Here is a 144,179-nt window from a genome sequence, read left to right as displayed (position 1 = left end):
CTAGCCCCTCCTCCCCAGCCCGCTTACTAGCCAATGATTGTAGGGTCAGATACCGGAAGGGGCTGTCTGAGTTTAGCACACCAAGGGAGAGGGAGTGACATAGGAGGCTAGGACCGGATACAGGAAGGAGGCATCTGGGATTAGTGCATAGACAGAGTACGTGACCTAGGAAGTCAGGAAGGACACAGGAAGGAGGCGTCTGGGGTCAGTGTTACACAAAGGGACCCAGGAAGTCAGGAAGGTCACAGGAAGGAGGTGTCTGGTGTTGACGTTGCATATAGGGAGGGGACTAAGCAAAGGGAACTCGTCCTCTGCCGTCCCAATCCCACGTGGCACCGCCCCTTGCCTCAGGACCACAAGCTCTGGCTACTTCCTTGCACCCAGCTTATCTCACATAGCACTGCCCACTGCCTCAGGGCTTCTCCGTACCCAGCCCATCCCAGTCCACCACAACTCCGCCTACCACAGCCCCTGCCTCGACTTCCAAATACCCAGATTCTACCCTACTCTTGCCACAGCGCCCAACTGGCAACTGCCAACATCAGACAGTCCCTCACAATATAGGGTCACAACCTACAGTTTAAGAAGCACTGGAGAGCACTCAGAGGGTGAGAGACTTGCCCAGTCACAGACAGTATGTATCAGAGACAGAATTTGGTTTCAGATCCAGGAAGACCTAGAATCAGTTCTCTTTCCACTATGCCATACTGTATCTCTGTAATTTCTCTGAGCTTCACTTTCCTCACTTGTTAAGGAGTTAAATAAATGTGGCCAAATGAACTAAATAATAAAGGAGTAATGCAACCAAACTGACCTCCTGGAGAGAATATAAAGATTTGGTGAATGTTAGGAGAGGAACTCACTTCTGTCACCATCTAATAGCTTCCTATTTTAATTAATTATTTTTCCTCAAGAGGCATTTTGTTGTTTCTATGCTGCTGAAGGACTCCCAGTGCTGTTGGCAACCTCTACATTCAGCAACCTGAGACAATGATCTGGTTGTCTAACCTTAGTTACAGCTGGTAAATAAAGTAAGGAATATGAACAGAGATAACTGAGGCAATATATATAAGAATATGTACAAGAACAGGGGACAAGAATCTCCTACCTAGAACTCAAAAATAAGGAAGATTTGATCACTTCAAATAAAGAAACAAGAATTAATTTTAAAAGCAAAGAAAACAAAGGAAAAGCTATCACTTAACTAGAAGGTAGAAAGAATCTCTATATTTCTGTCACTGATGTATAAGGATTTTGAGTAGTTCAAATGTAAAGCATATTTTAACTCATTTTAATGGAGTTGTTTTTATTCCTACATATATCCATATAGAGCTGCCTAGAGAAAATTATAATTAAAGTATGAGGATTTTCGCACATATATTTTGACAAGTATGCAGTATGGAAATCACGATAAAATTAAGAAGATAGAAAAACAAAGTCTAAGTCCATTCAGATTTAAAGGGAGGTGATGGACTTCTAATTAATGTGAAATATTAGGAAGAGGACTGAATATGGAGTCAGAGGACCTAAATTCAAATCTTGGTTTTGCTACCTACTTCCATATAAAATTGGGCAAATAACTGCTGTTCTTGACCTCAGTTTCCTCAATTATTGAATGAAGGAGTTGGACTAGATGACCTCTAAGGTCCCTTTAAGCTCAGGGGTTCTTAACCTGGGATTAATGAACTTTAAAAAAAAATGTATAATTGTGTATAATTGTATTTCAATATAATTGATTTGCATTATAATTCTATGTATTTTATGCTTTTAAAAACATCATTCTGAGAAGAAATTCATAGACTTCATCAAACTGACAAAAAGATCCATGACACAAAAAAAGATTTGAACTACATACTGAAACTGAGAAATCTAAACTCTTAGACATAGCTTTTTTTAATATTGTACCTAAGTTTGGGACTTATAGTCTACTAATAGATGAGTATAGCTTTCCTAGTATTATATAGGTTTCAAATATAGACACAGCATGTGGACCCCAATATTCACACAGACCAGATCCAGTCCTGTGGACATGACCCAAAAGAGTCAATTTCTCTCTTTGACTCATTTTTTGGTACTTATCATGTCCAAATTTCCCCAAATGTGGGTAGATTTCCCAATTCCCACAGAGATATTTAAGGTTCTAAATGCATTAGGTATTGAACAGCCTTTAGTGAAATAAAGGAAGTACATAAGCAAAGGACTCACAAAAGCTGATGAACAGAAAAAGAAACATATAAAGTACTCAAATAATCAATTAGCTTCCCACTAGAAAATAAAACTTTGGAGAGCTGCTGGACAAACTGTTTTTCCCATGCATCCATACCATACAAGTAACTCATGGTAAGAGAAAGATTGGCAGGGCAATCTTCTGTCAGTAATCCTTTTCCTTCTCCAAGAAGCATACTGTTGAGAAAATCTCCCTTGAATTCAGAAACTCTTGAGCTTGGGGTTACACATGAAATGACTCCCAAAGCTCGTACTACCCAGGAAATCTGATTAGAAGACTAGATTATGAGATCATGCTGCCTAGGAAATACAAAATACCCTCTTCTCCACAAAATAGTTTAACTTTTATGAGCATTCCACGAACTACGATCTCCAGCTTAGCAGGCACACATATTGTTTCTGCTATATGCTTCTATTTTAAGTCACCATTAGGTGCCCCTAGGGTAGGGAGAAGAAATAAATTCTCTGCTTTTGCTGCACTTTGACAGAAGACACAAGAAGTAAATTGAAGGAATCCTAAAAAAAGTGAGAGCCCAAGGAGGAGCTCTCACAGCTTATTTTAAATAGGCTATGAAAAGAAATGCAGTTCCTACAAGAAGAGTCTAGTCCCCTTCAGCTGAAGCCATCAATCATTTTGAAAAATTGAAAAATTTGAAAAAAAATGTCATTAGAAACCAATCAGAAATGTTCCTTGTGCCTCCTCAGCAAGACACATGTCTATTCTCCATGATGAGTTGCCTTGTTTTCTCATTAACTTGATTCCCCAACTCATCAAACCATCTGCCTTCCCCACTTATTTACATAAGACTCTTCTCATTGGTGGACAGCATGATGACTTAACATTGAGTGCCTATGTGAGAGGTGGAGTTGGCACAAAAGCTTGGGCGGATAGCTGTTTCTTGCTTCCTACCTGGAGAGAGGACACATGTGGTTCCAGACTTTTTTCAAGGAGAAATTCAAGGAGAAAGAGAACAGACTTTGGAAGGTAGACATGTAAGAGAAACCCATTCCCCCTCCAACATGTCCCAGATTTCCAGTTTGTCTCTTAAGAGATTTTGAGAAATTTCCCTTTGGGTAAGATCAGAGATTCTCTCAGTTGAGCTCTCAGTAAGAGAACTTATTCACTCTGTGTATTGTCTGGTATATTCTAATCTGTATGATTTCAATGATTTCTGTTCAGTATCTGCTTGGACAAAAGAGCTTATTCACTTATTTGTGACAGTCTTCAGTGTAATTAGCATTTAGCAGAAAGGGAATCAAGCCTTCAGCTATACTTTGTACCCCTTCCTGCAACTAGGAAAGCAGCTTGAACCAAAAAATGAATTATTTCCTCTAGTCTATCAATATTTAAGGGGCCCAAAAGAAACCATTCAAGGACAGTATTCCTTCTCTGAGGAGAGCAGAGCAGCCATGCTAGTGGTCCCAATCCTGCTCTCCTCCAGACAGATATTAAAGTTTTCCTTGGAAAAGGGTGGGGAGATTCCAGAGATATATATTCATGCCTCTCTGCAAAAGCAACATTTCAACAAAACCACATGCAAACCTACATGGGCAAAACATACACCCTACAGTGGTAGAATGCTAACTTCCTGAAGTCAGGGACTGGTTGACTTTTTGTATTTGTATCCCCAGTGTGTGACAGACCACCTGGTAGATGCTTAATAAATACCTTTTCATTAATTTTTTTCACCATCATGCCACTAAAATTGAAAGCAGAACCCAAGCACAAGTCATGAACAACAAAAAAAAAAGTTTATGGAAAGATGCAGCACTACCATCTGGGTCTCAACATGAAGAATAGTGCTAGAAGTCACTTACCTCCCACATTTCTTCCAGGAACAAGTCTTTTTATCTTTACAAGTGGTGTGCTCCTATATATGGAAGAGCAGAGGTTCTGTTTGAAGCTCAGCTCTTATGCTATTTATAAATAAAGAGTCTTCCTTCCTGTGTGCACTCTAGGTCTCAGAGGTTTCAAGAGCATTCATTGGTCAGGATGCTGATGTTTAGTGTTTCTGAGCTCTTGTTTGTCAGCCCTTGTTACAAATTCAGCAACTTTAGCAGGTAGTGGCTTTCTCAGGATGGCTACCTCAGCCTATGTAGCTCCTCAGAACATTAATAATAAATATGCATATGCCTCTTTAGACATACAAAGCACTTTTTACATATATTGTTTCATTTAATCTTCACAATAATCCTTTGAAGTAGGAGCTATTATTCTCCCCATTTTACAGATAAGAAAGTTAAGATTAAAAAATTAAAAAAAACAAGAGCTCAGCAACACTAAACATCAGCATCCTGACCAATGAATGCTCTTGAAACCTCTGAGACACAGGAAGAATCTTTATAAATAGCATAAGAGCTAAGCTTCAAATAGAACTTGTCTGCTCTTCCTATATATAGGAACACACCACTTGTGAAGAGGTTAAATGACTTGCATAGCATCACAAATGAAGGAAATAAGCATTTATCAAATACCTACTATGGTTAGGCACTGTGCTAAGTGCTTTACAAATATTATCTCATTTTATCTTCATAATAACTCTGAAAGGTAGGTACTATTAGCATCTCCATTTTACAGATGAGGAATGTGAGGCAGAGAGAGGGTAAGTGACTTGCCCAGGTCACACAGCCAATATCTGAGGCTGGATTTGAACTCAGGTCTTCCTGACTCCAGGCCCAGTGCTCTATCCTCTACACTACCTAGGTGCTTTACATAGCTAGTAAGTCTCTGAGGAAGAATTGAAATGTAGATCTTCCTAAGTCCAAGGATTTTGTATTCACAATGCTTAGCACAGTACCTGGCACATAGTAAGAACTTAATAAATACTTGCTGACTGACTGGCTTGTTGATGGACTTTGTCATGGCTAAGGAGTTCCATTATTATAGCAGAGAGTGAAGCCTATGAAGAGAAGTTTTCACAGAACCCAAAAATGACATACAGAAAAAAAATCTATCAAACCTTTGATAAGCAGAGAACTTACCAGAGGTTGCAATAGATTTTAGCCAAAAAATAACAATAATAGCAATTCTTAAACCTGTCATAATTTAGCAAGCAAACCTGGAAGTTATCATAAACAACCTTTGTTTTTACCTGAAATCTCCTTTATAGGGTATGCTTCCTGAAGTCACAGACATCCCCCCACATATATGATCAGAATATATTAGATGAAAGAGTTGATTTGGCCATTTATCTGAGATACAGTTCCCTATCGTATAGATCCAGTGCAAATAAATCACGAATATAAAGTCCAAAACTGCCTTATTTATCCAATGTGACTAAGGAACTCCATATAGATCAATTTCCCATAAATTTATAGCTAATATGGCACCAGAATAAAAGCAGATGGCATAGGTCCCACATACTTCCTCCAGCAAAAACCTGAAAATTGCATCAAACAGAATAATGATGAAGAAATCCAATGACAAAATACAATGATTTCTTCTGCCTGGAGTAGAAAAATAAGCCAAAAATACACAGGTACACAGACTCTCCTAGATGATATAGTTGAGAGAGTGGTAGATTTGGAGCTAGAAAGACCTATATTTGAATCCTGTCTTAGATATTTACTAGCTGTGTGACTCTGGGCATGGGAATAATAATAGCTATTATTAGAAGATACCATTAGCAAAGATGGCAGACTCCCAGTAAGACCAGAGACAATCCAGAGACACATAGAGTCTGCAACTCTCCACATACAGAGAGTGAAAGCAGAGGGTTTCATGGGGTCCAAACTTAAGTGACCTGAGACCTAACTGAAAAAGTACAGCAGGAGGCAGAACCTGGCCATGTAACAAAGCCCCAGTTAAGGAACTAAGATAAGTAAACTGAAGAAAACAATCACTATAAAAAATTATTATAGATCCAGAGGGTTAAAAAAAAAATCAGCCTAGAAAGAAAAGCATAACTCTGATAGCAACTACAGAGACTAAAGGAAAATACGGATTTTCTATAAGGTTTTTATGAACACCCAGAAGTGAAACAAGATATAAAATGAAATAAAAGTTCTAAAGGAAAGAATTGGAAGGAGAAAGCTTAGAACAGAAAGTGGTAAACCTAACTCAAGTAAAAGATTCCTTGAAAATTACAACAGATCAGATGCTGAGTGAAGTGAGCAGAACCAAGAGAATGATGAGTGCAATAACAGCCACATTGCTGGATTACTAATATTGACAAACTTAACCCTTCCCAGCAATACAAGGATCTAAGACATCTCCGAAGGCCTCATGATGGAAAATGCTATCCACATCCAAAGAAAGAACTATGGAAGTTGAATTGCTATTTTTTTTTCTCTTCTGTTGAGTTTTGTTTCCTCTTTCGGGTGGTTCCTCCTATTGGTTCTATTTTTTACTTACAACATCACTAATATGAAAATATGTTTAATAGGAATGTATATGTATAGCCTATACCAGACTGTGCACCATCTTGGGGAGGGTGGTGAGGAGGATGGGAGAGAAAAATTTTAAACTCAAAAGCATATGGAAGTGATTGTTGATAAATCAAAATAAATTAATATAAAAAAGGAAAAAAAGAAAAGAAAATTAAAACAGACCAAACAGAAGTCAATTACTCCATGAGACCACAAGAAATATTAGAACATAATCAAAAGAAAGAAAAAAAATAGAAAAAATATAAGACAGTTGATATATTAAAAAAAAAAATCAACTGATTTAGAAATCAGATCAAAGAGAGATAATTTAAGAATCACTGGATTCCTGTACCAGATTTCAAATTATATTATAAAAATAGTAGTCATCAAAACAATCTGGTACTGGCTAAGAAATAGAGTGGTGGATCAGTGAAATAGATTAGGTACGTGTTGTTGTTGTTGTTATTGTTGTTGTTGTTGGTCCTGCATTCCTGAAGAATCCCATGACATTGGGAAGGTGATGCCATGACATGCAAGTGAATTGTATTTAGGTTCAAAGTCACCAGCCTCACTCTCTTCTCCTGAGCCATCTGGGTTCAGTGGCAAAATATAGATCAGGATGACTGGAGATGGCCCTGGATACAGTGGGAGACTTTGGCCTTTTTAAGCTAAGGTCTTTAACAGGTCTCAGTTTGACTATGGGAGCACCCATTCAGTAATTAAGAAATGAGACAGAGAATAGCCTCTTTACCTAATTTAAAAAAAAAATCAATCTGGGAGGGGAAGACCCTCAGGGTTTCTGGCCCAGAATTTGGAACTCAAAAAAGAAACAATTGCTATTTACATTTACTCTGAGCCCAAACATTCAATCAAGGCCCAAACAATGACCAAGTGGGGCTTGGGCTAGCACCTATTGTTGGCCAATCAATGAAAGCCTAAGGAGTGGTCCTTAAGGAAAAACAATGTTTGGGGAGGGGCAGCTAGTTGGCTGCAGTGGATAGAGCACCAGCCTTGGAGTTTTGGAAAACCTGAATTCAAATCCCGCCTCAGACACTCATTAGCTGTGTGCCTCTGGGCAAGTCACTTAACCCCATTACCTAACCAATAAATAAATAAATAAATAAATAAATAAGGTTTCAGCATCAAGATTTACATTCCTTTGGGCACAGCACCAGAAGGTAAGGGTATGATACCCTATGTGGACAGAGGGAAAAGAAGAGAAAAGAGGAGAAAAGAGAAAAGAAAAAAACTTCTGCCTAAGGCAAGGTAGAAGGAGAGGGGCAGGGGAAAGGCCAGGGGCAAGGCAAAAGGAAAGGTAAGGAAAGGAAAGGAAAAAGGAAAGGCAAGGAAAAAGGAAAAGAGAGAGCTGTATTGCCCAACTGGTCAGTTCCAGTTGGGTCCCCAATGGGGCTGCTCCTCTTTCTACTCACAGAGGTTGTTGTTTATAGTAAATGACCATAACAATATAGTATTCGATAAACCCAAAGATCCAAGTTTTGGAGGTAAGAACTCACCATTTGACAAAAATTGCTGGGAAAACTGGAAAGCAGTTTGGCAGAAGCTAGGTACAGACCAACATCTCACAATGTATACCAAGACTGGGTACATGATTTAGAAATAAAGGATGATACCATAAGCAAATTAGGGGAACATAGAAATTTACCGGTCAGATCTATGGAAAAGGAATATGGATAAGGGAGGAATTTGTGACCAGACAAGAGACAGAGAGTATTACAGGATGTAAAATGGATAATTTTGATTACATTACATTTTTAAAAGTTTTGCACAAACAAAACCAATGCAGCTAAAATTAGAAGGAAAGTAGAAAACTGGTAGGGGGGAGGATTTAAGTAAGTTTCTATGATAAAGCCTTATTTCTCAAACATATGGAAATGATGGGGTATCATTCAGTTTCAGAAGCCAGACCTTCACCCCTTTTTGCCGAAAGGAATTTGGCTCCCATTTGTTTACAGACCCCTGAAGACCCTTAAACTTTTAGATTCCTTATAGACTTCCCTTATCTCCCTTTGAAAGCCCTAGCCCTACCTTTTGATCTTATTCAGATGCACCTTTGCCCTAAAAAGAATCTGGCTCCCCTTTGACTATGGGCCCCAGAAAACCCTTAAACTTTTTTACTCTGATCTAACTCCCCTTATCTCCCTTTGAAAGCCCTAGCCCCACCTTCTGATCCTCTCAAACTTCTACCTTCCAGTTCCCTTCATTATCTATTCCCATTGTTTATTCAATCTCTCAGCCCTTCCAATCAGAATTCTCATCTAGACCCTTTCCCAGCCCCCTCCTCTGGCCACCCAAAGTTACTTTAGTGTATATAATATCCACCCCAGCCTCCATTCAAATGCGGAGACTTTCTCATGCCCAAAAGGCTGATATAATCCTAGAGGGAGGAAATGAATCTTTAATGGAATAAAGGACTTTCAGGCATTTCTGATGAAAGGATCAGAACTGAGTAGGAATTTTGAAATGTAAACATAAGAGGCAAGAGAAACCTAGAAAGGTAAAGTTATAAATATGGAAGGGATTGTATGATGATACAGTACTAAGTTATAATAGAAAGAAGAGACAAGTGGTCCCTTCAGAACCTGAATGCCTTCAAAGGTTAGCAGAAGAGTTAAAAAGAAAAAACAGAGCAGTGGATTGATTCTATTCTGAGGGTTTGAAAAAAAAAAAGGAAAAGAAAAATGAGGGTAAAATGGATACACTAGTGAAGAAAAGAGGTAGAAGGAGATTGAACTTGGTATTTCTCATAATTGGGGTATGTGAGGAAAGGAGTATACAGACATGGAGGAAGGGATAGGGGGAGCAGGTATCAGATAAACCTCTTATCTGAACTGGACAAAAAACAGTTGTAGATCCACAGTACCCCTGTTTCCCCACAGTGGAAATTAGTTTTCCCTAAAATACAACAAAGTTGCCCCTGGATATGATTGGCCCTTGCTCCCATCTATAGAACTTTCTGGTTACCTAAGGGCATAAAAAATTCCTCTCACATAGGTTCAAGACCCTTTGACTTAGCAGATTTCTGAAAACCATACAGTTAACTCTGTCCTCCCTTACTGACCAGTTAGTTGTATTTTCATATGCAGTTAAGGAGGCCCTATCAAGGTACAGCTGTACCCTTGATGTGTATCCTTGCTATGTTAGGTGAAAGTAAATCCCCTTTTGTTAATTGTTCAATGACTTGTGAGTGCCTCATTTCATCCCAATATTTATTCCGAACTAAGCAAATACTGGCAGTAGGCCCACCTATAACAACAGTTTTAAGCACACAGGCATATGCTCAGATACATCCACGCATACACACACACAGAGTTTGATGTAGAAATACTCAACTAGGAAACAAATGGGAACAAGGAGGGGTGGGGTTAAGGACGAGGATAATACTAGGGAGAGAATAATCACAAGCAAAACAAACTTCTACATCCTGAAGCGGGGATTTAAAGGAAAAAGAAAAGAACCAGAATCTGAGAGAGTACCTAATTTGGGGAATGACTGAGCAAATTGAATATAACAGAATATTTTTATGCTATAAGAAATGATAAAATACAATTTCAGAGATACCTGGGAAGTATGAACTGATTCAGAATAAAGTGAGAAGAAGCAAGAGAATCATTTATACTAATAACTAGGATAATAACTTTGTAAAGAAACACAACCATGAACACCTTAAGAACACTAATCAAAACAGTGACCAATCATGTTTCAATCTAGAGGACCTATGATGAGGCATGTTACCAAACTCCTGACAAAGAGGTGATGGACTTCAGGTGCAGAAAGGGACAAATATTAGTCATGGCCACTGTGAGCATTTATTTTGCTTGAGTATGCTTATCTGTTTCATGTGTTTTTTTCTGTTTTTAATTGGATGGAATAGGGTTTTAATCCAGGGAGGGGCATACAATAGTGATGCCAAAGAGAAACATTGAAATTTTTTTTAAAAAATACATCAAAAAGAAGACATAGAAGTTCATAAGGAAGCACAGTCCTTAAAGTTAACATGTAGAAATTATTATATATATTTTAAAGTGAGCCATATGAAATGAAGATTCATGTTTTCATTTGCAATCCTCTTTTGTATTCTGCTGTGTATATGTAAATGATCTCTTTTTTTGGTGTTTGCTGTTAGAATAAAAAAATTAGTTTTTCTCATAACAATTTAATGTTTAAGTGCTTGAACATTTATTAAACCATTTTGATGAAAATCTTTCCAAAAGATACAATTTTAAAACTTCTTGATGATTTACTATTATGAAAATAAAGTATATGTACTACACTATAATGCAGGCAGTTCCTGCTTTTCTTCACAATATAGTCCTAGAAAATACTTCATAAAGTAGATAATCTTTTATCAAAGCAACATAACTGGTGGTTAAAGATTACATCAAATAAGTCGCAGAAATAATTATAATGACCATCATCTTTAAAAAAAAAAACTGGAAAGTTCTACAGTAATTTAAATAGTAATATTTCTCTTCACAATCTACAAAACTGTCTTTAAAATACAATATACATTGATTAAACCAGTAACCCCAATGTGCTATCAAATGTGCCATAAGAAAAACATTAGAGTACATACATTTTACCTAAATTTGCTAGTTACAATAAATTTCATTTTAAAGTACAATTTTTCTTGCCTTCTGAGAACTCCAAAGGATTTTTGGGATTAGATTTAGCTCACTGAGAGCAGGGACTGTTTGGCCTTTCTTTGTATCCCCAGCACTTAGCAAAATACTCTACACATATTAGACACCTGATAAATGCTTGTTGACTTGATTGAACTCTTTGAGAAAGCAAGAAGAGCCATTAGATGAGTAAGGCAAGGATCTAGATAAGGTGTTACAATTAGATGGAGTAAACCTTGAAGTGAGAAAGATTGCTGAGTAACGGTGACAAAGTGACTATTACACTGAAGGTAAAAAGAAAGACATATTTATTCATCCTCCTGGCCCTATATGTTGAGGCATGAGAAAGAATACCCAACATTCAAGATCATGGCCAGGATGCAGTGTCTTCCAGATGGAATCAGATGTCCATGAGTGTAAGAAGATGGAAAGAATATGAAATGTAAAGACATTGGATAAAGGGAAGTTTTTGTTTTGTTTTTAATAATAGAAAAGAGTACCAGAGGGCAAAAAGGAATTAGAAAGAAGAAGCGGATGTGTACTGTGGATAAGTAGAGGGAAGAGTGAGGGAAAAAGTGTCTCTGAATCATAAGAATAAGAGAGCAAGAGGTAGGAGTATGCCAGCTATAGGATGGGAGGAAGAATCTGTTGATCATGTCCCAAGGTCCCATGATAACTGAACACTGCAAGAAGATCTGAACTAATCTCAGAATTGTAAAAGAGGAAGGAAGATCGGGCTAAATTGCATTTGGGAAACCACACAACACTTTCAATTGTCTTACACTTCTCTGTGACAAAACCTCATCTACTTTTTAACACCAATATTCATCTTAAATCTTTTCCTCTTCAACTCTTTTTATCTTCTGGCTCTCATTGAAGCCTGGCTTCTTCCTGATGACATAATCTCCCTGGCTGCCATTTTTAGAACTGGTTGCAATTTCACTCATTCCCCCAGTTTACCAGGTAGAAGAGTTAGAATACCCCTTGCTCCTCTAAGCTCACCTTCTACCACCATCACTTAGCAACTTCTCCTTTGAGGTTCATTCAAGTCATATCTACTAGCCAATCAATATTCTGGTAGTTGTCTAAAGACCTCCAGGAAACTCCCTTCTTTTCCTTAATGGCTCACAGTTTTTCTCTCACCCCCAACTCCTACCCTCATACTAGAGGACTTCAACATGCATATTGATATTCCCTTAAACATTCAAACTACCCGGTTTCTCAATTTACTCATTTCTCATGATCTACTCCTCCACTCTCCCTCAGTTACACTGAGTGATGGCCATCTCTCACAAATGCACTACTTCTATATTCATTAACTCTGAAATTCCCTTATCTGATCATAATCTGTTGTCATTCCACCTCTCCTTCTGCCTTTCAGCCTCAAATCTTGTTCTTTGTCTACACTGTGATCTCTAATCCCTCAACCCCTTAATTCTTTGCTAGGCCACCACTTCTATACTGGCTACAGGAAACCAGTTCAACTCTATACTATCCCCATCTCTTGAATGCCTCAGCCCCTTAACCTATTGATGATCTTGCCCTGCCAAATTCAGTCTTAGATTATTCTTACCATGCTGCCTTTGCTCCTACTCATATGCTATCAAATGAAGCTATAGAAAATCTCAAAACCAGTGTTGAATGTATCCACTATATATTTAAGTTGTGTGATTTTGACTAGGTCCTCACTACAGCAAGGCAATCCTTTTACACCTCTCTAACTGATTCATTATTCCAGTACACCACAGCAGCTTTTCCAAATCTTTTCATTCTTCCTTAAACCTACCATAGTTCCCCCTCCTGATACCCTCTCAGCTGAGAATGTTGCTTCGTATTTCACTGAAAAAAAAGAAGCCATTCACCCAGAGCTGCTTCTTCTCTCCTGTCTCACAACTCCCAGATGCCTTCCACCACTATTTCTACCTTCATTTCTTTCTCACATGAAGAGGTATCCCTTCTCCTTGCCAAGGCAAACCCTCCTACATGTATGAGTGATCCCATTTTATCCTGTCTTCTCCAGCAGATTACCTTTCTATCATCCCTAATTTCTTACTTATTTTCAGTCTCTCTTTGTAACCTGGCTGTTTTCCTACTGCTACAAAAATGCCCATGTCTCCCCATCCTCAAAAAATTCTCGCTTTATCCATCCATCCCTGTTAACTGTTGTCACATCTTTCCTCTCTTTTGTGGCTAAACTCCTTGAGAATTCTGTCTATAATAGATGCCTCTTCTTTTCATCTCATTATCTTCTTAACTCTCTACAGTCTGACTTGCAATCTCATCCTTCCACCAAAACTACTCTCTCTAAAGTTAACAATTATCTCTTAATTACGTCTCTGTAAGTCTAACACTATCACTCACCCTTTTCTCTTTGATATTCTCATCACTCTAGGTTTTCCTGACACTGCTTTCTTTTGGTTCTCCTACCTGTCCACTCCTTCTTGATCTCCTTTGCTGGATCTTCATCCAGGTCATTACTAACCAGGAGTGTCCCACAGGGTTCTATCCTGGGCCGTCTTTCCCTTCTTCCTCTATACTACTTCATGATTTTATCTGCTTCTCTGGATTCAACGATCATTTCTATGCTGATAATCCTCAAATTCACTTAAACAGCCATAACCTCTCTTGCTGACCTATTTTGCACCTCCAAATACCTACTGGAAATCTCAAACTAGATGTCAAGTAAAAATCAACATTTTAAACTCAAAATGTCCAAAACTGAATTCAATATCTCCCCCTGCAACTCTCTCCTCTTTTATCTTCCCTACTACTATCAAAGGTACCACTCCTAGTTATCTTCCTAGTTATCTAGACTCACAACTTTGGCATCATCCTCAACACCCCACTCTCTCTCATCCCTTATATATCTCTTATATATGCTCCCTTCTCTTCTTCAACACTGCAACCATCTTGGTGCAGGTTTTCATCACTCATAGCCTACAGGTTGGTCTCCCTGCCACAAGTCTCTCCTCACTCCAGTTCATCTTGTATTCAGCTGCCAAACTGATTTTGCTAAAGCACAGATCTGACTATGTTACCTCCCTAATAAATCTCTTCATTTCCCACCCAGTTGAACTCTTTTAGACTTCTCCATCATGCTCTAGGAACCTCTTCATCCTACAAGCACTTCAGTTCTAGAACTCATACCTCATCAGTACCCTCTGGAGGGGTCCCTCCATCTGATTGAAGGGTGGAGAATTCCTTTCAGAATTTCTATTTAAAGAGGGCACCCAGGCCAGCTATCACTTCCTTTTTCACCAAGCTGTACACCTTAGGCCTTCTCCATCATGTCTCATCCCAGGTACCTTTCCTCTGCTCTGCCCCTACACTCCCTCTTTTTCATCTTCCTTTCCTGCATTGTCATCCCCCATTAAAATATAAGCTTCTTGAGGGCAGGTACCATTTTTTGCCTTCCTTTGTATATCCCTAGCACAGTGCCTGTTACATAGTAAGCACTTAATAAATGTTTATTGATTGTTATTATTATTGACTAAATTAACTCCAGTGGCTCCCTGTAACCTCCAGGATCAAATATAAACTCCTCTGTTTGATGTTCAAAGTCTTTAATAACCTGACTCTCTCCTACCTTTCCAGTCTTCCAACCCCATACTCTGTAATCCAGTGACACAGACCTCCTTGCAGTTCTTCACACAAGCACTCCACCTCCCAATTCTAGGAGTTTTCACTAACTATTCTCTCATGCTTGGAATTCTTTCCCTCATCTCTTTCTCTTGCCTTCCCTAGCTTTCTTCTAAAGCTAAAATTCCACTGATGAGGTCTAGAGGTGAGGGGTGCTGGAACCCCAAGATCACAACATGCAGGTCCTGCCCAAAAGAATTCAACCCAAGCCTTCTTTCAGCCAAAGACAAGGTTTATTAAAGATCTGCCATATTAGTCAGACTTAAGGAATCTGAGCACTTGTGAGATAGTGGCCAGATTGTAAAAATCTCTGCAGTGGCTAGATTATAAGAATCAGAGCTCCTTAATGGAAACAAAATGGACTTTATATACAGAAAGACTGTGGGAGGGATCTAGGAGTGGATCTGAATAGGAGTGGCCAGTAAACTGGGGTGAACAGGACTCCTGGGACCTGGACAAAGGAGATTAACGAGGATGAAGTGTGGGAAATGGCCAGGAGGCCATAAGGAGGGATAGGCTAGGTTAAGGGTAACAAAATTGGGAGATTGGGTGTAACCACAATGAAAGCCTAGTTGATGGGATTATAGCCTCAGGTGAATGCCAGAGATTTGGCCTTGTGGGAAAGTCCAGGGTTTTTCCTTTTTGGGGTCTAGATCCCATCCTTATCACCACCTTCTATAAAAAGCCTTTCGCTTTCCCTCTTAATCCTAGTGACTCCCCTCTGTTGATCATCTCCAATTTGTATATAGCTTGTTTGTATGTACATAGTTGTTTGCATGTTTTCTCTGAACTCCTTGAGAGCAGAGATTTTTTTTTCCTTTCTTTGTATCGCTAGCACTTAGCATGTTACCTAGTACATAGTAGATACTTAATAAATGTTTATAGACTTGATTGAATGCTGGGGACAGGCAATGTGTATAGTCCAGATAGTGTTAGTTGAGTGCATTCAAAGCCTAAGTCAGATACTTATCAACTATATATCACCCTAGTCAAGTCACCTAACCTCCAAGCACCTCAGACAACTCCCTAGGCCTACGACTTATCTATTAAGTCACAGACAAATTTCAATAAAAAATGGTAAAGGGAAATTCTCACACTAGGAGTTTCCTATGTTTCCAATGCCACAGATCTTTTAAGAATTCACATATTCTTCTGCTGAACCAACTTACCTTAATAATTTTATTATGCATTAATATACTTATACCCTTCACATATTTGATGGTCTTAACCATTACATTTGAAAATCAAGGTAAACTGAGAGACAAGATTTCAAGCATGATCAATTTATTAATTAGGCTAGCAGTAACTAATAAATTGGGTCATTGGTATCTCTCAATGACCAAAGACTTTGAGACAGGGTGACAGGTGTCTTCCTTCTGATTCCTTCTGATTGACCTGACAGTATTATTTGGATCTCCTCTTGCAAAGGTAAGACAATCCTGATTGGTAGACATTTTAATGGGGGCAGCTAAATGGCTCAGTGAACAGAATGCTGGGCCTAGAGTCAGAAAGACCTGAGTTGAAACCTAGCCTTAGACCATTACTAGCTGTGTGACCTTGGGCAAGTCATTTAACCTCTGCTTGCCTTAATCCACTGGAGAAGGAAATAGGAAACCATTCCAGTATCTTTGCCAATAAAACCCCATGCACAGTATTGGTGTGCTATGGTCCAAAGAGTCACAAAAGTCAGATATGACTGAACAACAGATATTTTAATGAGGAAGTAGGTTAACTGTCACCTCAGCTCACCTCCCTCTCCCTCCTCCCCCAATTACTTCCTCACTGGGAGAAGGGAGTAACACTCAGGTGTGTGGTGTGCTACCTGAGTAAATGGTGAAGGTGATTACAAGACAAAAGCTTGACCTTTAGGCAAGATTTTCCAGAATGTAAGTGAAGAGTGAAGTTATAAGGGTTAGGAGTTTAGATTCACACAGTGTGGGAGAATATTAAACCTATGTCAGCTTGATTAAGTCTTAAAAACAGAATTAAAATCAGTTTTCAATTTTGCATGGCCTTCTTACTGTTCCTTATAAATAACACTCATCTCCAATCACTTGGTATAGAAGTAATGAACTACAGCTTTCTTGCTCTAATCCATACCCAGACTCCTTTCTGAATCTTCTCATAACAGCTCTAGGTTGACTGCCTATGTACCCTGTCTCTTCTATGTGGCATCCACAGCCTCTTGACTCCCACCAGGGTTCTTGTTCAGTGCCTGCTCTACATGAACCCTATACCTTGCTATCCAAGGTGGAGGAAGGATTGGGAGAGAGCTATTCACACATAACTACTGCATTATTCTCCTAGTTAAAAATTTTGTTATATATACTCAAATTAAGCCAGGTACATATGTACAGTCTTATGCAAGTACTATTAAACAACATCCATAGGTCACATAAAGTAACTATCTGCAAAGTACATAGATATGTAGATCATGTGCAGGGACATAGATAATATCCATGAATTATGAAAAGCATAGCCATGTACAAAGTACCTCAAATAAACGGATCACATGTAGTTACATATTGTAGAATATCATATAGAATTATATACAATAGATTTTATATATATTCTATTGTATATGAACAATAATAATAATAATAGCTAACATTTATACAGTGCTTAACATGTGCCAAGCATTGTGCTAAATGCTTTACAATTATTATCTCATTTGATTCTTACAACAATCCTGTGAGGTAGGTGCTATTTTACAGATGAGGAAACTGAGGCAAACAGCAGTTGAGTGACTTGCCCAGAGTCACACAGCTAGTAAGTGTCTGAGGCCAAATTTGAACTCAGGTCTTCTTAACTCTAGGACCAGCATTCTATCTACTGCTCCACCATCAGTCACCAGGTCAATTTGAGGCTTTGTGCCAGCAAGTGCCACAAAATCGTAAATGGGTTTTCTGTTCATCACCTCCTGGGTATGTCAGACTATTCACTAGCTAAATTGCTACGTGAATTTCAGCATTTCTGCTATAAAATACTGCCAATTCTGAATAGTTGGTCTCCCCATCCTCTGTGGAGAACTAGGTCTCCTTGGGCTCAATGGTTCACAGCTCAAATTCTGGATCCACGGATGGCACAGCCTAAATGTATGTTTCCAGTTTCTAAAAAGTCAGCAGTATCTGTAGATGGTTTCTGTTTCCATGGGGCTTCCAAAGCAGGAATAGGAAGCAAGAAATGGATAGCTTCTGGATTTAGCCTTTCCACCTATTCAGACAGGGATATCTCTCTGGTTGGAACAGTCTTGGAATGCCTTCCCATCCCTAAAGGATTTGTTTACCCAAATTCGGCTTTATCTTCATCAAATTTTGACCATCTGGCTGGATAGTTGTATCCAGCTGCAACTGGTGAACAGGGGAGTGCTAATCCTAAAACTGGGGCAGGTATGTGGCGCCCTGGAGAGAGCACCAGTTCTCAAATCAGGAAAACCAGAGTTCAAATCCAGCCACAGATACTAGCTATGTGACCTTGGGTAAGTCATATAATCTGTTTTCCTCAGTTTCCTCATCTGTAAAATGAGCATAGTAGCATCTACCTCACAAGGCTGTTGCAAGAATCAAATAAAATAATATTTGTAAAGTACTTAGCACAATCAATGCCTGGCATAAAGTAGGCGCAATAATGCTTACATATATATGTTTTATATATGTATGTGTATTTTTATGTGTGTATATTGTTGTTGTTCTGTCATTTCAGTTGTGTCTAACTCTTCATGACACCATTTGGGGTTTTCTTGGCAAAGATATTGGAGCAGTTTGCCATTTACTTCTCCAGCTCATTTTACTGATGAGGAACTGAGACAAACAGGGCTAAGTGACTTGCTCAGGGTCACACCACTAGTAAGTGTCTGAGGCCAAATTTGAACTCAGGAAGATAAGTCTTCTTGACTCCAGGCCTGGCACTCTATTCACTGTGCCACCTAGCTGCTCAATTAACTACTCATTATGGAAAGGCCATCCCTCCATCTGTACTCTAAAGTTTTCCTAAACCATGACAATTATGTAGCAGGACTATCTCCCCAGGCTGAAGTTCCTGCGATTGAATTTAAACATTATAGTATTATTTTGTCTCCATGCTCTTCTGAGCCAAGGCCCATGGCTAAGCAGTAGACCTCCATCAAAGAGTCCCTCATTCAGCTGACATTGGTCATTAAACTCCATATCTTCTACTTTCTCAGTTATTCCAAAGCACAGGTCAATAGACAGCTATGGCTCTTACTAACATATCAGTATATACGAAGTAAATTGTGACACTTTTTTTTTTTGGTGGCATTATAAGCATGTACCAGAAAGATCAGGTCTTCTGTTCAGGCCTCAGTGGCCCCAACCTATTCAGCAGAATATGATTAAAATACTCTAGCCAAGGATCTCCTTAAGGAAGGTTTAGTTTCTAGCTTTCTTGATTCCTACCCAGTCAAGCATCTAATATACTAAATTAGGAACAGGACTTGGATTCAGGAATACCAGGGTTCAAATTCTTTCTGTGTGCCTCAGTTTCCTCATCTGTAAAATGAGATGTGGATTTTCATTAATTGAAAAAAAAAATTTTTAAATGAGAGGGATAGACTCAATGTCCTCTAAGGTCCCTTTTAGCTCTAAATCTATGATCCAAAAAAATCTCTACCATGATTAGAATGAATCCTGCCAGGAGAACCATACACCAAGAAATACTCTTCATGAAATATTTTGCCGACTGTTGGAACTCCTTTGTTTGCTGAGTAGCCTATGAGTGTGTTGAGTGAATCACTAGGATGTCATCACTAGGATGTTGCTCATGTTCTTCCAATTCCTACCAAAGACGAGAAGTGTACTCACGCTAGCACCAAAGATTTGTTGCCATGCTTTCTAGGCTATCAACTTTCCTTTGAACACAGTCTTGCCCTTTTAGTATAAATCTTTTGGAATCCTGAGCCAGTAGATTCCCATTATGCACCAAGAATTTTCTCTTGGTCCATGTGCCTAAAATCATTATGGAGGGTTTTTATAGTAAAGGAGGGCTCTGGAAAGTATTAGCCACCTTCTATAGCCTCTGTCTTCCTATAAGCTTCCGTACATTTTGTGAGCCAGTACTCAGAATAGGCTAGAAATAGTCCCAAATAAGTGTCAAAATACTGAAAAGGTTGCCTGGTACTTACCTTCTTGATAATACTCATAACTTCCCCAGAAAATTCCCAATGTACTGACTTGACTATTATTGATAGCACTTCTTAGTCACTTCACAGAGGGAAGACCTACCTCTTTACAAGCTATCAGTACATTCCTCAGGTTTTCTTCATAAAACTAAAATATAATTGTCATTTGGGTTCCATGGCATAGTACTTTATCACATTAATCTTCACTATCACTGCCGCACAGGGTCTTATGACTCTAGGTTGAAAGGACTCTGAAAAGGAAGGGGCTAATTTCTTAGTGACATGGAGTAGCCAGTCTTTAACTATGCCCCTATTTCCTAAATGCCTGCCGCAGGACTTTAGTTTCTGGAAAATTATTTCTAGATTCCTCTTTGAAGTATACAATCTTATCCAGAGTTGTAGCAAAATACTTTCTAGTCCTTTCAGGCATACTTTTTTCTGTATAATTCTCAAAGTAAGTAGCCTTGACCTCTGAACCCAGGCCTCTTTGAGCTGCTAGGAAGAATTATTCTGCTCACATTCTTTTTTTTTTGTTTTGTTTTGTTTTTTTCTGGTTAGGCAATGGGGTTAAATGACTTGCCCAGAGTCACACAGATAGAAAGTGTTATGTGTCTGAGGCCAGATTTGAACTCAGGTCCTCCTGAATCCAGGGCCAGTGCTCTATCCACTGCACCACCTAGCTGTCCCAGAAGAATTATTCTGAACAACTGTCTAACAGAGTACAGAGCTCACTTGAATTTCTTTGATAAGAATCATTTAGCATGGGTTGGCCTCTGTTTTGGACTTGGTGACCAATTCCTGAGTGAATCACTTGGGAACACATAGGGCCAAATTTCAAAATCTATGTTTACTCTTATTATCTGTATTCCCTGACTCCATCTCCAAGACTGACTGGGTTATCAATAGCTGGGGAGCTGCTCCTAATTCTCAAGCAGTCTTAGTTACAACAACTTTTTCATCTAGAGTTCCCCTCATCCTTGGGCTAGGCCAGATTAGTGTTCACCAACAAGTAAACCCCACATCTACCTTTGATCCCTGCCCTCTGATATAGTTTCTCCAACCTATGCCTAAAGCTAGAGACCTTTTCTTTCTCTTCTTGCTACATAACTTGTAACCAAACAATTAACACTTAATACGGGCCAGGCACTATGTAGATATTGGGGATACAAAGACAAAGATGAAGCAATCCTCGCCCTTACATTCTAACAGGTAAACCATATGTGTGTATTGTTGTTGTTGTTAGTTCTTCGTTCTTGAAGAGGACCGTGACATCAGGAAGGTGATGTCATGACTTGCAAGTGATTTGGAGAGTGTGTATACTAAATAACTACAAAATAAATACAAGATAGTGGAGGGGGAACCCAGCAGTTATTTGGCATCATGAAAAGCTTTGAACAGAAAGTGATACTTGAGCTGAGTCTTGAAGAAAAAAGGGACATGAAATGGAGCTTTCTGTATAAGTAAATACAAGGAAGACAGCTTGGCTAGACCACAGAATTCAGGAAGGGACATAATGTACAAAGAGGTTGGGTACAAGTTGTGAAAGGCTCCAAAAGGTAAACAGAAGAGTTTATATTTTATCCTGTTTATATTTTATCCTTTGAGAATTGTACAGAGGCAATAAGGAGTCATTAGGGGTTACCAAATAGGAGAGTTTCGTGGCCAGATCTGCACTTTAGGAAAATCACTTTGGTAGCCCCATGGAAGATAAAGTGAACTGGGGAGACATTTGAGTCAGGGAGTCTAATTAGGAGGCCTTTCCCTGTTCCACTTTTAGCACCTTCCCTCTGAGACTACCTTCCACTTACCTTGTATATTTCTTGTACATACAATTTTGGGCATGTGTACCTCCACCTGTGTTCCTCTCCCCATTAAAATGTGAACTCCTTGAGGGCAGAGATTGTGTTTTTTCTTTCTTTGTATTCTCCAGTACTTAGCACAAGGTCTGGTACCTAGTAAGCCCTTAATAAATGCTTGTTGAAGAAATTATCAAGGAAAACTGCTCTGATATTTTAGAACCAGAGGGCAAAATAGAAATTGAAAGAATACACCAATCACCTCCTGAAAGAAATCCCCAAAGGAAAACTCCTAGGAATATTGTAGCCAAATTCCAGAGTTCCCAGGTCAAGGAGAAATTATTGCAAGCAGCCAGAAAGAAACAATTCAAGTATTGTGGAAACACAATCAGGATAACACAAGATTTAGCAGCTTCTACATTAAGGGACTGGAGGGCTTGGAGTATAATATTCTGGTGATAGGATTACAACCAAGAATCACCTACCCAGCAAAACTGAGTATAATCCTTCAGGGGGAAAAATTGATATTCAGTGAAATAGAGGACTTTCAAGCATTCTTGATGAAAAGACCAAAGCTGAATAGAAAATGTGACTTTCAAATACAAGACTCAAGAGAAATATGAAAGATAAATCATAAGGGACTTATTAAGGTTGAACTGCTTATATTCCTACATGGAAAGATATTTGCAACTCATGAGACCTTTGTCAGTATTAGGGTAGTTGGAGGGAAAAAATCATATGTATGTATGTAGATAGACAGTCAGACAGAGGGCACAGGGTGAGTTGAAGATGAATGAGTGATATCTGGAGAATAACATTAAGGGGTGAGAGAGGATTATACTGGGAGAAGGAGAAAGGGAGAGGTAGAATGGGGTAAATTATCTCACGTTAAACAGACAAGAAAAGGCTTTTACAGTGGAGGGGAAAAGGGGGAAGGTGAGAGGGAATGAGTGAATCTTGTTTTCACTCAATTTGGCTTAAGGAGGGAATGACATACACACTCAACTGGGTATGGAAATCTATCTTACCCTACAGGAAAATAGGGGGGTAAGAGGACGGGGGGGGGGGAAGGGATGATAGAGGGAAGGGCAGATTAGGGGAAGGGGTATTCAGAATGCATGCCTTCTTGGGTGGGGGGGAGGGACAAGATGGGGAGAAAATTTGGAACTCAAAATCTTGTGGAAGTGAATGTTAAAAACTAAAATAAATTAATGAATTACCCAGGAAAAAAAAAAGAAAAGAAATAAATGCTTGTTGACTGGATGACTGACCAGTGTTCATGAATCTGGCTGAGTTCATGAATCTGATCTAGGTCTCAGAGATAACAGGGGTAGATAATCAAATGTTCTACCTGTTATGGTCAGGACCAATGGAGGAATTATGCTTATGCCTCCCATCATATATAGCTATTTATCGGGCATTAGTGCCCATAAAAGATACCATATATCATCTACTAAGATGAATCACATTGACATCATTATGAGAATAGCAAAGACTGGGAATTAGATCCATCGATTGTGATGTCCTGATGCAATAAGCATATGCCCATATGATCTCCTTAATTAAAGATGAGGCAGTTACTTCTGTTCACTAATGCTCATCATGCCAATCAGGGCATCCACATGTTTCTCAGACTTCCACCAACTGGCAGAATGATCATATCGGCTGTCTTCACCAATGTAAATAAGAGATTTACCCTTATTCAGAATATGGCAAATCCACCACTATGGTAGTCAATATTAAAGCTTTCACAAAACATGTCCTTATTCCTCATGCTACACCCTCCCCCTTACATCTGTGCTCCTGATCATAGCACCCATTTTACTTCAAAGCAGATTCAAGACTGAGCAGGTAACAATCACATTGATTGTATTTTCCATCTCCTATATTGTCTTTATGCCTTTGTTACTGTTGAATGTTGAAATGAATTCTTAAAACATCATACCTCTGATTATTCATCATACTTCCTATTATTAAGGTTGGATCCCCCCTCATAGAAGCTGTATGTGTGATAAACTGATATTATCCTAGAAAGCTGAGAGCTCTTGACTTCAGTAGTTTCTTGGATCTGGTCTCTAGGAAGATTTACCTAAAAAGGATAGACTACTTTTAAACATAATCCTAGTCAATCCTTTCTAGCCCGTCCTTATTCTTTTTTTTTTTTTTTTTTTGCTTTATGGTGAGGCGATAGGGGTTAAGTGACTTGCCCAGGGTCACACAGCTAGTAAGTGTTAAGTGTCTGAGGGTTGATTTGAACTCAGGTCCTCCTGACTCCAAGGCCAGAGCTCTATTCACTGAGCCACCTAGCTGCCCCTCCCTTCCTTATTCTATACCCTGTACAGAGACACCCAGACCCTGTGGTTTTTGCCTCTTCAGAAGGTTCATTATATTCAAGGGAAACTTTTCAGGGCCTCTTTACTTGGTAAATCTTCTTACCCCTGAGATGTTTTGGATAACTTTTTCCTGGAAAGGGTTTGGTTTGCCAAGGGATGGAATTGGTGGGAAGTGCTTTGCTTTCTAATGATATAAGGGAGGTGAAGTTGTCTTTTCATAATAATGGTAACTGTGTAGTTACCTAGCAGACAAAAGATCCTTTAGTAGACTTGGTGGAAATCTTGTGTCCCTGAATGAAGGTGAAGAGTCTTCAATGGGTCTCTGCAAAACAATGGGACAACCCTTTGGTTGAGCTTCTAAAAGGGCATCATTGATACCATCTCCTGGATGGGCCTCCCAAGGTAAGAAAGATTTTTTTTTTCTGGAGGGCCAGGGAACACTGAGTAATTGGCATTATAGGTCAAGTTTCTGTGCCAACTCTATGTCAACTGATATCTTAGGACAGTTTGTATGCAAGAGGTTTATGATACTATCTTATTACAGGTCATAGGTAACAGGTTACATTACCTTTTGTTACAGATGCCCCTAAACCACAATGCAAATTCATGCTATGGATTTTGAAATGACAGGCCCTTTTTACCTGATGCTGTTCCTGATCATCATAGCTGTTTTACATTGGGAAATTTATTTGGAAATATCTCTGATATTACCCCATTGCATGAACTATACTTTTCAGAGACTTTTATACTATTTGAAGTTTTTAACTTTCTATTAAGTTCTGCTTCCAATGTTGTTTATTCTAGGCTTCTTTCTGAGGTTTGGGTTATTTAAAGGTAGAAGTGGAAGGTTGTCTAGAGGATTTTTTTGGACCTTGACACCAAAGGATGGAATATGGTAGGAAAAGTATTTATTTTACATAGGCTGGGATGGTTTTGCATTAAAAAGGAAAAGGGCTATCCTCCAGATTTGGTTGGTCCAGAGGACTAGAGGTATACAAAGCCTAGTCTGTGGACGGTATTGTTGTTTCTGAGGTTTGACAGAGTTCCCACTGTCCTTGCTACCCTGGTGAATGTGGAGGCAGAGGAAAGCAGTGTCTATTTTTAGTAATTATATCTTTCGTAATAAGTAAAGTGATTTTTATTGCATGTTATGGTCAAAGCATTTTATTACTTTCCATTCCCTACCCTGAATCCTAAGGCTGGATGAGTTAGGCCTGGCCTAGAATATAAAAGATAGTTCACTGGGGAGGGGAATGGAAAGGAATATATTCAGAAATTAAAGTGATGTAAAAAATAAAATATATAAATAAAAGTTAACAATTTTGTAAAGTACCTAGCTCAATCAGTTACTACTTATTTCAACTGTTTATAGTTGGGTATTTAGTCTTGTTTTCCTTAGTCCCAGTGGGAAGAATCAGTAGCAATGAGTACAAGACACAAAGAGGCAAATTTCAGCTTGATATAAGGGAAAAATCCCTAACAATTTGAATTGGCTGCAAGTGGAATTGTCTACCCTGAATTCAGCAAAGGCATGGATGATTATTTGATGGAGATTTTTGGTTTGGTATGTTTTTTTGATCTGCATCTGTGATTTTAGTGATGTGGGGAAGAGCTCAAGGGTAAATGTCCTTCATGCAGGATAAGACATTATTTATATGCTTTTCTCCCTCAGAATCTTTAACCTCACATTGTCCCTAATGACAAATAGTAAATTAATAGAATATTATAAAATAACATTCATTGGAAAACATTATGCAGGATATGCCTATATTGTCTTAGCAACCCTTTAAGAGGTATTTTGAAATTCCTTTTTAAAAAGTCTTAAAGGCAACATGGTACAATGGAAAGCAAAATGGCAGGGGAGTTAAAAAGGTCTAGGTTCAAATTCCAACTCCCATACTGTGACCTTAAATAGGTCATCTAACTTCCCTGACCCTTGGTTTCTTCATCTGTTAAAAAAAAAAATCAAGAGTTAGACTAAATCAGAATCATGGATCCATCCAGGATATCAAACAGATGGCCTCTCACATTCCAATTCAGCTCGATTTCTACTATAATACAGATTTCCAGAGAGGTATGAAGTGCTCTGATAGAAAAAACACTGGAGGAAGAACAAAAAAACTTTGTTACAGGTACTAGAACTGATGTCAATTTACTGTGACCTTGGGTGAGTTACTTAACTGAGTTCTGACTTTGAAACATAATTTCCTGATACATAAAGTAGAGAAGGTGGGTAAGTTGCCTTTAAGATCCTTTCAAGATCTAGGATTGTGAGTGTTACTTTCCTTCTGGGCAGCAAAGGCTGAAAGTGATTGAATCAGATTTTATTGTTTTCTGATGGCACTACTTTAGTCTGATATGGTCTCATAGTCACAGAATCAAAGTTGGAAGGTAGTTTAGAAGCTGTCTAGTTCAACTGGACCTTGACCAAGAATCCCCATCTCCTATATCCCCCACTGAAGCAGCCATGCTATTAGGAATAGAGAGTCAGCCTCAGAGTCAAGAAGGTCTAGGTTTGGGGCAGCTAGGTGGCACAGTCGACAGAGCATCAGCCCTGGATTCAGGAGGACCTGAGTTCAAATCCAACCTCAGACACATAACACTTACTAGCTGTGTGACCCTAGGAAGTCACTTAACTCCATTGCCTAGCCAAAAAAAAAAGAAGATCTAAGTTCAAGTCCTGCCTCTAACACATACTAGCTGTCTGAACCTAGGAAAGCCAATTAACCTCTCATTCCTCTAAGCAATTTTGTAAGATTGTAAACTACAGAATAGCTGCTCATCTTCACTGACAGAGTAAGTTGCCTACATCACTGAAATCACAGTTGCAGATTGAAAAAAAAAAATCCACCAAATAGTCATCCACACCTTTGCTGAACCCAGGGTAGACAATTTTATTTTCAGACAATTCAAATGAGAGAGCAAGAATCAGTCAAACAGAAACAAAAGAATGAAAAAATAGATGAAAAATGTAAAATACCTCATTGGTAAAACAATTGACCTGGAAAATAGATCCAGGAGAGAAAATTTTAAAATTACTGGTCTACCCAAAAATCACAATTAAAAAAAGAGCCTGGACAGCATCTTTCAGGAAATCATTAAGAAAAGCTGCCCTGAGATCCTAGAAGCAGAGGGTAAAATAGCCATAGAAAGAATCCACTGATCACCTCCTGAAAGAGATCCCAAATTGAAAACACCAAGGAATATAGTAGCCAAATTCCAGAATCACTAGATCAAAGAGAAAATACTGCAAGCAGTCAGAAAGAAACAATTTAAATATAATGGAACTACAGTCAGGATCATGCAGGACCTTGCATCTTCTACATTAAAAGACTGTAGGTCATGGAATACATTATTCCATAAGGCAAAGGAGTTTAGATTACAACCAAGGATCAACTACCCAGAAAAAATGAGCATCATCTTTAGGGAAGGAGATAAACATTCAATGAAATAGGGGACTTCCAAACCTTCCAAATAAAAAGATCAGAGCTCAACAGAAAATTTGATCTTCAAATACAAGACTCAAGAGAGACATAAAAAGGTAAACAGGACAGAAAAAAAAAACATGTTATTAATAAGGGCAAACTTTACATCCCTACAAAGGAAGATGATACTTGTAACTCTTGAGAACTGTATTGTTATTACCCCATTTTAAAGGGGTATACATAGAGGGAGTGGGTTCAAGTTGACTTTGATATAATGATTAAAAAAAATCTAATTAAGTAGGTTAAATGGATCTAAGTAAATGGATTACTCTGATCTAACTAAGGTATTGTACTAGGAGAAAAGGAAAGGAGGAGGCAGACAAGGGTAAATTACATTACAGGAAAAGGCACAAAAACCTATTACAGTAGAGGGAAAGAAGGGAGGGAGATGAGCATTGTTTGAACCTTACTCTCATCAGATTTGGCTCAAGGAGGGAATAACATCATGTATAGACATCTAACTTGCCCTATAGGCAGTAGGAGGGAAAAGGGGAAAGAAAAGGGAGGGGGGATAGAAGGGAGAGAAGAAGTAGTAAGGGTAAAGGGGAAGAAAAGGGAGGCGGCTAATAGAAGGGAGGCAAGACTGAGAGAGGCAGTGGTCAAAAGCAAAGCACTACTGAGGAGGGAAAGGGAGAAAGGAGAAAGAAAACCATAATCATGGGGAAAACAGGATGGAAAGAAAGACACAGATAGTAATCATAACTGTGAATGTGAATGGGATGAACTCTCCCATAAAACGGAAGCGGATAACAGAATAGATTAAAAACCATAATCCTACAATATGTTGTTTACAGGAAACACATTTGAAACAGAGGGACACACACAGGGTAAAGGTAAAAGGCTGGTGTAGAATATATTATGCTTCAGCTGAAGTAAAAAAAAAAAGCAGGGGTAGCAATCCTGATCTCAAACAAAGCAAAAGCAAAAATAGGTCTTACCAAAAAAGATAAGGAAGGAAACTACATCCTGCTAAAAGGCACCATAGACAATGAAATAATATCATTACTAAACATACATGCACCAAGTGGTACAGCATCCAAATTCTTAGAGGAGAAGTTCAGGGAGTTACAGGAAGAAATAGATAGCAAAACTATACAACCTCCCCCTCTCTGAACTAGATAAATCTAATCACAAAATAAACAAGAAACAAGTTAAGGAGGTGAATAGAATTTTAGAAAAGTTAGATATGGTAGACCTCTGGAGAAAACTGAATGGGGATAGAAAGGAATATACTTTTTTCTCGGTGGTACATGGCACATACACAAAAAGGGACCATGTACTAGGGCATAAAAACATCACAATCCAATGCAGAAAGGTAGAAATATTAAATATATCCTTTTCAGATCATAATACAATAAAAATTAAAGGTCCATGGAAAGATAGACTAAAAATTGAGTGGAAACTAAATAATCTAATCCTAAAGAATGAATGGGTCAAATAACAAATCATAGAAACAATCAATAACTTCATTCAAGAGAATGATAATAATGAGACAGCATACCAAAACTTATGGGATGCAGAGAAAGCAGTTCTTAGGGGAAGTTTTATATTTCTAAATGTTTACATGAATAAAACAGAAAAAGAGGAGATCAATGAATTGGGCATGCAACTAAAAAAACTAGAAAAAGAACAAATTTAAAATCCTGGATTAAATACCAAATTAGAAATACTGAAAACCAAAAGAGAGATTAAGAAAATTGAAATTAAAAAAACTATTGAACTAATAAATAAAACTAAGAGCTGTTTTTATGAAAAAAAAACAAACCAATAAAATAGATAAACCTTTGGTTAATTTAATTTAAAAAAGAAAAAAACCAAATTACCAGTATCAAAAATGAAAAGGGTGAATCCACCACCAATGAAGAGGAAATTTAAACAATAAATTGGAACCATTTTGCCCAACTGTATGCCAATAAATTTGACAATCTTAGTGAAATGGATACATATTTACAAAACTATAAACTGCCCAGATTAACAGAAGAGGAAGTAAAATACTTACATAACCCCATCTCAGAAAAAGAAATTGAACAAGCCATTGATGAACTCACTAGGAAAAAATCTTCAGGGCCAGATGGATTTACAAGCGAATTCTACCAAACATTTAAAGAACAATTAATTCCAATACTATATAGACTATCTGGGGAAATGGGCGAAGAAGGAGTCTTACCAAATTCTTTTTATGATACAAATATGATGCTGATACCTAAACAGTGAAGAGTCAAGACAGAGAAAGAAAATTATAGACCAATTTCCCTAATGAATATAGATGCAAAAGTTTTGAATAAAATTTAGCAAATAGATTACAGCAACTCATCACAAGAATAATACACTATGACCAGGTAGGATTTATACCAGGAACGCAGGGCTGGTTCAATATGAGGAAAACTATCAGCATAATTGATCATATCAACAACAAAACTAACAGAAACCACATGATCATCTCAATAGATGCAGAAAAAGCTTTTGACAAAATACAATACCCATTCCTATAAAAAACACTAGAGAGCATACCAATAAATGGAGTCTTCCTTAAAATGACAAGGAGCATCTACCTAAAACCTTCAGCAAGCATCATATGTAATGGGGGCAAGCTAGAAGCATTTCCAGTAAGATCATGGTTGAAACAAGGATGTTGATTATCACCACTGTTGTTCAATATCACACTGGAAACATTAGCTTTAGCAATAGGAGAAGAAAAAGAAATTGAAGGTATTAGAATAGGCAAAGAAGAAACAAAGCTATCACTCCTTGCAGATGATATGATATACTTAGAGAATCCTAGAGAATCAAGTAAAAAACTACTTGAAATAATAAACAACTTTAGCAAAGTTGCAGGTTATAAAATAAATCCACATAAATCATTGGCATTTCTATATATTACCAACAAAGCCCAACAGCAAGAGATAGAAAGAGAAATTTCATTTAAAGTTACTGTAGACATTATAAAATATTTTGGAGTCTACCTGCCAAAACAAACCCAGGAACTATATGAACACAATTACAAAACACTTTTCACACAAATAAAGTCAGCTCTAAATAATTGGAAAAACATCAGTTGCTCATGGGTAGGCCGAGCTAATATAATAAAAATGACAATTCTACCTAAGCTAATTTACTTATTCAGTGCCATACCAAACTACCAAAAAAATATTTTATAGAGCTAGAAAAAATAATAACAAGATTCATTTGGAAGAACAAAAGGTCCAGAATATCAAGGGAACTAACGAAAAGAAATGCAGGGGAAGGGGCCTAGCCATTCCAGATCTTAAATTGTATTATAAAGCAGCAATCACCAAAACTGCTTGGTACAGGCTAAGAAATAGAGTGGTGGATCAGTGGAATAGGTTAGGCATGCAATGACTACACTAATCTACTATTTGATAAACCCAAAGACCCAACTTCTGGGATAAGAACCCACTATTTGACAAAAACTGCTGGGAAAACAGAGAATTCAAATTGTTAGGGAATTTTCCCTTATATCAAGCTGAAATTTGCCTCTTTGTTACTTCTGCTCATTGCTACTGATCTTTCCTCTGAGGCTAAAAAAAACAAGTCTAAATCCTCTGTTACTTGGCACCTTTTCAAATATTTTGACATAATCATTATGCCTCTCCTAAGCCTTTTTTTCTCCAAAATAAATAAATAGTTCCTTCAGTGTATCTACGTATTGCTATATGAGGCTTTTCACTATCCTGGCTGCCATCTTCTGGACACTCGAGCTTATTAATATCCTTCCTAAAATGTGATGATCAGAAATCAAAAGGATTTCCAACTAAAGTGTATGGAAAAGGGAGGAAAATGTCTATGTAGATCTATTAATCGAAACACCATCGATAGCAACTATAATGAAGGAAAAATGGCATTTGAGACACCTGGAAGTCACAGGAGACAAAATCCAAAAAAAAGGAGCCAGTAGTAAAACATATAGCCTCAAGTGTCTTTACACAAATGTTCAAAGATTAAGCAACAACCAAAGGGAACTAAAGGTCTTAATACAAGGAGGCAAATTCTACCTGAAAGGAGTAATAGTTATCCTCTTAAGGAAATCAGTCATGGGGAGCCATCCCAGTCAGTTGAGAAAACCAACTCTTAAGAAAGCTTCAAGCAATTTTTGGCAAAGGGGGAGGAGATATCTTTATCCTTTTCCTCCCTAAGTCTCTCCCTTTCCCAGTCCATGGCAGGCAGTATCCAGTGAATCAGAGTCCATTGGTGAGTTGAGGCAGAGCACATAGATAAGCAACCTATAGAGTTGCCTTGCAGAGATGTCACGCCCAGAGGAGAGCAGCATGAGGACACTATGAGAAGCAATATGAGGGCTCTTTAGCATCAGATACAAGGATTGCCTAGGTCACATGTGTTCCCTAGATATGTACTTCTCTACTAGTATACTCTACACATCTACCCACTCTTCCTACTGACACTTTATAAAAAAAAAAAAAATTTATGAGAGAGTGGACCCTAGGTGCAGATTTGAGGAGGAAATATTTTGGTACTACTGTTTATGTTATGCCATTTCAGTAAATGTCTTTGCTTTTAGTTAATTGTGTCAGTTGGCTCATAATTAAATGTGAACACAACAGCAGTAGCATTTGAGCCATAGTTTCAGAAGAATGGACTCACAGAATAACTTGAAACCAGAGTAGTGGTTCCCTGGGGGCCAGCAAGTACAAGCTGAGGGGATAGCCACAAAGTGAATGCTACAAACTTTATTAGAAATTTGAGATCAATGTTGGCCTTCATTTCCACTGTACCTTATAAGTGCTCACAGGTTCATAAGATTTAAAATTAAAAGGAACCTTGCAAAATATTTAGTTCAACTCATAATTTCTTTCCTTTACATACTTAAATAAATCTCTAGGTTTCCCTGTCATTATTAGTAGATCAATTATTACTCCATTCCTGGCACCTTAACGGTCTCTGACTTTCTTCAAATAAAGCAAATTCTTTGCCTCTTTTTATACCGTATTAATGCCTTCTTTTACATTATATCTTATACCTAACACTCACTTTGATTTGTCATTCAGTAATCCAATACTGTTTCCCACCAAAAATTTTTTAAGTCCATATACACCTAGCTTACCTTGATTAGTCACTGAAATAAAAAATAACAGGCAATGTTGTACTTGAATACTTTTCTCAGTTCTGGTTCACTTCTAACAAAACTGCAATCAGCAAACCAAATAATGTAATTTTGGAAAGATTTTAGTAGGATTTTTACTAAGCATCCTCAGCTGCTTAAGCATGGTATTAAGGTAACCCTGTTTTCTTACATACTACGTCTGCAAACTGCAATCTCTAGCAGATCCTATGAAATTGGAAAGGCTTGAATATAGTATGTGACTGCTTGTTTATCTGCCATCTAAGAAACAGCCAAATTAAGTTTAGTTTCACCATAAGAGTTGATTATGAATTTTTTTTTATCAGCCACAACAGTTCACTATTCTATTGAGGTGCAGAGAAAGCTGAGACAAAAGTAACCTTAGCTGGACATTTTTAGAAATGAACTTAATTACTTTAGCCCGAAGTCATAATTTATCCCTGGCTTTCTCTCACTCCCCGTAATCAAAACATAGACAGATGGAACAATGGGACACAGAAGCAGAATAAACCTTCCTGGAAATCAAATCAATCAGGGCAGAACCAAGGGCAGGAACACAAACTCTCTTGGGGCAATATTAAATACAATTCTCAAGACTACTACAGGCAAGAGAGCTCCCTGAGTCTTATACAAATCTCACAACAAAAACAAAGATTCTTTGTTGACATTTCTTGCTCTAGTAAGAATGCAAAAGCAAGCAGCCAGATCTAGATCAAAACACAATTGCAAGGTCATCCTTTTTAAAAGTTCTTAAATGTTAAACTGACTGCCTTCAGGAGAGACTAGTGCCAGCTAATGAGAACACATCCACGTTGGAATAGTTTCCTTATTTGTACTTTATATGAGTTCCTACCTTCTCATTTCCAGCATTTTTTAGTCACTTCAGCTTTGACTTAGGGGTAAACTATTACTAAATGCACATATGCATAGTGGAACAAATGAGATAATATTTGTAAAGTTCTAGGCACAATGCCTGGCACATAGTAGGTGCTTAAAATAAATGCTTGTTCCTTCCCTTCCTGTTTACTATTGTCAAATATCTCTTTGCTTGGGAAGGCAGACATTACAGACATTGCTTGCCAACACTGTAGAGCATTCTTGTTCAGGTTCCAGTTAGACTAGACTTTCGAATTTGTATGAATCACTGCGATTTAGAGAAGAGGTTGTGATCTGCATTGGTGGAGAGAGTAACTATGTGGATATAATTATAAATCCTGTAAGTATAGTAAGAGTAGGATCTATTCAAATAAATTCAACAAATATTTCAAATGATCATAAATTAAGAGTTGGAAGAAATCCTAGAGGTTATAACCCCTTTGTTTTACATATGACCCACAGGCTAAATGATTTTCTAAAGGTCACGGTTAAGTGAAGGAGGTAATATTTGAATCCAGCTCCTCTGACTACATTGCCAAGGATCTTACTACTTCACCACCGCAGGTATAAGACACTGTGGATACAAAGACAAAAATAAAATGTTTGCCTGGGGTTTTTTCTCCTTAAGGAACTTACATTTTACTGAGAAAATGTAACACATACACAAAAAAGTAAGTTCAAAATAGATACAATGTAATACAAAATAACTTCAAGAGGGTGAGCTAGCTAACGAATGAGAAGATGAGGAGAGGCCGCATGTAGGAAGTGAGCTGTGCTATGAAGGAAGCCGAGAGTGGTGAGGAGGGAGTAAATTCCAGATACGGGATGCCATTTGTGCAAGGCACCAAAGTGAGAGGTTGTGCACGAGGAACAGCTGAGCAGGCCGGCCGGTCTGCCTGGACAGTCTGTGAAAGGTAGGTGGGAGTCACGTCGTGGAGGGCTCTGAGCGCCAGGGTGAGGCTTTACATTATATCCCAGTGGCAGCTGGCAGACATTTTAGACTGTTGTGTTCAGGGAGTGGCATCGTCATTGCTGTGTTTTAGGATTATGCATTTGGTACATTTCAGGGTTTTATGCTAATCCTTACTTAGCATCCTCCAGCACCGGGACAATGCTTTTAATACCCCAGGCTGCAGAATAACTAGGTGGCGTCTTCCTGGGGACCTGTGCACAGCCGGCTGGTCGTTACTTAAAATGCATATTTAAGAAGAAACGTGAATCCTACCTCCTAGAGTTTATCACCCAACAGAGGGATAACCAAACTATGGCCACCAGCGTTAATGTGGGTACGTGTACACCTATTTGTGATTTCGAGGAAGCTCAGAAAGGAAGGGAAAGGTTTAGCTTTTCAACCAGAAAATGCGAAAAAGACGAAAAAGAAATTAGAGACCAGCTGGTCCAACCCCCTCATCATTTTGTATGTTACGAAGGGAGGTCCAGACCCTTGCCCAGATTAACGCTACGGAGCAGACGCAGGACGAGACCTCCGACTCGGAGCTCAGCCTTTTTTCCGCCAGGCTGGGGCTGCTTCGGTGGCTCCGCCATCCTTAATAACTATGGCCTCCCCTTCTTCTTCGGCTCACGCTGGTCTCTCCCACCCCCGACGCGCAGCACACGGCCCCACGCTCCCCACGCTCCCCCCGCCTCCCAGTGTGCACTGCCTCCGCCCTTCTCCTCCTCCGGGCGCGACTGAATGATGCGCGGCGCGAGGCATTATGGTCTCCTGCGCGACCGAGCCGGCGCAGAAAGGATTGGAGGGGGTGGGGAGTGTAAAGAACGAAGCCGACCAAATAAACACAACGTGTGAGGGGGTGCGCGCAAGCGCGCTCAAGGTAGCGAGGTGGGCCGTAGTGGGGAGGGGGCGGCGCGCGGCTACGGCGAGCCGAGCGGAGCGGGGCGGGGCCGCGCGGCCTTGGCGGGGAGGAGGGAAGGTAGGAGGGGGGCGGGTTGGGGGAGCCGGAGGAGGAGGAAGTGTCATGGCGTCGGGCCGTGGGGCTTCTTCTCGCTGGTTCTTCAGCCGGGAGCAGCTGGAGAACACGCCGAGCCGCCGCTGTGGGGTGGAGGCGGATAAGGAACTCTCGTACCGCCAGCAGGCGGCCAACTTTATCCAAGATATGGGGCAGCGTCTCAATGTGTATCCTTTCTTTTTCATTCCTCCCCCACCTCACCTTCCACTGTTCACCTCCTAATCCCACTTCTCCCAACCTCCATCTTCCCTTCCCCCTTGCCCGTCCTCGTCGCCTCCCTCCTCCGCCGCCGCCCGGGGCCGGCGTCCGTGGCCTGGACGCGGCGAACATGGCGCTGCGGCCGCCGGCCACGCCGTCAGAGGCCCGGTAGGGGCCGGCGGTGGGGGAGGCCGGGGCGGCCGGAGCCGGGGGGGGTGGAGCGCGCAGGGGCCTGGGATCCCCGCCGGGTGTGGAGCTGCGTTGTGTAATCACTTTGGATGCTCCGCGTGGCGGGGGGGGGGGCAGCTTCTCCGGGGGCTCCTGATCCCCGAGAAGCCTTAGCGCGGAACGGGGGGGGGGGCGGGGGAGACTGTTGAGAGGAGAGGCCGGTGCTTGGAGCTTTGGAAGACTTCTCTCCGGCGTCCCCCTGAGCATCCAGGTGGCGGGGCCGGAGGAGACGGGGCGGCTCGACCGAGTGTGGAACGCACCGAGCCTAGGATTTATGTTCTTGGGGTGGCTTTGAAGTGTTTTGATTTTTGAAGGAAAGAATACACACATGCAGCCAGAAATCCTCGTAGGAGGGTTGGCGAGCTGGCTTACTTTACAAAGCTTCATATTTCTTTCCTCCCACTTCACCCCCCCCAACAGTTTTAAGGCCCTCCTTCTTTCCTGCCCTCTCCTACCAGTTTTCCATTTTGCCTTTTTTTGTCTACTTTCTGAATGAGATGCTATAGAAAAAAGCACTGAAATATTTCTTCAAATAAACTTGGTGCCAACACTCAAATATTAACTCTGCATCATGTTTTAAGAGGAAAAAGTTAGATTATATAATTTACGTCTTTAAAGTGTGCATTTCCTAAATACTGCCTTCCAGCTCTCAACTTACAATAAATACTGCAATTGTTTACATGCACAGGTTTTATATGCACCATTCTTTCACCAAGTTTAACAGAAATGTAAGTACAAATTTTTTTTTAACAGCATTTGGCCATATGTTAAAAGTAGTTAAACTTTTAAGTTATTTTGTAAAAGGGAAGATTCTGTCAGTGGCTTTACTGATGAACTGAGTATTAGTAAATTTATATTGCTAATGATGCTTATATTTTGCTTCAAATGGTATGATCATGTTTTCATGTCCATATGTAGAGTATCAGGAATTAGAAGAATTACATCTTAGAAAACCATACAGTCAGAGTTCTTTAATTGGCAGCAATCCAGTTAAAATGTTATACTTACATAGTTGAATATTTCAGTAAAGTACAAAGTTTAGGTTAAACAAAGCCAGAAGTGTATGTGAGTAGTCAGTTGTTAGGAGACTTTGTTTGAAATGTGAGTTGAACTTTGTCATACCAATTCTTTCTTATATTGACTTTGTAATTAATTTTGGAACTGACCATTTGTTTAAAAAAAGAAAAAAGTAAACGTTGAGGAGTATTAATTTGCAAAAGGTCAGTATCTGTGAAAATCATTTCTGTGGTAAACAAAGGATGCCAAAATTTCTTTAGCTATTAGGATGACTTGTTACCATTACAAATACTGGTCAACCAAATGACAAATCTTGCTTCAAACATACCATCTCACAGGTAAATTATAGAACAGGGATATAAACATTTTCTAGCTGACTTTTCCTTGTAACATTAGTGTTTACTTTCTAAATATATTATAATTTATGAAAAATAGCTATATAAGATATAGTAGACACTTCAAAAGATGTGCTGTGTATGTTGCTTACTATGAAGAAGAAAGTTACCTATCTTTTAGGTGGAATTTTGCACTAGCCATATTCTATCCTTCCCTCAGTTTTAGTTTTTTGTTCCACCACAGCTTCATAATTAATGTTGTTCTAATGATAACGATGTAGTATAGAGGGCTTGATCATCAGTGGATAATCCAAAATAGTTGCAACCAAAATAACCTTTTTAAATTAGCATACTCTTTTAATAAATGAAAAAGCATAATGTTTAAATTGGATTTTTTGTTGTTGTTGTTTAACAATTTATATTAGTCTGATGATCCTTAGCAGTATAATTTGTTTGTTTTGCAAAATTCTGATCTTGATATTTTCTAGTGGACTTTGCAGCACCCCCACTTGCATTTTTCCATTAGGCATCTTTTTTCCTTTCTCTGGTATGTTCCCCTTCTTCCTACTCAGTCTCATTTGTCTCAGTTCATGTAGTTCTAGTATAGTAGATTTGAGTGAGTTGTAGTGGTAAGATGAAAGTTAAAGTTCCTTGACAACATTTAGATTAGGAATTACGAAATTTTAACATGAAAATCGTTTATATAGGTAGACAAAAATAAACATCAAAACTTTCATAAAGGTGGCCCTGAAAAACACTATTAGCAGTTACTAATCAAAATGGAGTTTGTAAAGCATATGGAAATTATCTGTATAGTTGTAGATCATCTATTTTCTGAGTTAAGTTTGCTTTGCTCTTTGTATTGAAATCAGTTACCGGAAAACCTCTTTGGGGCAGGGGGATGACAATGGCTTCTTCCCATAATTTGTTTTCACGGCCTGTGTGGTGTGCTTTAAATCAAGCAATTTGTCAAATCTGGTGCAAGATTCAAAGTTTTGTCCATTTCAGAAGTCTTTTGTGCAATAGTTGAAAGTACTAGCAACTTTCATTATGTTTTTCAGTCTTTACTTAAATGGTATCAAATTGTAACTGCAAAGCTCAGTATCTGGTGTGTCTGACTTTTCTTATGAATCAAACTTGACTTTTTGAAACTTCTTGTGTGTGTTAATGTAAATTCTCAAGTGTTATTAATTTTTTTCTCTGAAAAGTGTTAAAAGGTAACACAATACAACCTTCATATAATAGTTTCAGAAATTTTTTACATTTGCTGTCATTATAACATCAAAAGTGGTTTTAATATTTATGTTGATGCCCTAGCATCAAATGTACAACCTTACTCTTCTATCTTTTTTTTTCCTATTCTTTTAGGGTGAAGGGGGTGGTCTCAAATTGAATGTGAGTCACTTTTAAATTCATACTCCCCCAAATCATCAGGAAAATTTTGCTCAATAATAGGATTATAATTGAAGACTAACTAAATTTTAGGAAATTACAATTCTTCAGGATATTCAGCTGAATGAAAAACTAGTTCCTTTTAGTAAACAAACGAAATATAAAATGTTACAACAGTAATGGCAGATTTAAAGCATACCCAGTAAGATATTTTATATTTAAACAAAAATAATTTGTTTGTGGCATGCAGTATTTCCATTTTAAATCCATTAACATAATATTAGAAGTTAACACATCAGGAAAGTATGATGTTATATTCTGTAGAAAAATGGATTTGAGTAAAAAACAAACATGGATATCTTTGTCCCTGAACGAGATTTCAGAGAAAGAAGGCAGGTATAGTAGTTTTTATCTACTCTTCTTGCTTCAAATCTGGATTTAAAGTGGCTAGGAGACATGGGAAACTGCTTCCTAGTAACCCTTACTTCTCCCCTTCCTAAGACCCTTTCTTAATGCACCATTGTATCTTTGTAGTTCTCTCTTTCTCTTTCTCTCTCTCTCTCTCTAACTCAGCTTGAAAATACTGTTGAATTGTGCTGACGATTTTATTTGGAAGGTTAAATATCACCTTGAAAGCTAAATGACATGAATCAAGTACCATATGATTAGGTAAATGTTTCCTTTTACCTGAGGGAAAAGCTAGTCAAACTCACTCCATTTGTCAGGTTTTTTCCTAATTGGAATTATGAATATAAGAAAAGCCATACTAGGTCAGACTAGTATGAATCTGCTTAGCCCAGTATTCTGTTGGTAATAGTAACTACAGGACAGAAGTGTTTCCCCTATTGATAACTTTTAAAATTAGCTGTAAAACTTCTTGTAGTAGGTATTTATGGGTTGGCATTCATTAATAATATGTGCAAACCCTTTTTTAATGCATTTAAATTTATCGTGAATATTATTTTAGACAGATGCATTTATCCATTACTAGATTAGCTCTCCTTGTTAATAGGGATTACTTTATTTATCGTTGTATACTTCTCAGTGCTTAGTTTAGTGCCTGGAATGTAGTAGATATTCATGTTTGTTGAATGAATAATTGTAAATTAGTGTTTTTTTGTCTTTGTCTTGAACTGGCTTCACTCCCGCTTTCAAAGATATCCGTTTGTACTGTCATCCTAGTATTGCTGGATTTAATGCCTACTTTATCCAGTCGTTTTAAGATTCTGTAGCTTTCCATCTCATCCTTTCTTAACCTTTTAATTTTGTACATTGAAGAACTCCTATCCTTTTAGTCTTTCTCCATGCAACAGTTCTATCCCTCCAACTCCCACTTCCCACCCCAAATCCTCTGTTTATTTTAGTTGTCTTTACTTGGATCTTCCTTGGCCTGTCTAATTACCACAACTCAAGAAATACATAATGGAATGAGAGCACTACACACAATAGGCCTGGTGTGGATACACTAGTTTTATAAAGGTAGGATAATTTTTTTTTCTGTATTTTCAGCCTTTTTAAAATGCTCAACCTTTTTGTCAACCCTCACTTGACAATTTACAAGGACTCTGTAGGTCCGTTTTCTGGGTGTTTGCTAAGAACCCAATATTTTTATACCATTTATTTTTATCTATTTCACTTAAATTTTCTTTAGTGTATTCCATTCTTTTGGTACTTTGGTAGAAGAGTTTGTTATCTGAAAATTTGGGAACATCACTGTACACTTACTACTTTAGATCATTTATTAAAAATAACTAGAGCCTACTAATAATTCTTGAGGAACTCCACTATTTTTTTCTTTTCAGTGCAGGGAAATAACCCCACATTCCTTTTTTTGCTTTTCCCTTTCTCTAATCTAGTTTTCTAGCCATAATACAAAGGTCTCTAGCTTCTGGTGTAGAACATTTCAAAGTTATTTTGAACTAATTGACTTTTATAGGTTCTCTTTTACCTCACTATGCTTTTTTAACTACCTCAAATACTAGTAAACTTTTCAGGCATTGTTTCCCTTTGCACAAAACAACAATAACAACAAAAATTGTGGTATTTTTCTCAATTGTTTTTGTTTGATAATTCTGTCTTTTAGTGTATGAAGTCTACCAGCTGCCCAGGAATGGAAATTGTACTCCAGACTCACCTGTCTATAATTCCCCTGAGCATTGTTAGCTGCCTTTCTTATGTACAAGGGTCACATTTGTTGTCTGCCACTCTAACCTTGTTAATTAAGGGTTTTGGAGTACCACTTTCTAGTATACTTAGTGCTTTTAAGTAATTTTGTTTTATAAGAGAAACTATATACCTAAAAATAGAGTGGTAATTTTAGCTTAATCTCATTTCATGTGATTTAGATTGTTATGCTGAGAATATCCCAGGTTTTAAGCCTTACATTTTTTTTTCCTGAGCATATTAGATCAATACTATTACCTGCTTGAACTTGGTGTCATTTTAGATTTCTAAAAAGATTTATTCTTTGTTATGTATTTTATCCAGACAATATTTAATAATAAAATATTGAGCAGATTATTGAACCATAGAAAAGTTAGTGCTAGGAAGAAACTTAGAAATCATCACTTAGAAATCCAGTGGTGTCAAACTCAAATAGAAATGACCTGCAGGCTTCGTATTGACTTAGAAAACCACAAATTAATGTTCTGTGTTGTATTTTTATTTTGTTAAATATTTCCCAATTATGTGTTTTGTTTTTTGTTTTTTTGGTTAGGCAATGGGGTTAAGTGACTTGCCCAGGGTCACACAGCCAGTAAGCCATTATGTTTTAATCTTGTGCTGAAGAGTTTTGAGGGCTGAGTTTGACAGTACTGATCTAAGTCCATCCCCTTTTTATGGATGAGGAAACTGAAGTCAAGAAAGTGACTTGCCCAAAGTCACAGAGTAAATTAGTGGCCCAGGTGGAATTAGAATCAAGTGTCCTGACCTGATCAATCAAGTATTGTTAATTTTGTTTTTAGTATTTATCTTTTCTGAGCCATTTTGACTTTTATGGATTTATTTAATTCCTAGGTCACTGATAAAAAGCAAAATAAGGGCAATTTCATTTTAATGGAATTAAAAAGAGATTTTGAGTTGGAAGGGACTTCAGAGGTTAGTCATCTATTCTAATCCCCTCATTTCACAGGGGAAGAAACTGAGAATGAAAAAGGGGATGATTTGCCTAGTCACAGATAGTTAAAGGTAGAGCTGGAGCTGGGATTCAAATACAAATTCTCAGATTTCAAATCCAGTACTCTTTTCCACTGTACTATAATACCCCTAGTTTTCTTGTTTTAAGATGTCTTTTAAACTTCTTACCTGCGAAGGTAAAAATGTTTTAAAATCATTTATTTTAATATGTAGGTATAATTTCAATAAACATTAAATGTCTACTTTGTACAAGATTCTCTGCTAAATAGATTTAATTTTGGGGTCTTTTTGATTGCCCACCCAATTGTCAAGTTAAACAAACCAACCTTTGAAAATGTACAGTTAAATAAAGTTTAGTCTGCTTAGAATTCTTCCCAATGCTCTAGAGAGTGGAGGTCACAAGTTTTATTACTAACTTCCAAGATTCTTACCAGGAATCTGACAGTGATAAAGCTAAGGACTTTAAATGTCTTTAAATTGATTTAAATGATTTGAATTTTTTTATCTGAGTAAATTTATTACAAAAATGTCAAAACAAGGAGTAAGAAGGAAAAGTAGGATTATTTAATGTTTTTTAACCTTAATTGCATAAAGGTATATTTAATTCTAAAGTAATAAACTGACATCAGGGATATGCCCTACTTTACCTGTGAAAAAGCAATCTTTTGCTTTATAATTATTTTATGCATGTAAAACAAGGAACTACTTTATACTTAGGCAGTCAGTGTACAATACTTTTATAACATTCATTATAGAAATACAACTCCAGTTCAGGGTTTATAAAGTGCTTTGTGCCTATAGCAACCCATTGAACCTAGAACCTGTCTATGAATGGGGCTTAAAAGCAAGTTGATTAAAATGTAAGACAATTAATACAACTGTTGCCCAAGAACAACTGCACTAGCTGAAAGTTAATCTAATAGCTAATAGAACTGCAGTCTTCATAAGCACTGAGAAGAAAAATGTGTTTTAAAATAAGATTTACAAACTTTTAGCATGTTTTCAATATAAAGGCTAAAAACTTTGAGGATTTGCACTTGCAAAATCCTTAGCGTCTAATTGTGGAGATACAAAAAAAATGAGTAAAATTATCACAACTTACACATCAGAATTTGTGTTGTCCTTCAAAACATTCACTGTGAAAGGTAATAAACTTAATTAAATGATGCTGTCATTATTTGAAAAAAATTTTTTTAATTTCTCTCAGGTTTGCCATGCAAGCAAATTAGTTTTGTCACTTTATTCATACCTCATAAAATCATAAACTAAAATTATCATCATCTACTTTATTTATTAGATTTAGCTCTGGTATTTGACTTTTCAAAACGTATTTAGTATACCAAACACAATTAGGTGCAATAGCCAGTACCTTGACCTCTTTTAACCTTGGTGCAGTTACATGTATGCATCCAAATACACAGACTCAAATTGTTGAAGGCAATATTGTACATTTAATTTGATCTTAAAATTTAGGAAACTGCTCGAAGTTTTATATTATCTACAATAATAAGTGTGATAAAAAAAAATAAGTTACCCAATTAAAGGTATAATGTGAAGGCCTTTTCCTAGTTTTCCTAAAATGAAAGGGATGAAAGTCTGTGATATTTTCTTTCTTTGCTTAGTATTATGCTTTTTTTTTTAATCTTCTACCTTTCCTCAATAGTGACTGTGTGTAGTAATTCACATTTATGTAGTGCTTTAGATTTGCAGAGTCCTTCCTTTTGCAATTGGTAGATCATTTGTTAACCACATTTTACAGATGAGGAAAATGACACTTGGAGGCTTAATGAAACTTGCCCATGATCACATAACTAGTAAGTGTCTGAGGCAATATTGAAATCCAGGTCTTCTGACTTCCTGTAAAGAGATCTATTTATTGTGCTATGTTGCTTATGTGACCCCCTTTTTTGTCACTGTCCGTGTTTTTATTGAGGTTGAGAGTGTAGGTTTTGACTATTGAACAGATTTTTTTCTTTGCACAGACTAAGTTATATATGGAAATAAAACTTTAAACGTTGGCTTTGGTTTTTGTACCAAACTGAATTGATATTATGATGAATTAAATTGAAAGGTATCTGATTTCTGTCATATAAATTTAATAAATTGCTAAAATAAAATAGATATGTAGCTGTTCATTGTCGTTTCCAACCCAAACATCATAATTCAAAATCTTATTTCATGATATTTATGAACTTTAATATATACTAAATATCTATATAGGAATTTTATTGCTTTTAAAATCACCTAAAATCCACCCATATATCTTTACTTTTTTAAAAATAAGCATTTTTTTATCCACCATGAAAGTCGTAATAATGAAATGTTAGGATCCTAAGCAGTTGGGATTCATCATTTAAGAAAGTGATAGTTCTACTTTAGATGGTAGTAATTTCTTCTCTGGATAAAGAATGAGTACTTGGACTAATTAATTTTAATTTGAGAAATCATGTGGGAATTGAGAAAATAGACTTGTTCTTTTCAATTCTGTAAACAAACAAGAAAAAGAAGGTCAAGAATGGATTGTCAAACATGAGAAAACTTGGGAGAAAAAAGCAAAAGGTTTTCTGAATACTTTCAATCTCGTCTCCATTCCTCCCCCCAATCTAAAGAGAACAATTTTTGGAAAACCCTATTTTCCCAACACTCATAATCTTTGACACCCCTACTTCCTTCCTATCTCTATGTAGGAACATGATCCAACATTTGTAGATTTTTCGTTTGGATGTTGGAGTCACCAGCTTGTTTAAACAAATTGGATTAGAGCTGCCATGGATGTAATTCATTCCTTGTCCTTCTAATTTGGTGTTTACTCCAATCTTTTCTCTAACCAGCCAGTCCCTCTGCATGGAGGTTACTATTTCTGCATCTATAACTAGTCACTTCCTGTCTGTTACGATTTGTTATGATTTCACAGCATGCAACATGACCAGCGCCTTTCAACTATATTCTTGAAAAAAGTAGTTGTCATTAAACAGTTGTGAGATTTCTAAATAGTCTTTAAGTCTGACTTTTTATTTCTTTGTCCCAAATGAAGTAATCTCTTCTCATCAGCAGCAGTAATGGAACCATCACATCAAGATAATGAATGAGAAAGAGCGACTGCCAGAGATGAAACAATTTGAAAAGCTTTTGGGGGTGCTCTTCAAGCTTTATCAAGATGGGGGAAAGTTGAAAAGAATGGAAAGATTACGAAAGTTGCATTAACCAAAAAAGAAAAAAAAAAGTGATCCAGGAAGACATCAGACATATGGGTTCATAGTTGATACTTTATCACCTCTGTAAAATCTTTTGAGAATGGTTCCTGCCTTCATACAAAGGCATTCTCAATGAAAACATAAATAGAATAGGTAGTTTCTACAGTGAATTACATCTTTAAGGGTCCAAACGCTATTTGAAAATATAAAGATATGATAGCATTGTATTTTTTCAAATTAATTTATTTTGAATTATTAACAATCACTTCCATAAGCTTTTGAGTTTTAAATTTTTCTCCCTCTTTCTCCCCGCCAAGACGGCATGCAATCTGATATAGGCTATATATATATAGTATTTTTTTTAAGCATTTGACTTGATAAGGCAAAATGGAGCCTTACAGGCACTTCTCAGACAAGCTCTCCATTATATATTTTAAAATTATAAGACTTCCATAGTAGGTGATTTCAAAGAAAACTTTATTCAATGGCCCACTGAGTATCTACATTGAGGGGGTTATGTTAAACAGGGAAATTTTCACTCCGGTGCTTACCAATGTCACAGAAGGTATTTAACAGAAATTTAAAAGTAAAAGATTTTTCATTGATGGTAAGGTTCTCCAAGTTCTCCTTAGAGACAATAATATAGCATTATATTAATTGCATCAAGTTCTAGAGTACTACAAACTTCTTAATGTAATACATGCCAGAAAAATGAGTGGAATTTATGTTGCCCTGATGTTGAGCAGCTGTTTGGGCAGGTTAATATGTTTTTTCTTTAAGCGATACAGGTAGATGAAGAGTTGAGGCAAAATTGAGAGGGATGAGAGGAAGTTAATATCTGACATTTAGACAGTGTTTTAAGCTTTGCAGGGTGCTTCATCTCTTTATTTTGATCCTCACAACCACCTTGTGAAATAGATAGTACAGGCTTTATCTTCATTTTGCCAGTGAGGAAACTTGAGGTGCAAGAAGAGATTTATATGGCTTGCAAGTGTTCATATAGGACAGCAAGGTGGCACAGTGTATAGAGCACTGGGCCTGCAGTCAGGACAACCTGAGTTTAAATCCAGCCTCAGACAATTGCTCCCCTCTTGATGAACTGTCAGTGATTTCTTACCAGCCAGGAAAAACAAACGCTTCCTGCTATTTCAGGTTCTGTATACTTTATGAAGGTGCTGCAAGGTAGACAGAGTGCTGGGCCCAGAGTCAGGAAGACCTGACTTCAAACATGACCTTAGATGCTTTACTACTTGTGTGACCCTGGGCAAGTCACTTAACCCTGATTGCCTTAATTTCCTCATCTGTAAAATGAGCTGGAGAAGGAACTGCAAACCATTCCCGTATTTTTGCCAAGAAAACCACAAATTGAGTCACCAAGAGTCAGACATACCCGAAATGACTCAACAACAACACATATTCACACATCTCGTGTCAAAGGCAATATTTTAACTTAATTGTTCCTGATGCCTAAATTCAGCCCTTTACCCTATATCATACTGGCCCTCATCAAGTTGGATTATATTTGAAAAACTGAATGGTACTTTCGTGTACACATCACTAATATACAGCTCACCATCTTTTTTATATCAGTATGTGGCTGATGATTTCTGTATGACCACAGATCTTGGAACATCATGATCTCAGAATATATAAAATAGCAAATAATCCGAAGAGTATGGTGTACATAAGCACACTGTAACATGTTACCATAAATCCCAGGTGATATAATTTACAACAGAGATGTCAAACTCAAACTCCCCAGTGTGGCCCAAACCAAATTAAAATGTAATTGGGAAATGTTTAACAAGAGAAAGGAAAATACAGTACAGACTAGATAATACTAATTTGTGGTTTTCTAAGTCAATATATGGCCCAAAGATATTTATGTCTTATATAAGAAGTTTGACACACTGATTTAGAGCAGTGATTGACCTTAGAAATCATCCGTTCTAGGCCCTTTATTAACTTGAGTCCCACGCAGGAAAAAGGACTTGCTTAGGGCAATACGGGTTGTTAATAGTACAGTTAGGATTTGAATCTATGGTCCTCTGGCTCCCAGGTTGGCCTTCATGTCTGTAATGTACTCACTCAATGATTTGTTGGTAGACTATCAGGCCTCCTTCAAAGCTCAGCTCAGATGCAGGAGGCTTTTTCTTACCACATCCCCCAATTTCTATTGCCTTCTTCCTCCTGTAATTTATACTTAACTTTGTATCTATTTATGTGAGGATGTTGTTTCTGCTTGTAAGTGATCTATGGGAAGGGAATGTTTCAGTTTTTTGTCAGGTACCCCGGTACCTATGAAGTGTCTTCCACATGATGCTTCTTGATTAATTAAAGAATGTTATTAAGCATATGTAAAAGTAGTGAGTTCTCCTAAGAGTTAGAAGCCCTCAAGTCAAGATCCTGAAAGTAAGAGCATGTAAGAGGATTCATGGGAGAAATGCAAATAAGGATCTGATGGGAAGGTACAGGGGAGTTGAAATTCGCATTGGTAGAAGATATACCCACACTGGTAACATTATGGATACTTTCCAGGATAAATGTCTTACTGATTTGATTAAACATTGCTAATACGGAATTATTGTGCTTTCTCATGGTTCTTTCAGAGTACCACAACAGCAGTGAGTACTTTTTCCCTCTTGAAATAACTGCCTATACCTATACTTCGTATTTACTTGTATTCCTGTTGTATCCTCTCCCCATTGGAATTTAAGCTGAGGTAGTAATAATATGATAGAAAAGGTGTTGTACTTATAAGGTTGAGTTCAAATAATAAGACTGCCATTTAACCTGTATGACCCTGAGTAAGTTCCTTAACTTTGGGATGGAATACATAATCTATGATCATATGATACTTTTATTTTTGTCTTTATTTTCCCAGCATGTAGCATAGTGCTTTGTACTTAGGCATATAGAATCATGGATATAGATCTGTAGAGAGGTCTTCTGGTCCAGCCCTCTCATTTATACAGATGAAGAAACTGAGGCGCAGGTCAAGTGACTTGTCCAAGGTCCCCCATTGTTTTGTTTTGTTTTTTTAATGGCAAAGCCAGGATTTGACCCAAACCCTCATGGCATTCCTTCTATTAAACCAAAATTGCCTCTGTTTTTTGAATTGAAGTGAATTCAAGAGGTCTGACCATGTTACTTCCCTATTCAGATGAATTCAATGGGTTGTTGTTGCTTTTAGAATAAAATATAAATTCTTTAGCTTCTACAGTTTAACTCCAACTAACCTTTCACCCTTATTCCATACTTATTTTACTCTTAAATTCCAGCTAAACTAGTTGTTTTCCCAAACTTAATATACTCCTGCTTTTCTCTATGAATGCTTTACCTCATGCTTGGAATGGACTTCTTCAGAAAACCATTTCTGAACACCCAGTTTATGATCATTCACTTCATACTTTCATGTTGGAGACTCTTGCCATTATTCCCATCACACGTACTTTGTATTATAATTAAACTGTATGTGTCAAGTCCTTGTCTCCTACCTTAAGTGGCATATGGGTTCCTTTAGATCAAGAACTGTCAGACTACCACAATGCCTTGTACATAGGCAATAATTTTTTAAATTTGATGGTGCAAAATTGATTTGAAAAGGACAAAAATCATGGTAGCAAAACACTGGACATCAAACAAGGGAACAGCTGAAGCAATTTTAGTATGTGAAAATATTTGGAATAGTGTTGTGACGATAGAGAAAAAAAAATTAGTTTAGAAACTTGGGAAGATTTGTATGAACTGACTACAATAATTTAAACAAAAAGAACGCTAAAAGGAAGACAGTCTTTAATATTTGTAATGACCAGTCTTGGTCTTAGAAAATAAATGATAAGATGAACTTACCTCCTTTCATTGGAGGTGGGGTACTATGAGTGCGAAATGTTGCGTGCCTAGTGGTTGCTGTGTCAGTTGGTTAAAAGGGAGAGGTGGGAAGGGGGGGTATTTATATGTCCATAAATGACTGATGCAACAAGAGTGTCGGACATGTTTTTTAGAAAGTATCTATATTCAAGTTGTAAAGAAAACGGATTGACTTCTCAAATATTATAGGATCTTAGAATTTTGAATAAATTTAGAGGTCATCTAATCCTCTTATATTGACATAAAGAAACATCCAATGAGATTGTCTTCTTGGCTCATTTTAACAGATTTCATTACATGAAACATCATTGACAAGTTATTACCTTGAAATTAAGGTAGTCCCATTTTAATTAGTGATACTGTAATGTCAAGTTATGTGTAATTAGACTGTTTCCATGTCTTGTTAAAAGCTGATGTCAACAATTCTTAGCTGATGGAGATCTAATAAAATTTGAACAAGAAGTTTTTATAATAGATCCATGCCAATACATATAATAATGTTTTGAATGGTATCTTTTTTACATTTTAGTTCTGGGAATTATCATTCATTTTTTGATATCGCTCTCCCCCCACCACCTTCATAGCAAAGAATTACAGTTAGTCGAAACTAATTGGCACGATAATTACGTTTTGACTTCATACCCAACATTCTAATACAGGTAGTCACCATCTGCTGAAAGGAAGGAGCTGTGTTTTATCATCTGTTCTCAAGGACGAGATTGGTTATTATAATTACTCAGGGTTTGGTTTTCTTCTAGCGTTTTTTATTATAATATAGTCATTTTGTATTTTGATTTTTCTCATGGCTCTGCTTGTTTCATTCTGCATCAGTTGCATACCTTTTCCAAAGTTTCTTTGAATTTCTTTTATGTTCATTATTTCTTCTTTTTTTTTTTTTTTTTTTTTTGCAATTGGGGTTAAGTGACTTGCGCAGGGTCACAGCTAGAAAGTGTCTGAGGCCGGATTTGAACTCATATCCTTCTGACTCCAGGGCCAGTCCTCTACTGTGCCACCTAGCTGCCCCTCTATTTCTTTTTTTCCCCCTCGTTATTTCTTAAATATTATTCCATTACCTTCTTTACCAGAGTTGTTTTTTTGTTTTTTTTTTTAATTCTTTACCCACTTGATGGACATACCTACATTGTTTCTGATTTATGTTACCACAAAATTACTGCAGTGAATATTTTGGTATATATGGAATTTTTGTTTTTGCCTTTGACTTCCTTGGGAAATATGCCCACTATGGGATTTTCCAAAAGAGTTGGACCAATTTACAGCTCCACCAACAGTGTTGTTAGTGTACTGTAATACTGGAACTCTTGATTAATAAGAAACACTTCTGGCTTGGGGGAATTGGGAAGCTAACAAAGGGACCAGGTTTAGGCAGGGTAGAGTATTATGACAACTGTCTTAATTACTGTATCTGAACTGAGCAGATGACTTCATTTATAAAAGTCATTCTTCCCTATCTCCAAAAAAATTGTGGTCTTTTGATACAGAGCAGGTGAGGATTTTTTTTTATTCAACTATTGTGCCCATAAAGCAAAAGAGAAAGAAACAAAAGCATTTACTCTTTGTACCTTTGAATGTGAATTTTCTATTAATGAGTCAGCCATAAAATTGTTGAGTACCTTGTCTAGTCTGTTTTTAAATTTTCTCAAGTAGAAGAGTTTTATCTTCTTCCCTAATCCTTTCCTTTGGGAGGTTAGCTAGTATATATGGAGTCACCATTTTATTATAAGGAATATTTTCCATTGGGATCACCTTACCCCAAATAACGATTCTCATTTTATCTGTATAATGTAGCTTGACTACCAATAATTATGCCTTAGTTTTTATTTATGCCTAAATAATATCAGTGCTTGAAAATTTATTAGTGGGATATTCCCCCATTTATCTCAGAAAATTAGTGTAAGGCATGTAGCACATATATTGAACCACTTATTCATACGTAGCCAAGCTCTATTTTTATGACTTTACAGAGGTACAGTGTAAATGAGGAGTTTAAGTAGATTGATTGGCTTCTAAAGAAGAGAAGATGAGCATTTTCACCTACTACTCTCACTTCCCTACCCTCCTTTAATTTCTTTTCTTTTGTCCTAGTGTATTTCTGTCCTTATTTCCTATATGAGACTTCCCTAGCCTGATGCTTCTTTCAGTCCAGCAACCCAATTCTGAGTCACTGCTCAGATTGTACGACTTTGAACTACAATGATTTCTATCCTCACTGCAGATAACAGAGTCATCTTTAGGCATATGTAAAGAGCTTCAGAGAGCACATCAAGCAGCCCTTCAGACTCTAAATTTAAAAGTGGGAGGGGCTAGGTTTATCAGGCAGAAATGGTATCTGAAAGGACGAGAAGTTTCAGACCAACAAAATGCTGTTACTATGGAATTCCTTTAGTGGTATCAAAATCAGCATTATTGCATGGACTCATTTTACTCACTTCATTCTTCCCACTCCTTTTTCTGTGAATTATTGAGGCTACAACTAATAATAAAAATTACAAAATGTCAGCCAGCAGTGGGGCATTTATGACAAAAAGGAAAGCAAGGAGCTAGGGACAGAAAAAAAAAGGGATGCAGAGAGCAGGAAGTAGGAATAGAAATAGATATGGAAATATTTGGTAAAGTGGAGTAGAAATGGAGCTAGACAAAAGCATTGCAACAGTAGAAAGGGGAGGGTAAGAGCAAGATAAACTTATTTTGCCATTTGATAGGGCTCGGTAACAAAAGTTCACTAGCAGTAAGCTTTACAACAGCTGCAAGGATTACCTATTATCCAGCATTAGTGACATCCAGTCATTTGGGTTGGAGTTTACACTAAACTGATGCCTCATTTTCTTTCTCAACCAAAAAAAAATACATTATGTTTATATTTAAAGTTTCATTTTGAGAATTTCATGCAGCAAATGATTCCATGATGCACATTGGTGTAAAAACCAAGATTGAGAGCTCCTGTTTTAAACATCACCTCTTTCTCTTTTGGAATCCGATCTTAAACTTGAACCATTCTAATGTACATTTCATGGGAACATACATCTCGAGTTGGCAGGACCTAGCCGGCTATTTTGGCCAACTTCAGATGAGGAAACTGAGGCCCAGGAAGGTTAAAATGACTTGCTTGAAGTAGTGAATGTCAGAAGCAGGATTGCTTCTTTCCTTGTCTAATCTTGATTCCTATCATGACCCAGCTTGGTACTTATTCTTTCTTTGTATCATTTTTCCTGGTTGTGGTTGTTTGTTTGTTTTTTGTTGTTGTTGTTTTTAACTCTTTATCAGAAACATATCTACATTATTTTTTTCTCCCAGTAGTCCCCTTGAGATGCAGGACACTCATATCAGTAAGAACACCTTTGCTGCAATCATTTTAGAAATTCTTTTGGAATGTATTGGAAAGCCAGCCTTTAAGCCATAGAAGAAAATTAGTTTTAATAATAATTGTTCACTTTTTTTTTGCAAGGTGGCAGCTGAGGTCAAGTGACTTGCCCAGGGTCACAAAGCTAGTAAGTGTCAAATGTCTGATCCAGATTTGAACTGAGCTCTTCCTGACTCCAGGCCTGGTGCCCTATCCACTACACCACCTAGCTGTCCCTGTTCACTCATTTTTCAGTCATGTCTTACTCTTTGTGACCCCATTTGGAGTTTTCTTATCAAGTCACTTAACACTGTTTGCCTTAGTTTCTCATCTGTAAAATGAGCTGGAGAAGGAAATAGCAGACCACTCCAGTATCTTTGCCAAGAAGACTTCAAATGGGGTCACAGAGAGTTGGACATGACTGGAATAGGACTGAACAACCAGAGTTTATCACAGTATAAATGAGTAAAGATCTTTGTTGGGGGCAGAAGTTTAGAGCAAATGTTCTAACTTGCAAGTGAATAAGGAAGTGTAGTAGATCTAGATTCTATTTCCAATCAGAATATTAGAGCTGGATGAGGTCTTAAACAATCTCCAGCCTTCTTGTTTTCACAAATGAAGAAACTAAGGCCCAGAGAAGTTATCTGGCATATTCAGAATCAAATGGAGTAAAACCTGGAATGTGACCCTAGGTTCAGCACATTGCATGTGGGTGCCACTAGCAGGCCTGAGAGATAAAGAATATGAAAGATGGAAAATAATGCAGGAGGAAAGAGAAATGAAAGATGGGGATAATAACAATTAGTAAAAATGCCATTAGCGTTATTGCCTTAGGTGTCACTGAAAGGGTAGGTTCTTGGACTAAACCATTGGATAATTTTGGTTTTCCAAGTAAGATGATCCTAATAAAATGAAGTTTATTTACTCTTGCTTGAAAAAAGGACCATTTTGAGTGGCTGAGAGTGAGCACAGCTGGAGGAGCAGATGTAGAACTCTGCTGTGAGAGAATTGGCTACAGATGACTTTAGTAGTTTCAGCCCAACCAAACTTAAGCATGGCATTTTAAGCAGCCAGACCCTAAAATCAGAAACCTGCTGTCATTCAACTTTGTGACTACTGCCAGAATCTCACAATCCCTACAGTATTTCTGGCATATGTCAAAGGATGATTTACAATCCATGCTTATCTTGGTATAGTTTTTGCTCTTGTGCCGCGTAACTTTGTAGTTACAAGTAAGAAAACAAGTAGTCTTAGCAGACTAACACCAGAATTCTCGCAAATAGCAAGTGACTCCAGAACCATGATTTCTTGTAGATTTTATAAACTGGGGAATAAGTGAAGGTTGCCGATCTACACGAGAACATTGGAAATGTCTTCTAATAGTTAACGTTGACCTAAAAGATGTAGATGCAAGTAGTGAGATTTCAAATACATATATATATATATATGTTTTATCTTTTCCTTAGCTTTTGAGATAAAGGCAGTTTTGAGACTTGAAGTAGTCCTGGTAGAGGTGTGGCTTAAAGATAGAACCACTACTGAGCTGTAAAAAATAGTGTGACGTTTATGGTCTTGTAACAGAACAAGATTTTTGTAGTAGGAAGGGTGGTTTGGAGGGGAGATAGATACTGGTTGAATTGAAATGAATTAACAGATTTGCATTGAGATCTCCACCAGGATAGTGAATTTCTTTTTTTTTTTTTTTTCCCAAAGAAAAGTTTATAAAGACACACTTTAGTGCAGGTATTTTGCTTTCCATTGGCTTGGGCTATTTTTGAAGAATAAGCTGTTTAATTTAGCTGATCAGAAGAAAAACTAATTTTTTCTGCTTACGGGAATTCAGGTATCATCTCTATGCAAATAACTCTTGAATCTGTGTATACAGCTCTAATCTCATTTGTGCTTCAGTCTTGAATCTGTCTGCTAGATTCAGTTTATCTATTTGAATGTCACTGCAACTCAAATTCAGCATGATCAAAACAAAACTAATTATCTTTCCCCATAAATCCTCCATTCTTTCCTGAAGCACTGAACCTTCTCAGTTCACTGAATGTTCACTCCTTCCTGAGATTATGTTGTAATTATATTTATCTATGTAGATGTCATCAGCCTCCTAAGGAGATATTGCCAGTGCATATGTTTATTTGTTTTTTCTGTCCCTTGTGCCTAGCACTGTCTTAAATATAGCATCCCAGATGTCTTAGTACAGTTTTAAGCTTCAGTAACTTTAGTGGTTTAAAAGTGCACCAAACTTTGGAATACACTGTGTAGTAAGCACTTAAATATTTATGGGATTAAATTGAAAACCAAAGAGTTCGTGGTTGTTAAAGATGAATCACAGTATTATTCATGGAGCCAAAACTTTTGGAAAGATTGGATGAGAATTGAGAGTACTGATTGTCATCTTTGGCAGAGATGGAATAACCAGAACCTTAGCAAGTACTGTGTTAGTGAAATAGCAAATTAATGGCAGGAGGTTGGAAAAGTGCATTCATTCTTAGAGCTGAAAGGAACTCAGATAATTGGAGCTATTTTAAAATAGGGAGTTGAGAGATAGTGGGTACTGACTAGGTAGAGGTCTTAAAGCAAAAGCTAGGTGACTAATTTTATAGTGGAGATTCTTCTTCAGGTGCAGATTTCACTAGATGGCCTCTGAGGGCCAGAGATATTAAGTGGCTTGCTGAAGTTCATAGGGCTGGTTAATCAGACTGCTATTCCTCAAACCCAGGTATCTACCTAGTAATATATAGGTCCAGTTGTATCAACTCTGCTGCTTCTATATTGTCTTTAAAACATTTCTCACTGTTTAGGATATTCTAATGAAACTAAGTAGTTTATGAAGTGCCCTCAGCTTCCTAAAGACTGAAGAAATGTGAAAAGTCTGAAAATTTGAATGAATAAGAGAAGTTAATAGCAGATGAGATTTGTTTTTCTGACTATGAATTATGACATTGAAAATTGAAGATTGTTTTAATAACTCCTTTGGATCCTGTTTTTGATTGACAGTACCGCCTGTCCAAAAGTATTTTATAAAAATGAAGTCATTTGAAGTTACAGAATTTAAGTTCCTTTCCAAGTAAATAATAATTGAAAGAGGAGGCAGATAAGCTGTTGGAGGGGCAGATATAGGGATGAGACAGAAGGGAACCAGAGATATCCTCTTGTCTAGATGAGGTTTGGGGTCGGTTGGATAGTGATTTCTTCAGTCTCTTGACTTGCCTGGGGAAAAGGAAGAATGTAAATCAGGTCTTGCCCCAGATGGGGGAACAACATAAGATAGGGGGCAAATAGAAATGTATTTCCATTGTGGCTGGACAAGATGTGTCTCATGATAGATTTTTTTGAGGGAGGGAGAATTAGCATCTCAAGAGAGCCCTTTTGTACTGGGTCCTGCTTCTCAGGACCTCATAATCCTTCCCTAAAATGGGAGTGTCCAACATCCTGGGTAGAAGAGGGAGATAAAAGTTCAGTGGCTTTGGAATGAGCAAGTGGTGAAGGGAAAAAAGGGGAGTGAGGACCAAAGCAAGTGTGGTGACTCAGGATACAGAGGGACCTCCATTTATACCACATCTCTTCTCATTTGTTTCCTTCATTCTATTCACGTAGCCGTCACCTCTCTCAGGTACACATCATTACTTATCTGGACTGTATAGCAGTAGCTATCTTGTGGAGTTCCTCACCTTAAATCGCTTCCTCCTCCTCCTCCTCCCCCTCCTCTCTTCTCCTTTGCATTTTCTGTTATACTTGTAATTCTGTCTTCTCGTCTCCACTTAAAATTCCTAGCTTCCTTTAAGATTCAGCTGCACCCTCCCCTAAAAAAACTACTTGTGCCTTCCACCGATGAAGGTATTAATCAGAAAGCACTTAAGTCTAATTAATAATGTTTATCTGTATTATTTATAATTCATTGTTGCTGTTATTTGTTATAGGCAGCTGAGTGGCACAATATATAGAGGGCTGGACCTAGAATAAGACCTGAGTTCAGATACAGCTACAGACACAGAGAGGGTCACTGTGTGACTCTGGGCAAGTCACTTAGCCTATATTTGATTGTTTTCTTATCTTTAAAATGGAGATAATAGTACCTACTTCCCATTGTTCTTTTAAGGTTAAAGTGAGATATTTGTAAAACACTTTTCAAACCTTAAAGCAGTATATAAATGCTAGCCATTATTATTAAGCACCCTACTATGTGCTAGGCACTGGGAATACAAATACAAAGAATAAAACAATCTCTTTTCAAGGGGCTTATGCTCTACCATATATATATTGTCTCTCCCATCAGTATACAGACTCCTTGCCAGCAAGGATTGTTTCATTTTGGTTTTTATGTCCTCAGGATCTAGCACAACATCTGGCATATCATAAATGCTTAATAAATGCTTGTTTTTTGCTGCTTCTAAGAGTGATACTCATCAAAAGATGAGCAGGGGCGATGTATAAAATCAAACAAAAGGGGGGGTGGATGAGCTCTTTAATTGTACTAATATACAATTGAAACATTAGAAGTCAGTCAATAAACAAGCCTTTCTTAATTCCATTTTATCCTGTGTATATCTAGTTTGTGCGTCTCCCTTATTTAATAAACTGAGTTCCTTGAAAGCAAGGTTTGTGTTTTACATTTCTTTGGAATCTCCCACACTTAACACGGTGCCTTGCAAATTGTAAGCACTTAATAAATATTAATGTTTATTTACTACCTTGTTGGAAAAGGATCCTGCAATTCAGTGTTTCTCAAGTTAAAGGAATGGATTTTGGGGTCAGGGATATGGGGACATAATCTAAATTATATTTTTATCTGGGCTAGATAAGGCTTGGCAAGGGGGGGAGGAGTGACACCTATCTCTGGGACCAACCAGTGGTGGCTAACACAGAGCTTACAGTTATAGCTTTAAGTATGAAAGGATTATTCTTGGCTCCAGATGGGGGTGAAGTGCAACTTTTTGATGGCCCCAAATGTGTCTTCATATGACACAAGCTACTACTCCACAGCATCCAGATTGTGCCAGGGCCATCCAAGTTTTCCCCACAGTGAGATTAATGTCAAATTTTTGAGGTATGCTGGTAGTTAGGATGGTGCCACATCTCCTCTGGCCACAAAAAATAGGTCCCTTGGGTTTGTTTTCAGAATGGTTAGTGATATTTCTTAAAAATTGATGATAGAAGAAGGCTCATAATAACAGTGAAACTCACCATTCAAAACTGTCAGACCTAGATTAAGATGATGTCTTCTGCCTCAGCCCTGAGCATCAAATCCCCTGGGAATAATCTCTTGAGAGAAAAGAGTTAAGAAAATGTTAAGTACATTGGAAATATCCATGTGTAATGGATTAGGCACCTTTCTCTGGTTAGAGACATCTCCACATATAAGGAAGAGAGTGTTCATGATGTCACTAGTAACATCAGTAATGGTATTATAGAATGTCTAGCTAGCTAAGAGCCACAAAGGAAACAATTATAACAGATTAACAAACATTGTTAATGGGTTAAATGCCCTAATGAAATGGACATGGAAATAAACTTCTACAATTTGCTTTCCATACAAGAAACATTTTTTAAAAGTGATATTCAAAATTAAAATAAAGGTCAGAAAAAAAAATTACCACGCCTCAGGTATTTAACTAAAAAAGTTGGAATTGTAATCTTGATTTGAGACAGAAAAGCAATAAATAATATAAAGAGGGCAGACTTGAACCCAGGTCTCCGAAGCAGGCTCTCTGTCTATTATATGCAGTGCTATCTCTCACTAATAATTATTGATGTAAAAATCTTAGCAACTACACAGTATTCTATCCAAATAAATATCTACTGACCAAGATAGGTCTTAACTAGAGATATTCAGGGGTGAATTAACATTAGGAAAATAGCATAGTTAGTCATAACAGAAAAACAGATTATTTGATCTATAGTGGGAAAAGCCTTTGGAAAAAATATAGCACTCATTTGTTTTTGTTTTTTTCTTTAAAACCGTAGGCATTAAAGGACTTTGCTTTTTTGTGAACAAATAAGTACAAAGATAAAGCAAGGATGGCTCTTCCCACCATTATTTTACAGTTATATGTAGTTTTAGAAATTTTAGCTATAGCAAAAGACAGAAGAAAAAAAAATCAAAGACAAAATTATCCCTATTTGTAGATAATGATGGTTTACTTTGGGGAAAAAAACAGTTAACAAAGAACTAAACAAGATAGTTAATAATTTTAATAAAGTAACAGTACAAAATCTCAAATTATTCAGCATTTCTGTATAGACAGCAAAAAATAAAGAGAAAACAATAGTCTTCATTTAAAACAACTACAAATGATATAAATGTGCAAATTAATATACCAAGGCTGGAAACAAACAGATAAAGACACTTGTGCTGTAAGGAAAAAAAAAATGTGAAAAATTCTAAACTAATACAGTGCAAGGTAAGCACAACCAGGAAAATAATTTTACACAACTACCAAAAAAAAGTTTGTGATACCAAAAGGCATTGTAACCATACTTAATTACAATAACTAATCTAGACTTCAGAAAACAAATGATGAAACATACTTTCCTCTTTTGGGAAAGGAGAGAACTGACCACAGATTGACAATGTTGTATGTCCTGGATTGTGGAAGGAAGGATATTTAGGGAAATGGTGGATTATAAAAAAAAAGTAAACATCAATAAAACTTTTTAATGCAGTAAGATAGAATACTAGACCTGAGAAGGGGTTTTAGAGATGATGTGCTTCAGCTTTTTCTTTTTAGAAATGAGAAAACTGAAGCTTGAGATTTGTAACTTGTTAGAAGGAGGACAAAGAATGTAGGACTCCTCCCAATTTGGTGCTTTTTCTGTTACATTTGAGAGGAGAGACCCTGTCTCATTACCTTTGTATGTTTCTTAGCCTAGAAGTGTCAAACATATACCAAACCAAATTAAGATATACTTGAGGCATGTTTAATAAATAAAAATACAATAGAACATAGATTATGTTTATGTGTGATTTTAAAAGCCAATACATGACCCATAAACCTTATGTAAATTTTAGTGGCCCCCAGTTTCTATTTGAGTTTGACACCAATGCAGCCTCCTTAAATTAGTTGATTTATTTTTAGTTGACCATGAAAGACTATGGGACAGCAGCTTCTAAACTGGAGTCACTTCAAATTTAGTTCATCAGTAGGCTGTGTTCTTTGAGGGATAACTTGGCCCAAATATAAAGGGAAGGTTCCTCATCAGGGTGGCCGTTAGGTGATAATTCTTTGGCTGTACTAGCTCTTCAACTGGGCAAAAGAAAGTATGCAAAAATCCCTAGTTCAAAGAAATTTCCAGTGCCAGACAAATTTTATATGTTACATAATTTACATATTTTCTGATCTGGCAGTTGGAATATAGTGCCAATTAAGGTCAGTATTTTGAGGATTTTACTTAACTTATTTAACTCCTGTTGCAAAAGTATATGTAAAATTTTTTTAAATTATATTTTCTTTATCAGTGGGATGATAAAAGTTTTTATTGACTTTATCTCAGTATTTATTATTTAGACTTATTAGAGCATTTGAGTGAAAGTAACTCCAATAAAAGTCATGAATGGGGCTTTCATGTTTAAATTACACTTCCTTTCATTACTGGTGACCCTGTTTCTATTCCTGAAGTCCAGACTACACAGCCCTTAGCTACAATGGCTAGAGTTCTCTTCACTTCAACTATTCTTCCCTCCTGCTCTCCCTCAAGCCAAAAGCCATATAACCTGGTAGAAACTTGTGGTTGTCCAAATTGTTGTTGTTTCAAAAGCAGTTTTTAGGAAATGTGCTAGGAAACAAGTCATTCTTTCTTGCCCCTGCTGAAAATGTGATCCAATGTGTCATATTCTTAGGATCATTAAAATGTTTAAAGGTGTGATCTAAGTTGGCTAGTATAATGTGTTAAAAATTAACCGCTATTTTTCTTTGGTTTTTTGTTTGTTTTTGTTTTTTGTTTTTTAAGGCAATTGGGGTTAAGTGACTTGCCCAAGGTCACACAGCTAGTTAGTGACAAGTGTTTGGTCTGAGGCTGGATTTGAACTCAGGTCCTCCTGACTTCAGGGCCAGTGCTGCATCCACTGCGCCACCTAGCTGCCCCCTTCTCTTTGTTTTTTGATTGACTGAATAATGATTTAGTATGCTTAATTTCTGAATAGGGATCAGGTTTACTCTTTGTCTATATATTTTGTGAAGGATACTTGTAGCCATTAGGTTTGCATTTACCTCTGAGTATATTTATTTTAACTGAATATAGGATTAAACATAATTTTACAAATATGATATTTCATTATCTTGTTTGCAAAAAAAAATTAAGTGTATGTATATACATATATGACAAACTTTCATTATTTGTTTAATTTTTAGCCCCTAATTTTGTCTTTTTCTTTTACAGTGGAATGGAGATTATTTCTATGACATATTAATGAGCATAACTATAAAATTAGTGCTATTTAGACTTTCCCATATAGGTAAACTCTCCCATCTGAAGGAGAATTATCATTTTATTCTTTCTTTTGCCCTTGCTATGTTCTTTTACTTGAAGAAGCAATAGATATTTGTCTTATGGTCAGATACTTAAAAGAATTTAACTGAGAGAGGCAGTTCCTCTATTCCCAAAGACACCTGATGTTGCAAATAAGGAGTTTGTTTAATTTAAAAGAAAACTAACTAAACTAAAATTAAGTTGGTCTTTTCTGCAGATAATAGCACCAACTGCATTATTCTTGGCTGCAAAAGTTGAAGAACAGCCAAGAAAACTTGAACATGTCATCAAAGTAGCACATGCCTGTCTTCATCAAGAGCTACTATTGGACACAAAGAGTGAAGTATGTGACAGAATTTTTAAAAATTGAAATTAATTCCTTCCACAGTTGACACCAATTGACCTACATTTTTATCAGCATTCATGAAATTGTGGCAAAACTTTATTTGAAATACCTGGATTATTAGAGCCCCCATCTTAAGTCTCCTAACTGAACTTCAGCTCACATAATTATAGATCAGCTATTGATGTCGTCTTTAAGAGTTGTTCAATTTATATAACATGGATTTATTTTTTTTTAAGAGGTGGTGTCACTTAACTATCCAGTATACAAAACAGAATTCTAAACCATATTAAGCCAAATAAAAGCTATACCTCCCTTCCTTGCCATGGTATAAAATCTAAGCACTCAGTATAGTTTTGTCCAGGTAAGAAAATTAGGCATAAGAAAGGAAAGCTGTGTGTGGTATATCACATCAGGTAGTGGAGTTTCTAATCATAAAAATTGGAATCTGTTTTCAGCCGTAAAGTGAAAGAAGAGTAGGGATAGCAAATGAGAATGGTTTTAGCTGTGTTACCCTTTTCCTTAACCGTAAAAAGCTCTGTGATCTTGGCATTTTCTGTCTCTTAAACAGGGTAATGGTGGAGAGTAATTATTTTTATTTTATGTCCATATATTTTTACCCTTTTCAAAAAAGCTCTAATTTTAGTGGACATAGGCTGTATTCACACCAAAATACAGTATTTGTGACTTGCTCTTTTGGGTTGATAACTTTAAATCTGAGCATCAAGTTTACAAATGTTCTCTCCTTCTTTCCCCATCTTCCCTTTAAGGAGGTTGATTCATTAACTTCATTTATCAAAAAGAAAGTACTAAAATTGAATTTAGAGTCTTTGTTAAAAACAACTCATTTGTGGGTGTTTTAAGTAAGTTTTCTGACTCGCATTTATTCCTTCTATTAGTTGCTCAATAGGAAACTCAAAATCTTGATACCCATTTTGTTTGGGGAATGGGAAGATTTAATACCCAAATATCTCAACTAATGTGATACTGAATATATTCTTGTACTTGGCTTTAGAAATACACATTCTCTCTAAATTTAATAATATTAATATATTCATCATATTCTTGTGTTAGAGATAATTAAAAAACTTTGGATCAAATTCCTTTAGAATTTTATTATAATTTAGGCATTCTTCCATTTAATATAAGAAGACTCAGTAATCTGCTCCTTATAACCTGATTGTCATTTTTCCATGGCAGGCATACCTTCAGCAGACCCAAGAACTGGTTATACTTGAAACTATAATGCTACAAACTCTGGGTATGTAGTAGGTATCATTTAAAATTTATTTCTGGTACACTTAAGTCTATTAAACCCCTAAAAATGGACAATTTGAGTATATATTTGGCATAACATGTTGAAAACTTCTTTAGGACCTAATCCTACCATGTCATAAAACGTATATTATTTTAATTAAGCTTTGAGCTAAATTGTTTTATTTATAGAAACATTTCTAACATTCACTGGAAGTTTATGTAATCCCAATAAATATTCAGATTAAACATATGAGAGGTGAAGGGTGATCCTTTAGACTATCAAAATATATAGAAATGGTCTGATTTTAATTTTTTGGATGTTATATCCCACACTAAAGGGCCTGCTCTCGTGCTTCATTGTGGCAGGGAAACTTGACTTCTGAAAGGCTTTTCTAGCAGTCCTGACCAGAATGAAAAGGCTTCAAGTATGAAGAGAAGCAGTATAGTGTATGGAATATAGCTCTGTATTTGAAGTCAGGAAGATCTGAGTTCAAAATTGAACTGAAGCAGTTACTACCTATGTGACCCTGGGCAAGTCACTTAACTTCTTTGGGCCTCAGTTTCCTCATCTGTTAAATAATGGGGTTGAGCAGCATGACCTCTAACTTGCCTTCTATACCCTGTCAACCCAATGATGTATTATACATCTGTCACCTAAGGATGACTCTAACTAAAGTAAGAGAGCCTCATCACCAAGTTATCCTGAATACGATGAGTTTTTTGGCTGTAAAAGCTCTTGAAGACTCGTGATTGCAGCCTGTGTCACTGGAGAAAGTACTCACACTTATGACTTGATTCTCGAAATATTCAAGTTATTTCTTGAAACAATAGAATAACTACCAAAGTGGGAAAAGAAATCATTATCTTAAGGTGCAGCTAGGTGGCACCGGATAGAGCACCGGCCCTGAAGTCAGGAGGACCTGAGTTCAAATCCGGCCTCAGACCAAACACTTGTCACTAACTAGCTGTGTGACCCTGGGCAAGTCACTTAACTCCAGGTGCCTTTAACAAAAAATAAAAAAAAAAAGAAAGAAACCAAAACATTCACTTGTCTGAACAGTTTGGTTCAATATTTTTAAGAAGTCTGTTCTTCATAAAGTGCCCCAGAAGTCAAACTGCAATAGTAAAAATTAATTTGAACAGTATCAAGTCAGTGTTAAAGTCATTCCCTACACTACAGTTTTCTGGATTAAAAAATGAATTTGAACATCTCTTTGTTAAGTACATCTTTGTGAATGACATCTCTGCCTTTTAAAGAAAAGCTCAGGATAAATGTTGGAGGGATATGGGAAAATAGGCACATTGTTGATACACTATTAGTGGACCTGTGAACGGTTATAGCTGTGCTAGAAAACAATTTGGAATTACAAAAAAAAAAGTTATTAAACAGTGCATACCCTTTTACACTGCTTTACCACTGCTAGGCCTATACCCAAAAGACATCAAAGAAGAAGGAAGAAGTCCTGGATATATTTATAGCGATTCTTTTTATGATAGCAAAAAACTGGAAACTAAGGGATGCGCATCAATGGAAGAATGGTTGATTATAAGTTGTGATTATATGAATGAGGATTGAAGAGGTAACATGTATAGTGGTTTAAAATTTTAATGCTAGCTGTTATTATTAATTAATATGATGGCATACTATTGTGCTTTAAGAAATAGATTTCAAAAATATACAGACTTGAAAATTGATGTAGAGTGAAATCAGCAGAACTAGAACAGTGTATACTGTAACATCAGTATTATTAAAATGAACAGTTTTGAAGACTTTTATTAGTTTATAAACTAATAAAGAATAAAAAAGCAGAACCAGGAGAAAATGTATATAGTAACAGCACTGTAAAAACAAAGAACTTTGAAAACTGTAAGAACCATGAGCATTGACCACTTATAATTCCAGAGGATTGATGATAAAACCTGTTATCAGTCATTTAGGGTATCAAATGAAACCTGTTTTTGTTATAGTCATTGATGGAATTTATTTTGCTTGACACTATATTTGTTACAAGAAATTTGTGTTTCTTTTTCCCCAGTGGTATAAAAGGTGGGAAGGAGAGAAAATAGATTTCTATGATTAAAAAGAAATGAAGAGTTTGGGGAAATGCTGAATGTTGCATGCACTTTCAGAAGAAGTCACTATTAGTTTTATTTAATTGTTTTACTTTTTTACAAGTGATATCTCAAGAAGTAATCTATAAATGTTTGTAATATAAAAAGTAAAACAGTAAGAAAAAGGAATTTCTGGGGGGTTTTTTTGTGTTTTGTTTTTAAGTTAAAACAATACCTCTGCTGAGCTAGAATGAGTCTCAGTAGTTTTTCTTATTTGGTGTAAACTTGTAGTTTGATAGTGTAGGTGAAAAAATTACCAATTCCAGGGGCAGCTAGGTGGCGCAGTGGATAGAGAGAGCTTCAGGCTTGGAGTCAGGAGGACCCGAGTTCAAATCCAGCCTCAGTCACTTGACACTTATTAGCTGTGTCACCCTGGGCGAGTCACTTAACCCCAATTGCCTAAGCAAAAAGAAAAAAGATGTTCTGAAAAAGCTACGAATTTCAGATCTGTAACTTAAAAGAAAAGAGCATCCTGGGGGCAATAAAAGATTAAAGGGAATTGATTCAAGGTTTGAGCTATGTGCTAAGCAGGGAGACAATTCTTGATCTTGAGGAGTTTGCCTTCTAATCAGGAAAGCAACTTATAACTTAGGGTCCAGCTTTAGGGTTTATGGAAAGGCCAGTTGATTTTTAGTGTCAGTGACAGGACCTAGGAGCAGTGCAATTTGCAGTGGTAATGCAAATTGTAAGTCCTGTTGGATTTTAGAAAATAATGGAAGGACATTTGGTCCTAACCAAAGTTGGGAAGGGTGAAATGGACCTGAGGTGTAATGGAAAATAACTTGTGTTTTTATGTTTTACGTTAAATTGTACTGCTTAAAACATTGAAATGGTAGCTAATTTAATAAAATGTTTTCTTTTTCAGGTTTTGAGATCACCATTGAACACCCACATACAGATGTGGTGAAATGTACCCAGTTAGTGAGAGGTAAATAACCTCTGAAACCTCATAATGGTATTAAGACTTAATAATTGATTTATATGATTTCATTCTCATATGTGAGAATTTTATGAGAATAGGAAAAATATTTTTCTCATCGACTATGGAATGTTCATAGAATTATAGCATGTTAAACCTAGAAGAGAGAGGGACCTTAGAAATTATCTAATTCAGTCATTCCTTTGAATACTGTGCTGCGTTTCCTTTCTAATGTACTCTTCCTGTTCTCCTTCACTACTTCTTAAGTCTACATGGTGATTTAATGCCTGGCCTAGATTTAATGGAGAATGCAGAATTTCACTAGGAAATTTCAATATGTCTTTTGACACATAATACTTATGGCAGTCTGCTTCCTTCCATGCCCATTGTAATGGACTCCATAGGTGTAAGCCAACAATATAGATAAGTAATGGAATTATCATCTCATTAGCCTAGATATACATCTGATACTGTTAGAAAAATGGCCTGTACATGCTTTCTAATTCTGTTTTATTCTTATTCGTGTCCTTCCTTAACTCCTTCATGAATTATATGACACCCTGGAGATCTTTTACTGGGACTTGGAATGTTTCATGGAAATCAGAGCAAAACTTGGGCTTTTCATCTGTTAATTCTAATTTTTCACTGTATGACCACATCATCAACTTCTGCAAAATAGTGTCCTATATAAATTGTTTGTTGCCTTATTCAGTATTTTAATGTTTTATAAATATTTAAGCCAGAAGCCAGGTGAAGCACTTGTGTTTTTATGTTGTATTTCCTGATTAGAAATTCCACTGAAATGTAGTGTAAATCCCAGCTTTCATCTGTAAAAATGAAAGGACTAGACTAAGTGACCTCTTAGATCCCTTTTAGCTCTAACATTCTGTAAATATTCTTGTCCACACAGAGCTAATAGGACAAAGGTCAGAACAAAAACCTGTTGGCAGTTAATAAAAATCACTTCAATAGGAAGCAGTGTGTGAGTGTGAGTGTGTGTGTGTGTACGTGTGTTTGGGGGGGAAGAAAATTAAGTCATACCTTTTCAAATAACCTTTAGGTACAGCAACATGCAGACGTAGAAAGTCTCCACTGCTCAGGGTTGCAATATTAGACTGTTATACAATTATAGTACATACAGCATTAGCAAGTTTGAATGAAATAATATAAGAAAAGCACTAGGTAGATGCACATATTATTACTGAGTGTAACTGATTATGTGACTATTGCCTACTATTAGTAGCAAAATATCTATACCTATACATATATATCTGTGTAACTAGATATCTATATAGCTAGATATGGATAGATACAGATCTGGAGAGAGAGGAGGAGAATATGTTTATCTAGTGCTTTACTGTGATTTCATTTAATCTTACTAATGCTATATGTACTATAGTGGTATAATAGTCTAGTGTTGCAACCCTAAGCAATGGAGACTTTCCACTTTTGCATGTTGCTATATCTAACTTCTTATTTCCATATTGTTGTTTCCCTTCTGAAGTGACTTTTACTGATTGCCAACAAGTTTTTGTCCTGACCTTTGTCCTATTAGCTTTGTGTGGACAAAAATATTTATAGATGTTAGAGCTAGAAGGGACCTTAGAAGGTCATTCCATCTCTCATTTCACAGATAAAAAACAAATTCATAGAAAGTTTAGAGACAAAATTACCCAGTCAAATGGCAGTAAGTGATGGAATTTGGATTTTAATCCAAGTCCCTTGGTTCTTAGTCCAGTATTCTTTCCACTATATCATGTTGTTTCCCTGTATTTGAAAGATTTTGTCATCCTGCAGGGTTTTTTCCCTTCTCTTCCTCCCACCCCAAGATTCCTATTTCATTGGCTTAAGAAAATAAGGAAACCCCCTGTACTAATTCAGATCATTATCTGCACCTTAGAGTCCTAAAGAGTTGCCTACCTCACTATGACATTAAGTGACTTGCCTAGGGTCATATAGCCAGTATGAGTCACAGGCAGGACTTGAACCTACTCCTTCCTCATACCAAGGCCTTTTGCACCATACCAGGCAGCTCTCAAACCTTTGGCTTCAAAATGGGTCGGAGATTTAAAGGTTATTTGAAAAGGTATGACTTAATTTTCTTCCCCCCCCCCCCCAACACACACACACACACACACCCTCTCTCTCTCTCTCTCACACTCACACTCACACACTTTCTTATTGGAATGGAACTAGATCTTTAATTCTGTTGTTGTAAGGACCTCCTAATGAGCCAACTCATTTTAGCAGTTCAGCAGTACTGCTCTGCAAAGTAGAGACTTAGAAAGATGCCTAAGAGTAGTAAGGGGGTAGCCCAGTGACTCACCCAGGGTAATATGTGTCAGAAGCAGACCTAAACCCAGGTCATTCTGCTTCTGAGGTCAGCTCTTTATTCACTGTTATACACTGCTATTCACCAAGTTCTAATATCTCCTACAAATTTCTGTTTTGTCGTTTGATGGTGGTGTTTTTTAAAACCTACTGCTTAGAGTTTAGTTTTAGTTATGACTCATAATGTTACTTAAATTCATAGATAGGTGTGGGATTTTTAACCTAATTTTATACTTAAACCTTTGTATTTTAAAGCCAGGTCATATGGCTTATTTCATTAGGTATTTAATACTAATTCTTATCTCCAGTTTTAAAAATACTTCTTTGGCATGATGTAAGAATCTCCAACCTGAGGTGACCAAAACAGGATCACATTTGCTCTACAGAGTAGTTGTTGGCTGTCTGTCGTAGAAAGTCAGTGTAAGTTTCATCAAGGGTAGGAAAAAAGTATGTAATGTGATTCATTTGCAGGGTTGTTGAAATGAAGCATGAATTTCATTAGATTGAAAGTTTTATTTTTGACACATAGTGAGAAATGAAACTTTGAGTTGAATGGTAAAGAGTATTTTGAAGTTTGTGTCATCTTTATTAGGAAAACTTATTTGAGCTTTTATGTCTTCCCCAAAGTATATTTTTTATTTTATCATTGGTTACAAATTTCCTACATTTCTAGACTGCTTATGTAAAAATTTTTTGTATTTTTTATGTGTAAGTTTAAAATGTCAAATGAAATATGTAAACCTGGTTTATATTATTTATAAATGAATTCTTTTTAAAAGTTTGCTTCATGTTTAATTTGTTGTTGCCATTCAAATTGTAGATCTTTGGCAATCTACCAATTTTTTCTAAACTTCCATAATACAGACTTCCATAATTAAAAATAACTTGTCTGTTGTTACTCTTTGCACTAGTGGTGGCTGTGATTTAATGATGAAGTTATGGCTGTAATCATTAAGTTTTGAGACTCTTCCAGATGAAAACTACAAAAATTTGGAATCATGGCTTTGTCTTTCAAAATAGTTAGCTATTTAGTTAAGTAATTATGGCCTCCTCAGAAGTTGTGACACTGAATTTTTTTTTTCTTTAAATACAGTCTTGGTGACATTTTATTCACTGCCTCCCTCACTCCCAAAAGAACTCAAAAATATCTGACACACTGACATACCTCCTAAGCTCAGGAAGGCTTCAGCTCTTTTTGATCACTCTCAGTGTGGATTAGAAGGACAGATGTTGACATCCTTAACACTAGCAGTGGTGAGGGAATTGGGCTTCAATAGAGGCATTAACTTAAAACATAAGTTTAAAAAAGAAGGAAGAAAGAAAACAGCTATGGCAATAGGAATTATTTGAATTTGATTTAATCAAATGCTTCTTTCAAGGTCATATTGCCTGGTTATTAAAAAGTTTTTCTGGGGTGACCAGGGTTAAAGCATCCTAATAACACTGTAATAGATAAGATGTCTCACCTGTTATCTAATTGGATCCTAGGGATAATTTATTGTAGTAAAAAGGATTTTCAGAAATATCCATATTCTTTTAAAATTATTTTTGGGGATGGTTTAGCAGTCTGTTGAAGGGACACTGAGCACTTCATTGTGGTAAATACAAACATTTTTCTTCAGTTTATTTAAAGATGAACAAACTAGATATCATGGATAGAAATGCATGTATCAACTTAGGTATGATGACAGAAGATAAAGCTCTATTTTTGGATTCATCATCAAGGCTCTCATTGCTGTTTTCTTTGGTTTTAAATCAAGAGGACTGGCTTATTAAAAAATTTTAGCCAGTGTAACTGGCTAGTTCAGATTTGGTAGACTTTCTCAGATCTTTGAGTGAATAGCATAGGACATAAATGTTATTGAAGGTTTTCAGTACTTTGGAGAATGTTGGAGCTCTACTGGTTTTAATTTTTGTGTATTAAAATTATAGTACTTAATTTTGTGCACAAACCTTTGAGCTGAAATATTTTCTTGTATTGAAAGCCTTTTGCTCTTAGCATGTTGGAACAAATAGTAATATCTTCATTTTTTCTTTTCTTACAGCAAGCAAGGATTTGGCACAGACATCCTATTTCATGGCTACCAACAGGTTGTTATCCTGACCCTCTTTGTTGCACTGTTGTAGCACACTATAGCTTCCTTTACTGCAGGGCCCCCTCCATGTGTCTTTTACCCTTGTTGCAACAGGCGACTGGACCATCTAGAGTGGTGGTACCTTCCTGTTTGCAGTGCGGTGTATTGTACAAGGGTCTTTTGGCACAAAGGGGTTTAATGCACAATGAGAAGTGTAGTGGTGCTTTCTGATGACATATTCTCGATTGTGAGTGCATAAGTCTAAAATTGGTAGCCTGAATAGCAGCTAAAGATTACAAAGAGCTAAACTTAACCTAGAAATTCGAGCATCTTGGTAAGTACAAAGCTATTTCTAGTTTACAATTGTAGTTAAATGGCAATTTTTTAATTTAAACATATTGATCCAATCCTAACTTTAAAATAATCATTAAAGCTTTAAAAAAAAAAATAAAATCTTTTAACTCGGATTTTTTTCCAGATGATACCCTCTAGTAGTAAACTAGAAGTAGTGAATCATATAAGTGCGTGGGTTTCTATAAGCACACTTTATGCCTTAAGTAAATGGGGTTTTTTTCAACTTATATAAAACAATATGTAAAAAAAAAATTTTCAACTTACGTAAAAACTTTTGTGTTTGGTCAATAAATATATCCATCACTTATTTCCATTTCATCAGTTGAAAGTTGTACCTGGAGAGCAGTTGTCAGAATATTTGAGCTCTAAATATTAAATTTTTACAGTATAGACATAGCATTAATGTTTTACATGTTTTTAGATGATTGGGAGGGGAACAAACCAGCTTTGTGTGGTCCTTAGTTTCTTATGACAGAAAACATTTTTAAGCAATAAGATTTTGTAAATACACATGTGTCCTTAGATGCATGTCATCATTCCTCAAATTGAACTGTCACAGTTGAGAATATTTTGGGATAATGTAAGATTTAAAGACTTTGGATGAGGTTAGGGGTGAAGGGAGGCTGTCACTGAAGTTACATGGTCAGCTTACTGGGGAAACATTTTTGTAGTTAGCTTTTTTAGCTACTTTGAGCCTTGAGAAGCTGTATAGCCAGAGGTAAGTTTTGGTGGGACTTTTGCTGGGGGAAAAAAATAGAGAGAATCCTTAGAGAGATAAAAATGTTAACTCTTATGTCACTGAAGAATTTTGCTGTTCATAAGAGCTATTGGAGATCCACATAAAATGGTTTGATCCCTACTTATGTATGATATGTTTTAATAATACTTTGTTAGTTTAACAAATTATACTTGAATTGTTTTTGCTTTTTAAAATGTTCTCAAATTACAAAGAAAGTAAATGTATGATTTTTAAAATTAAGTACATTTATTAGTAACTTATGCTAAATTAAAAATGAATGAAAGGTAAATAAATATTCTATCCTTTGTCCCTATAAATAAGTAAAATATTTGATTTAAATATTAACATAGCCTCATTGACCTGATGTTAGTGTGTATGTGTGTGTCTGGTTTTTTGTTTTCTTTTTTTTTTTAAAGAAAACCTATATATTTTGGGTGTACTATTCCTAATCTTACTGGTTAATTTTTTTTCCTTTATTTTTGCATATTTGAATATCTGGTTCTTCATTTTCAAACCTGTCCTGCAATAGTCTACATCTTACTACCTTCTGCCTTCAATATAAACCAACAGTGATAGCATGTGTATGCATTCATTTGGCCTGCAAATGGTCCAATTGGGAGATTCCTGTATCTACTGATGGAAAACATTGGTGGGAGTATGTGGATCCATCAGTTACTTTAGAATTACTAGATGGTAAGTATAATCAAAATATCACCCCCAGAATAGTTAAAGGAATTATTCAATGAGATAGACTGTGAGGGTATTGGGTGTAGTTTTCCTTAAGGGAAAAAAAATGATGACAACTGCCATAATATAAAGTGGTCTCAGGTTGGCAGAACTACACGGTGTCTGTACCTAATACTAATATATCTTAACTAGTTTTCTAATTTCGAGGTTATAGAATTGATAAAAGTGAACTGGTAATTCTTTGTAGAAAATTGGCATCCCACATAGGAAAGATTTAGCACTGAAAGGGACCCCTTGATTTTATAGATGAAGAAAAGTGGCCTAGATACTGGGGCTAAGTATTTTGCCGAAGGTCATGCAGGTGGTAATTAGCAGAGCTAAGATTCCATCCCAAGGCTTCCAATTCTCAAAAGCACTATTTTGCTACTCCATGCCACCACAGATGTTAAGGAGTTTTCAGGCTGGAATATATTACTAACTGGTCATGCCAATAGTAAAATGTGATGCATTCAAAAATTCCTCTGGCATTGAAAGCCCTTCACAATCTACTTCCAGTCTTCTTTTGCAGGCCTTTTACACATTACTACCCTTCATATGTACTACATTTCACTCAAAATGGCCCATTTGCTGTCTTTCATAAGACATCTCATCTCCATGGCTTTATGTAGACTGTACCTCTTGCCTGGAATCCTGGAATGTACTCCTTCTTTTACCCCTGCCTCTGAGATTCTCTATCCTCTTTAAAAACTCAGCTTAAGTGCTGCCTCCTGCCTAAGACTTTGCTCAATCCTCCAACTGCTAGCACTCTTTATATGTCCCCCCCCCCCCCCCCCCCCCAAAAAAACCCTCTTTTTTATTTTGAAGCCATTTCATATTTACTTAGATGTATATAAGCTGTATGCCCCAATAGAAGGTAAGCATCTTTGTATCCCCAGCACCTAGTAGACATAGTGTGTGCCACCTAGTTGGCACTTAACAAATTCTTGTTGATTGATGATATAGCCAGTTCTAGTAGATGTGACAGAGGTAAATGACAGGGACCAGAATTCTGAGCACAATGTGAAGAAATCAGAGATAATGAGGCACTGGAGACGTTTGAATAGTAGAGAAGTGGAAGAGGGCAAGGGTTACTGAAGCTTTCTCATGCCAGAGACCTTGCCCAACATCTTGTAACCTCTTCTATTCCAAGTTTTCGGGTTAGTCCATGGGACATGATTTCAGTTTTTATAGATGTCAGAAACAAAATTTTACTTCTAACTCTGCTAAAAACATGTCACATAAAGTTGATGCCTATAGCATTTCAGTCAGTTCTTTTTTAAAATCTTTACAAAGTGTTCTTGTATAAAATATTCATGTTTGTTTCCTATTAATTTTCCTTTTTCCTGATTATTTTCTCTTAAAAAGGAATACCATGTTCATTCATTCTTGGGGAGGACTGTTGAGATAAAAGGTTTGGAACCTACCTACCTTAAATACAGCAACTTTAGAGTTTGAGAAGAATTTAATTTCCTTAAATTAGGAAAAGTAGTTGCTGGGTATGAATTCAACTACAAATTTAAAACACAGGAAAGGGTCTTTTGTTTTCTTCTTCAAAAGAGAGAAAAAATCCTTTCTTTCTACCTGTGAGTTTCAAGAGTAAAATGGGTCTTTAACAAATGCCTGATTTTCAGCTATGTTGCAGGTTAACCACTAGATAAAAGATGATTAAAAATATAAATCATTTGCAGTTCAGAGTGCCCTGTCCTCTCATTCAACTTAAGACAATGATTAAAAAAGAAAATCCCTAGCTCAAAATGTGAAGACCACCTATGGATTAAGTATAATATCACTTTTGTTTTGCAAAATCCAGTCAGTGAACCTTGCTACTGCCAAAAGAGGGGGAAAGGGATAAATGGTTTTTTGTAGGCTCCTAAGATTTAGGGCTGGAAGGTCATCCTTAAAGATCATCTGATCCAACTCCTTCATTTTATAGAACAAACTCATGCCCTGAGAGGTTGTGATTTTGCCAAGATTATATAGGTATTAAGCAATGGTAATGCCATGAATGTTTTTTTAATTATGTAAAGAATGGTACACCCCCTCTTTGACTTCAAAAGCTCCTGTAAGTTCAGTCATTATATCTACATGAATGACTCATTTATCAGGCTGTGGTTTGCCTACTGTACTTCAGTCCTCTATCACCCATTGACTGTTGGACAGTTCATGCTTGATAAATGGTGTAATCATCTCTATCTTATTCTGTCCTAAACAGAACTCATCTTTTTCTTCTAGCCCTCTTTCAGGCTACCTTATTTCTATCAAGAATACTACCACCCTCCTTCTAATCACCAAGGCTTACAACCTGAATCATTTTCTACTGTGCATTCTCCCTTACCCACTATATCAGTTGCTGAGTCTTCTCTGTTCTCACATGGCCAACCATTCTAGTTTAGACCTTCATTAGACATCTCACCTAAATTATTGGAGTAGCCTTCTAACTCTTCTTCCTGCCTCCATACTCTCCTCTCTCATCTATCACCCACACAGATGCAAAAGTAATATTCTAATCATAGTTCACATTTTATAGGCTCCAGTGGCTCCCTGTTAATCACTAAGATCTAACCTCTGCTGTGTGTCCTTTTTAAAAGTCTTCACAATCTGGCTCCTTCTAGGATTGAAGCTGTTAACATTCTATTTGTGGAGTTGTAACATCAATAACTAAACCTCATAGCATTTTGAGAGGATAATAGAGAACTAATGACACTTAAAGATGATTCCTGCATAGTTTTCTCAAATTAACATGCTGAACAGATCAGGTCTTTCTAAATCAGATCATATTTTAGTTGTGAGAGAGGGGTTTATCTCCTGTTTGAGGGAGGTAATTGTTTAAGAAATGCAAGATAAAGCATCATTTTACCTGAAGACTAGTGGAGCTTATGAATCACTATGAAAGAAGGCAAAGAGCAAGTAGAAACCCTAAAAATTATCATTTAGGTTTCCTCCATGGAGTTGATACAATTAGTTTATAGTCAGTATCCTATAGGTGTAACAGACTATATTTTTCATGTAGATTGTCATTGGTCCTTTCCTTTAGGGAGCATTAACATGAGCTTCATTGATGTTGCTCACTTAGGGAGAGGTTCTTTTTTGCAAGTTCCTTGGCTAGTATTAGGTATGCTGAATCTTAAGTTTCACCTTTCATTTTTAAATCATTAATGAAAAAATTGGATGTTCAGGGCCTAGGAATGGTACCCCTAATAAGGCAAAACAACATTACATACTGAGTGGAGTTCTGAAACAAGTACATGAGAGAGGGTCACATCCCACTGTAGCTATATGACTACAGACAGGGCACCTTATTATGCCTTACTTAAGATTCAGTTTGTTTGTTTTTTTCATCTGTAACTTGAGGGTAATAATGACTATAATATGTCACATTTGTTATGAGGTGCAGTTGAGATAGTTCTGTCATGTATTTTTTTGAAGTTAGCAGGTTTTTGTAGAAATTCATTTGTCCTCTGTTATGCCATGTACTTTTAAAGTTTATAGAGTGCTTTCCTCACAGCTATATGTAATAAGTAACGTAAGTGTTTTCCTCATTTTATAGATGAGGAATCTAAGGCTTAGTGAAGTGACTGGCCCAAGGTAACCCAACTAAGTAAGTGTTAGCTCCAGTACTAAAAGCACAGTGCTTCCTTTCTATTACCACAGTATGGCAGGTAATCTTAACAAGATTGTGACCCTTTCTCCAAAAGTGAGAAGTTTTTGGAAAATCTGGAGGAACTCTTGAGGTACTTGATTGAAGCGAACCATAAAGTGATAGATTATTTTAAGTTCCTTACAAGTGTTCAGAGTGTTCATTTTCTTTTCAGAATTAACTCATGAGTTTCTACAAATTTTGGAGAAAACTCCTAATAGATTGAAGAGGATACGAAACTGGAGGGTAAGAAGAAACTTAAAGGTTCTCTCAGAAAGTCATTGTATCACTTTGGAATGGATTAAATATACTTTATTTTTTTGCCACTCTTGCTAAAAGTTATGTTTTTCAACTTTATTGTTTATACATAATTTAAGGAACGTATGGTTCCTCTCAGGCAATTCTCAATTGGCATGTGACATTAACATCTGGAACCCCAAATTATCTATTTTTTCCACATATTTTATGTAACTTTTTTTTTTTACAGATAAAAAATTAATTATGGTCTCCTTTGCTTTCACTACTTTCTTTTGTGTTTTGTTTTGTTTTGTTTTGTTTTAAATAGGCTAATCAGGCGGCTAAAAAACCTAAAGGGGATGGACAAGTGTCTGAGACAGCTCTTCTTGGTTCATCTTTGGTGCAGAATTCCATTTTAGTAGATAGTGTTACTGGTGTGACTACAAATGCAAGCTTTCAGAAACCATCTTCATCGGCATTTCCTGCACCAGTACCTCTGAATTCAGGAAATATTTCTGTTCAAGATAGTCATACGTCTGATAATTTGGCAATACTAACAACAGGAATGCCAAGTACCTCATACAGTTTGGCATCACACCAAGAATGGCCTCAGCATCAAGAACCAACAAGGACAGAGCAAATATATTCACAGAAACAGGAGACTCCAATGTCTGGTAGTCAGTACAACATCAACTTCCAGCAAGGACCAGCTGGGTCATTACATTCAGGATTACATCACAGGTCTGACAAACTGTCTGATCATTCTTCGATTAAACAAGAATATACTCACAAGTCAGGAAGCAGTAAACACCACGGGCCAGTTTCTGCTGCTCCTGTAATAGTTCCTCAGAAAATGTCATTAGATAAATATAGAGAGAAACGAAAGCTAGAAACACTTGAACTGGATGTAAGGGAACACTATGTAGCTGCCCAAGCAGAGCAGCCACACAAAAAGCACATGCAATTGCAGGCAGCCAGCAGCAGTTCTGTAACTTCTCCCATTAAAATGAAAATTCCTATTGCAAATGCAGAAAAACCGGAAAAATACATGTCGGATAAAAAAGAAAAGAGTGGATCACTTAAATTGCGTATTCCAATTCCTCCCACTGATAAAAGCTCTAGTAAAGAAGAATTGAAAATGAAAATAAAGGTTTCTTCCTCAGAAAGACACAGCTCTTCTGATGAGGGCAGTGGAAAAAGCAAGCATTCAAGCCCACATGTGAGCAAAGACCACAAAGAAAAGCACAAGGAACATTCCTCCAACCGCCATCACAGTAGCAGCCACAAGCATTCCCACTCACATAGTGGCAGCGGTAGTGGTGGCAGTAAACATAGTACTGACGGAATACCACCCACAGTTCTGAGGAGTCCTGGTGGCCTGAGTAGTGATGGTGGTAATCCCTCTAGTTCCAGTGCTGCCAGAAAGAAGCTGCACATGAATGATGCGTCTCACAACCACCACTCCAAAATGAGCAAAAGTTCCAAAAGTTCAGGTAGTTCATCTAGTTCTTCCTCCTCTGTTAAGCAGTATGTATCCTCTCACAACTCTGTTTTTAACCATCCCTTACCCCCTCCTCCCCCTGTCACATACCAGGTGGGCTACGGACATCTCAGCACCCTCGTGAAACTGGACAAGAAGCCAGTGGAGACCAACGGTCCTGATGCCAATCACGAGTACAGTACAAACAGCCAGCATATGGACTACAAAGACACATTCGACATGCTGGATTCGCTGTTAAGTGCCCAAGGAATGAACATGTAATCAATTGTTTAGGTCAATTTTTCCTTTACTTTTTTAATTTAAGAATTGTTAGAATGGAAAACTTCCTGATCTAGCAAAGGCAACACCAACTGTTGCTGCCATTGTTTCAATATATGTAAGTGCTGCTTTATCCTTCACTCTGAAAAGAAGAGATTATAGTAAACAAGTCTTATCTCCACATATGATAGTGTTATAAATACTGTAATAGCATGGAAGGTGCAAAAATCTCAGTATTTTTACAGTTGCAGCTAAGAACAGTAGAACGGATGGCTGCTTCTAGGTGTATAGGATGCCTCAAGCATTATTTATCGTTTGAATCCCGAAGCCACCGGGTTTTTTTGTTGTTGTTGCTTAGCTTTTGAATGAGTGTAAATTGTTTTCTTTTGTGTATTTATGCTGTATGTATGATTTGCATGTTTCAATGATAAAGGGATAAAACAGTATACTGACAACTGTTTACAAGAAAGTGGAGAAAAATGTACATACATTTTTGTATGTTTAGATATTACCATAAATACTCAGGATTGGAGCTGCTTGTAAGTATAACAATATACAGAATAACTTTATTTTATCTTGTGTCAGAGTCCATCAGTAATCTTTAAAAAGAAAAAAAGGGGGTGGCACTTTGTCATGTTAATCTTTAACTATAGGCCTTATTGGGAGCCACTGAATGGGACACTTCATTGCTGAGTGGGTATCCAGTGCCATGAATGGTCATCCATACCTAACCTGTGAGGCACTAAATTGATGCCTTCATGGATTGTTGTGACCAGATTGGCCATTGAAAAGGTCCCTAGTTTTCTGAAGGAAAAAAAGGATTAAAAATAAAGTTTACATAATCTTTTGATGTGAAGTGCATTTAAATGTTTATTGGCTTGATGCAGTAATATAGACACAGAGCTGTTAATAATGGTTATGTAGATTAATGTGATTTGAGAACTAAAGAATTCATAAAAAACTTACATAGTGAAAAATTAGTAAGTTGTTTTTTTTTTTTTAACTTTAACACCGTATATGTTATTTTAGTAGCAAACAGGGATCACTGTTCCATAGCATTCAGAATCTCTACATTCTGAATTCCCCAAGAAGTGTGTTTGTGTGTGATGCCATGTTTCTTTTACAGGTGAATGCAGCTGTCACAATAAAAATAAAAGTAAAACTATTGCTATCACAATTTTCCTTTATATTCCAACAATAAAATAACTATCATTGACTGTGCATTGTACTTGTGATAATAGTTTATACAATCAGAAAGCTCTGTGGAAAAAAAATTAGTCTCCAATTAAACCACTAGTATACATTTTTATGTTTGTTTGCACGTCTCATCATATTCCTGTTGATGTAAAGTTTGCACAGTCTTCTGACTCTAGAACAAATAACAGGCTTTAACTTTTTTTTTTAAAGTTGTAATTAAAAGCCAATACTCTTAATTCTGTTTTATCAGCTGATATTGAGAACTTGTCCTGTGGTAAATTTGTAAGCAATCTTTAAGTTGTTGAGTGTTTTAAGTTGGGTTGAATTCAGCTTTTGCAAGCACCAAACAGTTATCTGAAATCTGTCTTATTTTTCCCTAAATGTACATGAATTTTTAAATGTTCTGAAACTACTGGTACATGCACAATTGTAATTTTATTCAAGTATCTGTTGTAGTTTATTGTAAATATTTGAGAATTTAATCTCATCCTTTACTTTTTAGTTTATTAAATAATCCAATAACTACATCAGCAGCTATATAATTTGGTTGAAACTTTAAAAAAAAAAAGATTATGGTTGTTAATTCTTTTGTCAGTCTATCTGAATTTAAGACATGTAGAAGCCTACCCCCAGGGACACCTAGAGCCCTGTCTAGCCAGTGTGTCCTAATACATTAGCATCAGGTTGACTTTGAAGTTTCTTTTAGTGAGTTTAATAATTTGTGCCATTAAATGTCATGCGTCACTGCTTATGGCATAATGTTGTATCCAGAAACATAGTATTTTTAATGCAGTCTTATTCTTTTGATGGTACATAAACCAGGGACTAGTATAGACTTTGAGCTTTTTGTGTGAGATGAGGGCGGGGGAGGTTTTTGTTCTTAAAGTGATAACTGTAAGTAGATGTGAACTTCTAAGGAGCTATCATGTGAAATAATATAGGGTTGCTGTGCTACTGTATAATGGGGAACCATAATACCAGGAATTTTAATAAGATTTTGTAAAGAATGTCCAGAAAAAGTGGTGAATTTATTTTCAGACTGAAATAGAAAACAATGTGAATATTTAAGGTCTGCAACTACACTTAATAAACTTCACTAAGAATTTGGGAGTTTGTTTTGAGATGTTGTGGGAATAAAGGTAATTTTGTTGAATCTTTATAATTGGTGCTAATGATGGAAGGTTCTAAAATAGCTAGTGTAACTTGTTATGGTTTAGTACTCGTTGGTACTTCCACAGAATTGAACTTGAAGTGCTATGTATTCACTTTTCACTCTGTAAATGTAACTCTATACAATGACTTTATTTATTAAAAGGCAGCCAGTTGTAATTTTTACAACACTGTGTGAGCTATTCAGACTCCTTAACTTCACTATTCTTTCCCTGAACACTTTATGGAATGAGGTAATGACCTCCATCAACAACCAGGAGGATAAATGTGGAAATCCTTTAAACTTCATTTCCATCAGATGAAAATCCTTGGAATTAAATGGCTTGTATTTTCTTTTTGCAGATATTTTCCCTTTCCATAAATAAAATCCCTCAGTTAGTTTGCCTGTTCTGTAGGCTCTACCAAAGAATAAGACTTCCTCGGGTTCTACTAAATGGAAGTCATTACTAAGTCTTCCTCTAAGCAATGGTAAATGAACCAAGATGTTACCATAATTTATTTAGGTATAGCATTCCACATGCACAAGGTGATGTATAAAGTTAAGGTGATTGGTAAGATTTTTTTTAATTGTTGAAATATTATTAAAATTATTCTCTTTAAACATCTTTTAAAAGAGTGATTTATTCTTAAGTTGTATTTACCAAGCTGTAACTGGCTTCATTAGCTTCATACATAGGGAAGCTCTAAGAAGGGTCTTAAACCCTATCTTGGGAAGCAGATTTGACCCAGAGGTACTGGTAAACACTTACACTAGATATTTCAATTGCAGTTAATTTCTTCAGTACTTGAAAAAAAGTCTTGGTTTCATTTATATAGGTACTCTTTTCATTGATTCAGGACACAGTCCCCTTCTTTGTAAGAGGTGTCATAAGTTGCTGCAGTCAACTTTGCAACAGTGAAGAACTTAATTAGTCCTTAGATGACATACATGCAGTTAATTTGGATAGGGGCAGGTTGTACTATTTTATTAAGTAATTATCAAATGTAATACCTTGTCTTCATTAAAACTTTTGGGTATAAAATCCTAGCAAATATTTTTGGTTTTATTTCAGAGTGCATCCTGCCTATTCCCTTTTGAAAATTTAAAATTTATTTAAAATAATTTGTCCCTTAATCTAGTTGTAAAAATATTAATACATGCACTTTGAACCTTTTAAGCACACCTATCATTATGTTCAAGTTCCTCGCTATGTCCAAGAAGATACTTAGGTTTAAAAAATAGTTACTGTGGTTAAACTGTTGGCTAAGTATTTAATTTTATTTCACTCACACACACACATTCCTGTTAGGATGGTGGTCATTTTTAAACTTGCCAACCTTAAAGAAATTCTGAAAGTCAACTTTTGTAGATGTTCAGAAGCTATGAAAAGGTGTGAACCATGGACTTCACAGTTTTAAATTGACCTCAGTTTGAGGTGTAATCACAAAGGCTAACTGGTCCCTTACACCAGCCCACTTTATAGCATTCTATAGGATTAAATTTTAAGAAAGCTGGATTGTGAGGCCTCTGATTCAGATAGCCAAAGACTGGAAATCAGATAAGTGACTTTGTTAAAATATTTAAATTAGAAAATTAATTACTGATAGGCTGAAAACTCTAATTGAAATAATTCATAGCTGCTAACATTCACAAGTAGAAATTCACTTTGAATAAAAGCCTTTATACTTTTGCAAGTAAGGCTACTAAGATTTTTTATGAAAATCACGAATGTACATTCCATCTTGAGTTATTGAGGTTGGTGTATAATTAAAAGTTATTCCTGACAATGCCATTAGCTTTTAATTGCTTTTTAAAAGGACCTAACTCTGGCTAGAGAAAAACCTGGGACTCTTAAGTTAACATGTGATTTGTCTTTCATCATTAGCTCAGATTGAAGGCATGTTGTCTCCATCCCAACAGTAGTTTATTTAATTGTCTTCATTAGAAACTACCAAGTACCTCAGTAAACTTTCTGTTCACTGATTTCCAACATGAACTAGATTTTCAACATTTTCATTGTGTTTTAAGCTCCCTAAAAAAGTAAAACACTGAGGAAAGGGTTGTTGGATCCTAGGCTTTTTGAGTAAGAAAGCTAAAAAGCTAACACCAGGTGGCAAAACAGAGTTGGGGATGAATCTAATATGTTTGTACCTGGTAAGTGCAAAGAAAATATATTCAATTGAGCATCAGTTCTTACCACTAGGTTAGTGGGGTGTTAGTAGGTAAGGCTTCTGGAGCTCAACAGACCTGTCAGTTATCTTGCTACCTTATTAATAAAGGAAATTTTGCCTTGGCTCCTAAATCAAATTAGTAATTTTAACTCCTTTTAAAAGTTAAAAAGATTTCATACCTCTGAAAATCTGTAACCTGTGTTGCAATGTGTTCTGATTTCTCCACATAGACCTCCTTTAAAGGAAAGTGTCTAGAAAATGCAAGCAGTTTAAGTAACATTAATAAGAAATTAGGAAGATGGACATAACCCTCAAGAAAAATTACTCCATGAACCAATACTGTGGAAGTTAATTTTCATTGCTATGTAGTTATCCATGCTGCCACTGCAATATATGTGTAGGTGGTGTGAATGGAGCACTAGATTTGGAATCAGGAACATGTGAGTTGCAGTATTGCTTCATACTACATGTATGACCTTGGGCAAGTCTTTGAACCTGTCACTAGGTTTCCTATTCTGTAAGATAACAGCACCTACTTGAAAGGTTATTGTGAGAATGAAATATGATACGTCATGCAAAGGACTTTGCAGACTTTTAAACTATATTGATGTTAGCTATTCAAATCAATGTCTAGTATGTTCTAATTATACTCACTTGCCTGTTTGCCCTGCCTCCATCCCACCCACATGATGTAAGTGACTTGAAGTCAAGGACTACTTCGTTTTTATTTAACAGTGAATTGGCTTTTGTTAGGATAAAATATAAGGTCAACATAATACAGAAGCCAATATTAGCATGGATCAAGTTGAACTGAAAATGTATCTTAGAAATCATGTAGTTCCTTCCGTCTACTGAAATTTTTCACTTAAGTCTAATGCTAAATCCAGTGGTCTTTTTCTGGTCATCCTTGAGCTTTTCAGAAAGCAAAACTGACCCACCCCCTTCCTAAACATTCTACTCCTTTGACTTCCCAAGACACTGTTCCTACCAGTTCTACCGATGTAGTCCTGCTGGTTCTGAACTCATTCTGTTCCCAGTGTTTTGTGAGAACATTTTGTCATTGTAATTTCTACCTCTGAAGCACAAAATCTCTGTCCTTTTTACCCAGGTAACATCTCAGACACCTCAAACTCAAATGTGCTCCCTGCTTCTGACTACTAGTTCAGTCAATGGCAGCACTGTTCAACCAGGTCCTATCTACTCCATCTCATAGAATTGGTTACCAAGTTCTAACTAGTTCCCTGTTCTATGTGTCACTTCATTCCAGTCCTTGCATTCCATATCCTTGCACAGGCTCTTATTTAACTAAACTACTATAGTTACCTAACAGGTCTCTCGTCTACTAGTACTGCTACTACTACAAGTTGGGTTAAGTTCCTTCAAGACGGGATCTGTATTTTTGTGCACTCAATGTCTAGGTGCCATATTCATCTTTCTCACGTACAGAAAAGATCATTATTCCTTAAAACCCTTCAATTGAAGAAATTGCCAAACTCCTCTGTCAATCAAGAGCCCCTGTGATCAGGGAAAACCCTGATCATTTATTGATGCAATAAAAAGATGAATTTGTGGTCAGAGAAACTGGGTCTCAATCTCAGTTCAGCCATTACTTGTGTGACTGTGGGTGAATCATTTATCTTAGTCTTGAATTTCCTCAACTAAAATGACAGATTTGAATTAGAATGATCTTTGCTGGCCCTCCCAACTCTTATTCCCCAACCCAAAGTTGTACTACCAAGTACTTCCTAAACCTCATGTCCTGCTTTACTCTTTTTAGGTGCTTACCATTTGTTTATCGTGATATGTGTACTGTAACCTTTGTTAATTCAGGAATTGTATCATCTAAACTTGGTGCATTCCTTATAAGCATCTAACGGTTTTCAGTCATTGCTTGCTTAAATGTTGGTTGAATTGAATCTAATTTTAACACATATTACAAATGAAATAAGTACAAAGATTGTTACCTAGTCCTCTTGCTTCTACCCTCCAACTTATTTTTAACTAGGTTGCTTTCTGTGACATCAACTGAATAGGAGCTAGGAAAGAAAAGGAAACTAGTCAATTTTTATATAAATTTTGGTAAAAGGATTGGAGGAAGGGAAAATAGCTAATAACCACAAAAAGAATGGTGAAAATGGTGAGGAGTCCTGATACTATGGGATCCAGATACCATCACAGATACTCAAAAAAAAGTAACAAGGAAAACTTTCTCCAGAGTGCATAAGAATTAAGACGTGGCACAGTTTGAGGAAAAGACCAGTGAATTGGAATTCAAGACTTGTAATCAACTTCCAGCTCTGTTCCTTACTGCTTTGGACAAGTCACTTCAGTGAGCTAAAGTTACCACTTCTTTAAAATGAAGGGGTTGAACTAGATGAAATAGTGTAGGGTACTTGGTTCAGCAACCATGGAAAGCTTGGGACAAAAACAGGATAGCGTGTTAATATTAGCTTGGGGATTATACTCGTGTTGAATTAGCAATTCACAAAGAAAAGCCCTACATCTTTTTCACACACATTGGTATCTAAACCCACTTCCTGATGGTGTACTTGTGCCACTGATTTTTTTGAAGCCCAGTGTAGTAGTTTATGTTTGGCCTATTAAGATTGTAATCTCCTGAGGGACATTTTGCCTTTTGCATTTTTTTTTATCTCCAGTACTTAGCATAGTACCTGGCACATAGTAGGTACTTAAATTTTTTTAAAATTTGATTTAATTTGATGTATCGGATTAGGACCATCATTTTAGCCTGTCAAATCTTTTGGGATCCTTGTCCAGACTATTAAACCCACATAGTTTTGCATCATTTGCAAAGTTGATAATCTATGCCTTTATCCAAATCATCAATTTTCCTAAATTGATCAGCATGTGGCCAAAAAAAGATTTTGTCTTCCAACAATGACTTCCCTCCAGATTGACACATTATTAATTCCTATATTTGGGGTACAATTCAACTTGTTCCAAATACACCCATATATTTCTTGTTTGTGCACATGAATCTTCTAAGAGGCTGGGTCAAATGTCTGCATATAATTCAGGTATACTATACAGTTTCCACCTAATCTACCAGTCTAGTAATCTCAAAAAAGGAAATGAGGTTAATCATATTTGATCTGTGGATAAATACAAGCTCAATTAGTGATCAGTGGTTTTTCTTTCTAAATGCACAAAAAACAACCCATATAATAAAACATGATTTGACTAGGAATCAGTCAAAATCAAATATGTAGAATTTGAAAAATCCACTCACCTTTTTTCCCCTTTTTTTATTTGTTTTTTTCCCTTTTTTTTTTTTTTGAGGGGAGGGTGGAATGGGGTGAAGAATCAGGATGATATTTGCCTTCCTCAGTCCTAGACATTCTCCAGTGTGGTATAAGAAATGAAAGAAACGAGCATTTATTATGTATTTACTCTGTGTCAGGCACTGTGCTAAGTACTAGGGATATAAATAATAGCAAAAAGAAAGTTCCTGCCTCAAGGAATGTTTCAGGAAGGTAGAAAGGAGCTAAAAGGGGTAAAAGGTACCTTTGAAGTTTGGAAGCTAGACATCTTGGTCGAGAAAGCTACCAAGTGAGATGGCCCTACCCTCTGAGGGAAATTCTAAGATGAGAGTGGAATATGGAAATCTGAAAGCCAAGAACAGCCTTTGTAGTTTTACAGGAACTAGAACCTGGAGTCAGGGGAGAGAGTTTGAATCTAACTTCCAATACTTCAAGATTTGATAAGTGTTTGACCACAGGCAAGTTCCTTACCTTCTCTGAGTCCCAAATGGTCTCTTTTGATAGATATGATGACCCCTCTGGTACTTACCATATAGTGGAGATCCTGCTTTGAGTCCAGATCAAAGAGTTGCCTGCATGCTGGATTGATGTCTTTGAAATGTCAGAGAATTCAAGGAAGGTCACTCACAGGTTGGTTACACCCCTCTGGTGAATGTATGGGAGAATATACAAAAGCATTTCACAGAATTGAAAGACTCAATTAAAAGATTGTGATCTGCATTGTTGAAATACCCACATCAATGCAATCACAACTCCATTGAAGTGTTGGAGTATTGGTACTTAGTAGTTATGTGATAAGCAAGATGGAAGAGTAGACGTTTTCAATATACCCCATCTTACCAACCTAATGATCTTCCAAAGAAAGAAACAGGAATGATAACTGTGGTTATGATATGGTAATTAAAACTTAATCAACAAATAAGACAACACTACATGCTGTAAGGTCTTATCAAGCTTGTGCGTCAAAGTACAGCTTTGATAGCCCCAATATGGGGCCTTCCATATTGATGAATCAGTTTGAAGCCTTCCCCACCCACCCTAACTCCATAAAAGGAAAAAGTCATTGATCCTACCCAGCCACAAAAAAGAGAAAGAGAGTGGGAGGGAATGAAGGAAGGAAAGAAGAAAGGATTTATTAAGTCCCTACTGTGTGCCAGAAACTGTGCTAAGTGCTTTACAAATATCTCTTTTGATCCTCACAACCTGGGGGGGGGGGGGGGAGGAGTAAGGTATCCATTTTACAGTTGAAGGAAATGAGGCAAAGAGAGGTTAATTGGTGTACCCAGGGTCAAAAAGCTAGCAAGTATCTGAAACTGGATTTTGAATTCAAGTCTTCTTGACTTCAAGTCCATCACTGTATCCACTGTGCCACCTCAACTCTCTTAAGTAGTGGTGATAACAGAGAAATACAGATTTGGCCATGACATAATGAGTAAGTATCATACTTGGAAAGAGAATGGCAAGCTTCTAGAGAAAAAGAGAATTCTACAGATATCCCAGCAACTATGGAACATTAGCAAGAAACTCCAGAGTGGTCCAAAGAATAGAACTCAAATAAACTCAAATAGAACTTTTGAAAGATGATGCTAGGATAGGAATTAGGTCAGAAATCAGTGAGCCTTACTGTCTCTGGAATTGAGAAAACAGACTGGGACTATTGACTAATGGAAACCAGTTTGATTGTTAAGGCTCTAGTTCCCCAGGATGAGAGTATGCTTGCAGAAACTGGGCATTAACCCTTCCAGCCTCTTGCTGGAATGGTACCATAAGAATTAAGTCTACTTAATCCTATTCTCTGCTACATCTACTTCCCTGTTCCAAATTCTTTCCTCTTCATCAGGTAATTTAGGACATATTCTCACTTTATTGGTCATATAAATAATAGAACAGTCTCCCATTAATATACTGGCTCTTTGTTTTATATGATATATAAGTTTGAGGGGTTCAGGGCCTCTGACTGAAATATGGATACACCCCCCAACTCACTCCTACACACTAAGATTGTGCCTGTGAACAGCTATTCTCTTCTCATGAGTAAGTAACAATAAAATTCAGTAAAGCTATCTCTGTGTGCAGGTGTTCTTCATCCTGAAATCCCCTGCACTGCAAGAACTCTGAGCAAGAAACAGTGACTTTGGAGAGAGCTTAGCTTTACATTTAATGGTAGGCACAGGAATTCTCTGTTATGGTTATCAGATGAACCTAAAGATCTAGCCATGATTAACTTCTGGTCTCAGTCCTGTGCAGGTGTGTGAATATGACAGGTGAGACATTGTCCCAGTTGAGCCTGATGGTGATTTAATGTTAATATGCAATTTCTTTTCCTTCTTAGAATGGTATGGATTTAAAACATTTTTTAGGTTTGCCCCTTCCCTCTTGCTTCCAAAGAAACTTGCCCAGTAACATTTCTGTTTCTCCCCCTGTAGATCTTCACCCAAATGCTTTGCATCACTCTTTTCTACCATCTGGTTCATGAATTTCCTTGTCTGTCTTTTCAATCATCAATATTCCTATGTTGCCCTTTTATTTAATCTCTTCCTTTTGTAACACTGGTTATCCTGGTCCCCATTGCCTAAAGGCCAGGCATGTTATATTTCACCCCTCACCCAGGTTTCTTCAGTATCCTTAAGGGGGGTTGGGGTGTCTAGCTTCTCTGTCAATGGCTCCAGTGCCTGTCAATGATGTTCCTCCAGTTGTAGGCGTGGTTCCCCTGCACTCCAACCCTGTTTAACCACCAATAGCCAAATTAACTTTTACAAAGAAATATTTACTTCAAAGGTATAATCACAAATATGCAAACTTACTCCTCAACAAATGGGGCTTAATCCCCATCTCCACCACATACACCCTCTGTACCACCTCAGTCTCTGAGGAAGGGAAGGGGATTAGACTGATAGCTAAACTCAGTTCCCATAGGGCTAAGTCCCAGGTCATAGACAAAATCAAGCCCCAAATACCCTGCTTCTCTGGCCTTCTCTGCCAGGCGGATGCACTGCAACAATCTACCTGGGACCCTGGTTCTGAGGTCACCCTCTCAGATTCCAGAGAGAAAGGAGGAATCATTGGCTAGTACCTGAGAATGAGAGGAACAAATGAAAAAGAACAGAAACTGAAACACTGTAAGCCATGGGACTTAAAAAGGAGAGGAAAGGGGAATATCCCCCCTTCCCAGTTCAGTGCCCACTGCACTGTGGGTGAACTGTAGCTTTCACCCTCTAGATGCAGCTAGAAAGAGAGAAACTGTCCCAATCTGGCAGTTTTTAAAGACCAATCTGTCCAGCTACATAGCCAATCGAAGGAAATTATTCCCCTTCATGCGGTAGGGGCTCATTCATGGTAGGTGATCTGTGCACGCTTCAAGACCTCAATGAGGAATAGAGAGAGACTAAAGAAAAAAATCCAGAAGGACCATGAATTGAAGAGTTGAAGTCAAAAATAGGGAAGATAAATAATGAAGATAGGAAAAGAAATCCTTTTTAGAAAAAGGTTCAGAAAGTGAAGATTTTAAAGTAACAAACAAAACAAGATGAAAGGAAGAAAGGGCAGAGGATTTTGCTTGACTCCATAAAGCAATAGAAGAATGTTGTCAAAAAATAAAATAAAATATCCAAGCTAACAGAAGACCAGATAGAGATCTTAAATAATCTGATCTCCAAAAAAAGGGGCTGAAAAAGAACTATTAAAGAAAAAAAAAAACTCTGGGTCCTGATAGATTGATTCACTGAATACTTCTATCAAACTTTAAAAGACTAATTAGTACCAATATTAAACAAATTATCCTCAAAAATTAAAGAGCACCCTACCAGATTCATTTTTATGAGGCAAACATACACATAATGCCTAAACCAGATAAAGATAAAGAATAGAAAAACTATAGACCAGTATAATTAATGAATATGGATTGAAAAATTTTAAAGTCCACTATGGCCAAATTGAATTTATACAAGAGATTCAAAGATGGTTCAATATTAGGAAAACTATTAATATAATTAAGCATATTAAAAACCAAAACGTCAAAAAAATCACATGACTATCTCAGTAGTTGCAGAAAAGACCTTTGCCAAAGTATAACACTCACGTGTGCTAAAAACTCAATGCAACAAAGAATAGGTGTAGATGAATCTTTTTTAATGATAAAAATTATATAAACTAAAAGTAAATATCATATGCAATGGGGATATGCTAAAATACTTCCCAATAAATATGGGAGTAAATCAAGAAAACCCACTCTCCTTTCTATTATTTGATATATTTCTGCAAATGGCAGCAATAGCAATAGGACAAAAGAAAGAAATTAAAGGTATAAAGACAGGTAAAGGGGACCTAAAACTATCCCTACTTATTTATAGCATGATGGTCTACTTAGAAAACTCTAGGGAATTAGCAAAGATACTAATTGAGACAATTATCAGTTTCATCAAAGTCACAGGCTACAAAATAAACCCTCAAAAATCAACCACCTATCTGTATTATTACAAAATCCAAGAGACAATAATTCAAAGGAAAATACCTTTCCAAATAACTACAAAATTGCATAAAATACTTGGGAATCAATTTACCAAAGCATCAAAAATATTTTTGTAGATTCAATTACAAAATGTTTCTTAAATAAAGAACAACTTAAGTAGGTAGAAGAATATTTAGTGCTTATGTATGGCTGAACTGTGCCAATATAATAAAAATGACAATACTACAAAAGTTAATTTAAAATTTTGATGCTATAACAATCAAATTATGAAAATAATACTTTATAGAACTTATAGTAACAAAAATTCATTTGGAAAAATAAAAGATCCATAATATCAAGGGATATAATAAAAAGAGATAGGGACAAAAAGATAATAGTATTTCTAGACCTCAAACTATTATAAAGCAGCAATCATCAAAACTATCTCATATTGGTTTAAAAAATAGAGAGGTAGATCAATGGAACAGAATAGACAAGGGATACACACTAGCAAATGCATAGCTTACAACCAGGAAAAAGACAGCATAATGGATAAAGTGCAGGTCTTGGAGTCTTGAGTTATAATCCTGCCATAGGTATTTACTTAGCCATGTGACCCTCAGCAAGTCATTTAGCCCCTCTTTGCCTCCATCTCCTAATATCTAAAATTGCAATAATATTGATACTTACCTCACAAGGTTATGAGAATCAAACAAGATAGTTTATGCAGGGTGTTTTGAAAACCTTCAGGTTCTATATAAATACTAGCTATCATCATTATTATTTTCATCATTATTATTTATCTTAGTAAAAGGTCTTCATGAGTTTCTGTGGCCAAGAAAAACTAATCCCCTGATAATCAGCTTTGTAGTGATGAACCCCTCTGAATTTAGCTGAATTGGTCCATAGATCAAAGATGTAGTTTATTGAATGAGATAATATTTATAAAGTGCTTAGAAGAGTGTCTGGCAAATAGTAGACTCAACGTTTGTTCCCTTCCTCTCCCTATTGCCAGGTCCATACCTGAAGTCTTTACAGCTTGTTAGGATCTACAAGTCCTGTTAGCAGGGTCACCCCATTACCACAATGAGGCATTAGAGAAAGACAAGAGTAGAGACCTCTGTTTACAGTTCAATACATTGAACTGTGATTTTTGTTAGCACCACAACAACGAAGGTTAAAATTCAGCTATTATTAAGTAGGTAAGCTTTAGAGAGTTGCCTCAAGCTCGTAATAATTTAGTGACCTGTCCATGGTCACAAAGCTAGTAAGTGTCATAGGCAGAATTTGAACCCAGGTCTTCCTGACTCTAAGTCTCTCCATGTTAATTTTTGTGGCGTTTCTGCTAGTTAAAAAAGAAAAAAATCTCCTCACTCAAGTTGGTTAATGTGTGATATATATCACTAGACCTCTGAGATAAGTTTATAGTTTACAGATCTATGTGAAAGTATGCTTAATTAAGATCCCTCTATCGAATATCTTATTCAAGTAAATAAAATTCCTATTCAATGATGTGTCATTTCAGTGTCGTATCCTTTTCCTTTATCTGCCTCTGCCCTTCTCTTTAAGCTACTTAGTGCCCAAGTGACAAAGATTCCTACTGTTTCCCTGCCCAGTGCTGATCACCTGTGACCTACCTTCTCTACTCATCTTTAGCTTATACAATATGTGGAGAGTCCAAATGACAACACAAATGATTTATAGGGGTAAGCTACAGATTGGCCTGATCATGTAATATAATACCTTCAATAACTGTATCTCTCTGCTGAACAAAAAAACCCTCTCAATCTGCTATGCCTGAATTCTCTCAGGGCACCTGAGCACCATCCAGTTAAACCCTGGGGAAAGGTGGGGAAGAAGGTCTGAAACTCAGAACAGTCATCCTGATTCACTCACATCTAATACTTCTCAACTTCAATTCCTTCTGAATATCTTTTATTTTCCTTTGCAAGTACCAAATAAAGATGTGTGTGAAGGGGGGTGGAGGAGTATTTCTCTCCTCTGCACATGTAAATAAATATTTCATGATTTATTTTGGGATTTTTACTTTTTGTTTTGTTTTTAGAGGCAGAGTTAAGTGACTTGCCCAGGGTCACACAGCTAGTAAGTGTGTGAGGCTGGGGCAGCTAAGTGGCACAGTCTATAGAGCACTGGCCCTGGAGTCAGGAGGAGTCAGAGTTTAATTCAGGTTCTTCTGATTCCAGGGCCAGTATTCTATCCTCTGAACCACCTAGCTGCCCCTATATTAGGATTTTTTTTTAATCAAAAAAAAGTTGATAGAACAGGAACAAAATGAGTTTAAATTATAGCATGAGGGATTGGGACTAGATTTCAGATCTTCCAAACCACAAGCACTGGGAACACTGGAATGGGTTTAAAAACAACATATATTTGCACATATACATGGAATCAGGGGTATACTGGTAAATGTTGAACAACCAATTCCACCACCCCCCAAAAAAAGTTCACATAAGACACTTTTAAGTTTGAACTACATTATTCACATCTTCACAATCACTTTAAGCCTAGTCCTGATTTATAGCATTTGAAGATTTCTGAGGTGCAAATGCTCACACTGAATATTTAACAACTGGCTCTTGAGTTGGTATGGCTCCAAACACACAGGCATGGAATCCTGAACCAACGTGAGAAAGCTCTTCTACAATGGTAACATTTTCAGCTGATGAAAACAGAAGGTTCTGGCTGAGTTCGCATAAGACTGGATTTCCAAGAAGATCCATGGCTCTCAACCTGCATTCCCCACAGTTTTGAAACAACTGAACATCTGCAGCGGCTTTGGTAGAATGTCCACAGCTCCCCTCAGCGACTCCCATGAAGAAAAGAGTGCTCCAGGAGCTGCAGAGCAGATGGCCGTTCATGCTGATCCCTGGGCAAAAAAGGAAAAGCTCAGAAAAGTAGTTTCCAAGTAATATTTGCTTGTTTTGAAAACAAAGTCTCTTATAAAAATGACCTCTTTGAAAATGTAAAATTAAGGTATTTACATAAATAAAAGCCCAAGATTAAGCCTCCTCCTCCTTCTTTTCTTCAGAACTTCCTAGTAACATGTTACACTCGTATGGCACTTTGATGGTTTCCAAGGCACTTTCTTTACAATAACAGAGATATAATTTTGTAGATGTCAAGGGATCTCAGAAGTCCTCTAGTTCACCCTGTTTTACAAGTGAGGAAACTGAGGAGCAAGGAAGCTAAGTGACTTGTCCAAGATCACAAAGTTAATAATACAAGATGGACAAAAGTCAAGGTGGTCTGACCCCAGACCAGTCAGAGCTCTTTCCTCTGAACCAAGATGCCTAAAAAACATTCACTTCATGATAACTCCATGAGATCTTTTACTGTCAAACTTCTGAAAAGTGGTCTAAACCTTTTATGTCTATTTCTTCACCATTTATTAACTCCTTAATTCTCTACAATTTACTTGAAACTATTCTCTGGAAAGGCATCAATGACTACCAAGCTTTTGATCGGTCCTGATCCTCCTAAACCTTGGAAACATTAGACACTACTATTCCTTTCTTCTGGGGTCTATCTCTTCCTTCAGCTTCTTTAACATTATACTCTTCTCATCTTCTTCCTCCCTTTCAACCTTTCCTCTGTCTCCTCTTTAGCAAGTCTTCTACTCTCCAGCTTCTATCTCCCCAAGCACTCCAGTATTGTTCTGGGGCCCAGGTGTTCTGAGGCTTCAGATGGGTGAAAGATCACTATATTTAGCCTCAGCCAGACACACGCTGCTGTCTGGTCATCTTCTTAATGCTCTTGCACTCCAGTCTTCCTCCCCACCCTACCCTTCTACCTCTAGCTCAGGGAATAGTGATCAAATTAAAACTAGCATTTTAGGAAAGGACTTGTCAATCACTTGTCCTTATTACCACTCTAGTGACTTCCCTCACCAAAATATCCCCCCTAGTCACCACTCCCTTATATGCTAGGTTCCCATTATTGCAAATAATGAATCTCCTGAAGTGATTCCGTTATTCTAATCAACACTGCATATTTCTATTGGGCTGGAACCAATAACCATATTTTACTTAATTATGACTTTGAATAGAATGAATTTTGAAAGTCTGTCACCACTTCAGGGGATTCATTATTTGGACTTATGTATGTGTAGTCTTCATCAATTGGAATATTAACTATTTGACTAGAAGGGCTACCTTGCTTTTTGAATTTGCACCCCTAGTACTCAGCATAAGGCCTGGCCGATAGTAAGCTGTAAGCACTTCATCAACCCTTTTTCATTCATTCAGCTGGCTCTTCTTCTTCCTACCCCCAACATTAGACAATCCCTTCTGCTTTAAGTCTCTTCCTTACAGAACTCTTCTGTTTCCATTTCTTTGACCACTGCCTCTATGGTTATGACTATTCCTCTCCAGCCGCGACCTTTCGCCTCAGTGCCAGTGTTGAATCTCTTGCAGTCTACCCGATCTTTCCACTAGTAAAGAAAACTGAGCTTCCTCTAATCCCCCTTCCACATGAAAGCTCTTCAAATACTGGGAAAAAATGATCACATTTCCCCCTAAAACTTCTCTCGTTCAACTGATGTGTCCTTGGTTTAACCTCTCCAGGCCTCGGTTTCCCTTGTCTGTAAAATGAAATAATTAGACTAGGTGATCTTTAAAGTTACTTTCCAGCCTAATTTTTCTATCCTTTTCCTATTTAGTTACATAATGACTCTCTTTTGATCTCCTAAGGGAAGGATAATTGTTGACTTGGGTTTTTTTGGGGGGGAGGCAATCAGGGTTAAGTGACTTGCCCAGTGTCACCCAGCTAGTAAGTGTCTGAGGTCAGATTTGAACTCAGGTCCTCTTGACTCCAGGGCAGGTGCTCTATCCACTGAGCCACCTAGCTGCCCCAATGATAGTTTTAAAGAGGCATGACAGTGTTGTAGAGGAAAAAGAGACCTTGGTTTGGAGACCTTGTTACTAGTGAAAGATCTGCCATTTACTTGTTGTGTGACCTTATGGAAGTCATTTAACTTTTATGCACCACTGTTTCCTCATCTGTAAATGAGGGTTTGGGACTAGATGATGCTAAGTTTCCTTCCAGCTCTGAGTCTACAAATTAAGATCCAAGTGAAAAATTCATGCCAACTGTTCCAGAATGAACTAAGAACTAGGAAAACAGAGCATAAAATGTCTACAACTGTATAAATGCAAAGAATGTTTTTTTAAAAAAGTGAATATTGGGTAATTAGCATGACCAAGCTTAGATCCCAAAAAGTTGAGAAAATGTACATCTTTCTCTTTTTTGCAAAGGTGAGGGACTATGAATGTGAAACATTACATATTTTCTCAGAATTATAAGATCCCAGCTCTAAAGCTAAAAGAGACCTCAGAGGTCATCTAATGCCACCCCCTCACTTTACAGTTGAGGAGACTGAGGCAGAGGGAGAGTAAATGAATCATTCCATATTACACAAGCAGTATGTGTTGGTTAGTTTTGCTGAACTGCTTTTTTCCACCTCTTTATTCTTTGTTACAAAGGATGGCAAAGGAACATATTTGAAAATGCACATGATATAAAAAACAACAGCTACCAATAAAAATTTAAAATTTGAGGGAAAAAAGTTGTTTTTTTTTTGATATGCACAAACAAGCAAAAAAAAAAAACCCTCTATGTTTCCTGGGCTTTATCTTCTGCCACTCCCCAGGCTTCTTACCTGGTTAAACAGACACGTACAAAGTCTGCTGCATTCTCTGAAAAGTGGTCTGGTAAAGAAGGCATTAGTCCTCTATGTGTGCCAATGTAAAACATTGCTGCCATCCTGTCCATAGAAGCCAAAGGTGGTTTCCCCGTGGCCATCTCAAATACAGTGCAGCCAATACTCCAGATGTCTGACTTCCTTCCATAACCAGATTCATTGATGACTTCGGGTGCCATCCAATATGGTGTCCCATGCATAGATTTAAGCATTTCACTGTGAGTGCCCGTTAAGCTCACATAGGCTAAACGCCTGGCACATCCAAAGTCAATCAGCTTTATTATTCCAGTTGGCATGAGCATAACATTATTCCCCTTGATATCTCTGTGCACCACACAGTTCTCATGCAAATAGGCTACACCTTGGAGAATTTGCTTGGTGTATTTGGAGAGCACCATCTCAGGCAGGGGTCCAAAACGGTTTATAATACTAGAAATGGAGCCACCGGGAACAAACTCCATGAAAATACTTACAAGGTTCTTTTCCAAGCATGTTCCCAAGTAGGTCACAATATTGACATGTTTCAGTACCTTGAGCAAGTCTACTTCTTCTTGTAGTTTCTGATATTCTCTCTCATTAGCGACTTGATCAGAGGTATCCAGAGCTACTTGTTTGACAGCTATGAGTTGGCCCTGACTTGTAAGACCACAGTATACCTAGAGGCAAGCCAAATATTAATCATTAAGTATGAATCACTCAATATTTGGCATTTTGATAAATCAAGTCAATAAGCATTTACTAAATACTTACTAAGTTCCAGGCACTGAACTCATCTCTCAGCCCTATCTTCCTTCCCCCTCAATCTCAAGTTAACCTGACTTCAAAGTCCTTAAGGAAAATGCAACTTAAATTATTCCAATGAATTAGAACTGGGACTGGGGTGGGAAGGAAAAATATCAGAAGAAATGTTGTCCCTTTTTTAATGGTTCTTATAAATACCATAGATAAAACTACCATCCAAATGCCCTATTAGATTTAGGGAATCCTGAAGGTTAAGAGGCTACTAAAAGACCCACTAGAATTTGCAATAGCTGTGCAAGAAGTCTCTCATCTATTTCTGCTAATTCAATAAGGGTTATTTACACAGTTGAAGACAGAGATCCATAAGACTCAATAAAACTCTGAATTTATGCAGAATATAAACTATTAGTAAATACTATAAACTTGCATACAGACGATGTCTATCTACTATGTATCTGTTATTCAGCTTATCGAGAGTTAGTTACTCACATCTCTAGTGTATTTAGCAAGAAGTAGGAAAAGGCAATTAAGAACCAGCAGTGTCAAATAAAGGAAACATTTCTCATCCTTATATAGCAAACATCAATTCAAGCTTTCCATGTTAGAGTGCTTTGAATATTCCCGTCCTGGATCTATCAACTGCTGGCACAGGTACGCATAAGAGATAAACAGGAAATCCTGAAGATGAGATCAAGAATGAAGCTGTGCCAGTCTTGTGACAGGGAATATCATTGCCCTTTGATGTAGTCAATTCAATTCAATAAGCACTTATTAAGTACCTACTACAGGGCACTAAGTTAGTTACTGGGGATGTAAAAACAAGAAAAGTTCTTCCCTCCAAGCTTATATTATGCTGGGCATTCTGTGCCCAAGACCTCAGATAGATGGTGAATTGCCAATTATTTTAAGGAATTATTAATTGTGACTAAGGGAATGTCACAAGGGGGTCCCTCTGGGTCAAGTGGAGTAGGGGCAGGCACACCCATTTCTTTGGATACTTTCCATAAAAGACCACAATGGCAGTAAGTGAGGAGTAATGCTTCAATTGCACTTTAATAAGGCACAGAAAGTACAGAGACAAACAGTCCTGCGGGCAAATGGGGTATAGAGGTGGGGTGTAGGGATGGGCAATGGTGTGATAGAGGTAAGCAGTGTAGGAAAGAGAATGAGGATGAGGAGGAGCAAAGAGAGTCATTTATATAACTGTGGATCAGAGTTGGAAGCACTCAGGCAGCGTGGACCCATAGCAGATTGGAGGAGTACTGGAGGGTGGGGAGGGAAGGGAGCAAAAGTTTGGGGTCTCATTTTTATAGAGTTACATAGACTAACTCTTATCCATGCTACCTTAAGGTTAGTTCATTAATATATCTACCTTATCTCAAAATTATTAGCAACATCTTAGGATTAGTTTGTTTACTGGTATTCTGCCAGTCTTACCAAGTATATCTGGAGCTTATTTGAGACTCATAGACCATGGTCAGTTAACTGGACAGAGAGGCCTTACAGTAAAGCCTAGCTGGCTTCCTTCCAGATTTAGTACATAGTCTCAGGATGTGGCCTTAGTTAATTCATAAGACAGTTTCCAGTGGCTCCTATGCTCCCCTAATTTATGAGACAGTTTGCAAGTAACAGTTATGCTTCCTTAATTTATAGGACAGTCTGTAAGTGACTTCTAGGCTTCCCTTTGCAATTTTACTTCCTACTATTGTTACTTCATATTAGCTACTTATAAACTTCCTATAGTAACTAGCAGGCGGGGTAGGAGTGAGGATGTCAGGGGAACCAGAACAAGATATAATTTAACACAGCCCAGTGAACAAGATTTTCAGAGATTCAAAGGGAATAAGAATTTGAGAGGACCTCAGACACACAAAAAAGAAAACCACTGAGCTGGCATCACTCTGTCACAATTGCAGCTTACCTAATTCTCTTGTATTCCTTCCTTTGAACTCAGTAGTCAGAGTAAAAGGACCAGTATAGGCCTGCACTGTTTATGATTTTATAAGCTGCTTCCAGATTTCCTCAGAATTGAAAAGCTGATATCATTGATAGGGTTTTTAACAGTAGTTGCTCTCTTCCTCCCTTCTTCCACAGATCAACTACCATGCTGTCCTGATTGTGGTAATACTATGATGAGGGGAGTTGGTTATCTGTTCCATATTTCACAAAGGTTAAAGATGCACTTTCTGAAATTTTCGCTTTGTGGGGCCCCAGTAGTCTGAGGTTTTCTCGTGTTAACTGTAACTCACCGTGCCGTACGCGCCCTTCCCCAGGATTTCACCTTTGGTCCATAGAACAGGCTCTTCATGCTTTAAACTGTTTTCAGAAAATGGCTTTTCATTCAAACTGAAGAAATGCTTTTCCTCATCAGAGAGCCAGAAATTGTTACTGTACTTCTGGCAAAGTAAAGTAAAAGAATAAGAAAACCATTACAACATGCAACTAGGACTGAAGCAGAGGGAGATGCCCCTCGCACACACACAGACTTTTGCTACAGGAACATGTTCACTGTGACAGACTTCTTTAAAATCCCTTGTGCTTTATTCTAATTCTTGCTATGCAGATTTCCCAAACAGTGACCAGGCAAGATTTTTCAAGGACATGCTTCTGATTTATTAAATGCATTTATTTTGAGTTACACTTTATTTAAGGGGTCCATTATCCGTTCGTGTTCCATGTATGAAAGGCAAAGCAATGTAGAAAGAACACTGATCAGAAGAGTTGGGTTCAAGGGACAGGTAGGTGGCGCAGTAGGGGGCAGCTAGGTGGCGCAGTGGATAGAGCACTGGCCCTGAAGTCAGGAGACCTGAGTTCAAATTTGGCCTCAGACTGAACATTTGACATGTGTGACCCTGGGCAAGTCACTTCACCCCAACTGCCTAAAAAAAAAAAAGGAAAAAAAAAAGAAGAGCTGGGTTCAAGTCCTTAATTTATGCTGGGCAAAAATCACTTCATTTCTAGCATGCTTTGCATCCTTGTCTAGACTAAGGGCTTCTTAAACTTTTTCCACTCGAGACCCCTTTTCATCTTTTGGCAGCGTTTGTTGGCGTTGCATGGCCAGAACGAAGGCTGAAGTCAAGTTGCATGATGCAACATGGGCAAGTGCTGCTAGAAACACCTCGAAAGAAGAAAAAGTGCTAGATTTGGACTCAGAAAATTTAAATTCAAGTCTGGCTTTGCCACTTATTGCCTGAGCTCTCCACTCTTCACCTACCTTACTCACTGGTCAGTCATTGGCAGCAAAAGGGGGCTCTGAAGCACTCATCCTCTTTCACCATATGCTAGGGATTGCTCTGAAATGGCTTTTAAGGAAGAAAGGAAATTTCTTGACATTCTAAGCTAATTAGCTATATGATAGAATTAGCTATGTTTCAGAATTTTAAAGTTAGAAGGGGGTTTTGTTGCTGTTGTTTTTGCTTTGTTTTGTTTTGCTTTTGTCCAGCTATTGCTAGATCCCCCAAATAAAAGGAACATCAAAATATGGACTTTTTGTTTCAGTACTTGCTTCATCATTTCATTCATGGAGGTGCATTACTATGTAAGATGGATATGGTGTGTAAATTGAGATTGTCAGTCACATCATCATTTTAGAGATGCTTTATCTTCATTTAGGATTCACCTCTAATTGGCAATGGCTCTTAACAAATTGGCCTCAAGATTCTTTTCCTCTCAACCTCATCAAGTTAATGATTTATGAAAAATGCTTAAATGCATAAGGGAAACTGTTACTTAAAAGAAACAGGCAGTGAATATATCACATATGATCATTCCATTATTTACTTAGTTGAGTTTTTGTTTGATTGAGACTGGATCTCCCTATCTTGCTAGGCCAGGAGTACAGACTCTATTCACAGTCTGACCCCACTGCTGATCAGCATGGAAACTTTGACCTCCTCCAGTTCTTAGGTAAGATGGTTCACCCCTCCTTAGGCAGCAGAATGGTGCTACCACCCCCTCCCAACGCCCATACTGGTACCAGACTTAGTATGGATATCTGATTGGCTTTAGTCCAACTGCAGCTCAGAATTTCTGAGCTCAATGGATCCACAACCCTCAACCTTCCCCATATCAGGAATTACAGGTATGTGTCACCACACACATCACGTTTAGTTTATAAATTCAGGTTTTCATTCAAGTTTTACAAAATGAAGTACAAAAATTAGAGAAGCAACTCAAAAAAAAAAACCAACCAAACTAAGATTCCTTCTAGTTCAAAATTCAGTAATAACACTTCCCTCTCTGGAATCTTAGTTTAAACTAATGTTACTAATTGGTAATCTAAGAGTATAGAAATACACATCCCAAGTGACCAGCATACACCATCTTCTCAGAAAAAAAGTGTTGTGTATTTGTTTTATGGTGTCCCATGACCTCTAGTGAGACAGCTAGATAGCACAGTGGATTGGGCAATAGACTTAGAATCAGGAAAAGCTGACTTCAAATGCAGCCTCGAATACTTAACCTATGTTACTCTGGGCAAGTCACTGAATTTCTTTCTGACTCAGTTTCCTCTTCTGTAAAATAGGATAATAATAGCACCTACCTCTCAGGATTGTTGTTAGGATAAAATATTTATAAAGTGCTTCACAAATCTCAAAGCACCATATACAAGCTAGCTTGACTATTACACAATATATACAATAGCCTGACTATTCTAGAATGTTAGCCCAAAATTATATGAACCAAATTACGATCTTTTCTTTGTTCAAGATTTCTATAAATGTTACCTTAAATCTTGGGGAAGAGTCATGTTGGAAGACACTGGGGACTATGGCAGTTTGGATATCTCTCCCTCCAAGTTAGAAATAGCTTGGATATGGATTAATGTTAAATTCAATAAAATTGTTTCTGGCAGACTTGAGCCTAATCATAGAGTACAGTATGAGTATTAATATTTTTTTCAACACTACCTATGTCCTCTGAACTCCTAAAGCACTTACTCAGTAATCATTCAGCAACTAATCCCAAGGTGTCTTGTAGTGTCTCTACTACTTCTATAACTAGTATAACTAAGGCCCAGTTAGTGAGAATTAGTGAGAAGTCCCTGAAATGGTCTCAAAATCATACTGCATAGTTAAAACTCTGACTACTGCAAATTTGAATGCATTTCAGGGGATTCTCACTAATCAGGACCTGGCTGTAGTTGTTTATCTCTTGTACTATTATTCATATTTTCACTAAATTTCTTTTTTTAAATGCTTGAGGGCAGGGACTAGACTTATATTCCAAACAAAAGCTATATGCCTTACATATAATAAATACTTGGTAAATATTTGTTGATTGATCAAACATATTAATGCTTTAACAATTAGATATGCTGTTGAATAAAATCATAGTCTATTCACAGTGACATTTGGAATTTCATTTCCGAGCAATGGTATACCTGGATTTTGAGTCTTGTTGTTTCTTTTTCAAGGTCTTGGAAAGTATTTCCCGTTCCAGTGATGATTGGGTTTTGTGTTTCAGCATGTGTGTCATTTGTCACCATTTGCCAGGAGTTTGTGTCTTTCTCATCAAGAGCTAATAGTTCTGCTGCTAGACAACCTAGTAATTCATCGGTCACTTGTTCATTATTTTCAGAGTCCAGAGTATCCATAGAAATTGAACTTGTAACACTTAAAGTTTTTTCAGCATTCTCATATGTCATTGACTTATTTGCTACACTGCTGTCTTCCATGGAATATATCCAGTTTGGGCTTAAAGGTGGCTGAGAAGAGGCACTTTTTGGTCTTTCTGGGAAAGAGAAAGAAGTCATTGCTTGAAGTTCACTGGAAACTCTGTCAGCTGTTGGGGTCTCAGAAAAAGTCTGGCTGACTTTCAGATTTTCAAGAGTCTCCATATCAAATCTTTCTTGTAATACGGACTCAAGGGCATTCTCCTGACTTAGCCTTAACCAGATATTCACTGAAGTTACAGATTTGGTCTGATGCTTCTCTTCAAGCTCATGCAGATCTCTGAGGCTTGTGGCAAGTATCTCATTGGGGGAATGATCTTCATCATTTAAGGATTGTTCCACAGAAACTTTTTCTACACTGGACACATCTGAGCTAGGGGTGGATTCATTCTGTTTTCTGTATGCATCAAGGTCCTCTGGAGACTGAATGGAGTTAAGGAGCTGAGCTCCTTCTTTACAAAAGGGAGAGGTATTTCCTGAAGATTTCATATGCCAATCAGGTTCTGAAATTACATCATTTTCCATATTTTCTATGACATCTGCTGTTAACTTGTGGTTTTTTTCTTTTGAAATTAAATTTTTGTGCTTTTGTTTAATGCCAAGAGAACTTTTTGGAGGTTTTGTATGTCCCTTTTTCTGGGAAATCCTTACTCTGCCATTGCTATTTCTTTCATTATGTGTGGAACGACATTTGTTTGAAAGACATCTTCCAGCTGGAGCAGAACTTGTTTCCCTGTAGAATTTGTTTTCCTGACGTCCAGCTTCTCTGACATGACAATATACAGGAGTCCCAAACATTTCATAAATTCCTGGTCCTTTATCAGTTGAATTGATTTCCTTGAACATATCACTATATTTCAGGTCCAAAAAATTAAATTTTGACTTTGCTGGAGGAACAGAAACAGGAGCAGTAGTCTTTTTTGGTTCAGAATTTTTGCAGATACAGGGAAATCCTTGCTTTTGGGGTTTCAAAGCATGGAAGTCTGGTAGTTTCTCCTCTGTGTGTGGCCCTCTTCTTTGAAGTTTGGTTGATTGTCTGGGCTTGGACTCATCAAGCCCTAATGTGGGAAACACTTGCCTTTTCATGCTTGCTTTCTGAACAGTAGGTTTGATGGAACCCTCGATAGAAACTGGGTGGCTCTGAGATGTCCTGCTGTTTATCTTTGTCTTTGAGTCCAATTTCTTCCTGAATGTCTTCATCCTACATTTGTCATTTTCTTGGTGAGCAAGTCTATGGAAGGTGTTGCTATTGCTATGAAGAGTAGTACTCTTTCTCTTTGAGAGACCTTGTTTGGCCATGGCTGGTTCCCTGGGACATTCATTTCCAGGAAAAGTAATGCAGACCAGAGGTACCATTTCACTCATTTCTGTTCCTGTTGTTTCTGATCCTGCTATTTTTATGGATGTCTCTCTGCCCATGTGGCTTTTAGATAGTTTTGCGGTGGGGTCAGGAGTGTTAACAATGGGAAGGGTTGTAAAGACAAGTTCTGAAATATGATTTTGCTCACTTGTCTCATTTGTATGCCCTGATGTACTCTTCAGATTGGGAAGTTCATTTCCAGAACCTTCACTCTGGTCTTGTGTCATTATTGAAGGGTTAACTTCTTGGAGCTTGGTTTGAGTGGCATATATCATTCCTTGATCTTGTTCATGATTGTTCCTACTCCTTAAGCTATGCTGATTTCTTGATGTCATACAATGAGTATTTCCCCCTTCAGTATCTTTTATTCCACCATCATGGGAATCAATCTCTTTGTCCTTGGCAACGTAGTCTTCTTTTAAAATGTCCTCATTCTCGAAGGACGCCTGCAGCAGACCTTTTTCAAAGTGAGAGTCTTCAAGTTGGACTCCATCTTCAGCTTTCCTATGTTTTAGATTTCCTTGCCTTTCCAGATGCTCTCTCAAGCCCTCACCTAATGAATGCCAATGATCCTTCTGAAAAGAGCACATATTCCTAGACCAAATGGAATTGTAACTGTCAGATGTTCTGAGACTATGGTCCACAAAAACTTTAGACTGGGTTTGTTGCAATTTATTTGGTAACTGAAAGGCATCGGATGGACTGGTGGGTTCTATGAGACCAGGCATAGGATATATGGTGCTTGTAATATGTCTTTCTGTCTTTTTAAGAAACTTCTTGTTTTCTAGAAGAACAAGTTGATTTGACCCCATAGGCAACAATGATAGTTGTGGTAAGGGAAACTAGAAGAAAAGAGTGAAAATTTAGATGAATATTAGAATGTTAAATGACAATAATTATATATTCCGTGGTCCTAAGTTAACACTAACGAGAATGTTCTTCGATCAGTGCCGCCTTCTAGAATGGTGGGACAATGGCCAAAACACAAGGATCTACAACAGATTCCAGTTTTTATAATTGGAATCTCATTTCCAGCAATCTTTAAGTATTTTTGAGAATAAAAAGGAAAATTAATTGATTTGGTTTTATTTTTAAAGGACCAGGCTTATCTTAAGATTCATAGCTTTTCATATTTGAACAACGAATGTCTTATTAGATAAGACTTTTTTTTTTAAGAACAAGAGACACATAACTTCTTCTTATCTGAATTTTCATAATAATTGATCCAACTCTTTGGAATTCTTCATTTGATTAATTCAAAATTACTTTATTCTCATGTTGTAACATTGATCATCATGAGACTTCCAACGTACATTAGAATGCTGATGATGAATGCTTATCTAGGTGAGTCATAGCTAGATGAGTGTCTTAGAAATATGACATCCCTGATGTCTAAAATTAGTCACCACAGGTGATGTAAAATAGACAGACCCTTGTCTTTCATCCAATTTCAAGTTGAGCTGGCTTTTGTTCTTTGCCTCCAGAGGCCAGTATAACCTAATGCAAGAAATCTATGTGCATGGCCTATAATACATAGATAGGAAAACAGTCTCTAAAAAGACTTATAAAGTTTATTCTTCTTGTCTTTTCATTCTCTGGGCAGTGTGCAGATTCCATAGTTTATTGTGCTAGCATTTTCACAGTTACACACAGGAAAACATAGCTAGCTAATTTGGGGCTTATGTTACTTAATAGTTCTTTCTAATAATCCCTGCAGGTACCTGTGTATGAGGAGAACGGAAGGACTGTAACATGAATACAGGAATTAGAAAGAAAAGAAGTCACATAATCTTTTTTGGGTATATTTTCTTACCTTTAAATTAGAATTTTCTTCCATCTCAAAGAGATGGCTGAAGAATAAATGAGGTATCGAGTCACATTTGCCCAGTGTCTGAATTCTTCCTTGACAGCACATATCAGCTTTTAGGACAGAGAATCAGCCTCAAAGCCAGGTAGATCAAGGTCTGTCTCAGTTCCGACACGTGCTGACTTTATGACCCTGGGCAAGTCACTGGAGCTTCTCAGGGCTCTAGGCCAATGGTGTCCAGTTGAAATAAAAATTCCTTGCCATATTGCCTTAGACTACCACAAGTTAACATTATCTATGTAGAATTGTATTTTTATTTATTTTTGTTAAACCTTTCTCAATTACATTTTTCTGGTTCTTGCTGTAATCTAGAGTTTTGAAGGCTCTTTATGGTCAATGGGCCTAGTTTACCATCTCTATTCTAGGCATCTGTCTAAGACTATAAAGCGCAGAGGAGGTGCTGACTTACTGTGGTAGAGGGAGAATCCTCATCTGTGAGTAATCTCATTCTATTCCATCTTCTCTAGCAAATTGCTCCCTCTATCATCCCTACTCCATCACTAATCTTCAAGCTCTCTCCATCTACTTGCCTAATACCTAAGCCTATGTTTCACAAATTCTAAAAAAGCCAAAAAACCAAACCAAAACAAAACAAAAACAAAAAAAAAAAACACTCACTTGACCCATCCATCCCAGCTAGCTATCATCCTATATCTATCTTCCCTTGCATGATTAAACTTGAGAAGACCATCTATAACTGGTATCTCCATTTTCACTTTTTTCTTAACTCTGCAGTTCTAACTTCATCAATCAATGAAGTTCTGTCTCTAAAGTTACTAATAATATCTTAATTGCCAGATCTAATAGGATTTTCTTAATCCTCATCTTTCTTAATCTCTTTGCAGCCTTCAACACTGTCAATCACACTCTCCTCTCTAGGTTTCCATGACACTAGTCTATCCCTGTTCTGCTTGGTTGAACACTCAATTTCCTTTGCTGAATCTTCATCCAGGTCCTACCAGTTAACATTGAGTGTCTCCCAAGGCTGTGTCTTGAGCCCTCTTCTCTTCTTCCTCTCTACTATCTCACTTGATGATCTCATCAACTCCCAGAGATTCAATTATCATCTCTATGCAGATGATTCTCCAATCTATGTATAAAGCCTTAACATCTCTTTTGACCTCTAGTCTCATCTCCAATGGCCTATTGAATATCTTGAACTGGATCACCTGTAGATATCAGTCCAAAACTGAACTAATTTTTCCCTTCAAACCATCTCTTCTTCCAAACTTCCATATTGCTGTTGAAGGTACTACCATCATCCTAGTCACCCAGGCTTACAAGCTAGGTGTCATACAAGAACGCTTACTCTCTCTCTCACTCCCCCCACCCCTTCCATCCAATGAGTTGAATCCTATCATTTCTACCTTTGTAACATCTTCTCTTTTCTGCCACTGTCACTACACCAGTGCTGGCCCGCATCACCTCACACCTGATCTTTCTGCAATAGCTTGCTGGCTAATCTCCCTGCCACTCCAGTCCATCCATCACACAACTGCCAAGTTGATCTTCCTTACACACAAGTCTGACCATGTTACCCTGCCCCTCATTCCATAAACTGGTGGCTCCCTATTACCTCCAAGATCAAATATAAGCCAGTATTTTGTTCAAAGCCCACCATAACCTCCTACCTTTCCAGTCCTCTTACACCTTGCTTCCTTCTGCATACTCTATGCTCTAGTGACACCAGCCCCCTTGTGGTTCCTCACCTAGGACACTCCATCTCTCACTGGCATTTCCTCTGGCTGTTCCCTATGTCTGGAATTCTCTCCCTTCTCATCGATCTTTCCTAGTCTCTCTGGCTTCCTACAAGTTCTAATTAAAGTCCTACCTTTCCCAAGGAGAATTCCCCAGTCCCCTTCAATGCTAGTGTCTTTCCTCTAAGATTTATAACATATATACGTATGTATGTATACATCTTGTTTGTATGTAGCTGTTTACATTTTATCTCCTCCACTAGACTGTGAGCTCCTTGAGAAGTAGAGATTGTCTTTTACTTTTCTTTGTTTGTATGCCTAGCACTTGGCACAATGCCTAGCACATAGTAGGTACTTAATAAATTCTTATTGACTGAGAGTTCCCTCTCGAGTTTTATTTCATTATAAACTCTATTGTAGTGAAATCACAGGTCCAATCCCCATCCTTATGCCTTTTCTAGACTAGTATTTCATTTTCCTTCAGGACACTAACTGATGATATACTTGGAAGAGTTAAAGTAGCCTTTTAAAAAGACTTTAAATAATACCAGCAAGGAGTTTAAACCTAGGGAAAATCTAGTTTCATATACCTCTGCTGAAAATTATTTGAATTCTAGGCACTGTAATAATGAAGCAAACCTATTGCTGTAATTTATTATATGGAAGAGACTTGAAAATTGAGACAAGAAAATGAAAAAGATTAACAGCAAATACCACCCAATATCTCCTTAGAAAGAAATAATTTCAGGAAATCTAAAGACTAAATTTTCAGTTATTGAATAGGACTCTTAGCTAGAAAAGGTTCTTTAACTTCTATTTTTGTTTTTATTTCAATTATTGTAAAGTAACATCTTACCTCAGTTCTTTGGCTACTGAGTTTGATAGAAGGTATGGTAAAACCTTTAAAAAAAAAGATTAATAACATATTGAGTACTCCTATAGTGAAGCTGAAATCAAATTGCTTAGGGTGTTGGTAAGGAGGAGGATGTTTCTGACCAAGGTTTATTGGGGAAGAGCATGAAAGTTAAGTATGATACTTACTCCATGGAAGTATTGTATTGGATCATAGATTCAGAGCTGGAAAAGATGTTATTCCAGGGCCCTCATTCAACAGATGAGAAAATTGTGGCCCAAAGAAATAAAATGACTTGTCCAAAGTTGTAGAGATTGTAAGTGGCAGTCAGGATATGAACCCAGGTCCCCTGGCTTCAAATTCAGAACTCATTTCACAGTGCCACAATGGGGCTTTAATTGTATTCTCAACTCAATCCCTGTGTATCATGTTTCTAGGTGAGCCATGTGCCTTTCCTCTGTACCTGATTCACACTTAGAGTAGGGGTTTGCTGAAACCAGCTTATAAGAGTCACTTGTTAAATTTTCAGTGTGAGCATGAATACGTCAGAAATTGGCAAATGCCACAAATTAAGGTTTGCTTTATTGTTTTATTGAATGTCTAGACTTAAGAAAGTAATGGAGAAAATGTTAATAATAAAAATTAAACTTAAAAGTTTGTTGTGCATACATTCCCTTCATAAACACCTCCCCCCCAGAAAGCCAGTTGTTAAACGTTTACCACCATACCACTGCTAGGAGTACTTTTTTATTTTAATATAAAATTTAAGGGGATCTCATAAACTGGAGGTGAGTTGCAGTGAAGGGTTATTGGCCCTGCAAGTAAGGCAGGCTTAAAAAGACGAGGTAGTAGAAAGAACACTAGGCTCTCATCTGGACTCTAGAAAAGAGGCAGTAGGCCTCTTCATCACAATGAAGTGGTGAAACTCATGATCTGCCAGCTGAGATTACCTTTCTAACCATATTCCACTGATCCTTGTGATGGGCTTTTCTTGTTGCCAAACTCTAAACTCTATTTTCCCATAAAACTGAGGCTTTATTGCAGGTCTTTCACCAATTCAACAGTCTCCTAATGCAGTGCCATCATTACTGCACTTAGATCTATATGTGCTCCCCAGCATCTATTATGTACCAAGAATTTCCATCTCTTTGACATATTGGCACTTTTCCAACTTGGCAAATAGCTGTACTAACATAGCTACTGGATGACAGCCCAGACAAATTAGATGTATTTGGCATGGTCACAGGAATAAATGAGGAAATCATTAAGATAGACCACCACCTCCTTCTCTAACATAGGCCCTGAAATAATAAATGCATGAACTTCTAAAAAAAAGTTCTTTAGGGGCATTGCACAAGTTGAAGTGCATAGTCCAGTATTAATTCAGGGAAAGCAGGTTTGAAAGTCTATCCTACATTCATTTCCTTTTTGTGTTTAGATCAGATAGGTCTATCAAATCTGACTTTTCCAGCATTCTGTTCAGAACTCTAAATTTCTTCTTATTTATCTTTTAATAAAATTTATCAAATTATGAATGAGGGACATTTAAATAATTTATAATTATTGTCTTACTATTTAGGTATTTTTGTATTTTTGCTAGTTTTTCCTTTAAGTACTTAGGTAAGGTGATTTAGGGAACATCTATATCTATATATTTATATTTCATATCGATATTATTTCTGACAGGGAGTCAGGTGACTGTATTGTATATATTGTCAGATGCAATCACTGTATCAGATGTTTTTACAAATAGTTTTAACTATTTTATTTATTAGAAAAGAGAGCTCAATCTGGAATAGAGGGGAGAATTTCACCCTTCCTTCTCCCCTCCCCAGAAATAACTGTGATGTTAATACAAAAGGCATCAATAAGGCATGGTTTAGATAGATATGGATATAGATATATAAATTATTTCATTATCTGTGGTTGCTTTAAGTATAATGTAGTTTCCCTGTTTGTCTCTCTTGACAGTATCTATTTTTACTGGTGCCTTATCTAAAATCATAATGGAAATTCCTCCTTTTTTGGATTTGCCTGAAGCATAATAAATTTTATTCCAACCACTCATTTTAACTTTGTATGTCTTTATGTTTTATTTATGGTTCTTGTATGCAGCAAAGTATTGAGTTCTATAATCCATTCTGCCATTTTCTTCTGTTTTATGGATATTTAGTCCACCAACATTCACAATTATAATTATTGTTGATACTTTATCAAATTCTATTAAATTACTTTTTTTAATCAGCACTAGATATTTGCAGTTTGTTTGCTTGCAACAATATGATATCACTCTCCTCCCACAAATACTTCCCAGACTCTATTGTTCAGCCTTAAACTCAGATTTGTTGATTCTTCTTTTGTTCTGTTTTCATCTCTGTCTCTGTCTCTCTGTCTTTGTGTCTCTATCTCTCTGTTTGTGTCTGTCTCTCTGCTTCTGTCTCTGTATCTCTTTGTTTCTATCAGTCTTTCTCTCTCTCTCTCTCTCTCTCCCAATCTAGATTAGAATATGGATCAGACTTTCCGTATCCCTCCCCAATACCCCACATTTTCATTTCATGATCATCTCTAGCACCCCATTCCAACAAATATTCATTCAGTTAATCCTGTTTCTAAGAGATTTTAGGATATGATTTACCCATACATCCTCTCTGTTTTCTCAGTGATACAAGGTAAGATGTCTAAAATTTAGTAGTCTTGTCACCACTTTAGCCCAGTCTTGATAAGAGTGTGGATCTGGGTTACCCTTACTCTTTCCATCTCTATCTCTTTGTGGAGTTGCACAGTACCAGAAATATTATTTCAAGTCTTCCTTACTCCTCTTTTCTCTCCATTAAGGTACCTTTTGTGCTCCTTTTCTTAAATATTTTTTCTCAATGACTTCAGACAAGAGGTATCTTTTAAAAATAGCTTTGTTTTCTCTTTGAAGGATATAAACATTGATTTATAATACATTAGATCTTTGCTTATTATGTGGACTTGTTTACTATATCAAGTATTTTTGGATTGATGAATATGAATATCAAAATGACATGTTCCGTTATGGTCTCTTCAGGAGAAATGATTAAAATTTCTCTCTTTTTTTTTTTTTTTTTTTACTGAAAAGTATCTTTTTCATTGATGCCTAAGCTTAAGTATGCATGATATATTATTTTAGGGCACAAATTTATTTTCTCTGTTTTCATTTCATTTCTATGTTTCAGAACATTATATTCCAGATTTTTCATTTCTTTCTTTTGGTATACAAATAGTTTTGTGAGATTCAGGTTGTTTTTTCTTGATTTATGAAGGTCCTGATGCTCCTAATTGCTTCGTTTGTGTGTGTGTGTGTGTGTGTGTGTGTGTGTGTGTTTAATGCTGAAGCTATGGAATTTGGTTACTACATTTCTAAAGGAAGTGAATTTAGGGCTCATCTCCATTAGAATACTGTGGATTCTACAAATCTCTGATTTCTTCTGCCACTGCTGCCCTAGTACCATGATCCTTTATTTTCAGTCCTGCCACTCATGTGCTAACTCTATGCTCCCTCCCCTTCACAACTTCTTTATAATTCTTTCTCACAGAACTATCTTCAAATCAATACCACCATTGCCTCTAGAAAGGACATATTGATTGAATTCCTATTGTTCCACTCCCCGTCTCTGATATCCCAGACCAACACACCCTTTCTTGGTCACTGTTCTCTTTTATGTGCCGTTTCTTTCCATGAGGGAGAGGAGTTTCTTGAAGTCAGGATACATTTGTTTCCTGGTATTAGGCATGCTTAACGAACGCTTTTTCATTTCTTTATTCATTCATTATTTTTCTTTGTTCTTAGAGAGCTCAAATTTCTATAATTTCTGCCTTTAATTCTTTTATCAAGCTTCTAAACCATTACTGACATTCTTGCTCTTGTCTCATTATCGTTTCTGAGGCTCTAATTGTTATGTTGGAATATTATCTCTCTTTTCTGGGAGTTTCACTTCACTTTATTTTACCCCATATTCATTCTTTTTGATATTTGCTGGTTCTAGAGAAAAAGCTCTGGCTTGGGGTCTGGTAGTGGGGTTAACATGAACATAGCAAACAACTGTTAACCAGCAATGCCTCCAGAAGTCCTGGAAGTGAATTTCCCCAAGTTCCGCACAATGGCCAAAATATGCAATAGCATCCAATAATGCACAGGACTAATAAGGAGAGTAATGAAAGGATTATGCTGAGGCTGAATATGTTATAATATTTCCTTCCTTCCAGACTTGCACAGTTTTGCTCTCCTGTTTCGGTAACAGGTAAAGACTAGAATAGATACTCAACGATCATTTTGATTGCCAAAGGATTGTTAAGGTGATTGCTTGCTCACCCCAAGAAAATAATAAGTTCAAAGTGATCTCCAAGTTCACCATAACACAGATCCACAATATCCAGTGATTTGGAAGTTTGAATTCAAGAGTCATCCCACCAAACTCCAAAAACTACCCCCAAATTGTCCTTTAATAATTAATTTAAATTAATTTAATTAAGTGGACAGCTTTGCAGAAAAGCCATAAAACTGGATATAACCCCTGAAATCAAAAGCAGGATTCAATGTGAGCACATTGGGGAGATGGGTGGCTCCCTCCAGTTAGACTAATTCGTCACATGTAGGCATGGCCAAGTATCTCAAAAAGGTGTTTGTTTTTTCGTTTTTGTTTTTGTTTTGTTTTTAAGGTAGGAACCATGCCAAGATTGATTTGGAGTCTGAAAGAAAACTGGCATAACCTATCTACCTTAGCCCTTTTCTCCCTACTGAAGCTGGTAGATCTAGAAGTTGGCAATAGCAGACCAAGGTGGGGGTGTTAGAGGACTTTAGAGTTCCTGAAAGAATGCCTCTACACTATTCAACAGGGGACTGTTTTCCATGAGGTAGAGGGCAGTTCAACAGGTGGCCCGTCCCAGACAAAGGACAGAGATCAGGGGTTTCTCCACAAACTATTTGTGTTGTTATTATGTTCTGTACTCTAGGTCACCCTGTACTCCAGGATATGCTATCCTGAGCAGATCTTACTGTTTTCAGTGTAGATTACTCTCTGTTAGTATATGCTTTGTGAGAGTGGGCACCAGGAACCATTCATAGCACTACCAACCCAATCTGCCCCACCCCACACACAGTCTCTAGTCTCATTCCTTTTGATCTTACACTGACTCCCAAACTTAGAACTAAGCTCCCAAGTGCCACATTTAGAATAACACAGAGTGATTCTTTCACTTTCTAATCTTACAAACATACTGTCAGAACACATAGGCCCATTCCCTAATCTCCCTCAAAGACACAGATTCCACATCCCCATTGCACTTGCTGACCCTCCTTCCACATTATGGCTAATTCCAGGCTGTCCTCTCAAACCACCAATCAACCTGGACAGCTCTGAGGCTGCTTCCTGACACAAAAGAGCATTGGATTTAGAGTCAGAGGACTTGGATTCAAATTCTGGCTCTGCCACATTCTACCTGCACAGCTTTCTGCAAACTGCTTAACCTATTTGGGCCTCTGTTGTTGTTCAGTCTTTCAATCATTCTAGCTCTTCATGACCCCACTTGGGGTTTCTTGGCAAAGATGCTGGAGTGGTTTGCCAGTTTCTCTTCCAGCTCATTTTACAGACGACAAACTGAAGTAAACAGGGTTAAGTGACTTGCCCAAGGTCACACAGCTAGTTGGGTGTCTGAGGCTAGATTTGAACTGAGAAAGATAAGTGTTCTTGATTCCAAACCCAGGGTTCCATCCTAGCACCACCTAGCTTCCCTACAGGCCTCCATTTCTTCATCTATAAAATCCAGGGATTGGACTTGAAGAACTCTTAGTTTCCATTCAACTCCAAATCTATCACTGACCATGACTAAACACCTCTGTAAAACTGCAGGCACCTACTTCCTCTTGTATTCTCACTGATAAGAGAGAGAGATAGGAAGGAAATCCTCCACAATTCATGTTTCTTTTCTTCTGTTAGTCCCTTAGCATCCTACAGTCCTGAAACATTAAGCAAGAAACTTCGGAGGTCCTCTGGCCAGCTGGTAGAAGAATTTGTGAGATTCATTGTGTTTTTTCATGGCTCACCTAGAACAGAGCCAATATATATCAATGATTGGAGAAATCTCCAGGCAAAGGAAGGGGAGTGTCTGCCTGGGTCTGAGGAGGCAGGTTCTAAGTTGGGAGGAGAGCAAGGGTAAATTGGAAAGCCAGGCTGGATTTCTACCAATGTATTTCAAGTGCCCATCAAAGGACTGAGACAAAGTGGAAAACCACTTGCCTTGCAGCAATTTAGAACCAGGAGATTCTATATGAAATTAAGAAACTCAAATTAAAAGAATGTCAAAGAGTTGACTATCAAATGACTCAACCAATTCCTCTAAAGCTTTGGTCTTTTTATTTGTGTTTCCTTCTCCTTACTGTCACAAAAATGCTAGCCAGGTCATAGATGGGGTCTTCCAAGCTTCCTTCTGACTTAGCAGAGATGGCTTAGGTCCCTGGACTGATATTTCTGAAATTGGTTCTTATATCACAGAGTTAATTTGTTGAAAGGAGGGAGAACAAGAGAGCCAGGGGAAATCTTTTTTTTGTCAAAGAGAATGTAGCCCTAGGGAAGCTGATTATCTGACTGGCTTTCCCAGTGTGTCTGTATTTGTATTACCCTTTCTTGGCTCTTTCTAGAGAAAGTCTCATGTACTGGGCTCTTAAGCTGCTGGAAGTCTTTTTTTAAAAAAATTATTGATATTTCTTATTTTTATATCACCTTCATTTCCCAATATAGCTTTCCATAATGCCTCTCTACCTGCCAAGATTGTGGGTCCTAACATTATGTGCCTGCCTATAAAATGTAGTTTTCACTATATTAGCCAAATATAAATACTATGGGTTTCAAAGACTGCCTAAGGCTATGATGGATGGAATATTATGCCTGCAATCTCTATTAGAACTATATTCCTCAGTATTCTCTAATAAAGAGCTTGGGAAATACTTTAGGCATCAAAAAGCTGCTGGTTCTTTTATGACATCTAGATATCATCACTGTTTTGTGCTCTCCTTGTGCTACTATATGCTAATTTACGGATCTACTTTAAGATTTTTCAGCAGACTATTTATAATTTCATGGGTTGCTATGAAACTGTGAATTGGCTACTTAAAAATCCTTAAGATCAGAAAAGAAGTGGGCTGATCACAGGGCAAGGGTAAGGGATAACTGATGGACAGTCCACGTCCTCTACTGGTATCCTCACAATGTTAAGAGAACAGAAAGAAGGTGCAAAAGGGGTCGTAGCTAGCTTCCTTGTTCTCTCTCAGTCATCCAGCTCTCCCCTATAAGGGTAAAAATATTGGAGGGCATTGACAAAAGTCACACAAGAGGGACAGGGATGAATAACCATAATTTGAATCATTGGAGAGAATATTCACACTGATGAACTTACAGATCCATTTGAAAATTTACACTATAAGGAAGGTAACCATTAAAGGAAGATAAAATTGTTGTATGTAGTTTATAACTTTATATATCTATGTAACAGGTTTTTATCATCCACCCCATAGCGTATGTGCAGATATTCTCTATCTGCTTTTAGCTAGGTATGACTCATCAACAAAGTCATTGGGTTGAGTTCTTCCATTAGTTACTTGGTCAGAAAGGATGATAATGCAAGACGTCACACCTAATAGAAGAGACTGCTTTCAGCTGGCAGGTTGGAGGTACTTCAAGAAAACAAGATAAGCCTCCAATTGTGGGGTGGAGAAAGGAAGGGTCCCTTCTTACCCCAGCAAAATGACAAGGCAGGGGCCTTCCAGGTCTTTACTCATCTTTGGAACAATGGACTGAACCAGCCAGGCTTATACTAGAGGTCCTTGGCTATCTTGCCTCTCCTTTTGTGTTTCCTAGCTTCTAGCATAGACTCTGTGGACATAGCAAGGCCCTGGAAGGCCTACAAGTGCTGGTAATAAAAATGGCATCTACCAGAATGGTTGCAACAATGGTAGCATAATTGGATCTGTGATGCAAAAACATTGTTTTCAGAAAGGGAGGCCTCCAGAATGAAAATCCTCTTTGGTGTTTGATTAATTATGTGCTCAGTGGAGGTGAAATGTTAACTGGCTAATTAGCAACCTTGCACAAAACCTGTCTAGATCTCAATAAAGCTTGAATATTAGCCTTCTAACTGATTTTTAATAGTAATGATAAGTACCATATTCTGTTCTAATAATTGTATGTTTATTGCTTAGCATTCCCTTTTCTGTGTTGAAATATAAATTCCCTGTTCCATAACAGATGTGTATTTGTATATTGGGTACCTTTTAAACTTTTCTCTTTGCTAGGAAAAACCTTTAGACGATTTCTAAAATTGGCAACTCTTTTATTAACAACTTTCTGGTGCGGAGAAGAGGCAATGTATATGAGAATTGGGGATCCTATTTCCCCATTGAGAAATCAGACTATCCCCAGAGCAAAACCAAGATGAAAGAAAAAGGACAGGCATCAGCACAGTTTGACAGGCCCTGTGGCCTTAGCCAAGCAGTGCCAATCTAGCCCTTCTGCTAGATTTATTTGAAATGTTTTAAACTATTGTTCAGAAGAATTCATTGTATGATATTTGCAAAAATATCTAGGCTATTTAGATTCAAACAGCCTACATATCACAGAAAGTAAACTCATTTGTCACATTATCAACAAAACATTTGGAATGGGCATATCACCAAACTTACCATTAGCTTTAGTGTGTTGAATCTTTGCCTTCATAAACTGGAAGGTATTCTTACCCGTTACAGACTTGGAAATGTTAGGCTCTGAGCAATGTCTTGGCACCAGAAAACCAAAGTCACCACCATGCAGCTGTTCCAAGCTTTCCTCTTTCTTGAGAAGGAAAGGTAACATAGTCTGTTGCCTCATTTTGAATTCCACCATCTCAGTTTCATTTGGAAGAGAAATGGAGCGCTCACTTGGCCACTTTCTGTGCACTGATGTCTGACTAAGAGGGAAAACAAAACCTCATTCAGAAATTATCTCCCCATCTTCTAGGTCTTCAATGTAATGGTGTTTTTAGCTCAGGAACCTATCACATAGAGGCCAGGTAATTGACAAGTTGGGAAGCATGTCCAGATTGTGCTGCTTGCTGGAAGTGAACAGTGATGTGTTCCAATGCCTAACTTGGCTAGAGAAGGCCATAGAAAGTAGAATCTCTCAATTCAATTCAACCAACATTTATCTAGCACCTACCATGTACAATGTAAGGTGCTAGGCACTAGAAATGTAAAGGGGAGGGAGAGGAAAGAAATAAGTATTAATATAGCACCCACTACATCCCAGACACTGTGCTAGGCAATTTTTACGAACATTATCTCATTTAATCCTTACAACAATCCTGAGAGACAGGTGTTATTATTGTCCTGTTGTATAGTTGAAGAAACTGAGGCAAACAGAGGTTAAGTGATTTGCCCAAGGTCCCACAACTAGTAAGTCTCTAAGGCTAGATTTGAACTTGTCTTCCTGACCCCAGGCCCAAGTTCTATCCACAGTGCCACTGCCTGCCTCTGAAGTTGAAAATGGAACTGTCTATTGTGCTTAAAATCTAGTAGGGAGATGAATGTCAGATAAATAACTATAATGCAAGATTCAGGGAGGGAAAGATTACTTTTACTTGAGGGAACCATAGAAGGGTCCAAGAAAGAGATGGATTTGAACTTAATCTTCAAGAATAAGAAAAATTGGGGGGAGGGGGTGATCTAAGATGGCAAATTATAGGCAATACAGATGAACTCTCTCAACATTCTCCTCCAAACTACTTTAAAATAATGCCTCAAATCAAATTTTGGAGCAGCAGAGCCAACAAAAGGTCAGGGTGAGACATTTTTCTAGACTAAGAAAACTTAGGAGGTCAGCAGAAGAAGTCTGTGACACCAGGATGGAGGCTTATTTAGAACCCACACATGTGACAGCTGCAGCCAAAGGAGCAGCTTTAGGAGTTCTCACCGCAGAGAGAGTAAGCAAGTTGAACAACTGGTGAAAAAAGAGATCACAGGGAACCTCTTGCTGACATTGGGTACAGCTGGCACTGACTGGCAACTCTATTGCCCATATACATTTCTGAGTTGTAGTTCCAGGATAGAGAGAGAGCAGGGACCCTGGTCAGTTTTGAGGCAAAAAGGGGGTGCTAATGCTTGTGGCTGTAGGAGACCAGGATCCCTTTCTGGGTAAAGATCAAAGTGTAGACCAGGAGAGTAGTGATCACATCTCCCCCAGGATCATACCACCTTGGAGGCACCAACAACTTACAGACCCCAGAACTAGCTTTAAAAATAGCAACATGATAAAGCCTGAAGCTTGGGACAGTGCCTCCCCACCTGAGGTAAACAGAACCCAACTTTAACATAAAATTGAAAGTCAAGAAGTAGGCTGGAAAAATGAGCAAAAAACAACAAAAAAGAATTTGATCATAAAAAACTGCAGGGGGGCAGCTAGGTAGTGTAGTGGATAGAGCACCAGCCCTGGAATCAGGAGGACCTGAGTTCAAATCCAGCCTCAGACACTTGACACTTACTAGCTGTGTGACCCCAGGCAAGTCACTTAATCCCAACTGCCTAGCAAAAACACAAAAAGAAGCAAACAAACAAAAAATTATAGGGATGACCAAGACATAAACCCAGAAGAAGACAATAATGTGGGGGAAAAAACTACAAAGAAAGCCTCAAAGAAAAATGCTCGACCCAAGCCCAACAAGAATTCCTGGAAGAATTTAAAAAAGAGATAAGAATAGTAGAGAAAAATGGAAAAAGAAATGAGGGTAATACAAGAAAATTATGAAAAGAGAATTAATAGCTTGACAAAAGAGGCACAAAAAAAATACTGAAGAAAATAATAAGAAACAGAATCAGCCTAATGGTAAAAGAGACACAAAAATTCACTGAAGAGAACTCATTACTAAGTAGAATAGGACAAATGGAAAAGGAGGTATAAAAATTCACTGAAGAAAACAACTACTTAAAAAACAGAATTGGCCAAATGGAAAAAGAGGTACAAAATCTCATGAAGAAAATAATTTCTTAAAAATTAGAATTGGACAAATGGAAGCTAATGACATCATGAGACATCAGGAAACAATGAAACAAAGTCACAAGAATAAAAAAAAGAAGAAAATATGAAATATCTCATTGCAAAAACAACTGATCTAGAAAATAGATTGAGGAGAGATAATTTAAGAATGATTGAACTACCTAAAATCCATGATAAAAGAAAGAGCCTTGACACCATATATCAAGAAATTATCAAGGAAAACCACACAATATCTTAGATCCAGAAGATAAAATAGAAATTGAAAAAATCTACCAAACGCCTCTTAAAAGAGATACCAAAATGAAAACTCTCAACAACATCATAGCCAAATTCCAGGGCTTCCAGGTCAGAGAGGAAGTATTATAAGCAGCCAGAAAAAAGCAACTCAAATATTGTGGAACCACAGTCAAGATAACACAAGATTTATTAGCTTCTACATTAATGGATCAGAGGGCATGGAATGTGATATTGTGAAAGGCAAGTAGCTAGGCTAATAATCAAGAATAACCTACACAGCAAAACTAAATACAATCTTTCAGGGAGAAAAATGGATATTTAATGAAATAGAGGACTATTAAGCATTCCTGATAAAAAAGTCCAGAGCTGAACATAAAATATGACATTCAAACACATGACTCCAGAGAAGCATAAAAAGATAAATGTGAAAGAATGATCATGTGTCTCAATAAAGTTAAACTGTTTAAATTTCTATAAGGGAAGATGATACACATACATATAACTTTTAAGAACTTTAATATTAATAGGACTGTTAGAAGGAGTCTACATAGAAAGAAGATGCAGGAATGAGTCAATTATGTTGGGATGATCTCTTTAAAAAATAAAGGGGTGAGAAAAAGGGATAACCTGAAAGAACAAGGAAGTAAGAAGTAGACTAGGGAAAAATTTCTCACACAAAAGAGATATGCAAGGAATAACTTTTAGAGTGAAGAGGGAAATGGGGGTGGGATGGCAGGCAATGTTTGAACCTCACTCTCATTAGAATTAGGTTCAAAGAAGGATATATATATATGGAGAAAGAAATGTATAGAAATGTAACTTACCCAATAGAGAAATAGGAGGGGAAGGGAATAAGAGAAAGGAAAGGGGATGATAATGGGGAGGGCAGACTAAGGGAGGCAGTGGTAGACATTTGAAGAGGGACAGGGGAAAAAGAGAAGAAAATAAGATGTAGGGAAAAACACAGTTAGTTATCATAACTGTGAATATGAATAGGATGTGCTCACCCATAAAATGGATGTGTATAGCTGAATAGATAAGAAACCGGAATCCAAAAATATGCGTTTACAAGAGACACACTTGAAACAGAAAGACACACACAGAGTTAAAATAAAGGGCTAGAAAAGAATCTAATATGCTTCAGCTAAACTAAAAAAGGCATGGGTAGCAATCATGATTTCAGACTAAGCAAAAGCAAAAATAGATCTAATTAAAAGGGATAATCAGGGAAACTACATTTTTATAAAAATGACCTTAGACAATGAAGCAATAAAAAATTTTCACATGAAGTTTCTCTGATAAAGGCCTTATTTCTCAAATATATACTGAGTATAGAACTTAATCAAAGTTAAAATAATAAGAGCCATTCTCCAATTGATAAATGGTCAAAGGATATAAACAGGCAGTTTTCAAAAGAAATAAAGCTACCTATGGTCATTAAAATGCTCTAAATCACTATTGATTAGAGAAAGGCAAATTAAAACAATTCTGAGGAACCACCTCACACCTATCAGAAACTACAAATGCTGGAAGGGATGAGAGGAAAATAGGTACAGTAATATACTGTTAGTGGAGTTGTGAACTGGTCCAACCACTCTGGAGAACAATTTGGAACTAGGTCCAAAGGGCTATAAAACTGTGCATATCCGTTGACCCAGAAACACAAATTCTAGGTCTGCACCTCAAATAGATGAAGGGAAAAGAAAAAGGACCTATATATACAACACTAATTATAACAGCTCTTTTTGTAGTGACAAAGAACTGGAAATTGAGAAGATGTTCATTAATTGAGGAATGGCTGAACAAATTGTGGCATATGACTATGATAGAATATTATTATGCCATGGGAAAAGATGAATGATGAGAAGAGTGATTTCAGAAAAACATGGAAAGACTCATACGAACTGATGCAAAATAAAGTGAGAAAAACCAGGAGATCATTATGCACAACAACAGCAATATTGGAATGATGATCAATTGTGAAAGACTTGGCTATTCTGATCAATACAATGACCCAAGATAATTCCAAGACTCAAAATGAAAAATGCTATCTACCCCTAGAGAGAGAATTGATGACTCTGAGTGCAAATTGAAGTATAATTTTCTCACTTTATTTTTCTTGCTTTTTTGTGAAATATGGCTAAAATGGAAATATGTTTTGCATGATTTCACATGTATAATGGATATTATATTGCTTACCTTCTCAGTGGGTGAGAGTGGGAGTGGGTGAGAGGGAGAGAATTTGGAACTCAAAATTTAAAAAGAAAAGAATGTTAAAAATAAATAAAATTTAAAAATTTTTAAAAATAAAAATAAATTTTAAAAGAAATAAGGAAAATGTCAACTGGCAGAAATAAGCAGGGAATCCTTTGAAGAGTGGGGGATTATATGCACAAAGGCATAGAGAGGAGAGTGGGACAAAACCAGGTAAGAAGAAGGAGTCAAATTATGATGGAATGTAAAGTATGGTGAAGGGATCACAATGAAATAATGTTGGAAAAGTAAATTTGAGTGGAATATGGTGGGTCTTGAATAAAGAATGAAGGTAAAATCAATAGGTTTTGACCAATTGTTAGATGTGAGGGTAGCACAGGATAGAGAAGAGGACTAAGGTCAGGGAAAGGAAAGGATTAAGGTCAATTCTGAGATTTTTGATCCTAGGTGACTAGGAGGATGATGGTACCACCAAGGGAAATGGGGAGCAGAAAGAAGACCAATGAAGAAGACTGAAAATAGTAGCTCAAAGAAGTGGGAGGGGAAGTAGGACAAAGCAGTGCCAAGGGAGGGCTGCTTAACAGTGTCAAGTACTCCAAAAAGATTGAGGCAGGAGAGAAATGAGAAAATTTTGATTTGTTAAGTAGGAAGACACCAGCAACCCTAGAATGAGCACTTTTAGATGAACAGTAGGAAGCCAGATTGCAGGGATTAATGAAAGCCTAGGTCTAGATAGTGAGAAAGTGGAGGTGGGAAATGCAGATTGTGACTTCTGGAAGTGTAGCCATAAAGGGGGAAGGGGAACAGGGACATAGGATTATAGCCTGAGGGGTAGCAGAATCAGTGAAATCTGTGTGTGTGTGTGTGTGTGTGTGTGTGTGTGTGTGTGTGTGTGTGTATTTTCAGGAGGGAATAGATCAGAATATACTTGCAGTTAGTGAGCAGGAGTTAGAAGATAGGGAGAGATCAGAGTGTGAGAATGAATGACTGATGGGGTAGGGACCTGGAGAATGCAAGAAGAGATGAGATCAAGAGCATAAATGGATAGGTTAGATGTTTTTAGATGGAAGGAATGGGGGAATGTTGGGGAATGGCTAAACAAGTTGTGGTATATGAATGTAAAGAAATGTAGAAGAAATGATGAGTAGGCGGGTTTCAGAAAAAACCTGGAGAGACTTGCATGAACTGATGCTGAGTGAGAAGAACATTGTACACAGTAACAGCAACATTGTGTAATGATCAACTTTGATAGACTTAGCTCTTCTCAGCAATACAATGATCTAAGACAATTCCAAAAGACTCATGATGGAAAATGCTATCCACACCTAGACAAAGCACTATGGAGTCTGAATGAAGATCAGAGCATACTATTTTCTCTCTCTGTCTTTTTTCTTTCTCATGGTTTTTCTCTTTTGTTCTGATTCTTCTTTCACAACATGACTAATGTGGAAAAATGTTTAATATAATTGTACATGTATAACCTATATCAGATTTCGTGCTGTCTTGGGGAGCGGGGAGAGGAGAGAGGAAGAGAGAAAAAAATTGGAACTCAAAATCTTATAAAAATGAATGTTGAAAACTAAAAAAAAATTTTTAAATAATCTTTTCAACAAATATCATAGGAATGAAAAAAAATAAAATAAAAATGGGGCAACTAGGTGGCTTGGTGGATAGAACACTAGACCTGGAGTCAGGAGGACTTGAGTTTAAATCTGGCTTCAGACATTTACTAGCTGTGTGTCCCTGAGCAAGTCACATAACCCTGTGGGCCTCAGTTTCCTCATCTGCAAAATGAGCTGGAGAAGGAAATGGCAAACCACTCCCATATCTTTGCCAAGAAAACCCCAAAAGAGGTCATGAAAAGTCAACCACAAACTGAAAAACAACTAAATAACAACAAAAGATGTTTTAAAAGGAGGAGGCTTATATCATCCTTTGAAATAAAAGGAAAGGAATAGAGGATGATAAGAAACAAACTTTTTGTTATAACTCCAAAAGGTATGGAGGAGAGACTTCCAATGGACAATAAAGGAAAAGAGGTCATCTGCTGAGAAGGGTGGGTAGGGTAATGACTTGAAGTGAGAGAAGATTTGTAACTGCTGCCATGGAAACCCTGAATCTAATATTATATGTCACACAACTAAAAATGCAACTTGATATGAAACAAAACTATCATTATAACAAGGTGACTAGCAAATTCCATTTAACATTCCAAAAAGTATTCCTTACTTGTGTGCTTCAAAATCATTGTCGACTTGGCTCATTTCTTGGGGAGTGTTGTCTTCTCTTTGAAAAGTAATAATAATTTCATCATCTACAGAAACACAATGGCAATGGGGGAAAAGACATAGGAAAATATTATATTCTTGATTATTCAAATTAATCTTTCTTCATATAGCATAACAGTATTGCCATTAGACAATGTGTTGTTGATTTAAAGAAAAATTCTGACTATGTTATTATATATTCTAAATGGCTTAAAGGACTACCTTCAGAATTTGTGCTGGAATAGAAAAAAAGTGAATTCCCAAGTCCTGAAGATGTGAGTTTCAGTTTAAAAAAAAAAAACAAAACTACTGTATATAGAGAATTTCCTCAGTATCTGAGAATTGCTGTTTCATTTTGATTTGAGTCCCAAGCTTCAGGCTTGTTTCTTAATCTCAGTCACTTATCTACCCCACATATGTTCTCTGGCTATCTCTGCTTACTGGAACAATTATATGAATAAGCTGCACTGATTTATTGTTTCAGTTATTGAGTTATAACTATCATTCTCACTTAAAGGCATTAGATTTTTTTTTAAAACTTCAACAATCTAACAAATATTTATTAAACTTCATAACTTCTGTGGTCCTTTCTAGTTGTAAATCTATGATTCTGTGGGCAAAGCATTGTGCCAGGCACCAGGGATACAAAAACAAAAAGAAAAAATTCTCTGCCCTCAAGGAAACATATTTTTGGTGACCACATCTCCCTATGGACACTCATGGGCTAGATCCCAATACTAATTGGCACAGAAGCATCAACCTGTTCTGTTTTTTCCGACACGGGCCTTTGAGCTGCTCCTTCCTAAGCAGCCCTGTGGCACTCCAGTCTAAGGAGCTCACCGTAATAAATGTTTATTAATTGCCTGATTTGCCACATTGGCATTGGACTTAGTGCAGATGCCCAATAGGTTTTATCCCCACTGTAATTCAAGCTTCCAAGTTCAAATGATCCACCATCCTTAGCCTCCTCAGGAGCAGGAACTACAGGTCTGCACCACCATACTCATTCTATCTGAACACTTAGAAGAACAGAGTACTTTAAAAAAATCAGCAGTTCATTTCCAAAAGGAATTTTTTCCTTTAGAGTCAAATAGTAAAGGTAGGTACTATTTTTTTCAAATCGAAAGTTGTAAGGTGATGCCATGAAAAAAGCCTCACCTAGTTTCTACTTTTCTCATTATTCAAATAAAGTATTTCAAGTTTATTTATATTTCTAATATTTTGCAACACAAAAAGGATGTTTATCTAGTAATAACATTATTATAAAAATAGTTCAAATTTTTTGCCTTTCCAGGGGTTTATCACTAAATATTGATTCTTCAATACTTCAAGCATCTGTAATTTTGCCACTGTGAGTACCCCCTAAACTGAGAGAGATCTTAAACTTTCTCTCAAAGAGTTAACATTCAATGGAGAGAAACAACAAGTATATGTGTCAGTATATATAGAATAAATATAAACAGAATAAATATAAAATAATATGATAAAATATAAAATAATAAAAACAGAATAGAATAAATATAAAAATAAAATAAAGCTCATTAAACAAGAGGTAGTTTTAGAGAAAATACACTAGCTGGTGTGGAGATCAAGACAGTCCTCCTATGGAAGGTGATATTTGAGCTGTACCCTGAAGGAAGAGAGGAATTCTAAGAAGCAAAAGTGAGGAGTGTATTCCAGGCATGGAAGATGGACCCTGCAAAAGCATAGAGATAGGAGACTGACCCTTAAGTGTGAAGAACAGAAAGAAGGCCAGTTTGGGAAGACAAGGATGTCGAAAGAGAGTAAGGTAAAATAGGACTGGAAAGATAGTCTGAGCCTTATTGTGAAGGGCTTTAAAAGCTGGAGAGAAGAATTTTTATTTTATTGCTTAGGAGTTTATTGATTGGGGGAATGATACACACTTAAGGAAATTCACTTTGGCAGCAGTATGGAAGATGGGCTGGAATGGGGAGAGACTTGAGGAAGGGAAATCAATTAGAAGACTTTTGCTATAAGTTAGGTGAGAGGTGATGAAAGCCTGAACTAAGGTGGTAGCTGTGTGAATAAAAATAAGCAGTCAGTGCTGAGAGATATTGTAGAAATAGAAAAGGCATGAATTGGCAACTGAATGAACATGTGGGAAGAAGGAGAGTGAGGAGTCAAAAATAACACAGAGGTTACAAACCTCAGAAATTGAAAAGGTGGTGCTACTGTTGACAGAAATAGGGAAGTTTGGGGGCGGGGTGGATTTGGAGAGAAAATTAATGAGTTCTGTTTTAGTTTATTAAGTATGAGATGTCTCTTGGACAGCTAATTTGAAACATTCATTCTTTGATACACACATTTTTGGACATGGCAAATGTATGGATCTGTTTTACTTAACTATACTTATTTATTACGAAGATCGTGTTTTTCTTTTCTTATTTGGTGAGGTGTTATCAAAGAGAAAAAAAAAGAAGAAAATAAAAAAAGTCACCAAAACATTTTTTAATGCCCAGAAGATATCATAAGGAAGTTCTAAAGGAAGCACAGAGAAGAACAACAACTTGAAAGTAACTAAAATTATGTACTTGTTTAAAAAGCAAGTTATACATAATAGAGATTTATATCTTCATATAAAATCCTATTTTTCTATTCTGTTTGCTTATAGTAATATTTTCTCTTTTTTTAGTGTTTTATGGAATTCAGAAAAAATTAAGATAAAATCTCCATTTTCATGATACTAAGTTCCAAGACTAGTAACTCATAGACTATACAGTATATATGTATTAATGAGATGAGTACTTCTTGAGTAATTAATGAGATATACTTCTTACACAAGTAAGAGTTCATCTATTCATTTTAACCTATAGAGCTATAAATAGATATTTATGTAAAGAGATATTTATGGCTCACTAACTTATGTTTGCAAATCTTACCAGTTTTAAGTGTGAAAAAAGCAATCTGTCAGTGACATTTAAAGATCAATGCACCATTGCACACAGGGTATTATTAGTTCAGTTTATATGACTCCTCTCTAACCTCCCTCCTCTACTCCTTCAATACTCTACCAAATAGCTCCTATAGCAAGTGGTGTGGAGCACCATGAGTGAGCTAAGGCTGTGCCACCATGGGATAGCTCAGGGCATTTGCTACTCATGTGCATGCAATATTTTTCTGAGGACCAAGTGGTACCCAGAAAACTATGGGGGAAGAACTAAAGCAGGAGAGAGGAGCTGGATTAATACATCCAAAAAAGGGTAATAGAGGAAGTATAAATGGGAAATAGGACAAGGAATCTGAATGCAGAGGTCTTGTCAGGGTGTGAGATAAGGGAGAGTGAGGGAAAATACCTGGGTCCAGTAAATCAAGTAGGGGACAAGATTCACAGGAATCTGCCAAATTTGAAGGCCTTTTCCCAATTTTCATTCTTCTTGACCTCTCTGAAGCATTTGACACTGCTGGCCACCTTCTGGATATGCTCACCTTTCTAGAACTTTGTGTCACTTTTCTCTCTTCATTTTTCTTTTACCTGTCTGACCATTCTTCAGTCTCTTTTGCTGGATCATCATCCAGATCATGCCCCTTAATCGGATGTATTCCAAGACTCCGTCCTGGCCCCACATTCTCATGGTGACCTTATCAGCTCCCATGGGTTCCATTATCATCTCTCATGGTTCCTGGATCTATATATCTAGCCCTAGACATTCTCACATACCCAACTGCCTATTGAATATTTTTTAATTGGAAGCCCTACAGACACTTCAAATTCAACATGTCCAAAACAGAACACATTTTCTTTCTCTCCCAAACTTGTCCCTCTTCTGAACTTCTCTAATTTTTCTTAAAGTACCATTATCTTTCCAATTACCCAAGTCTGAAATCTCAGAGCCTTGACCCTTGACCCCTCTCTCTCCCTCACCCTTCATATTCAACAAAATCTTGTCAATTCTACCTTCACAACATCTGTCCCATTCTCTTTACTCACATGACTACCTTGGTAATTTGAGCCCTCAGTAATAGTCCAAGTAAGATGTGATGAAAGTGGTGGCCAAGTGAGTGGAGGGAAGAGACAAACACAAGAAATGTGGACATAGAAACAAGAATTAGCAACTAAGTGGATTCATAGCATGAGTGAGGGTGAGGAATCCAGGATGACACAGAGGTTACAAACTTTGATGATTAAAATTTGGTGACACCCTTGGCAGAGAGAGATGTTTGGAAGAGGGTTAGTTTGTGGAAAAAGTTAATGAGTTAAGTTTTGGTCATGATGCATTTGAAATGCCTCCAACATATAGTTTGAAATGTCCAGTAGGCAGTTGGTGATATAGGACCGAAACTCAAATGGAAATGTAGATCTGGAAACCATCAGGATAACGAAAATAATTAAATCCATATGAGCTGAATAGATCACCAAGAGTGAGAGTATAGAGAGAGAGAAGAAAAAGGGGCTAAGGGTAGAACCTTGTAGTACACTCATAGTAAGAGGACAGGATCTGGATGATGATCCAACAAAGGAGAGAGAGGAAGATCTACCAGACTGCAGGAGAAGAACCAAGAGAAAAGAGTGTCACAAAGCTCCAGAAAGGAGAGCATTTCCAGAAGGAGATGTGTCAAATGCTGCAGAGAGGTCAAGAACAATGAAGATTGAGAAAAAGCCATTGGATTTGGGCAGTAAGAGATCATTGGTGACTTTGGAAAGGTTACTTCTGTTGAGTAATAAGGTAGAAAACCAGATTATAGAAGGCTTAGAAGGCGAGGTGAGAGGCAGTGAAAACAATGAGAGGAGACAGAAAATTCGAGGTTTACAAAGGGAGGAGATATAGAATGATAGTTTGTGGGGATGCTAAGGTTTAGATAGGGCTTTTTAAGGGTGGGGGAGACTTGACCCTTTTTATAGGCAGCAGACAAAGTACCAAAAGATAGACAGAGATAGAGGATGAGAATGAGCGCAATTGTCTGAAGAAGACGGGGGGAGGATGGGATAAAGGGTAGATTTAGAGGAGCTGGTATTAACAAGGAAAGGGGCTATATGTCAACAGACATTGGAGTAAAGGAGTAGAAAGTGGATGATAAAGTCAAGGAGTTGTGAGATGAAGATGTAGAAGAAGGAGTTCAAGTGAATGGCCTTCATTTTCTCAGCAAAGTATAAGAAAAGGCCTTCAGCTGCGCAAATGGAGGAGGATTTGGTTGCAAGATTTCAGGAGAGAAAATATTTGGAAAAGGGATTTGGAACTGGGACTACAGTGAGGGTCCAGTTAAGATTAGAAAACATAAATCTGTCATGGTCCTAGTCAGCATGTGGTTGCATAACTTTTTTTTATCTCCATTCAGTAGTATGTTAGTAGGAGCTAATAAGAAAATTGGAAATAATGCATAGTATGGCAAAAAGTAAGTGGAGAGAGGACAAGGGAGTAAGAGAATCAAGGTTAGAGTATAGTGTAGGTCAACTAAAGGGTTGAGAGTGGGAAAGGAGGACAGTGAAACCAGAGCAGAAATTGCTGGAGGCTAGAGGTATTGAAGGTCATACTGAGGATGAAGAATGGTTTAGAAGGAGTAAATAACAAAATAATAGAATGTATTGATCAGATAAAGTAATTTCAGAATTCTTGATCATGAAAATAGAATATGTGCAAGAATGTGTATGATGGAGAGTTCAGAGATATAATCATCCCTGTGTATCACTGAGATGGAGAGGAGGAAGAGGAGAAGGTCATGAGAGTTGAGTAGATTGAGGAACTGAGAGGTAAAGGTAATTAAGGGAAAATGCACATATACATTAAGGTCCCTTCATCTAAGAGTAACAATTGTGGTATCAAAAAAAGACTGAAAGACAGGTGTTGAATTCCTTGTGAAAAGAGGGAGAATAACCTGGGGTTAGTAGATAAATTTTAACCTAAATCTGGATTGAATGATAAATTTGGATAAAGTGAACCTTAGAGGAATGGTTGCTTGATGGTGGCAGAGGGAAAGTCTAGAAATAGCAATATGGTGCAAGGTGTATTGCTAATCCCTTGTCCTGGACCTGTGTGTTTGAAGGTATGAGAGAAGGTGCAACCAGTACTAGAGAGTACAGTGAAGGATATGGTGTCAAGGGCAGATAGGAAACAACCAGTTCTCTCTGAGAGCCAGAAAACAGGAGCACAAGAGGACAAGGAGGAAAGATCTAAAACAAGTGGACATTGTTCATTATGAGTGAGTGAGAATTCCAAAGGGCACAATGGAAAGGGAGGGTAGAGAGGTCTTTGGAGAAGTAGGGTTGAGGGGGATGGGGATTATAGAATGGACAGTGAAGGTTAAAGAGGAAGGTAGTTTCCCCTTAGGCAGTCAGGGATTCAATATCAGGGATTTAGAGAGTGAAATGGGGTGGAAGATCACAGGGAAAGACTCTAAGGAGAGATGATTATACCTTAATAATCAATGAGCTGAGTCTCTATTTGGTGGTCAATCAATTGAGTTATGTTGGGTCTACCTTGATAACAAAGGACACTCTGTGAGGGATTGTCTGGTGCTAGCTACTGCCAAGTCGGAGTTGTGCCAACATGGGACGGGAACTGGGTATTAGGAAGTGACCGGAGCTCTTACTCCTGAGGCAGAGGCGGTGCTGGGTGGAGTTGTGGCGTACTGGGATGGAATCTGGATTCAGAGAGGTAACCGGAGCTCACGCTCCCGAGACTGGAGTGGTGCTATGTGGAGCTGTGACAGGCTGGGGAGGAAGCGGGGTACAAGGAAGTAGCCAGAGCACGTACTCCTGAGGCAGGGACTGTGCCACTTGGGAGGGGGACGGCAAAGAACAAGCTCTCTCTGTCTAGCCTCCTTCTTTAGGTACTACACTGACCCCAGACACCTCCTTCTTGTGACCAAACCTGACTTCCTGAGTCACGTATGCTCCCTAGGTATAGCACTGACCCCAGACACCTCCCCCCGATATCTGTACCCGACTTCCTGCTTCACGTACATTCTCCTTTGTCTATGCACTGATCCCCCATGCCTCCTTCCAAATATCTAGGCCCCACTTCCTGTGCCACGTATGCTCCCTTTGTCTGGGCACTATGCTAGACATCCCCTTCTGATATTTGATCCTACGACAAGTCACTATGGGCGGGCTGAGGAGGAGGGACGTGGAAGACTTAAAAGAACTGCAGGGATGGGGGGCGGAGTCGGCTTTTGCTCCTGCTTGTGCGCGTGTAGTTTCCTGCCTGGCCTTGCTGTGATGATCATTGAATAAAGTTCAGGTTTTTGCACCCCCTGGTCGGCTCGTCTCTGGTAAATCCGGGTGGCCTCCGAGGACCAGTGAGTATGACCCTGGTTGGCTGATCTGGCTGAAAGAGAGTGCGCGGTTTGGACCGGCACACACTCCATCTATGATCTTTAAGCTTTTGAACAGTCCACCCCTCATGCCCGGAACATACTCCCTGCTCACCTCTGCCTCTTAGAATCCCCAGTTTATTTTGAAGTTCAGCTCAAATGCTACTTTCTACATGCCCTTTTCTGCTCCCCGTAGTGGCTAGTGTCTCCCCATCAATAATTAATCACCTTGAATTCATTTTGTATAAACTTTATAGGTACATGTTGTTTCTCCAGTAGAATGAAAGGTCCCTAAAGGTAAGAACTTTTATTTATCTGAATCCTCAGATACTAGCACAGTTGCTGGCACATAATGAATGTCTGTCAATTGACTGACTGATCTGAGAATGCTGGAGGCATAAGTTGCATGTCCAAGTATGTCTAAGTTTCCAGGACTTCAGCTTTTCTTATATGTAAGTTTCTTCCAGAGCCTCTAGTGATGCAGCCTCTAGCGATGCTCTGTACTAAGGATGATTTCTGTGTCATTTTTACCAATGACTTGGATGAAAGCATAAATGGCACACTCATGAAATTAGTAAATGGCATAAATCTGAGATGGATAGCCAACACACTGGATGACAATGTCAGGATCCAAAAATAAGCTAAAATGTTGGCCTTGGGGCAGTCAGGTAGCAGAGTGGATAGAGCACCAGCTCTGAAGTCAGAAGGACCTGGGTTCAAATCCAGCCTCAGATACTTACTAGCTGTGTGACCCTGGTCAAGTCTCTTAACCCTGATTGCCTCAAAAAAAGATAGAATGTTGGGCTTAATTTAATAAAATGGAATTTAAGAGGGGTACATGAGCCAGTTTAGCTACTTCCATTTTTAAAATGTCCTTTTCCTGTGGTTTGAAGTGAAGTACCTTTACTCTCCTCCTTTTCCCACAAATTGTATGCTCTCAGGCCCAGGAAAATGCTGTCTAACTATTAAAGTCAGCCTAATCTAAGTGACCTAAGGGTAACCTTTAAGTTCATGGACTTGCCCCAGTAACTGTCTGCAGTTTATGACTGGATGCCTCAATCTAGACACTGGGGAGAAAATCTGGAATTAATAGATATCCTGACCTTTCCTGAATGCCCCACTTTCTCTTCCTGTTTGTCATGTCCTAAAGAAGCAGCTTGGCTAGCTAGGTTTTTTTTCCTTTCTTTGTTCCTTTTTCTTTTCTTTCTGAGATACTGTAATTCCACTTTCGCGTCTTCCCAAGTCATGTCAACTTCACAGACTGACAAGAGGTAGTATGCATAGTAGTTAGAGCCAACCTGGAAATTAAGAAGACCTAGGCTGAACACCTGACTGCCATGTACTGTCTGACCATGGGCAAGTGATTGACTTCTCAATGACCCTGTCAGTACTCTAATCCTAAATTACATTCACACCTGCTTATCTGCATCTGTGCAGGGAGATTTCACGCAGAGAGTGCCTCATAATGAGTTACTCCATACTGTTGAAATCATAGTTCTAGGTCACAAAAAAAATAAAATCATGCTGAGTTAATTTTAGGAGATCCCCTTTCCCACACAAAGTCAATCAAAGAATCAATCAACAAGCATCTTAATATTAAGTGCCTACTGTGTACTAAGCAACATGCTAGGGAATCCAAAGATGAAAGTGAAACAGTCACTGCCCTCAAGGAACTTTCCTTCAAACAGAGGAAGAACATGGACAAATAGTAACATATATAAAAGAGATGCAAGGTGACTTTGGGTGGGAAAGGCATGAGCAGCTTTACTAAGGGCCAGTGAAGGCCACAAGCAGAAGGTGACCTTGACTTGAGTCTTAAAGGAGGTGGAGGTGGAGATGTGGAAGCATCACATGGAACACTGCCAATACAAAGACACAGAGATGAGAGATGGAGCGTTGTGCAGGAAGAACAGGACAAGGGCCAGTTTGCACCTGGCACTAAAGTTTACGGGAGAGAATAATTGGTACTTAGATGAGTTCTTAATTCTTCCACTTGGTTGGGAATATGTCCTTTTGACAAAAGATAATCTGAGTACTAGAACAGCCTTAGGTTTCATGCCAGCCTCAGTAGGACAAAAAGTGTAGCTTCTATTCTGATCAGTAGTTTGCAGAGTGTCTTTATGTGTTATGTTGTGTTGTGTTTTGTTTTGCCACTCTGTGAAGTCAGCAGGCCACAGACAGGCAAAGTATTATTAGTGACTGAAACCATGGCCAGAGTCATAAGGAGGCTTGCCAGACCCCACCCATGATTATGTTGGCATGAAAATGATCATAAACAGGGAACACAAATAGCTTTAATGAAAAGATGAATGCTTTGGAGGGTCATTTAGCTCCCCTACACACCCTACATTTTGGCCTTCTGATTGAACAAGACTCCTCGGACCTGAATTCTTACTCTGGCAACCAATCTTTCCATTGGCCTTTGGTCTTGGTGCTCTAGACACCCTGACGCCAGCTCACAATTTCTCTCCTCCCAACTCAGACACCAAGTTATCTGCTGCAGATGGGCTGTCTTTACTCTCAACTTGGGAATTTGCCCAATCATTGAGACCTTTTCCTATCTTACAGACAAGGAAACTGGGCATCAGCAAAGTTAATTGTAATTGTGTGAGTACACAATTAGTAAGTGGTAAAACTGGGAACTCAAATGCTGATCTTCCTACCTAGCCCAAAATCTAAGTTACTCAAGAGGCACCATGGTATCATAGAAAGAGGACTGGGCTTGAAATCAAGAGAGATGTAGGTTCAAATCCAGTGTCTGGCATTTATTAACTCCTCCACCCTACCAAATCACTTAGCTTCTCTTGAGCCTCAGTTTCCTCAGCTATACAATGGGGAAAAATAAAACATTTAGTACCTACCTCTCAGAGTTGCTGGGAAGATCAAATGAGCTTAGATATGTAAAGTGCTTTGTAAACTTTAAAGCCCTAGATAAAGGTCATCTTTTATTAAAGTTTAAAAAATAAACATTTAAAATCTTCAGAACTTAAAAGTCCAACAGAAAAGATTTTATAAAGATATTTTACACATTATGACCTATGTGTGACTATTTACCTGTTGAAAACCAAATGAAGTAACAACACATCGAAAAGGGGGCTGTTAATGAATAATAAATATTATCTCTAAATTGGGCAATTTACCCCTGAGAAGTTCCTTATAAGACATGCAAGCTTTGAGAATTTGGTTTTGAAAGTTATTATGATTTTACTTAGTCAGGGGATTTCCTTATTCTACTTAGCTCATTTCAAAACCAATGATCCTAATGGTTTTAAATGAGCTTAGATTAATTTTTGCGCTTGGTTAGGGCCCAGACCAAGTGAAAGTGGTGAAGAAGATACTGAATGAATATGACGAAATAGAAAGGAATCTACTTAAAAACGTGTGCTTTTGGGGATATAAATGGAGGCAATTTGTCTGAAGTGGTAGAAGTGGAAGAAAGATGTTCTAAGAAGAATTTGAAGCTCCTGGAATAAGTAGCTTATCCAGAAGTTTACAGATGAACTGATGGTAAAAGATAGAGGTCATAGTTTGTGGATTGCATTAAATTTTTTTGAGGACTGGAGTGAGCAGGGTACATTTGAAAACGGCCCAGGACAACATAAATAATAATAAAAAAAGATGAATGAATAAGATGACAATTTGTATTCCACTAGGAAAGGATCAGGAGACTAGATGGTCAGATTAGAATTTGGGGAAAAAAAAGAAAGAAAGAATTTGTGATGAGGCATAAGAGATATAGAATAGAGAATTACTGCCTGAATCTATGTGGGATGAAATAGAGAGGAAGGTGAAAGGAAAGATCTCATTTTGGGGGAGAGGGACAGTGATGAGGTACACTGATTCCCCATGGATGTGAGGATGGATTGAAAATGAGTAATGGAAAGTGCTAGACATTAAGGATCTTCATTCAAATCCTGATTCTACCTGTTTGACCTTAGCCTTACCTGGCCCCAGTTTCCTCAGCTAGAAAATGAAGGGGTTAGATAATCTCTAACATCTGGTTATAACTCTATTATCTATGATTTTGTAGGTAGCGTACCTTTTGTCTTATTCCCATAATCCTGTACATCCTCACATGGGCTTTCATCTTCACTGGTCCATGTAGAATGACTGAAATCTTCATCTTGGTCAGACTCCTGAAAATTTATAAAAAATAAGCTTTATTTTTACTTTTTTTCTTTTACTGGATGAATGGAACTTGTAGATTTTTCTCTGGACTAAGCTTTCAAACTTAAGCAGATACTCTAGATTCAATGATACAATACTGGTCAAGGGTCCAACTGTCCTGGAGCAAACATTGATTGCTAGCTGTGATATAATCACATAAGCAAGAATTGAGATCAGTGCTAAAATCACCCAGACACATTGAAATTAGTATTTTCTATTTTATTTCTACAGCATATGGGCTGCTTAGCTGCCATGAGTGAGATTTAAGTGGGCAGTTCTATGAGATCCATTTGCTTCCTTCAGTGAGAAATTCGTAAGTGTCAGATTTTTTTTTAAAATCATCTCCCTGAGAAAGCACTTCTAAGTTGTTTAGTTAGCAATTTCCCTCCTCTCCCCTCACCTTCTGGGCTCAGTTATAAATAGCTGTTCTGGTAGCTTCAGACCTAATGACTGGTAGTCAGCGCTAGACAGATTCCTAACAGATTTAAGTATGATTTAATATCTGACCAAAACAAATCATCACAGAACTTCTCTGGAATTCAGGTTTATCCTCTAACACATGACCTGCAACCTTTTCAAGTGTGAGAACCAGATTAAAATGTAATTGGGAAATATTTAACAAAATAAATAAAAACAACAATAAAGCACAGGTAATATTAATACATGATTTTCTAAGGTAATAGGTGGCCCTGCAGGGATCCTTACATATGGTTTAGTGGCCCCTGTTTCTATTTGAGCTTGACACCACTGGTCTAACAAATGAGAATTAGGGCTGCACTAGTGATTTCATCAATATATCAAATTCCTTCCACCAAAGCACGTCAGCACCTTCTCTGCAACTTAGAATCTTAAAAACATGCCTAGAACACCAGGAGTTAAGTGTTCAGGGGCACAAATTACACGTCAGAGGCAGATTTGAATCCAGGTCTCCAGGCTCTGAGGCTGGCTCTGTATCTACTATACCATACTGCCTCTCATATGAAATAAAAAACCAGACTAATCAGAGCAGCATTGTATATAGGAAGTACTCTGGGCTCTTCTAAAGAAAGAGTTTTTTTTTTTTTTAGGCAATTGGGGTTAAGTGACTTGCCCAGGGTCACACAACTAGTTAAGTGTCAAATGTTTGGTCTGAGGCCGGATTTGAACTCAGGTTCTTCTGACTTCCGGGCTGGTGCTCTATTCACTGCACCACCTAGCTGCCCCAAGAATATTTTCTTAATGGTATTTTTTCCCATTCGTAAAACTCCTTTTAAAAATTGCTATTAGTGAAATGATTACTAATTTCTTTACTCTCTTCTCAACCCCTTGAACAACAACAGTTCTACATAGTAATTAAAGTGATTCCATAAAAGTCTTCAGAGTCAAGATGCTTTTCTATTCTGGGCTAGCCATCTGTTTAAAGGGAAGAGCTTCATAAAAGTCACTGCCCTAAGTCCAGATGGTATTTTCTGCCTAAGAGTCCCCTCAAACAGTAAACTTCCTTCACCTCACCCCTTTCCCAAGGTTTTGATGTTTCATCTAGTAATTTCCACAGACAGGATTTATGATTGTTTCCTTTCTTTGTTTTTGATTCAATTATGAAAACCGGGAAAGGCTTCAAGCACATGAGCCCAAGGATGAAAAATTTGTCTTTCATCTAAAGACCAGCCCAACCAACTTCCAAGAGGCTCTTCAACAGGTGATGAATACCTTTGGCCAAAGCAAGACCATCTCTTTAAAGACCATCAATTAAGAGGTTGAAATATGCATTAATGGAGGGAGAATACCCATACTGAAAAAGAGACAGATTTAGGCCTACTAAAAGGAAAAACTTCCTAACAAACATAGCTATCCAAAAGAAAACTAAGCAATCTCTGGAAATAATGGGTTTCTCCTCATTAAGAGGTCATTAAGCAAAGATTATGGAGTATGTTGTAGGTTTTTCATACTTTTTTAGGAATGAATTAGACTAGAAAACTCCTGAGGTCTATTCCATATCAGAAATTCCAAACTTCTTTGATTCAATGATGAATCAGTGGATTTTTTAAGTATTGAAATTTAATTATGTCACAAAGTATAGGGAAATAATGTTTAATGAATATAATAAATAATGTTTAATGAAATAAAAAATATCTAGTCCATTTTTTTAATTCATAAAGGTTTAACTATAATAATATTCTGTGTTTATTTTCAAAACATTTTCACATTCCTTCTTTAATCTGATCCTCACAATAGCCTTATGAGAGATTAGACTTGTCCAAGTTCAAAATGTTAGTGAATAGACTGGGACCAGAACCCCAGTCTCCTGATTCTAATTCCTCCAGTTTCATATACCCCCAAACCACTACCATGTCCTTTCACTGTGCTTTGAAAAGTCTACCATTATCTGGCAAACTCTTAACCCATGGCCTCAGTCAATAATTCATTTAACCTTAGTAAATCTACATTTTCACTGGATTATGGTAATTTAATGGTAAAAATTTTATCCTAAATTTTTTAATGATTTAGACCTCAATTTGAGGTACTAAGCATATAAATGGATTGTCATGGGATCAAAGGTTTTCTTTTAGATGCAAATTTTGTGACCCTACTAGGTCAGCTTTTTGTCAGATGAAACTTTTGGAAAAGTAAATGTATTTTCATTTGATCACTGGATATCAACTTATGACCTTCATTTCCCCTCAGAGCAATACTGAAAAAAATGAAACCATACACATTTTACTGAGTCTACTATGAAATTTTTATGCCCAAAATTGGAACAAAAAAGGATTACTTTGCAATTATAATAATTAGTATTTACAAAGTAAAATCTGATGAAGTGGTCTAACTTATAGGAATCAGACCAACACAAACTACTTAAAAGCTTTTAAATGAATCAACTCTGTGAATATAATTTTTTTAATTGTCAAAAATTGAGCTATAATTTCTCTGTTTTGGTCAAATTCTGGCCAGAAACTCTGAGGGTCTTCCCTTCCCAGACTGATTCTTTCGTGAAGGCAAACCAGACCATCTTTTGCCTCAATTCTTACCTAGCCTTTAATCACTGAATGAGTGTCACCTCAGACAGACTGAGACCTGAGAAAGACCTTAGCTCAAAAAGCCAAGGTCTCCCACTGCATCCTAGGTCATCACTAGTAGTCCTGACCTATGTCTTGCCACTGGACTCCAATGATGCTGGAGGAGAGAGTGAGGCTGATGACTTTGCACAGCCCTGCCACACTTAAATCCAATTCACTTGCAAGTCAAGACATCACTCTCCTGATGTCATTGGTCCTTTTCCAGAACAAAGGATGGACAACAATCTGTGAGTAGTAGCAGCTGCCCCCCAGGACCCAAGTGGCCAATTCCAGTTGGGCAATGCTGCTGTGTGATAAGGAGAGAAATTATGGTGGTATGTTTGATGTCAGAGAGTCATTTATGCCAGAAATTTTGGATAACGCTTTGAAATAATGGCCAAGGAGCTGATAGGAAGCTGTTACTCCAATAATGGGCCAGGTAGAACTTTATGACTGACAATTTGAGAATGGTCATTTTTTGTTTTCATAATAGCACACTGAGATACTACGTTATTATTCTCTAATATTCATTTGACTCAACACCCTCACACAGAAAATGGACTATGTGAATTTTTAGACATAGAGATTTGACTTATTAAAAAAATAAGACAATAGTTAATGATCTGGGACTGAACCACCAAAAGCTTTGGTTCTTTTCCCAGTGTTTTTGTTGTGACTCAGATTAGTTTCTCCACTGCTGAATTATTAGGAACCTTTCCTGATGTATTAAGCTTTGGGATCCAATCTCTAATTTGCTTTTCCATTCACATTTTAAATTAGCTCAGTTATGGATGTTTGTTTTTAATGCAACACCTTACCTCGCTGCTGCTAATGCTTTGCAAGATGATGTTTTGGCTTTTGGCAGTCATCAGCATTTCAGATTCAGAAGGATCTGCATCGTAACAAATGTCAAGCAAGGATTCAGGATGTCTTTCTGCCAATGAAGAGCATATTAACATTTTAAAATTTTATTTATTTTTAATTTAAAAATTTTTTGATGTCTCTAGCTGCCTCACAGGAGGTACTTCTTACAGCTAAATCAACACCATTTCCCCATAGTCCTTGAAATGTGATGGACAAGTTTGGAAGCTTGAAGGATCTGTAGTATCCACACACCAGGATTCACAGAAACAGGGGCAGGGTGGGAGAGGGCATAGGAACATAGGAGATGGTTCTAGAAGGTGAGCTGTGACTAGAAAGGACTAGAAATAACAGCTGACATAAACTGAGGAAAACTGAGTTTTGGGACTCTGAGGAATAAAAGCTAATATTTATATAGTGCTTTAAGGTTTGTGAAGTACTTTACAAATATTATCTTATTTGATTCTCACGAAAACTCTTTGAAGTAGGTGCCATTATTTATCCCCATTTCCAGATGAGGAAACTTTTGCTGAGAGAAGTTAAATGACTTGTTCATCATCAGTGAACTATTAAATGTCTGAGGAAGTATTCAAACTCAGGTCTTCCTAACTCTAAGCTCAGCTCTTTATTTACTATGTCACCTAAAAAAAATACTTCTTGCATGCCAGGCTGTGACTCCAGTTCTATATCAGGCTCTTTGAGGAAAGAAATACAATAGAAGTAGAACCTCGATTTTCTGCCCACAAGGACCTTACAATCCAGTTAAAGAGACAGAATGAATAAACTTCAAATAATTAGATGATAGTTCAAGACAAAACACAATTAAGTGCTAAATAATATGCTATTAACTATAAGTACTATGGAAATTCAAAAAATAGCAAGATCAGAGAGGGCTAGGGAAATTATGGGAGGTATGAAAGAAATAGGATATAAGCTACATCTTGAAGGACAGATAACAGAGTTGGAACTAGGAAAAGGCAAATAGGGCTTTGCCCCAGGGTACAGAAATTTAGAGGTGCACCATTCAGACCAAGGAGAGGTCACAGACAATTTAGCTAATGGAATCTCCCATACAATTAGAGGGCAAGAGGGTGAAGCACTAAACTCTTCCCAAAACTTTCCTTTATAGAGGGCAGGATTTGTATTTTCCAGCTTACTCCACTTTCCATCTGCAGCTCTACTTGGTCTCAACTCCACGGAACAAGATGCCCCTATTGTGTGTAGTCTTCCCTCTTTAGATTGTAAGCTCCTTGAGGAAAGGTACTGTCTTTCTTTTTCTTATTTATATCCCCAGTACTTAACACAGTGCCTGGCACTCAGCAGACACTTAAGAAATGTCTGTTGAATTGAAGATGTAAAAAACAGCCAGACTACCAAGGGTATTGTCCTTTTTCTAAAACAATTAGTCTAATATGGGCAGTGCTTCCTCTTGCTATGCCTTACTTTCTTTTGCTCTGAATAAATACCCTTGAGATAATTTTCTCCTCTCTGTTCTAGTGGCTCATTTAAAAAAAAATAAAATCCTGTTTATACAGAAATCTCACAGCCAAGCTTTGCGGAGGCATAGGGAGTAATAAATATAAAGCAATCTTTGCCTTCAGTCCAATAAGCCTTAGGCAAGGCACAGACTTTTGCAGCAAAAAAAACATTCCTGTCAGTCTCCCAATTTCCGTCATCCATGGCATGCAGAAGGAATATCTCCAAAAGAACTTCAAAAAGTTTGGTATCAGTGATTTGCCCAAAACATTTCAGAAAGAGGAAGGTTATCAAAGGACCTCAGAAATGTGGGTCAGGGGTGCCTAAGTGTAGGGAGGAGGAGTTGAAGGGTCTAAGAACTTGGGGCAAAAACAGAGGGACTCATCCTCTCAGATGCTGCCAGTCTTTCACAATTTGTCCCACTATTCTTCACTCTCATAAAGATAAGGTAGGGAGGTGGGGAAGGGAGAAACAATTCCTGAACCAGATTTACAATTGAACTCTAAAAAATGTATAAAGACCAAATAATTCCTATGTCACATAAACAGTTATTAAAATTTGAGAAAAAAGGAATTCTACCAAATTCCTTCTAGGAGACAAATATAATTGTGATAACAAAATCATGTAGGAATAAATCAAACAAAGAGAACTACAATGTTATCAGAGGCTAATTAGAGCCCAAATTAAATAATTAGAACTAAATTGGGTTTATTGCCAGTATGGCAAGGATGGTTCAGCATTAGGGAAACTATTAGTATAATTTTTGAACAGAATAATGAAAATTTAAAAAATCTCACATCTATATATGCAGACTTTGACAAAAATATAAGGTGAAGTCAAGATGGTGGAGCAGTAAGCAGTACAGCCTAGGTCCTTCATCACTCTTCCTCTACAAAGATCTAGAAAACCAGAACAAATTCTGATTGAAAAATCCAAGAAAAAGTCACAGTGAGTCATTTTCCCAGCCCAGGAAAGTCTATGGAGACAGACAGGGGGAGAATGTGAACAGTGCGGATGGGATCAGCCAGGAGCATCATGCATGAAAGAGGGCTGAGACTGGCCACAGGATAGAAAGAGATTCCAGGGGATTCCTGAACTAGTGTAGGGTTCGAGGACATACACCATCTGGCAGTTCTGTCATCTACTATCTAGCTCCAAGTCATATATTTAGGGTAGACTGAGGAGGGGACTTACACCAAGGGGGTTAGAAAAAGAATCATGTGCCCTAACTGCAAACTGAGCAAGGAACAAGTTAAGAAACAGAGCAGCTATGTGACTCTAACCACAGGAGCAGAGCAGGGACTCAGTTCTATATTCCTGCCCAGGTTGAAGCCTGCAGTGGAATAACCATCCCAGACCAAGAGGGAGCTTAAAATTCAGTTGTTCTGAACCTGCAGAGTCTCCAAGTGGCTAAGTCCAGTAGCTGTCTACTGAAACTTCTAACCAATGACAAGCTGACAGTCCCAAACCTGGGTCAAGAATTTTCAGGGCTAAGAACAAGAAGGCAGTGAGTAGATTTTGCCCTGGATTGCATCACTTTGGGAGACGGAAAAGTTTAAAGTTCCCCATTCTAAGTTGTGAAATCAGCAGAAAAAGAACTCAAGAGGATAGAAGTTCAGCCCAGACTTTCCCCTCAGAAAGGCACAGAACTCAGCTTCAACATAAAGCCCAAAGTCAAGAAATAGGCTGGAAGAATGAGAAAAAAAAAAAAAAGAATCCAACCATAAAGAGTTATTATGGCAACAAGGAAGCTCAGGACAAATCCAGAAGAAGAAAATGACTCAAGAACATCTATAAGCAAAGCATCAGAGAAAAATGCAACTTGGATACAAAACTCCTGCCTCTGGGGACAGTACTATGTTACACCATGCTGCCTCCTCCATGCCTTTGGAGCCAGCCCTCCACCTTGCCTTTCTTCTCATCGTTCCCTGTTATGTAAATGCCTTCCTCCTTTCTCTCTGCCCATGCAAGTCCTTCTTATCCTTAAAGGCCTAACTCATATTCCGTCTCTTTGATGAAGCCTCAGATGACTCTAACCCACAGAGATTATTCCTTCTTTTGAACTGAAACCAATACTATATAATTTACTTGGCAATTATGAACTACACTGTGATATTTCAGGTGTTGTCTTGTATTGCTAGTAGAGTACAGTATACGACACAGCTGCTGTCCTAGTTTGGCCTCACTGAAGCTGTGTTTCCTGTTGCCCACATCATAAGGAGAATCTGTTCCTACTTGGTAAACTGGACAAGGTACTGGATTCTTTACAAGAAGGTTTCAGGGCTAGAGGTCAGAGTATGGGCAGAATAAGCTTTAGCTCTGTGAACTTAGGCAAGGGATTCAGAAATGTAGAAATGATAAAGAACTCAGGAGTTGGACCACTTTCCATAGAGGGGGCAATTTGTGCTCCAAAAACTGTAAATATAGTTCTTCATATGATCTGTTGTCTCTCTGATGCTAATCTCCTTGAGAACAAGGACCTTATCCTGTGTTTCTCTGTATCCATCATAGGCTCATTGCAACATCTTGCATACAGTAGGTATTCAATAAATATCACTGATATTATTTGATTTACTAAAATAAGTTCATTAGATATGTGGCAAAAGTTCATAAAAAGTTTTTTAAGCAGATTTCTTTTTTTTTAAAGTTAACATAAAGGATAAAGGATGAATGCTTACCTGGTTTGGGTAAAGAAGTCATCAGTATGTCCAGTAATTGCTGCTTCTTTGAACTTTTTATTTGTGATACATAATGCATGGCTGATTTTCCATTAACGTCACAGAGTTTGGGATCTCTAGAAAGGAAGAAAGAAAAAAACAAAAGATTATTCAGTTAATTCTAATGAAAGAAAGAATTTTACTGATATGCCAGTGTCATTTTTTTAAAGGAAAACTCAAGTTATCAAAAAATAATCAAGCATTTCAAAATATACTTTTCAGGGTAGTAATAGTTTTTAATTATATTTCCTTTGAAAATTATCCCTTTTTCTGACTTCCCTTTTTCTGTTAAAGGCATTGTTGACTCCTTCCTATGGCACCACATTCACTCAATTTCTCTGTAATGCTTCTCAAATCTACCCCCCTTTCTACGATTCCTACTTCAGGTCCTCAATAGTCTCCTCTGAACAAATAAAATTAGTAGCCTCCTAAATTCCTCTCCTTAGTATAACTCTCTATTTCCACAAATCTATCTGACTCATTGCTGCCAGATTTATCTTCCTAGTTTACAAATTTGATTTCATCCTTCCCTTTCTCAAGCACTTTAAAAAAATCTCTCAGTTCTTATGAGATATAGCCCAAATTTATTCTCCTAGTATGCAGAGCATTCCCCAGCCTGGTTCTGTACTTCTTAGCTAGCCTTTTATCACACTTCTTCTTAAGTATTCTGCATACTATAACTACTATGAAACATCCTCCATGTTATTTTTTGATAGCCTCTCTTTTGCCCTTATCTAAGAGGACCTAGAGTGCCCTCTTATCCTCTTTCCCTTTTCTTTGCCTGTTGAAATACTATTCATTCTGCATAGCCCAGCTCAAATGCTTTCTTTTCCATAAAGTTGTTCCTTATCCTCTCAGCTAGAAATAAGCTCTCCCCTCTTATGGGCTCTCAATGCACATTATTTATAACTCCCATGCATTCATCACATTCTACTATTTTTGCCTATCATAGGATTATAGTATCATAGATTCAGAGCTGGATAGAATCCACTGAATTTAATTCCCTCATTTTACAGGTGAGAAAACTGAGGCTGAGAGAAATTAAGTGACTTGCCCAGAGACATACAGGAAGTTTCTCAGGTAAGATTTGAACTCAGGGTTTACTGGCTCCAAGCACAAAACTCTACTCACTGTGCTACCTTGCTGCCTTATCACTCCTGATTTGAAGGGAAGCAGTGTGGTGGGGTTAAAAAAAAAAACACTAGGTTTAGATTCAGAAGACTTAAATCCAACTTCCAGCTTGGATTGCCAGATGTATAACTGTGGGCAAATCACATAACCTTTTTGATTCTCAATATTCTTATCTGTAAAATGGGTGTAGTGATACTTATACTACCACTCTATTCTCTCAAACTATGAATTAAATTTTTTATTATTGTTTAACTGTCTAGAGAAAATCAGATGGTGCTCCTGTTAGCTATATTACTAGTGAGCATCCTAAATGAGACTGAGAACAGCCAGCTAGTTATTCAATTATTCAA

At 37.4% G+C, this 144,179-nt stretch overlaps 2 protein-coding genes across 7 annotated transcripts; one reads left to right on the top strand and one right to left on the bottom strand.

Moving 5' to 3' along the window:
• The first annotated feature begins 34,382 nt into the window (after positions 1-34,382).
• Positions 34,383-79,788, top strand: CCNT2 (cyclin T2). 6 transcript variants are annotated; one of them, XM_027835546.1, is made up of 10 exons: positions 35,562-35,732; positions 36,638-36,719; positions 38,712-38,738; positions 60,985-61,110; positions 62,311-62,371; positions 65,345-65,407; positions 69,775-69,820; positions 71,427-71,590; positions 75,436-75,506; positions 75,826-79,788. In XM_027835546.1, the coding sequence occupies exons 1-10, from the start codon at positions 35,575-35,577 to the stop codon at positions 77,257-77,259; spliced, it is 2,232 nt and encodes a 743-aa protein (XP_027691347.1). In that variant the 5' UTR covers positions 35,562-35,574; the 3' UTR covers positions 77,260-79,788. The 6 variants fall into 6 exon arrangements, 5 of the variants coding, with proteins under 5 accessions (XP_027691345.1, XP_027691346.1, XP_027691347.1 ...); XM_027835543.1 differs by lacking the exon at positions 38,712-38,738 and having other exon boundaries at positions 75,826-76,990; positions 77,092-77,254; XM_027835542.1 differs by lacking the exon at positions 38,712-38,738.
• Positions 79,789-91,932: 12,144 nt separating this feature from the next.
• MAP3K19 (mitogen-activated protein kinase kinase kinase 19) lies at positions 91,933-142,681 on the bottom strand. The gene is made up of 10 exons (XM_027835671.1): positions 142,660-142,681; positions 138,463-138,578; positions 134,482-134,578; positions 123,136-123,220; positions 116,140-116,374; positions 110,850-110,874; positions 105,231-105,267; positions 105,136-105,139; positions 95,180-95,877; positions 91,933-92,389 (listed from the first exon to the last, which is right to left on the bottom strand). Exons 1-10 carry the CDS (start codon positions 142,679-142,681, stop codon positions 92,323-92,325), a joined length of 1,386 nt encoding a protein of 461 aa, XP_027691472.1. The 3' UTR covers positions 91,933-92,322.
• Positions 142,682-144,179: the final 1,498 nt, after the last annotated feature.

The sequence above is a fragment of the Vombatus ursinus genome, unplaced genomic scaffold (assembly GCF_900497805.2).
Source record: "Vombatus ursinus unplaced genomic scaffold, bare-nosed wombat genome assembly UNPS02014816.1, whole genome shotgun sequence".
Lineage (NCBI taxonomy): Eukaryota > Metazoa > Chordata > Mammalia > Diprotodontia > Vombatidae > Vombatus > Vombatus ursinus.
Note: the sequence above shows the minus strand (reverse complement) of the source record. Positions and strands in the feature narration are given on the sequence as shown.

What these genes read in the sequence shown, in the direction of transcription:
- CCNT2 (XM_027835546.1), top strand. Translation starts at nt 35,575, where the DNA reads ATGGCGTCGGGCCGTGGGGCTTCTTCTCGCTGGTTCTTCAGCCGGGAG. An exon ending in ATGGGGCAGCGTCTCAATGT is followed by an intron (nt 35,733 to 36,637) that starts GTATCCTTTCTT and finishes ACTGCCTTCCAG; the next exon opens with CTCTCAACTTACAATAAATA. An exon ending in TATTGGACACAAAGAGTGAA is followed by an intron (nt 61,111 to 62,310) that starts GTATGTGACAGA and finishes TTTCCATGGCAG; the next exon opens with GCATACCTTCAGCAGACCCA.
- MAP3K19 (XM_027835671.1), bottom strand. Translation starts at nt 142,681, where the DNA reads ATGACTTCTTTACCCAAACCAG. An exon ending in TTATGGGAATAAGACAAAAG is followed by an intron (nt 123,221 to 134,481) that starts GTACGCTACCTA and finishes GTGTTTCTGTAG; the next exon opens with ATGATGAAATTATTATTACT. An exon ending in GCAGAAGAAATCAGAGATTT is followed by an intron (nt 105,268 to 110,849) that starts GTAGAATCCACA and finishes TACCACAGTAAG; the next exon opens with TCAGCACCTCCTCTGCGCTT.